At 37.5% G+C, this 123,503-nt stretch overlaps 3 protein-coding genes across 8 annotated transcripts; 2 read left to right on the top strand and 1 right to left on the bottom strand.

Moving 5' to 3' along the window:
* Positions 1-19,452: 19,452 nt before the first annotated feature.
* On the top strand, positions 19,453-32,236 carry MIOS (meiosis regulator for oocyte development). Of its 2 annotated transcripts, XM_027639288.1 has the most exons (11): positions 19,453-19,586; positions 20,472-21,838; positions 22,043-22,141; positions 23,066-23,323; positions 24,536-24,705; positions 26,518-26,583; positions 27,202-27,360; positions 28,078-28,230; positions 29,392-29,596; positions 30,690-30,819; positions 31,035-32,236. In XM_027639288.1, the coding sequence occupies exons 2-11, from the start codon at positions 20,542-20,544 to the stop codon at positions 31,129-31,131; spliced, it is 2,634 nt and encodes an 877-aa protein (XP_027495089.1). In that variant the 5' UTR covers positions 19,453-19,586; positions 20,472-20,541; the 3' UTR covers positions 31,132-32,236. The 2 variants fall into 2 exon arrangements, with proteins under 2 accessions (XP_027495089.1, XP_027495090.1); XM_027639289.1 differs by lacking the exon at positions 19,453-19,586 and having other exon boundaries at positions 20,471-21,838.
* Positions 32,237-35,261: 3,025 nt separating this feature from the next.
* On the bottom strand, positions 35,262-38,733 carry RPA3 (replication protein A3). Its single transcript, XM_027639326.1, has 4 exons — positions 38,552-38,733; positions 38,205-38,279; positions 36,606-36,714; positions 35,262-35,785 (listed from the first exon to the last, which is right to left on the bottom strand). The coding sequence occupies exons 1-4, from the start codon at positions 38,648-38,650 to the stop codon at positions 35,703-35,705; spliced, it is 366 nt and encodes a 121-aa protein (XP_027495127.1). The 5' UTR covers positions 38,651-38,733; the 3' UTR covers positions 35,262-35,702.
* On the top strand, positions 38,711-118,033 carry UMAD1 (UBAP1-MVB12-associated (UMA) domain containing 1). Of its 5 annotated transcripts, XM_027639321.1 has the most exons (6): positions 38,711-38,759; positions 38,964-39,053; positions 40,473-40,577; positions 46,052-46,170; positions 98,185-98,270; positions 115,165-118,033. In XM_027639321.1, exons 4-6 carry the CDS (start codon positions 46,089-46,091, stop codon positions 115,405-115,407), a joined length of 411 nt encoding a protein of 136 aa, XP_027495122.1. In that variant the 5' UTR covers positions 38,711-38,759; positions 38,964-39,053; positions 40,473-40,577; positions 46,052-46,088; the 3' UTR covers positions 115,408-118,033. The 5 variants fall into 5 exon arrangements, with proteins under 5 accessions (XP_027495122.1, XP_027495125.1, XP_027495126.1 ...); XM_027639324.1 differs by lacking the exon at positions 40,473-40,577; XM_027639320.1 differs by lacking the exon at positions 38,711-38,759 and having other exon boundaries at positions 38,814-39,053.
* The last annotated feature ends 5,470 nt before the right edge of the window (positions 118,034-123,503 follow it).

A 123,503-nucleotide genomic window follows, 5' to 3' on the forward strand; every position in this document is an offset into this window, starting at 1 on the left:
TCATTGATAAGTCTGATAACTTCTTCTCTCTGAAAAAGAGTATTAATTTGTTGTGTGTTCTAATTTTACGAATGCTGAAATATTTATTTATTTACAAAAATGCAGGGAATGCATTGTCCCATAAACAACCTTGTGTAAGACCACATAACCTTTAAACATTTTTCCCCAAATAAACTCCTATTGATTCAAATTAATTAATTGTTAAAGTAATTAATTTACATACTTACCACAAGACCAGGTTCACCTTTTCTTCCCCAAATTCTCTGAAAATGTGTACAGAGAGATAAATTAACAAAAGCCAAATTTGTCTAATTTCTATTGTGTATAATTAAGTAATATGAAAATATGTTTTACCTTTGGTCCTGGAGGTCCTGGGTCTCCAATTTCTCCTTTGGCTCCTTTGCTCCCTGGATCACCTTTATCTCCATAGTCTCCCTAATTTAAACCAACCGTGTTAAACTCATAAACTCAGTCATAACTACAGTTTTGTTGATTGTTAGAGCTGGAGGTAAGGTAAGCTTTTAAGATGAATTTACTGATTTTTTGCGTGTGTGGCTGGTTTATCTTTCATGTATTATGAAGAGAATATCTGAAAGCAGGCTCTCAGAGAAAGCAAAATGGGCAGTAAAACATCTTTAAGAAATTTCTATGGAAAATTATCTTAGTTTGGCAGGGGGGGCTTAAAGACATCTTTGTGCAAATGTCAAGAATATATAATATTTACTGTTCTTTGATTTTCTTGAACTCTAAACCAATGTTTATACTGGACCTATGTTGATTCAGACCTATGGAGAGACATCACTGCCTCAGATCAGCCAATGTGCTGAAACTCACGCCAGCTCTGTAGAGAACCCAAATGAAAAACTGCAAGCTTGCAAAGAACAAAGGAAAAGGCATGCTTGGACTGCTACATCCATTGGAAAATACATAGTTTCACATTTAGAAGCAATTCTGCACTTTTTCCCTCAACTGACTATATCTCCTGATTTCCAAAACCTGGGAGGGTTCAATATTATGAGACAGTTTTCACATGATGCAGGTATAAAACATCCTGTAAATAGTTTTAGGTTCTAAATCAGACATTTTTTCAAGAAGGATATTGTTCAGTACAGTTTTTTTACTTCTCTCTGGTGGTTACTAACCAGCTTACATTTCACTGGAAACTTTAAAGCTTAGGAATTTATCTAGATTACTGTCCGTGTTGATATTATTCCTCATTATTACCCAGCCAATGGAATCACATAGGTAGCTCCTGTGTTATAGCCTTCACTGTGGTGATTGTTACCTATTTTAAGGAACCCTTTTGACTCTCTCAGTCTGATTCTGATCTTATTCAAACTGGTATAAACCTGAAAATGGTACGTAGCTCCTCCACAGCTGGTTTAAGAAAACCAGTCTCAACTAAGTAAGCTCTTGAAAGGCAGTTCCTATTCTATTTCACAAAATCATAATATCAAAAAAAAAAAGGATATCACTTTCCATTACCTGTCCGTGAATCTAACCTCATCAAAGTTAATGTCAGCATTAATTATAATAGGAAAGCAAATACGATCTGCTGACTGCTGTGGTGCTGCTACTCTCTTACACATAAGTATACTAAAACCTGATCCCTTTGGTATTTGGCATATATATGAAATTCCTGCTGAACTAAACCATTCCTTTTCATGTGTGACAAGTCTGCTGTATTAATAATGAACAGAAAAGTGAGTATTGGGAGAGATTTTCATTGGATCACAAAGACTAATCAATATACAAGATGAATATAAATGGCTCCTATCAGAAGCTGCACATCTGAGAATCACTAATAAATAAACAAAGTATTTAAATTCTCTTTGCTCAAAATTTGTTAGATGTGAATAGGTAAGTGCAGAAAATCCTCACAATCTTTATATCAAAAAGAAAGTTGTTCAGTAAGGAAAGATTCAGTCTTGGGCTTCAATCACTGTAGGAAAAAACAGGAGTCAAACAAAATAAAGTTTGTAAGAGACAGTCAAAAAGCAGTTTTTGTGGTTTGCTTTTTATAACAAAGTCTGGCAAATAAAAGGACATTTTGTAATACCTGAAAAATATTTAAAATAACTGAATAAATAATTTGACTAAAATTATTCTCCTGCTAACAGGTATGACCTTGTTTTAGATCCTACCTTGGAGCGTGGTCCTTAATGACAATTAGGATTTTCACGGACTCCAAAACTGACAGTGAGTAGTAGGCACTTACCTTGCTAGCTATACAAGGAAATGTCTTTGCCTTTTGTTTATCCTCAAAGACCTGTCACACCAAATGATGAATAAAGGAAGAAAATCCCCCTTTTTTTTTCCTTACCACAAACCTAGGATTTACCTTGGGTCCAGGAAGGCCAATTTCTATTGATCTCTTCGGTCCTTGGAGACCTTGATTTCCTTTTTCTCTCCGAACAGAATATGAAATTTAATTTTAAATGAAAATTAAAGTAAAATCTATGTTGTCTCTATTTACTTTAGAACACTGTGCATCATAGAGAAAGCCAGATATTTGTATTGTGCAATGAAGTGCACAATTTTCAAGATAAAATTGGTCTGAAACTGGAGAAATAAGCAATTGGCTATAATTCAGAACATACATGAAACCTTTTAAAGTATATAGTGAAGAATTTATTCCTGATTAACTAAATGAAAATTGTCATTTCACTAGAACAGATGAAATACAAAAGTAACCTCACTGAGGCTCAGACAGTTATTCATTCTGTCTACAAGCAGTAAAACAAGATCCAACACAAAGGTTCTCCGGAAATACACATCCAGAATCTCACCCAGACTTCATTTTTTCTGCTCTTAAGTAAATAAGAAGACATCTCTGCTTTTCACAGTATGCTGAGCTGAACATCTTTCTGCTGATACTTCAAAAGACAGTATGAGTTTAGTTACAAAGCTCAAATTTGTTTGTAATGATTGTTACACATGCCCTGCTGCACGCACACAGACTTGAAAAGCATGTCCATGGTAGCAGTGTGGTCACACAACATTATAAAACACAGCTGTTATATAAAATACAGAGAAAACTCTTCACAGCATCTGGCTTCCAAAACTTTCTTGCTTTATTTAATAGGGTAACACAAATTTTTTTTTCAGATCAACTGGTGTATGCATTTTTTAAGTACAGCTAGAGGTGATTATATTCCCTGGTATGTAAATGCTTCACCATAATTCATGTTACATACATAATTCACATAACAGCAGTGCCTGGTGCAGATACCAAAACTAACTCCAGAGAATGTCAGTGAAATCAGGAGCAGTTATCACCTGTACCAAACCTACCCCATGAGATGCAAGTCCAAGGTTAGTCAGTTCTGTTTTTCAGTCAAGAGCTCTCAGACTGTCCCACTAAAGCATCTATTACTAATACTTGTATTACTGCTCACAGATGGGCCTAAAGGGTTGAATTGCTCATAATGGGCAGAGAATTACAAAAGTGTTTCCAAGTATCAAGACTCTAGCCTTTACCAAAGGTGCACTACGGCAGCAGGACTGGCCACTGACCATTCCTGGTATGCTGGACAGGGGTTTAGAGATTTCTGCAGGCAGAGAAGCAGCTGCACGGTGCACAGCCATGTCAACCTTTTCTTCCTGGTATTAAAGGCTTCTGAATCCCATGATTTGGGAGTTCACCAGGAGTCAGGCAATGAGATGCAGCTGCTTGAAGACACAGTGTACTATGAGTCACGTCGGTGGACAGTGTCCCTGTCCAAATTCCAGATTTGACTGAGATCCTGCTGAGGTGGGAGCTTCTGCTTGCACAGGGGTGCATTGTGGTCTCGCCCTGTGCTAAAGAAAGGTCTCCACTATGCTCCACTGTTCACATCTCCACTGGAGCACTGCCTTTACAGCCTTGCCCTGTGGGAGCCTCTGGTCCACTAGCCCTAACTCAGGGAGCTAAAACACTCTGCTTGTGACAGGCTACATATTAGTGACCTGCTAACTGCCAGCCTCTTGCCTCTGTAAGCAGAACTTCTCCTGTTCCCTTTTCCCCAGTTTCTTACAGCAGCAAAAATTCAGACACCATTATGGAGACTCTGGAGACTGGAAACAAACTGTGGTGCACTAAATTACACAGCTGATCCACCAGGGGCAAAAAACAAATTTCCTGCAAATAGGAAATACTCCTAAGGCAATGGGATGCACAAAGCAATTTCTTTTGCACTGTTGTAGGAATTCATAGTGACTATTTAATCTAATTTACTCTAAGTCACTTTTTAGCAGGACTGTGCTTCTTGGGCCCTTCATTTAGGGATTAATGCAAATGGCTTTTAAACACAGTGAAACAGTGTGCCAGCTTGTTTCAAGGCTTGCTGTTCAGCAGTGGCTTTGACTATCTTTCCTGACTAGGGCCATCACACAGCTTCCTGACCAACACCTTTGCAGGTCTGCAGAGCAACACATATGAACCAGAATTAGGATATGCTGTGTATTCCAGTGGTCCTTCACTAATAATAAATGTCAGATCTAATAAAACTATAGATTTATTGCTGCTGTTTGTTACTGCCCATTTGACATTGTTAGGATGGTGTTCAGATAATGAAAACTGAATGAGACCTACTGTTCTAAACAAATTCATGCCTTTACAAGTGACATTTCTCACAAGCACACATATGAGTTTCATCCTTTAAAATGTCAACTGCAGAACCAAATCCTGCTTGTGCAATCAATCAACATTAGAAGGATTTACCATAGAAGCCATAACAGAACATTTAGTAAAACCCTAAAAGTATGCTATATTAATTTAAAAATATTTATAGCTTTGTCAGTCCAATCCATGTACCTAATTAAATTCAAACTTGACCATCAGCTTTACCATAAAAAAAAAAAAAAGTGGTATGTAAAAATGTAAACCCTTGAATTCCTGACCCTAATATCCTGCTATATTATGGATCAATAATCAGTCTTCTACACAAAAATGTCATTTTATGAACGGAGTGCAGATTTGAGAATGTCTAGACTGCGGTTTTGAAAGGAAACCAAGCATAAAAAAAAAGAAAACCTGTAAATGTAGCTATCAACATAAAGTTACATGAAAACCATCTCATTTTTGGCATTCCATTCTTACCATATGCACACTGAGATCTCTTACTATGTATAAAAAAATACTTGGAGTGATATTGATAGTTCAAATGCAGGACGATAGTAGCTTTAAGCTGATGAAGAGTGGCCAAAAAGAATGAATCTTGACACGTGAAGAGATAGAAAGACAAAATAGACAGACAGAAGCTCAACAGGCATCAGTATATGGAGGAAACAGGTACACTAGAGCAATTTGCCAAAGCTGTTCAGAAATAAGGTATTCCTAAGAATTATATAAAAATAATCATAATTTTTAAAAGCACTTGTTAAGGGAAGAAAATTGAAATGGCAAGACTGTACCCATACAACTCATGAGATGCTACAGAAACAACACCAGCTGAGTTTCATCCAATCCACCACATCATCACAGTTCTGTTTTCAAACCCAATGACAAAGACCTTCCATAACCAGAACACGTTACTTTCCAACATCCCTAAATTCCACATCCTTTCGTTACAAACATACGTTTGTCTGACTGTGTGTCAGTGAACTGTACTCTGGCACTGGAAAACTTTGATAATGAAACTGAGGTCTCTATACTTCTAAAGTATACTTTAGATATGTATTCATAGAAGTGCCAACATAGCATCCAAACATACATCTGTGTGTATCTAAACACATATAGAGAGAGAAACGTATGTAGATAGACAGATAGGTAGATAGAGAGATGTGAGCATATTTTGGGTAATGTTTATATTTTCTCACGAACAGAAAAGATATTACATTATTTGTATTATTTTTTCATGTATCATCCGATGCATTTGCTGAAACATTTCTGTTCAGAATGGTGATTATGCTTTTATAAATAATCTCACATACTCATAGAATTAACAAAGATATATACGAAATATTAGATTCTGGAAATAAAACAGAAATGGTTATTAAAGACAGGCAGGAAATAGTTTTTCTATAGATGACAGAAATTTTTCTGGTTTTCAAAAGAATAGAGCAAAGAGCCTTCAGAGATTCAACAAACAAAGGGAGAAGACAAAAGAAGATAAGAAGTATTTTATGTTCTCACATTAAAATATGTAATAGCTTTGTGGTTACTGTTAGCAATTAATATAGAGGCAAACTGCAAACAGATCAGAAACAAATGTCTAGACAGTCGTGACTCTTAACTGCATAGAGATCTCTGTCTAGAAAAGCCTGGAAACAAAATAAATCAGAACCCGCAAAAGTGACTTATACAATAAGGGGAAAAGAAAGAACACAGTAAAGTATGTTTTTGTGCTATGAAACACCTCACAGTGAAAAAAGAAAGGTCTCTGCAGAATAAAAAGGGAAATGATTGAACAGAAATATAAAAACGGAAGATATTAAAGACGAAATCAAAGCAAGTCCTGAACAAAATAAATTCCAAAGGAATCTGTGCTTTTCTGGTAAAGCTTCTATGAAGTAATTCTACAATGAACCAAAGAAAGATTCTCCTCTGGATGATTTTTCAAACAATATACATTTTCATAAATTTGTTTCTTTGTTCCAGAATGTCATTATTTTCCAGTGAAGACCTGTTTGTCAACGAAATCCCCAGTGGCTTTAGTGTCTACAGCCAATCGAGTATAGAGAGGCACTTTCTAGAACAATGCCCTTGTTACTGACTTCCTGGTGGTTTGACAACCTAGACTTGAAGACCTGAGCACAACACCCCTGACCAGGAACATATTGCATCATATGCTCAATTTTGAACACACTGATTTAATAAAAACAGGAGAAACTTGGGTTGTTCCTCATTAGAGCCTCCAGTTTTAATAATTTTTTCTACACATTTATGACAAGGCAATTTAATAACTTTGAATGTCCAGAATTATGTTGTCATGTTTGTGTTTCTCTTTATAAGGAGAGAAGTTGTGGTTATGGCTTGAACTGGGTGAATAAAAATCTGATTAAGAGTATGTGGGAGACTGCCTAATTTCTTTTATATTCCTGTATGTGCTGTTTAAAACTCATTTTAACATAGTAGATCTCTGTTACTGCCTTTTAGAAGTGCATTCCGGAGAAAAACCTGCTTATTTCCTTTGGAGCGTCCTTGCAATCTAAGTAAATCAGTAAGACATGGCAGAGATGAGCCCATTTTTCCAGGTTAAGTATATTTGTCATGATGAGAACAATAGGAGAGCAATTGGGTGAAACCAAAATTGAAAACTCAGCAGATAAAGTAAATAGTACGTAACTTATTAATAAGAAACTCAAGAGTAAAATGAAATATTGCAGGTGTTCTCTTACTCAGTGACAAAGAGGAAAAGAGACAAACAATCTCCTTAAGAGTCAGTTTTAAGAAGAAATTGGACAGATATCACATTAAGCTGTATTACCTTGCTTCCTTGTATGGTGTTGCCAGGGAGTCCAGGTGGACCAGGCAAGCCTTTCCGTCCCATAATACCCTATAGCAGTGAGGCAAAAAAAGAAGGCTTTGTGGAAACAGCACAGGGTGTCACACATTTGTAGCATTTTGGTACTCAGTCCAAACATACTATTATTAAACAGACTGTGTCAGTATGATTTACCAAGGTACTGAAATTGCTGCAGCAATTGCAAAGGAAATCAGTCACATCCGAAAATGCTCTGCTGCTTATTGCATTTCTTTAAGGGGTTGGTAATAGCAATGTTTCTTAATTCAGATACCAGTTTATACAAAAGGGCAGTGGAGACTTCTGTTACTCTGCTAATTCTAGAAAAGTTACAAAGTCATATCTATTTTTAAATTAAATTAAAGCAGAGAAATATATGCAATATTTCTCCTCATTGCCTTTGTAAAAATAATTGATGGATACACCTGCAATAAAGAAATCCAGGTAAGTACAGAATTTCTTTTCTTCTCAGTATGTCTTTTTTGAATTATAAATCACTTTAGTGCAGGGAGAAAAAATTGCCCAGATGTTGCACGGGTTTTGCTTATAAAATTAGCAATTTGTTTTCATGTTTCTTTCCTAATGGTTTTACTAATTATATAATTGGATTTGATTTAATTGAGCAAAAATTGCAAGAAAAAAATCACATTTAATGTATTTTTCACCGCAAAAGAATATATTGGAAACAGGATAGATACCGGCAGAAGAAATGCATCTTTTAACTGATTTACCAGTCTAATGGCTCTCTTCAATTTCCAACTGTAATCTCATAAAGTTTAGCTGCAAATGTAATTTTTATCCTGTTAGTATCCCTTCCTAATTCAGTTGGTAGAAGTGTATGGTCAGTGACCATGTTTTTATGCTTGATTCCTCTTGCAGTTTTACGGATGTAAATCAATAACCAGTGAAGATCTTTTGGTGTCTGAAAGACCAGAGTCTGGCAGCCAGCATCACAAAACAGGACAAAAACTTCAACACAGCATCATACAAACCTTGGGACCAATGGTTCCGATTCCTGGTGGCCCCGGAGGCCTAGGATAGCCTCTAATTCCACAGTGTCCCTGAAAATAGTCACAGAAATCTCAGTCATTTATCACCTAATAACTATTACATCTTTCATCTACTTATGAAGCAGTCAAACTAATGAGTTTAAAAAACAAGCTAAAAAAATGCTACATGAATAAACAGCTGCTTCATAGATAGGTATTAAAAAAGCACCCAAAATAAAGCACCAACATTATCTATGCTCTACCTGAAGGTCCATGTGATCAAAATCACCAACAGAGTTAGGACTTTGCAAACTTATCAGATACAGAAAAAAAGAAAAGCAAACCCATTTGGAAACAATACCATCTTCCCACCACATTTTGCAGCGGTTTACCAGGATGGACAGGGAACTTACCAGTGGGACACAACAGTGATCATGCCCTTTACTGATTTTGTGCTCGTTCTGACACTAGAAACATTTAATTTCTAGAACTGTCAAACTTAGGCAATTATGAAAACTAAATGAATTTTAATAGAGTTAATATAGAAGAATAAAAAGAATAGCCCTTTGTTTTCTTAGAAAGCCTTAATACAAATACTTTCAGCTTTATTTCTTTAGGAAATGAGGCTTGAGAGATACTTTGCCTGTGCTTCTGCTGGTCTGTGTTGGTCCTCTTTTTTTCTTCTAGTATATTAAGAAGCGATCAGTTGATTTCAGCCATATTCATCAGAAATGTATGGACCTTGAGCATATTCATTCTCAACAGTTTTGGTGATAGTTGAAGGCTGGGTAGTGGCAGTACAATCAATCTACGCTTTTCTGAGAAACAAAGAAAACCCAGAAGGGACTCATCCCTTAACCACCAGGCAGAGAGAAGGCAGCAGCTGTCTAGTCAGGGGAAAATGAGTGTAACATGGAGCCTTGTGCTGCAGACAAACCCAGCAAAGGAGATGAGGGTCAAGGGACACTGGTGATAGCGGGAATGCACGGGGACAGAAGAGTCAGTTTTGTTTTCCTCAGTCCATAATTGTACAAATGAGAGAATAGGCTCACATTCAACAAATCATCACTGGAAAACTCCCATGAGTTTGAAAAGAAAAAAAAAAGTTCCTAACTGATGAGTTATAAATGAGAATATTCTGGATCAGGCTTAGGCTGATATCCCTAAAACTATGACTGCACAGGCAAGTGCAAAAGAAAGAAATTTACTCATAAGCTATTGATCATCCAATATATTAAAAACAGAGCAGAAGAAATTGCATTTATTGACATAATAATAAAAAAATTATAAAAACTCTTCATTGTACTTATTTTTGCAGTCAGAAAAACTGTAGAAAGGGCTGTGCCTTGCAGAGGGAATATTCGATCTAGGAGAGAGGTACAAGTATAAATCACACAAATCACAGATGTCACTTAAATTGTGATAGGTGAAATTGAACAACATATCAAACAGATAAAAAAGGAAGGAGAGAAAGAATCTTTTACTGATTTTCTTTACTTTGCGGGAAGAATGTGCACAGCCATTATAGTGACTGCTTTTAGGTGAAATTCCCAAGGTTCAATCTCTAGCAAGACATCACTCCTATCTGTGTTTTTTATGTATGGCTATGACACCCTCATACTAGGTCCCAACATATATGCTATTTATGCAAATATACCAGGGCCCAAACTATGCTCAGGTTTGAGGGATTTGGAGAGGTGAGAACTCTGAATACAAAGGCTAAGGCCTACCCTGAGCTTATAATGCTTTCCTTGTCGATGTAATGCTTGGCTTTGGAATTTCATTTCACTTCTTTCTTCCAAAAAACTGGAGACTGGCCAGTTTGAGTCAGGACATAAGCATGGTACATGGATGCTCTTAGCTTTAAACTGGTGTGTCAGGCTGATTGGGTTAAACTGACTGCCATGTTCAGTTGTGAGGAAATTTTTCTCTCAGACGACCTAAGGTTTTTATATCACACCTTCCCTGCCAGTGCAAAGAGCCAAGACATTGGCAATGCCCTTGAACTTTTTTTTCCAAAATTTTATCGATAAGCTCTTAAAGATTACAATCTTAAGTATGTAAATATTGTAGCTCTTTAATCTGGTACATGGTGGTGTAAAATGCCCCTCTGCAGTGGGATGAATGGTAGATATTTCTGATGTTTTAAAATATGTCCAGTTTCTCAATTCCATATGTAATGCATTTTCTTACAATTTCCTTGAGGTTGTCTCATTATTAGGAAATACTGAGAGTTTAGGCAAATGTAGCCATTTGTTATCAAAGGAGTATTTATTGGTACTCAATGTCCCCACAACTCTAACACAGCCTTAAGCTTTTTGTGGAACTCTTTGTGAGCAGAAGTTGCACAGAGCAGCCAAAGCTTTCCTTGCCCAAGCCTCCCTCTGAAACCTGCTAGAGGTGCTAGAGCTAAGAGATACATAAAGGTATATACAGATAAGACTTTTCATTACAAATACTTTTTAGGACATCATGGGCTCCTGTGGCCTGAGAAACAGACTGTGAGCTGCTGTGATGGAAGCTGAATGGGAGGTTACCAAACATAAATGATTCCTTATGGTCCAGTATACATATACCTACAACCTGCTCTTAGACCAGCCTAGACCACAAAGAGCATAAGGGTGACTTGAAGTCATCCGACTCTTCCTCCCATGGGTAACACAGTCTTACACAGGGTCATTGCAGGTGAAGGATCGAATTTTAGCCTCACATGCTTAGTTAATAACAGATGTCTCACTGAAAAGCTCTTTTGTAGAGCTTTATAGTAATCCTCAAAGTTTCTGTATTTCTTGGCTTAAAGAAAAAGACTTTTATTTGCTTTATAAGTTGGGAAGTGGAACAGTTTTTTTTCTAAGGTGTCACACTAAACTGTCCTCCAGAGAATTCATTTCAAGAAGGATTAGTACTGTTTTTTGATGAGGTCTAATTTATTTCTTGCATTGTGCTTATAGACAAGCTTATCACCATCAGCAAAACAGTGAACTAGAAAAACACCACTGAAACAAGAAATAAAGAGCTGAGTCAAGACAGTTTAAAGTATGGGATTCCTATGTCTGTTCTGTACCATTTATTCAAGAAAAATGACCTAATGGTCACTGAAAAGTAAATCTTGGCTTCCAAATATATATACCTCATTTACTGTAAAGCATAGGTATTTGATACTCAAAATTACAGCAGACACTGCAATACTGTAGTGATAGCTAATGGATATAACAGTACTTGTAAGACAAAAATATTATAAAAAAAGATATTACATCTCTACTTTCCACATTTTAGTTCAAATAGTCAGGGCCCAAGCTGTAAAGGTTGTTTATATTGCAACTGGATCCAGTCCAAATGTTCGTGCACTAGGGACTGTGCTAGGGATTTTAATAATCTTTCTACTGTCTAGTTATTTGCTCTATTTCTAGTGCTGGGCTCTTGCACTTGAATGTCTGTAACCCACCTCCTAGCTGGCAACAGTGCTTTTAAATCAAAGTTTTTATTGTATTCTGACATTATGTGCTTCTGTTTTAATGCTACAGAAAATAGGGTGCTGCCAGGATTGAATGCATCCCACATGTTACAATTTTGTTTTCACGTGAATTTGACCTCTGATATATAAAATTCCCATCTGGCAGTGTGCACATATGTGAGCCATTTCTGAAAGCAGAGAGAACAGAGCTCTGATTCAAATGAGTGAAACATTCCTATATAATGATACTCAAAGGAATTTCAAATTAACTAGTGTGTAAATTTATGAGTCTCTTTTATCAAATAAATGTTCTTTTTTATATGCAGAGATTTTTGCTGTTCTTATATCCACTTTTTTTTATGTGGGAGGGATACGAGGTAGCCAGTGCACTTATACTTTATTTGAAAAAAACAGAAGATTGTCCATTTTATGAACTAAGTTCTGGTGGAATTCTTGCAATTCAGGTAAATTCTTTTTCCTTGTGGAATCTTTGCTACCAAGAAGTTACATAGAGATTAAGGATTCAAAACGTAATATGGGCAAACAGAAGCAAAAAATCAGGGAAAGAGAAGTTTATGTATTTAGTTTCTTTTTTCCCAGTCCACTCTATACTGTGTCTGGTGTGGATACACAGAACTGAATCAGAGATGTTATATCTCGTTCGATAATGCATTTTTGTGCAGCAGTCATACACTGCAAAAGCTCCAAGTGCTCACTATGGATAGAACAACATACATTCCACCCTATATGACTTGCAGATCAGATCATCTGGCTTCCTAGCTTGTGGGACCACTGTCTAGAACCAGGGGACTGAATGATAGGCCCTGGTGTCATAATTGGCTATAGATATGGTTGACCAGCCTAGGGAGAAAGGCAAAAACCTCTGAATGTACCTTAGTTGTCTCTGGGAAAGCTGTTAAAGACATAAAAGGGATCAGAGAGGTCACTCACTGTCTGAGCTCACACTTTTCTTCACCAGAGCCAAGAAACAGCTGCATGTTTAAGTGTCACATCAGACTTTTCCTCTTTAGCCTGTCACCCTCCATCTTTTGAACCTTTACTCCTTACACAAATAGAAGTTTCTGGTGGAAGTAAACCTTTGTCTAATGAACCTTGCCTTCCCCATTGCAAGATTCTTTTTTATTTGGGCTCGAAAATCATGCACCTATTTATCTACAGTGTTTTATTACCCAATAATATAAATATATTTTCAAGACTGTATCTGATTATGGATAGGGTTTCTTTCCTGAGTTCTTTTAATAGTGGCCTTTCACAGTAATATGCTACAATAAATCAATCTTTTTGCATTACATGCACAACTAATCTCTTGTTTTTTACATACTTGACATAGTAAACCAATTAAATACTGAGTAATATTGATCTTGATTAAAATTCAAATTCTTGAGCCTTTTCAAATGAATGTGTACATACAGAGTCACCTTTGTCTCCTTTTACTCCCTTTTCACACTCACAGTTCTTCTGCACACACTACAAGGTTAATAGAAACATAAAGGAGAATGTTTTTCAAATGTATTATTGCAAAATTTTAAAGTAAAAATTCTGGTTTTGCCCAGTCACAGACTAGAGAACATGAAAGTGGGGTAACAGGAAATAAATTATGTTCTAATATATTTATTTCTCATATAATTAACATTAAACTTCCAATCAAAATCAGTGTCTTGATTTATTTATAACAAAAATAAATAAGTCACAAATGTTTAAGATAGCATATAAATAGAACACAGTACTGTGAAACATTACATAAATTTCGGACCATTTTGACATTGCTATTGTTTTCTAATGAGACCACAAATGGAATTTGCATGTGTTGTACTAGCCCTATTCCACTCAGGTAGGTATCTTATTGTTGATAATACTCACTAATGAACAAATGTAGATTTCTCAGGAGAAGGGATGGAAGAAATGGACAAAAATTAAAATAAAACCAACCATGATCAGAAAATTTACTCAGAGAAAGAAGGTTGATTAATCCTTGAGTATCATTGCATTATAGAAGTAGCAGACATCAGGAAATCTAGGATAAATAAGAGTAATCAAACCACACAAAACTGAAAAAAACTACCTGCTTCTGTAGCAAGTCTTTCTGAAAATAAAATAAAATAAAATAAAAATATTGCTTTCATACAGATTTGATTTAATTTGAGTACTAATTTTTCCTTTCTAGTTTATAGAATTTTGAAGATAAATAGAGCCTTTATCCTTCATTCCTTCCTCACAGTGGTAAAAACCAGTCTGTGGAACCACTCATACGAAAATGAGTTCTTGATAGGAATAGAGGGTTATGTGACCCATAATGATCAGAAAACACATGAGATGTAAGCAGACAGTATTAAGGAACAATGCTAATCACAGGGACTATGAAAAGACTTTCTAATGAAAGGCCCAACTGACCCAAGGGATATCCCAGACCATATGGTATCATGATCAGCATATGAAGCTGGGGGAAGGTTGTTTGGAGGATCACTGCTCAAAGACTGGCAGGGCATGTGCCAGCAGGTGGTGAGCAATTCTTTTGGTTTGCATCACTTGTTTTCTTGGGGTTTATTTCTCTTTTTGTTATTTTCCTTTTCATTACATTATTATTGGGGTTTTTTTTCAGTTATTAAACTGTTCTTATCTCAATACGTGTTTTCTCACTTTTACCCTTCCAATTCTCTTACTCTCATCCTGTTGGGGGTGGGCAATGAGAAGAGGCTGTGCAGTGTTTAGTTGCTGGCTGGGGTTTAGTCATGACAGCTGCATGTGAGAGCTGTACCTCTGCCATGTGACTGTACACAGTACCATTCCTACACAGAACTGTCAGTCTGTGCATGGTCTGTTAACATGAAATGTACTGAAGGAACATGCTGCTAACAGAGAAACATAATACCTGCAACCACTGCTCACACTCTCTCCCCAGTTTATTGGCCCAGCAGCTGCAGTCCACTCCTGAAAAACATCTTCCTAGAAACCTCTACATCATCTTCTGTCAGACACGTGTCATCTTCATTGAGGTTAATTGCCTCCATTAAGTAAACGTTGCCTAAAGAGTTTCAATGGAATACAATATTTTTAACTAAATATCTCAGTGCTTTAAGTTATAATTACTGACAGCACCCAGCCTCTATTGGATTAGAGACAATAGTGATGATTAAGCATCTCATTAGCAACAAGTTAGTCACATGAATCACTCATACTCTCTACATACTTATTCTTACCCTCTTTCATGCTTAGATCAAGACTTGTAGACAGCCTATCGGATCATCAACTATGGAAGAATACTTTTTCCAGCAGTCAGCAAGGTTTATCTGCTGATATGTGCCAAAACAGAACCGAGTGAATAGATTTCCAGATGTGGAAACATCCATGACTCTCATCTGGCAGAGATCAGAAAATGTTAATATTTGTGATTTTTAGACATAACAATTTGTCTGGTCAAATACACGTATAACCTGGTAGTTCTGACAAGCATCAAGTATTTGGATAGCAATGAGGTCAAGTTTGGTTTTATTTCTCTGGCTAGAAAATCTCTAAATCTGTTGCATGTTGTGTGTAATTGGTCTCCGGCCACAGCTTAAGCTCTTCTTCACTACTTACTGTGCTTTGGAAGTACAGTAAGAATCTTGACAATTCCATTACAAGATTGTTGATTTACAATTCAAATCTTTCTTTTTTCACTAGTCTTGTCTTTATAAATTTTCATAGCTTTGTACTCACTTAGAAATCAAATCTGACAGAAGTTATGATTCCAAATTTACAGCATTGTTTTTAACAGTAATACTTGCAAAGCTTTTTAGTACATCAGTGTTCCAATGGTTGCCCTGAACCAGATGCTCTGAACCAGATGCTCAGTACCTACAGCTCCCACGACTACTGAATCTGTCTAAATGCACCCATTACATGACCATACTAAAGCTCTGGTCTGCAGTATGAAGTTTTATATGTAAAACTCATTTTATGTTGCTAGCGAATTTCAGGTTAAAAGCCTTTAGTTCCTGTATTCATGTTAAGTCACTTCTTCTATTGGAAAAAGTCATGTATTGGCTTTCTTTCCTGGTACATACCTGCCCTTCTTGAATATTTCCTGCTATTCTCATTACTGCAACTCAAAAATAGTAAAGAAGAAATAAAAAGAGAGAGTTCACAACGAAAAAAGATAGCTTGTGTATGAAGACAAAGTAAATTATGATTCTGTTGCTTGAAAAGCCACAACTGAATGTGCATGTGATACAGATCTATAAAAGTTTGAAAGTAGGTGACTATTCTAGAGTACATAAATGTAAAGTGTCAAAGGATTTACACTATGGATCAGCTTGGTTGATGATATCAATCAAAACTCACTGCCTTAAATTTATATTTTTTCCCTCAGTGTGATCTTCACTCAATAAGAGTGACAATAATTACTACAAAGAATGGTAGATTTTTTCCTCTGGCTAGGAGACATCACCAACAGATGCAATTTGAAGTAAATATTTAAAAAGGTTTTTAAAAATCACTGTTCCTAATACTAGGTAGATCTTAATTCAGCGCCATTGTTATTCATACACTGTGTAAACAGAGTCATGATTACATGCCTTTTTAAAATCAGACTGCAATAAGTGTATCAAAAGGATCATTTAATTGCTGAATATGTAAGCTATAAAGATATTAATGGTATCTAAATCCTGCCCTCTGGTGTATCTACATGATAATGCACAATGACGTAACGATAGTCACACTGGGTGACTCATTCAGCATTTAATCTGTACACATCTGGTAAATGAGGCTACTGTCTGGGCAAAACATTTGTGTCCTTCTAATAGAAGGTGAAAGCTAGAGACTAAGATATTAAAAGACTACAGTACAAGGCTTCAAGGAGGGAGGATATCTCCTGGAAGAACAAACTGGTTTTACTCCTTAGTTCTTACCTGATCCTGACAAACTAAATACTTGTTTCATACATTCCCCTCTTTTGAATACCCAGTTTGGGAACACCAGTACCTGACACATAGATCTTTTGAGCACTACAAAATCAATGGAAGTTAAAAGTGATTAGTGAGTGTGCCAGCAAGGTAGTGTAATCTGCTGAAATAAGTACAGTTCTGAGTTGTCAGAGAATTGAAATTACAGTCTTGTTGTGTCACTTAGGAACACATGTAATACTGACCTGAGAAATGTTTTGCATTAGTTTTAAGGTAAATTATTACTTATATTTGTCAGAAAAGTGAGCAAATATTAAAATAGTAATTGTTTAAAATAGATTCACATTACTTCGTGGCAGCCCAGTTCCTGAAATGCCACAATTCCTTTTTGGACCAGGCTCACCTTGTTGTCCTTAAAAGAAAGCCAAACACATAAAACCCCCTCAAAAAAACACCCAAAATTCCAATTTAGAATAATTTTTGCAATTTTTTTACTTCACTGACATCCTAAAGCAAAGATGACCAAAGTTTTCATGTGCAGACAGTGAAGTATCTGTTGTGTTGCCATTTCGTGCCTACAAAAAATATTGTGCATTCTGAAACACTAAATAGTTTGTGTTTCTACTAACTTGTTTTGTACCTGTCATTGGAGTAACAGCATTTACTGGTTCAAAATACAATTTTTCATTTTTAAATTTCTCTGAATCTCTCTTGTGCCAAAGACACAGGAAACACCCTTTCTGTAGTTTGTGTATATGCTAGTAGTGTATTTAGACCATCATTAGGACTCAAGAAATGAGATCTCAGATACTTCAGCTACTGATTCATTAGCACCTAAAGAACTTACTCTTAAAATCAAAGTTAGATGATGTGGTTATCGCAAATGTTAGCTAAATTCATAAACTAAACTCGCATACTTTCCCATGGTAAAATGTTAGGAACATACAAACTGAATTTCATCTTTGTCATAAAAAGAACCAGCAGGTGATTATTTGAAACAGATGTGAAAAAGTCACTATGTTCCACTTCAACAGTAGCAGAGGAAATGGAATGATGAAAAATGAAAAAGATAAGCATGAAAATACAGGCTTCCAATTTTGCCTTTGATATATGATAGGCTACTCTATTTGAACTACTCTTATTTTTTTCTACAATGTTTGGCCTTTTTTGTTTATCAAAAAAACTGCTGAGTACCTAAAGATTACCACTATTAAGGGGGGGAAAAAAGGCTGGTTTTATAAGGGAAAATGCTTTTAAAATTGAAGGAATATTAGAATGAAATCTAAGCCAACTAGTTGTTGTACCGTTATATCACATTTGTGGCTTAAATTAATAAACGCCATGAAAATTTAACATACAAAAGGGAGTTTTCTTGGATGACACAAGTTCTCCAGTATGTTTAGAGATAAGAAAAAACAGAAAACAGACATTAACACAAACGATATTAAAAGCCACTCAATCCACATTTTTTAAACTGAAGGCACTGAACACAGGGAGGTTATTGAAAAGATGGATAGACAGTGCTTTATCATACATTTTCCTTAAAAATTTTTGAAAAGCTATAAAAACACTGGTAACCCCATTACAAATTATTTACTGTAATTCAAAAGAAAAAATAGGAAAATATTTAATAAGGAAGCCAAAGAGTATGCATTCCCTTTCTTTTCTGAGAAAAGAAAGAAATAAGAGAAGCAGCTAAAATAAGGAACTAAGATCCTGACTCTAACAGTGATAAATAAATACAAATGTGACATTTAAATATTTCCAGACCAAATATTAGTTTCTATATGAAGAAGGAAGTTATTCAGAGAGAACTTGAAATTGTCCAATTAATACTTCAGCTTGTAATTTTTATTTCGGACAAGTTTGAAGAGTATTATAAACAAAAGGAGAAAAGGTTAAAATTCACATCTCCGCAGCTTGAAGAAAAGCAGGTTATGAAATTCTAATAATATAGGAGCAAGGAAATATATATTCTTTTTCCTTCCAGGTAGTTTATAAGTAAAGAAGACTTTATGACTGAGTTCCATCAAATACTGGAACAAGTTTCCTGGAGATGAAATGGAGTCCCAAAGCCCCATGCTTTGGCTACTTGAGTAGGGCCCCAGAAACAGAGGGTAGGGTTAGATTGGATATGGGGAAGAAATTCGTCACTGTGAAAGTGGTGAGACACTGGCACAGGTTGCCCATAGAAGCTGCGAACGCCACATCCCTGGAAGTGTCAAGGCCAGGTTGGATGGGGCTGTGAGCAGCTGGTCCAGGGGAAGGTGTCCCTGCCCATGGGGAGGCGGAGGGGGTGGCTGGAATGGGAAATCTTTAAGGTCACAGAATCACAGGGTGGGTCAGGTTGGAAGGGACCACAGTGGGCCATCTGGTCCAACCTCCCTGCTCACGCAGGGTCATCCTAGAGCACATGGCACAGGACTGCACCCTGACGGCTCCGGACCAGCCCGAGCTCGGGACACTCTGCGCCCTCCCAGGGCGACCTGCCCCGGGGCTCTGAGGCGCGCGGGGAGGGCGGAGCTCCCGCGGCCAATGGGAGAGCGCGGCCCGGGGACGGAAGTGCGTCACGGCCCCGCCCCGCGTCAGGCGGAGCTTCCCTTTCCCCTTCCCGTTTCCCGCCGCCGCGCGCGCCGGAAACGCCGCGCTTTTCCTTCCGCACCGCCCCTGCAGCCGGAAACCCGCGTGTGCTTCCCGTGCTTTCCCCTCGGGCGGCGCGGCCGGCGGGTCGCCGCCTTCTCCCCCGTGGCTTCTCGCCGGCGGCGGCGGCGGTGGAGGTGCTGAAGGGTCCCGCGGGGTGGGTGAGCAGCTGCCGCGCCCGGGAAGGTGGGAAGGAGGGAGAGAAGGAGGGTGGCAGCGTCCCGGCTCCTGCTGGGAAGGGGCTGCGGAGGGGCCCCTGCGCCCCTCGGAGCTCGTAGAAGCCGGGCGGTGTGGAGGACAGGCCCGGGGAAAATAAATACCGCTATCTTTTCATACTTCCCAGTCCAGCATGTCCCTTTCCCCAGTTATAAAAGACGTTTGTGGGATCTGTTTGTAGGTGAGCATGCGTAGTGATTCTGGCCGTGAAGCTACTGAGAGTGTAGATGGAGTTTAACAGTGATGTTAAGCCTTTTTGAATGTTGCTGGACCAGATACGAAGGAAGATAAGGTTACATTGGGGAAGGAGGTGACATCAGGAGCTATACAATAAGATGACAAGTTGTATTTCTATAGAAACCTTCAAATAGAGCAAGCCTTTCTAGTCTGTGGAGCAGGCTTCAGATAAAACAGACAGACTCTAATTTTTGTCAGCAAATGCCCTTCAATTAGGGAGAGAAATTCTCTTCTAGATGTTTGAGGGAGTGGCTCCTTCTCAGCATCCCACCCACGAATTGTGCCACATCCCATCTTGGTTAATGTCTTCTTGCTTAACTCTGGTGTGCAGTTTGTAAACACAGCAAATCCTGTTGTCATCAGTTTGTAGGTGGATGTGTTGGTTCTGTCTTAGTAGGTACATGCCAGCAACGTGTGCTGTGAGGAAAATGATGTAATGCAGAGAATGCTTAAGGTTTTGGCCTGAAATGTGTTACGTCTTAAACCTCTGGGCTAAAAGTCATTCATATTTTTGTTTGTTTAGTGATGAACTCAAATTGCAAAAGAACTTGGGTTTTGATAATGTTCCTACAAATCATTTTCTCAACAGTTTTCACATGCATGGATATCACCTGAATATTCTTACCAGAGCTTAGATTGTGCACGAGCTTACCCCAACCATGAGTGGCTCCAAACCTGATATTCTGTGGGCCCCGCACCATGTTGACAGATTTGTTGTGTGTGACTCGGAGCTGAGCCTTTATCACATCGACTCTGCTATGAGTTCAGAACTCAAGGCAGGGTCCTTGCGGCTGTCAGAAGAAACTACGGCTACGCTGCTGTCCATAAACTCGGATACACCCTACATGAAATGTGTGGCCTGGTATCCCAAGTACGATCCCGAATGTCTCCTTGCTGTTGGACAGGCCAATGGCCGAGTGGTACTTACCAGCCTTGGTCAGGATCACAACTCAAAATCTAAAGATTTGATAGGCAAAGAGTTTGTTCCCAAACACGCACGGCAGTGTAATACCCTGGCGTGGAATCCACTGGATAGCAATTGGCTGGCTGCTGGCTTAGATAAACATCGGGCTGACTTTTCAGTGCTGATCTGGGATATCAGTAGCAAATATGCCCCAGAGACTGCAGTTGCTACAGAGAAAGTAAGACTTTCAGCAGGCGACGCGGAATCAGGACTGGTAGTAACAAAGCCCCTGTATGAATTAGGACAGAATGATGCTTGTCTCTCTCTCTGTTGGCTTCCACGGGATCAGAAGCTGCTGTTAGCTGGAATGCATCGAAATCTGGCTATCTTCGATCTAAGGAACACAAGCCAAAAAATATTTGTAAACACTAAGGCTGTCCAGGGAGTGACTGTTGATCCGTATTTCCATGATCGTGTAGCTTCCTTCTATGAAGGTCAGGTTGCCATATGGGATTTAAGAAAGTTTGAAAAGCCTGTTTTAACCTTGACAGAGCAACCAAAACCCTTAACAAAAGTTGCATGGTGTCCAACAAGAACTGGACTGTTAGCTACTTTGACAAGGGATAGTAATATCATTAGGCTGTATGACATGCAGCATACTCCCACCCCTATTGGAGATGAAACTGAGCCAACAATAATTGAAAGAAGTGTCCAACCTTGTGAAAATTACATTGCTTCCTTTGCCTGGCATCCCACAAGTCAAAATCGAATGGTAGTAGTGACCCCCAACAGGACTATGTCTGACTTCACAGTTTTTGAAAGAATTTCTCTTGCATGGAGTCCAGTGACATCCTTAATGTGGGCTTGTGGACGACATTTGTATGAGTGTACAGAAGAAGGAAAGGCTAGTTCCTTGGAAAAAGACATAGCAACCAAAATGCGGCTCAGAGCTCTGTCAAGGTATGGTCTTGATACTGAACAAGTTTGGAGAAATCACCTCCTAGCTGGAAATGAAGATCCTCAGCTGAAATCGCTTTGGTACACTCTGCATTATATCCTTTATTTTACTGTAGTTTCTGTCCTAAAGAAGTAATATACCTTTGCATGTAAACCACTTATATGAAATGTGTTAAAATCTTTAAATATAATGTAACGTCCTGTAAATGCTTTGCATGTTAACAGGATGTGACCTTAAATTTTGAAAAACAGTTTTTCAAACACTTGGGAAAAATTAAGCTTCCTATACATGAAAATACTTATGAAGCAGTATACTGAAGATATGGATCAAAAACTTACAGGAAACAAAGGTCCCTTAGTTTATGCTGGCATTAAATCAATTGTGAAGTCATCTTTGGGTAAGATTGTTCTAATTTTGCTCAGTTCTGTTGTAGTATGTTTGCAGAATGATGCACTCATTGGTCTATCTTTAATAATTGTCCAAAAAGGCTATTTAAAAATATCAAAACAAAGTATTTCTGTTTGTGTATTAATAATTTCAGTTAACAGTTTATATTACAGTAATTTCCAGAATTTTCAGTGTTCAGTAATCATAAAAGCATAATATCCTCAGAGATAAATCTTTGAACTATTTCAAACATAGTGAGTTTTGGCTATGGCACTGAGAATTCTCACTCCCCACAAGACTATTTTATTTTCTAAAGCTCTACATCTGGATATAATTTTAGGAATGTGACTTTACTGTAGTTACTGCTGATGTATTAAGTACGTTTGCACAACTGTGTTTAGATAAGCTGTCCTGTTCTGAAGTGGTAATTGCCCCTGGTGTATCACATTCTACCTCTCATGCTCACTGAAGTTTTTGTTAGTATAATCTATTATTTGAATCTTCTCTATTCATTATGTCTTTTTAATATATATGCTCCTTGGAGCAAAAAATAAGTCTTCAGTGGTGGGAAAGCTTCTAGGACATTGATGCTGGCTAAGAAGAAAACTGGTAGAGCAGGTGCTTGACTGTGTATTATGTATTTTCATTTTGAACATACTGAAAAGCCCTGTCAACTGTAACAAGAGGTAGAGGAAGCAAAAATATCTTAGTGGGGAATGTGTGTCAAGTTTAGGTGCATTTTTGTTTTTAGCAGATCAAAATAATTTTGTGTATGCTGCTCCTTACTGTGGAGTTGTAAGCACTGTTAATTTAAAGTACTGAAAAATAACACTCAGCTTTTGCAATCTGCATTATGATTGAAATGAACACCTCATATTGTGATTGCGATGTAAATTGTGATTTAAGCATAATTTAACTTATTTCCCATTTCTAGGAACAACAGAGAACCTCAGGCACAGCAGGAGTGGATCTGATAGACAGGCAGATATTATTCAATATCTGAGTGAGGAGAGATACTTGGCTTTGCAGCTCTGTGGGTGGATAAAGAAGGGAACAGACTTAGATGTGGAACCTTTTCTAAATTCATTGGAACAGGAAGGAGACTGGGAACGAGCTGCTGCTGTAGCACTTTTCAACTTGGACATACGGCGAGCAATACAAATTCTACATAAAGGGGCTATCTCAGGAAAAGGTGCGTATTGTGTTTAGTGTCTTCTATTTTGGCACTATGTCAGATTAGTAGAGTTTTTTTCTATTAACAGAATTATGGAAGATAGTATGGAAGAGATGCCTGTTGTCTTATAAAGTTGTTACTTAAAGCAGTTGTATTGGAGCTTGAGAATCTGACAATCCTGGTATTTCGCTCCTCAGACTACCATATGTCATACTGTCTAATTAAAACAGATCAGATGTTTCAGAATTTCTTACGGATACAAACCCCAGAGAGACATACATTCAGAACTAGTGGGATTCTTTTACTTTAATGGATTTACTTCTTGGCTGGATGTCACGTAAATCTGCTTCTGTTGGGCTGTATTGCCAGTGCAATGGCTGTGGAATAATTAAAACATAATGTTTGGGATCTGCAGAAAACATTTGTTTTGGGGTAATATCTGTTAAGAGTTGTGGTGTGTGATGGAAAAGTTAAGATACTGGAGCCAGGAGATGGAAGTGGCTTTGTTTTGTTTTCTTGCCAGTATTCCTCCTACAGCACTGCTTTGCATCTGTGTTCTCTATTAAATCAGAAAGACTATCGTGCCACTAAAGTGGGTAGGTAAGACAAGACAAGCTCTAAAGATTCCTTTATTTTTAATATTTCCCCTTTTAGTGGGGGTATGAGTATCTGTCTCTGCTTTTCATGGAGGGGTTCAGATTGAATGAAAAAGACATGCTATCTTCAAATTCAAGAATAAAATTGAACTTTCTGACAGAATGAATATTTAGATGAAATAGTTTCATGGTTTAGGAAACTTCTTAACTTGAAACTGCTATATAACATTGTCATCCTCCAGCTAGATCTATTAAGAGATGGCTGGATATACAATCCTGGTTTTCACTACTTCTGGATATGAATTATGATAATGACAATCTTTTTTGATAGCTATTTCAAAATACCAGAACCAGTGTGATGTTGTTTGAAATGTAATGACGCTGTTGTGCGTGTGGGCTTGTGACTTTTAGAGATGTTAACTTACCTGAACAGAGGCATTTAATGCAGAAACAAGTACATACATGCTAGAGTATGCACATTTATTTTAGCTAGTGTTAATTCTACTGCATTTTGTCTTGCATCCTGACAAAACATTGCATTTTAAATGGATGTTTTCAATTACAGTTTTAACTGGATTTTTTTAAGTCCTTAACTTGAATAATAGTGTTTTACTGATTGCTTTTCATAAATCAGGTGATCTGAACCTTAACGTAGTAGCAATGGCTCTGTCAGGCTACACAGATGAGAAGAACTCACTTTGGAGAGAAATGTGCAGCACTCTGAGACTGCAACTGAACAATCCCTACTTGTGTGCAATGTTTGCTTTCCTGACAAGTGAATCTGGTTCATATGACGGTGTTCTGGTGAGTAAATTTCTGTTAGGCTAAAATTCCTCCCTGTAATAGGAGCTTATAGAAACATGTAGGGGAAGTGCTGTATACTCCATGAATTAATCAGATTAGAATATATTCTTTTATCCTGATACTGGCAAATAGCATTTGTTTCTTCTAAACAGACATCTCATATTAGCGAATGTTGCGTTAGTGAACAAATCATGCATTACCGGCCAAAATATCCATTATAGTTCACACATTTTTTAGAGGGTTTTTATCTTTGGCATGGAGTTATTAAATTACTAGAAATACATATTCAAAATAATTTAAACAATGGGCTAAAAGGGGAAAGAGGTTAATAATGGAATTGCAAAAAGCTGAATAAATGCAGGGGAGTTTGCAGAACTTTCATTGAGCTATATTTGCACAGAATTGTATTTTATTTTTCCTTATTTACTTGTTAAAATAATTTCACTGTGTAGGAATGGTAAGCAGAGCAGTTGAAATTGATACAGAATTGCCATGTGAAGAGCAAACTAAATCTTTAATCATGAGATACTGTGAATCTTTGGAGGAGTAACATACTTGATTCTTGGTTAGCGAACAACAGAAATACTTGAACCAGTAGGAATTATTTAGCCCAAGGGAAGACTCCTGTAATGCAACAGAGTAATTGGCCCAAAGCTGTTGAAAACAAAGTTGCCATAATATGATGCTTTTACAGTAATAAAATAAATAAAAGATTAGAATCCCAGAGGAGAGAAACCTCAGTCTTTTTTTCTCTCTTTAAAAGAGAGTATTCTTGTTCTCTGGTAGTAATTTTCTAGTTTTTTATTGATGAATTGGAAATTCACTGATCATAAGGTGTTACTTGTTTGTTTTTATTTTCAAACGAACTTGTTGAAGTTTGCATGAAAGAGATTTTTGTCAAGCACATCTTGTTTTGGCAATGTCAGTCACAGTTTCTATTCTGAGGATGTCAAGAGGGAAAAGTGTGGGCATAGCTAAGTACCAGTACTTTTTTTCTTCAGTATCTCATCTAGTAAAAGGCTTAAAAAGCAGAAAATATTGCACCTCGAGTGTCAATATACTTCTGAGAAATTCATGTTCTGGGTGTTTGGAGTTAGTTTTTGTTTGCATGGGGTGTTTTGTTTACTTTGTTAACTTTTATTTGCAATTTTAGGAAGGAATTGAGTGGTTAGGCTAGTTATTTTGCAAATATGATAAATGTGACTACTCACCCTTAAGGGAAGGAAGGCACCTAAGATTCATAAATGCTCATTGGTCGAAAGGAACAATAAAAGTCAGAGGGTTCACAGTCAAAAAGTTTTATTAGTAAATTACACAGTTGGCGTGGAAATTGATATGTTAGTCCCTGATCGACTATATAAGCACATAGCTGTGGGCTTTGGATAAAGGAGTAGGGTGAAGAGGAAGAGAGGAATTAGCAAGAGTTTTTATAAATATGAAAATGGTTTGGTTTTCTTCTGCCTGTGACTTGGTGAGACTCTTGGCTATTTGTGCTAGAAGCACTAAGCCCAGCTCTACATGACTTGCAAAGTTTCTTTTTGTAGAGTTTCATAAAGCATGTGTTGTAGGAGGCCTTCCTGCCATTTGTATAGACTGTTCCAGTAGCCCCAGTCTTCCTCTGATACCTCTATCTGAGTATAAGATTACGGTGATATACTTAGTGTCAGCTTTCTTCAGATGCCATGTTTTCTTTTTACACAATTGGTTTCATTGTATTAGTTACACAGTAGTGGAAATGCTCTGATTTTTACAATGTATTGAAAAAGTGGAAACTTACATTTGATGTTAATGTTCCCATTTTTCTCTCTGAAGTATGAAAATAATGTGGCTGTACGAGACAGAGTGGCATTTGCTTGCAAGTTTCTCAATGATGCTCAGGTGAGTTTGTGGTTGCACTTCTAAGCAAACTTTTAAACTCGTCTTTATTCAGAGAAAAAACTCTGGGGTGGAGGGGTGAACACTGGAAGTAGAGTCATGTGTGATTTGGCTTTTGTCATCACAGTAGTTATAAGGTATGGTATAAGCTGGTTTTCAGTTTGTACCTTCAGCTTGGTTTTTGGTTTGGTTTTTGCTAGGTTGGTTCGGGGGATTTTTTTTTGTTTGGTTTTGTTGTTGTTTTGGGTTTTTTCTATTAGTATTCATTACATGGTAGTTTAAGTGCTATTGCATTACCTGTTGACCTGTTTTACTGGAGAGTGTTTGTACTTATTCAGTAGTTATTTCCAGATGCTTATGTTCTCTCAAGTTAAAGTTTGGTTTTACAGCAGGAACATTTTATTTTAAATTCACCAAAGTATTTAAAGATTACATAACTTCCCTCTTTGCACTTCCTATCAGGAAGCTTAAAGTTCGTTATAAATATTTGATTTCATGCAATGCAGTACAGTATAATAATTTAACATGTTCTGTGTAACATCCAGCAAGCAGCATATTCTGTTAGCAGAAGACAGTCTTTTCATATATATTTATATATTTAATTAAGTATTTTTTTTATAGCTGAACAGGTTTATTGAAAAGCTGACGAATGAAATGAAGGAGGCTGGGAATTTGGAGGGAATACTGTTAACAGGGCTGACAAAAGATGGGGTTGACTTGATGGAAAGTTATGTTGACAGAACTGGAGATGTCCAGACAGCAAGCTATTGCATGCTACAGGTTAGTGTTTCACTCGAAAATAAAGCTTTACAGAGGAGAAAAAACCCACAGTTTCTTTATCGGTGTAGTACCGAATCTTGTGAACTAAAAAGTATTTTCTGTGTTAAATTGGGACAATATATATTGTGCCTGTTATGTGGAGTCATCTGAAACACTAAGTGTTAATGACAAGCACGTGTCTTTACACCTTCTGGTTGAGATGGTAAAGAGACAAAAGGAAATCATTGTCCTTTTCACTAGTTAAACTGGGAATACTCATTTCCCTCCTCATTGCTGGTGTGTTTCCTGACAGGTTCGTTATTTTTTTCCTTCCAGGATTTTGATGGAGAACAAAGATGAGGTTTTTTGTTTGTCTGTAAGCATTGGGTTTGGGTTTTTTTAATGATGGACTTATCTTGGCCCTTACACAGTAGCAGCTATTGCCAGCACAGTATTTAAATGCATATGTAATCTTAACAGTGATATGGATTGTGATATATGACAAAACTTTCAAATCTTTCATCTCACTGACATGAGTTCTTGGGAGGATGTGGCAGCACAAGTATTTTCAAGCAGAGAGGCAGACCGAAGAAAACCTTTATCAAACTCACAGAAAATTCATCTTCTTCAAGACAAATTACACTGTATTGTTTCGCGTGTCTTGTGCATTTTGTAAAGCCTTTTGAAAAAGTGAATAATATGTATTGTGTGTCTGACATTTTTTCTTGCCTGCTTTAGGGTTCTCCATCAGATGTACTTAAGGATGAAAGAGTTCAGTACTGGATTGAGAACTACAGGAATCTCTTAGATGCTTGGAGATTTTGGCATAAACGTGCAGAATTTGATATCCACAGGAGTAAGCTGGATCCCAGTTCAAAGCCTTTAGCCCAGGTAAATGTAATTCTTGTATGAAGTATGACCAGTCCAGAAAGAAACGTGGCATGGCACTTCCGTAAAAAAAAGTTGTGGGCTTCCCCTTGGCTTTCAGGACAGTTTGTGTGCAAAAGAAGGATTTCAGCTTAGGCTGCCCTAAAACAAGGACCTGTCACTTCTTTTAAGTAACAGGTCTTTCAGAACCTATGACTTATCAACACCTTTTTTTCTGGGGAAACTGGAAACTCTTCGTTTTTTTTCCTTACATGTTGAAAAACGAAATCAGAGATGTATCATCAAGCTGAATTCAGTGTCAGTGAAAATGATGCTGAAACCAGGGAACTAGCTCAAATTGCTCTGTTTTAATTGAAACAAACCTCAAAGCTATTTTGAAGCCCTTGAACCTGGAACTAAAAGTGAACAGCAACAACTTTCATTATCAGTTCTGAACATAAGCTGACTCAAAAACTAACGTCCTGCCCAAATGCTATCTTCTTAACATCTGGTGGCATTTTTAGCCAAAATGGTTTTACTCACAGCACCTTTTACTCTCTCATGTCTTCTAAGGATCTTCATTACAAGTTCTAGGGCCCGAGGATTTCTCAGGAAGGCTGTTTTTTTTAATTCATGTATCCATCACAGCTGTTTGGGGAGAGCTGCATCTGTGCTTCTCCAAGTGGAAGGGAGTTGAGTTTATTGTTTCTTCCTTATGTGGTTAACACAAATAGCCCCTAAAGAGTTAAAAATATGTGCTCCTTGGTATCAAGTCACAACTTGTGGCCTGAGGGGTGCAGATAAGTAATATTAGGATAATCCTTAAGATGGGGACGGTAGAGTGAGTCACACTGCTATAAGGAGGGAGAGACCAGACAATTATATAGTAAGTAAACTTAATTTCTTCCATTACTGCAGATGTAGCTTTTTATTATCTTAAATAATACCTTTCGAAGTTTTAGGAGTTGTACATGTTTTTATGTGCTTTTGAAGTACATAAGAGCATTGTTAAGGCATACTCCTCAGAGCTGTGTGCCACATCTATAAGCCAAGATGTTAAGAACTCCTTCACAAGTAGCCTTGGCTTTCCTTGGCTAGAATGTTTACTAGTTTGAATGGGTTCACTCATAGGTGTAGCAAAAGTGGAACCAAACAAAAAAATTAATGGGCTTTTGTTCTCTTTAGGTGTTTGTGAGTTGCAATTTCTGTGGAAAATCAATCTCTTACAGCTGTTCAGCTATTCCTCATCAGGGGCGAGGTTTTAGCCAATATGGAGTCAGTGGTTCTCCAACTAAGTCAAAAGTTACAAGCTGTCCTGGTTGCCGTAAGCCCCTTCCTCGCTGTGCACTTTGCTTGATAAATATGGGAACACCAGTTTCCAGCTGTCCAGGTATGACACAGTGGGTTTTAGTTACTCAGCTGCACTAGTAGTTAGAGGCCTCATTAGCAGTTCCTGTTGGAAGATCTTCTGTTGCACTTTTTTTTTCTAGTTTTGCTCATACTGTAAGTATTCATATTCATCATTTTGAAGGGAGAAAGACCATAATTAAGAACTTGTTTATATCCCATCTGATTTTGTGATGAAACCTTTGTTTCAGTTCTTTGGGGTCAGACAATATGCACAGTTACTTGGTTCTGACAGTTTTCCCAATGAGATCGTCAGTGAAATTCCATAGTTAGACTGATGTAAAGATTCAAGTATTCTGGAGGTCAGTATTGTGAGCTTTAGAATTGAAAGAAATGGAGAATGTGTTTTCTTGAGATGAATTGTAGGGATGCTACATAAATCTTACAAGGTAAATGAATTAATTTTTAGCTGCAAGAGGAAGAGAGAATAAATTTGACGTGTACTTTCTGTCACTAAGTATGAAAGACAGTATAGGTCATGCTGTCACAGCTAAGAAATATTACAACTAGAATTTTTTTGGTTCTAAATGTCTTGGGCTCAGCATTATGCAAGATCTAAATGAAACTGATTTTGTCCATATTTTTAAGTCAGTCTTGTTAGAGAGCCACGAACAGCTGTGCAATTGTTATCTGTTTATATCTCTTCTCATTCTTTCACTGCTCTGTGTTAGGACTTCTATATCGTACTTGTTCCAATTCCTAACTTAAGATTTTGTTGATTTTTTTCTAAAGCAGAACATTTCATGTGCAGCAGAACAGGCCCATAATTCACTGGAACATAAATCGACCACTGAAACATAAATCACCACTGAAAGACATTTTGTCTGTAATATTTGCTTAATAGGCAAGTTTAGCATGTCCGTACGATGTGAAACAACAGCTCAGTAATATAATTCTTGTTTTGGCATTCCACCAGTTCTTAATAATTTTACTGACTTCCCTTTTAAAATCAGGCTGCTTCTTCACATAATGTTCCTAATTTCAAATTTATTTTAATAGTGTTGCTGGGGCTGAAATATAAATGAAGTGTAATGATTTACAGCTGTATTTGTGGGGGTGGGTTTGCTTCTCCACAGGAGGATCCAAGTCAGATGAAAAAGTGGATCTTAGCAAAGACAAGAAGTTAGCCCAGTTCAGCAACTGGTTTACTTGGTGTCACAACTGTAGGCATGGTGGACATGCTGGACATATGCTGAGCTGGTTCAGGTAAGTTGATGTTAAAATCTTAGTTATTTCACATGTGTGTGCTGCACTGAGTAGGACATGCCTCCTTTGCTGTATCTATCATTATAATGTTTAAATAATAAAACTGAACTATGATGCTGAGTTTTTCTGAGATACTACACCCCTGCACATAGTTAAATGTGAAGATTGCCAAATTATTTTACCTGTTTTTTCTTTTTTCTGTTATTGCTACTTAGGGACCATACTGAGTGCCCAGTTTCTGCCTGCTCTTGTAAGTGTATGCAGCTGGATACAACAGGGAATCTCATTCCAGCAGAGACTGTCCAGGCATAAATATTGTTTGAAAATATGTGGCTCTCCAATGGATGTCCATCATAGTCCAAGCATATATTTTAGACGAAGGTAATTTGTGACTTACTGACTGGAAAAAAAAAAAATAAAATGCTATCAAATTAGTAAAATTATGTGTGTATGAGTGTGCTTGGTAGAAACAGGTATTCCTGAAGTGAGCCTCTGTAGTGTGTGGTCCTTATTCAGAGGACTGAAGAAAAGCACTCCTGGATTTGTGGACTCTTTGGATTTACTGAAATCCAAAGACCTTTTTCAGTAAAGTTTTCAGGATAATGCTGATTGGCCCCAAAGCTGTGTTTATATGCTGTGAAAGTGGACCCTCAAAATAAACACTTGGAAAGTGTCCTTCAGAAGATGACAAAGTGATGCTGTGGATTCCTCTGTTCATTGTTTGATCACGCTTTCTTGTATGCAAATGATGGTTTCCTCATAACTTCATTTAAAATGCTACTGTTAACTGTATTCTAAAGGTTTTTATTTTAAAGAAAAATCCATTTCTTCCTGTCCCCAAGTTTTATTCATAGTAAAGCAATGTCTTTGCATTCAAGCTCTTATTTAATTTGCCTACATACCTAGCTGATGTGAATTATAAAGCTAAAGAATTTGGGGGTTTGCTCTCCTAGCGAAGTCTGTAGAGAGGAGTTCCCTGAGTGAGAAGTCATGTGTCTGTTTCACTGCAGAGTGCAGATAAACTACAGGAGGTTTTTAGTTGAGTGATTAATTTAGTACTGTGGAGACCTGAAATCTCAAGGACTGGAGACTTGTAAATATTTATTTTAAACTACATGCTGAGTTTTGACTACGAAAATATTTGAAGACTCTGAGATAATCAGGATTTCATTGTACTTCTGAAATATACTGGAAAGTGTGGAATCAACCTATATAAATCCTGCTTCTTGTCACCAGCAGACACTAGTCTGCTCCCAAAAGGCTGCACAATTTTAAGTAATTGATCAGACTAGTTCTAGATGAGTAACCAGCTGGAATTATTTATTAACTTGAGAGAGCATCAATGGTATTTTGTGCTAGGAGCTAATTGGTATTGTTGTCCTTGATTTTGTAGGCAACAAAACTCACACAAATTAGGGAAAAAACCCAAACCTGTTTTAAGGTATATGATAATAACATCAGTTTACTTGGTGTGTGTTTATTTATAGTATATGAGTTACTTAACACTTGTGTGCTATAAAATACTAAATGGAATGCTAGCAATAAACTGGTACTATATTGCCAGGACTGTGAAAATTGATGTTTTAAGAGAATATATTGTAATATACCACTAGTTTTACATGCTCAATGTAGTTTCAAGAAGATAGAATGTGGAAGTGTTTTTTGTGGATATACAACATTACATTCAGGACTTTGGGCTACGTTTTCTGATTTAGCATTAATGTTGTAATAAATCTGCTGCATTTTTTTCTGATCCAAAATTCTTGCCTAATTGAAAACAATCTTTTTTAAGTTAAAAATCTAAGAGGTACTTGATACTTTTAGGCATAGGAGAGCAGTTCCTTTTTTTTCTTGTTAGAATATTTATTTCTTTTCCCAGTATTTTTGCACACTTCATTTTGCTGTTGAAGAGCTCTTCAAAATGTTCTCCATTTATAAATGTAAACTGGGGCTTACTGTATGGTACCCTATTTATATAAATATAGGCAATAAAGCTTTTGTTTTATGGAAATGAGGATTTTTAAGTGTCACGTGTGTTTTTATTCTTCTGCAGTAACAGAAAATTTAGTAAATTTTCCTGATAATTTCCATTCCGGTCGAATGAGTCTACCACCATACCATGTCTCGCTTTCTTATGGAAAGAAAATTCATCTATAACATCTTCAACCTGACTCAACAGGTATAGACCTGTTTGTATCAAATTCTGTCATTGCATTAGATTAAATTACATGCTCACTTCGATACTCATCATGTCTTTGAAATGTTTTGGATTATGGAGGTTGCATATTCTGGCACAGCATTGCTATCAGTTTTGGCTGTTAAATAGTAATCAGGCTTTTAAGCCTGATTTGCAAAATTTACAAAGCAAGAGCTGTATATTTTTTAATGATCCGATTTTTTTCCTTGATTTGCTTTTAAATTAATAAAGCTGTGCTTTTGGGGGTGATTTGTTGTCTTCTAACAAAAACTATAGCTATGCTCATTTTATCAGCTGCAGTTTTATATTTACTGTTCCCTGGTATCTGCTGAAGGTGGCCTTGCATGCTAACGTGTTTTGTCGCTGTGGTTCAGGCCGATTACATTTCATCGTTTCCATTTCCTTAGATGCGCCAGCCTGCCCTCCCTTCCTTCACTGAGTAAAAAACACTTTATCATCATATGCACAGGCTGTTTACACGTGAGCACCACACGAGTTGTGCCCTTGTCCCGAGCAGGGACAGCAAAGAGCCCTGAAAAAAGGTGCCAGATCTCAGAAGTCACTTAGGAACGTGGTGGGAGCAGTCCTGTCCCAAATGACATGATCTTCTCAGTCAGCTCTGATTACATCATTCATTTCACACCCCTCTCTCCTCTCCCAGATTCCTGCCTTTTAGCAGCCTCATGTCCTCCCTAAGAAGCCACCAGCTATTCACACCTTCTGTTACTGGTCCTGCTGCTGGCCCTGGCTTTGGTGACATCCCTCTCTGGTGTTTATGATGCAGTTGCCCTGGTGACTCCCCTTTGGTCAGCGACCCCTGCTGCCACTACTTCCCATTTTATTATCTAAGAGTGTGGCAGTTTCTCTCACCTTCCTTGTGTGTGTGATGCCTGGGCCCTGCTAACCATCAGTCCTAGCTGACAGGTAGCAGACCCCATGGTTATGCCTTTCCCTTGGTATTTGGAATAGCTGGCAGTGGAAAATTATGCTGGTAAATGCATATATGACCTGAGCATTACTCTAATACCAAGAATATTTTACAATTCCTTGCATTGCTGTCTGGTTAGTACAGCCACATAGCCAGGGTAGGCCATTTATTCCCACAGCCTGATAGTCTGTAGAGAAGCAGATAACTAAAAGTTTCCCCTGCTTTTCATTTATGTCCTGCTTGTCCAGCCACCCTTCACGGCTGTGGGGCTGCATGAACAAGAAGAGTCTTGACTGACAAAGGGCAACTGGCATTTCACACTCAATGGAGCCACGTTCAAACATTTACTCACAAGACCTCATACCCAAGGATGATCCCTCTAAAATACTAAAGCCATCTAGTGGTAGGCTGCTTTATTTACAGACTGTGTACATGCACAAAATAGCAATTTTCTAAAGCAGAATAGAACAAAATAGTTCTAAATGCTAGGAAAACATGCACACAGTTATTAAGAATGACATTGCATTCTGCTGAGCACTAAAATAGTGGTGGTGATAGCACTACAGGACAGAGCATGGTATAGTGCCACACAGACCTTGTGTTCTTGTTTGCTATGAGATTGACTCCTACTTCAGAAAGCCTCCTCCTTCCTAGTGACAGTGACTGTGTCACTGTCTGTCCTCTAGGTAGAGAGGGATTAAAAAATAGATCCCCTGTTAAATTGATCATCTCCCCAATTTGTATTAGTTTTGATTAATAAGTCTTTGAAACAAATTCCTTGACTGAAAAAAGACAATAAAATAAATACAAAGCTAGCAATCCTATTAAGGCACTAAATCTAGCTACTAAACCTGAAACCTGTTTGTATGAAAGTTTAATGAACATGGCTAAGGTTTATTTAAAATACTTTGAAATATTTTAGTAATTCACAGAACGTATATCCAAAGCTTGATTTTACTTTGATTGTGCCACCTTAAGAGATCTTAAAAATTCTGCTATGAGTTGTGTAAGTAGCTTGGATAGTAACAAAATTGGGAACTGTGTGGAAGTTCCTATTGTTAAAGTCATCATGACACTCTGGCAGAATACTGGTACTGCTGCTTAGATTGCCACCAAGAATTAAGGTTGTGATGGGCAGTCAACTGTGCTTGAAACCTCCAAGACTAACTAGACATATTCCAAGTGTTTAACATCAGTGCAAAAGGCAAGCACCTTGTATTCCACTTTGTTATATTTAACAATTTCAGGTAAAGTAGAACAGGAGTCACCATATATCACTGAAAACAGCACTCTAACAAGCAATACTGACACAAATAGTTAAGTGTGAGGCCTTTTTTATTGGTTGAGACCATTTTCAAGATCCAAAATACTGCCCCCTGTTCAATAAATTTGTATCAAAGCAACTGAAATTAAAAATCTTTATAGTAAAACCCCACCAAATTACTTCAGTAAAATATCCTAGAACCTCTCCTAATAACAAAAGGATTCTTACAAAACTTCTGTTTCTGCCACATCTAATCCTGTAAGAGAACACTCCTCATGGATGCAAAAGGGTTAGATATATACAGTGAGCAAGACATCCACAGAAGTATTCTCCTTGCTGAATAAATACATTTGCAAAGAAAATATTCTACATTGGCAATACTTAGCACACGTAACAGCATCTTTTCGGTACATATGTTGAAAATAAATGCAACTGTTACCATGCTGTCAGGTACTGTTGTCACCCCTGAAGCAATAAATATATGCTAAGAAAAATCAAGTGTTCCTCCCAGTACCAAATGGGAAGTATTCAGGGAATTCATGAATAATTTTTAGCGCTTCATTGTAGAGTTCCAGATCTGAAAGAGGGCAAAGAAAATGGTTATGATGCATAAGCTAAATTCCCCAGAAGTCAGTGACAACATTAAAGCACTGCTTATTTTAAAGCAGTATAGCTGAGTGATCCCAGTCTCCCTCAAATTCCCATTTTCCCCAAGGCAGCAACACTTATTGCTTGTTTTCTGGAGGGTTATTATTAGGCCTGGTGGCTGCACAATCACAGTAAGTTTAGGCCAAGGTGAGAACTGCACTGTCAGGAGTGGGAGAAAAATCAGAGCATGGCAATGATCAAGACTGGCTTTGGCTTTGAGTAACTCCCTACAATTTAACCATAAACCACTACATTTGGTACAGAACTTTTCTTCAACTACCTGAAGGGAGGTTATAGCCGGGTGGGGGTTGGTCTCTTCTCCCAGGCAACCAACAATAGGACAAGGGGACATGGGCTCAAGCTCTGCCAGGGGAGGTTTAGGTTAGATGTTAGGAATAAATTCTTTACAGAGAGGGTTATCAGGCATTGGAACGGCCTACCCAGAGAGGTGGTGGATTCACCATCCCTGGAGGTTTTTAAAAAGAGATTGGATGTGGCCCTTAGTGCCATGATATAGTAATTGGAGTTGGATCAGAGGTTGGACGTGATGATCTTGGAGGTCTTTTCCAACCCAATCTATTCTATGATTCTATGATTCATGACACTCCTTTTCTACACCTGGCTCCATATCTGGCAGCTTGAAGAGAGACCTTGTCTGTAAGAAAAGGCAATCAGGTTCTCCCTTCGTATTTACTGAAGAAGAGTTCAGATCTCAAAATTAATTTGTTATAATGTATATTCTTACTTACCAAATGGACTTTTATCTTCTCTGAACTGGACATATGACACACACATGATGGTTGCCTGATTTGTTACTCTTCCCACTACTTCAATAATTCCTGAGATCTCCTCATCTAGCTAGAAAACATACCAAAGATGAAATTAGCAACACTAAATTAGCTGCTATGTCTACTTAAGAGCACAGCACTTAAGCTAGGAACTCTCCACAGCTGATGGTTTGTTTGTGACAGATTCTGTTTAATGTCAAACAATAGAGTACTTCTGGATGGCCCTGTTGCCCTCCCCCCAGAAAACCACAAAAGCCTTGACCCACTTACAGATTTACAGGTTTTGTAATAGTCAATTCAGTACCAACAAAAAAAAAAACATATGAAGAGGCATCAGAAGGAAGATAACAGTTTATAAGTATATAAAACTGTATCAATTAAACACTGAACAGAGAGTAATCTAGGACACAGAGAGCAGAAGAATCCAGATTTGAATGCACTGCATTAAATCCTGAGTCAATTCTCTGTAAGAACTAAGGAGGTATCACACATGCCAGAGAGCAGTTCCAGTGTTCCAGATTCAGGAGATATATTTGGAAATTATTTCTAAAGTAATCTGTCAGTAAGTGTTCAGAACACAAAGACACTAGCAAGCCTTTGGTTGAACAGGGGAAAAAAAGGCTATTTTCTTACAGCTGGAAGTTAAAGTCAGCAACCTTCACATTTATAAAATAAAAATGTGCCAGATCAAAACGCATTTTTCATCAACAAGGAGAGAATCCTGTCTTGAAAGTCTAAGAGGACCATATGCAATTATTTCACAGGAAAATGGCAAGATTTCTCAGCATTTAACAACTCATTCAGAGAAAAAGATGTAAATATACACTTGCTCTCAGACAAGCTAGAGCATTTGCCATCACAATGGAAATAATCCTTTAATTACAACATTTGCTAGAGAAAAAAAAACACTTAGAGACAGAAGAGTGTGTCAGGGTGTTATTCCTTCAGTGATATGTGAAAACAAAGGAAGCAGTATTTTTGTTCAGTAGTTCTCATTATATCTTATACCCATTGCATTAATTGCTTGGTGGTGTTTTTTTGGGTTTTTTTTTCTAAGAAAGAATGCTTCAAGCTAACTCTAAAGTCTACTGGAATGCTATGACAAGTGTTCTAAGAGGATGTAGCAATGTCAACTCAAAAAATTCTTAGGAATACCATATTCTTGGGTCTTTTTGATTATAAAAACAATATGAAAATGGGAGGAAAAGTGAAATTACAATAAAGCAAACACATGTAGTGGAATATATGTTACACTGTAAAAAACTAATAGAGGAAGAGAAAACAGCCAGGCAGGGATGTGTCTGACAAGGAATGAGTTCTGTCTCTTAACACTAGTTGAAAATTAATGAAGACCAAGGCAGTTCATGGGTAAGACTGCAAGCTAGCTGAAAGATGCAAGAAGCAGGGGCAATGAAATACAGGTGGAAAATGGAAACAGATATTTTTTTTCCCGACTAAAAACTCAACACATGGAAGGCATGCAGAGGTTTCAGAAGAGACAAACCCTCCGGTATCCACAAGAGGCGACATTAAGTACTTCGAAAGCATTCCCTAACTTACAGGTTCGCTCAGCTCCACGGTCGTATGCTTCCCTACGCCATCCGAAAGCACGAGAAGCTTTCCAGTAGGATGAATCTACAAAAGAACATTAAAGTCTACATAAGACATTAGGCCCGTGCGCTCTCAAGGCAGCTGGAAGCGCCACAGGTTTGGCCGCCTCATCCCGAAGTGCGCAGCGGGACCTTCCCCCGAGGATCCCTCGGCTCCCCGCCCTGCTCCCGGCCCGGCTGGAGCCGCCGGGCTGCCCCAAGGAAGGCGCCGGACTCTCCGGACAGAGCCCCAGCCCTGCCCAGGGCGACGGGGCAGCCACATCCCCGCCCCGACACCCCGCCGGGCGCGTCGCGGACCTTCTCGACGCGGCCCACGAAGCAGACGGGCTGCCCGATGTGCTGCGCCAGCTGCCCGGTGGCGATGCGCGGCCGCGGCACCTCGTGGATGTCGCCCATCGCCGGCGCCGCTTCCCGCCTTCCGCGGAGGGAGGGACCGAGGCACCGGGAACGGGGCGGGCGGGGCGGGACTTCCCTTCCCCGAGGCGACCCGGAAGCGGAGGCGGAGGTTGGTGAGCGGCGGCGGCGGGCTGGGGGTGGCCGGGCGGGTGTCGGTGCTGCCGGTGCTGCCGGTGCTGCCGCGGGGAGGGCGGCGGGGGCCGAGCCCCGGGGAGCCGGGGAACGCGGCCTTCCGCTTCTACCCGTATCCTGGCACTTAATCCTTGTAAACAGTCCATATTTACCCTACCCGCCGTTTTCCCTCTCGCTTTAGATGCTGGCTCCCCTCTGGTGTAAGTCAGCACCGTGGACTCGCAGCCAAGAGGGCGAAAGGCATCCTCGGGTGCATCAGGCACAAGCAGAGGTGATTATCCCGCTGTATTCATCGTTGGTGTGGCCTCAGTTGGAGTGTTGTGTAGTTATGGGCACTGCAGTTGCATCCAGAGGAGGGAGTCAAAGCTGGGGAAAGGAATGTCCTGTAAGAACAACTAAAGAGTTAGGGTTTCTCTAGTTTGGAGAAAAGAAGGCTGATTGCTCTCATTGCTATCTTTAGCTTCCTCCGGAGGGGATGTGGAGAGGGGGATGCTGATCTCATCTCCCTGATGTCCAGTAGCTATCTCAGTAGCTGTCAGTAGCTGTCTCTGGATCGCAGAATGATTTGGATTGGAAGGGACCTTAAAGATCATGTAGTTCCAATTGCCCTCCTGTGGGCAGGGACATCTTCCACTAGACCAGGTTACTCAGAGCTATGGATATAAGGGAATGATTCAAAGCTGCACCAGGAGAGGTTTAGACAGGACATTAGGAAGCATTTCTTTACTAGGAGGGAACACTGGAACATGCTTCCTGGAGAGGTGGTCAATGCCCTGAGGCTGTCACTGCTTAAGAGGCATTTGGACAATGCCCTTAATAACATGCATTAGCTTTTGATCCTCCCTGATTTGGTCAGGCAGTTGGACCAGATGATCATTGTAGGTCCCTTCCAACTGAGCTGTTCTGTTCTGTTAATTTCATTTTGTTTCACCATTAAAGAGCTTATGCGCAATCCCCAGGGTTAGAGCAACTGATGTAAGACAGAACTGGCATCTGGATGTGGCACTTGCCACACATGTTGCCTTTTTCCATGTGCTCTCCCTGTCTGTCCCTTGTGTGGAGAGGTTCCTTCCAGTTGGTCTTGGGGCAAAGGTGACTATGATATCCTGGTCTGCATTTGACATAGTGTTGTCAGTAGGTAGAGGGAGCTGCTACTTTCCCTCTGCTCAGCACTGGTGGGGCCATACCTGGAGTGCTGGGTACAAGAGGGCACATGGACTTACTGGAGTGAGGCCAAAGAAGGGTCACAGCAGTGATTAAGGGACTGGAGCACCTCACATATGAGGAAAGGCTGAGAGAGCTGGGACTGCTTAGCCTAGAGAAGAGAAGGCTCAGAGGGCTCTTATTAATGAATGTAAATACCTGAAAGGAGGGTGCAAAGAGGATGAAGACAATCACTTTTCAGTCATGCCCAGTAACAGGACCTGAGGCAAATTGAAACACAAGAGGTTCCCCCTGAACATCAGGGAACACTTTTGTCACTGTCAGAGTGACTAAGCACTGGTACAGGTTGCCCAGAGAGGTTGTGGGCTTTCCATCCTTGCAGATAGTCAAAAGCCATCTGGACATGATCCTGGACCATCAGCCCTAAGTAGGCTCTACTTTAGCAGAGGGTTGGACAAGGTGGCCTCTGGAGGTCCCTTCCAACTGCAGCCATTCTGTAGTTCTGTGATTTTCTTTCCATTTCCAGGACTGGTGTTTCAGGAAGTACTTGGGAAAATCTTACTCTGCTCTGGCTTAAAAGGGCAGTCACAACACCGCTCATGTGCCGACTGTCTCTCCTAACCCGCCACAGGTCAGTTCATATTGCTAACCAGTGCAAAGTGGGTTTTGTTAGTTGGCTGGGTTAATGTTGTTATATGGCAGTAGCTTGGGTCAGCTTGCCAAGGAAACAAGTTACTGCCAGAAACTGTGCAGAACCAGCATGTGACTGGGGAGTGCTCAGAGTTATATCTTTGAGGACATTTAGCTGGTTGTCATCTTCTCAGTGTCACTATGCCATTCACCTTTTCAGTATTTTACCTGCAAGAGAATATCCTCATCTCCTTAGCATATCTTCAGAGTCTCGAGAGGTCTCATAAATGTAGCTATTGGAGCAAGATGCAGCAGGCTTTCTTCTAGGGCTGAAAGATTTGAAGGGTCAACTGCTAGAAAAATGCTGTACAAGATCTTACTAATTTGTGTCTGTATCATATTTAGCAGCTGCTGAAGGTTTGCAGTCAAAAGAGAACTGTTTGCAGGGAAAGAAGTACGTTTCAACCTATGGAGTATTGTGTCTAATAAACACCTAGCTTTCTCTTTTAGCATTTTCTATCAGGGGTTTGAATGTTTGCATCAGTCTTAATACTGATGTACTTAATACCAAATAGTCCTGGCTTTGCCTTTGTCACCTATGCTTTTATTGTCTGACTTGATTGTGGCTGATTTTTTGTGATTCAGCCTCTTCAAGTGTTTTTATACTATGGTAATTTGGGTTGCATAGTTCTTAGTATTTCTACTTTCCTTATATTTTATAAAAACTTTAAAAATAAATATTAACATTTTATGTAGTACAAAAAAAATTGTTAATGTTTTGCTATATGTATATCCATTTTTTTTTGTATTTGTGTTTCCATTCTTCTGTTTTCAAGAAATACAAATTAAAGGACTATGACTAATGTTAATGCCAGAGAAAAGAAATTATATGTCTTTTTTTTTCTTATTCTTCACATAGTAATTTACATTAGACCAAAAGCTTTTAAGCTGTTCTTTTGGTGTCACAGAGAAATCTTTTCAACATGCGTGTTCTTGACTCTTAAATTGGTTGTTTTCATGATAAGCAGGACTGTACAGGGCTGTAAACATCTTGCTCTTTTTCTGATTGCTGCTTTATTGGTGAATCACAGCAGATGGTAATATGGAAGTGAGAATTGCTCTGATGCTCTGTTTCCTTCTTCCATAGATTATATAGCTTAAGCTGCTAGATGTGAAATTATTCTGGTTCTTTCTTTAGGGTCAGTTTTGTATCTTGTTCTGTCCTCATTTCATCATTTATGTAATTACTGACAGTGCCACTGCAATTCTGCTTTGCTGTAGTCCTGGGCATCCTCTCTTTATCTTAGTCTACATCTTTGGTATTTTTAATATTAAATTACGATTCTCTTCCAGTATTGTGAACATTCAGGAAAGGCTGAAAAGTAATGCTAAATATACTAGGATCTTCATTGCATTGAAAAATTTTATTGGATTTAATGTATTGGTTTGGCTCAAAGGTCACACATAGTTCTTGTCAAAGGAGGCTGACAAAATGCAGGAGGAATAAATTAACCCCTTTGTGCAGCTCTATAACTCATCTTTGTCCAGTGCCACGTATGTTCTCAGAGACTCACAGAAAGACAACATATTTTTTGCAGCCTCACAGAATTGCTGTAGTTCACAGCTTATTACTTGCTAATGACTGAAGCGGTGCCAAAAGCATTTTTAACTATCAGTGATTGTGTTCACTTTTTTTGGGGGGGGGGAGGGGGAAACATGAGTAGAAGAGGATAATATATTCCTACCAAGGGAGATTTTTATCTTTAGGCAGTGAATTCAATTTCAGGTCTCCTATAGAAATAAAATTAATCCCATCTGGAAGGGAAAAGTGCTATGCTATATAGGATAAATGACTGCAGGAATGTAGTACTATCTCTGAATGGTGGGTGTATTTTCTGTGATTTTGTGCTGACAGCTTTTAAAAACACCCCACAACTAAGTGCTTTTTTTTCATCAAGTCTGTGTGACCATGCATCCAAGTCCCCAGACTTCAAATTTAATTTTTACTCTGAAATGAAAATTGTATGGAAACTGGTTGTTTTGAGCTTTCATTACCTGAAACCTCATCTTATCTACAAGTAGTAAAACTCCAGCCTGACTCTGCAAGTGCTTAAACTGTGTTCTTATCTTAAAGAGCACGAGTGTTTCCATTCAGCTCTGTGTTTCTTCGTTGGACAGGGGCTTTGTTCTGTTTTAACATGTAATTCAAGAAATTTAGTGGTTGCATTTCCCGTTACTGGAGAGATTTATGTTTACTTCTGAAGTACCACAGCTGATAAAATTCTTAAAAGAGCAAATATCACAAATGCCCCAGCATTGCCTGTCCACAGCTTTTCCTTTACCTGCGCTGTACTGTATGCAGCTCTAATTTTTGTTTCTGGGCCCCCCTTCTATTTTGTTAGTAATTCTTTGTTATTTATTTATAACACTTAATATTGTGTTCAGCAAAGCTGCTGAAATGCTGGAAGTGGTAGTTGGTGAGCTCTTTCCTTCACATACGTTACACAGACCTGAGATCTACAAGCACAACTTTTGTTTCTAAGAGGTGAACACCTCCAGAAAGAAACAGCTTCACGTTAGTCTTTTTAATATGTGGATTCCGTACCTCCTCCCCAAATTCACAATCACAAAATACAACATGTACCGTTTTCTTAGTGCTGGGCCAGTGGTTTTAACATTTGAGGCCTGAGCTTAGGGAGTACTTTTGTTAGCTTTGTTTGGTTTTCTGTGCCAAGCAAAAGTATGTGTGGGTTTTGGTATGGGTTTAGGTTTTTGTTTTGTTTTGTTTTCTGTTAGAGAAATACTGATGGTAGTGGAATTAAGCTACTTCAGAAACTGAAAATTACAAAGTAAAGATCAACACATGTATAAGGTGAATTTTGTGGGGTTCAGGAAAAGTTGGGATACTCAGGCTGTCTCCTGTAAATGAAAGGATAAAATCTAGTATGTGAAAGTGTTCGTAACATTAATTTGGTTAGATCAAATTGTCCTGATTGCTAATTTACTGTGAATTTAAATGGATATTGTCTTTTAAGCAGTGAAGTTTATGTATGTTAAGTATGCAGGATTTAAAAGACTACAAGTGCACGGTTCCCTATACAAGTCTTTTGTGCCATGTATATACTGATTAAGATGCTTTTCTTTGTGCAAGAAAGAAGGGAAGGGGGACGTTATGTGACAGAGCTGAACACTGTACAATAATCCAGATCTCAAAAGAGAAAAAAAAGGTGATTGGAGCAACTACAGCTCTGGCACCTGAAGTGGCTGACTGGAATCTGAGCCATTACCAAAGCTATCTGTAAGATTTTACACATCTAGTTGATTTTGCTTCTTGTTGTTGAACACTTAGAATGAAGGTAAAATTGCATTTTAAACTGTTCCGCAACTGCCTCTCCTTCATACATCATTGGAGCAGAAACCTGACTCTTGAGCATTACAGCACAGGTTTTTACCACTTGAGCTATGGGACTGACAACCCTAATTGGTAGCAGGAGAAGACTTATTCCCTGAGGGCTGAAAAAGGAATATGCTGCTGGCGCCATGTGTTGAGCCTGGGTGTGGGGGAAGGTAAGGAATAAATGAGATAATTAGGAGTTTCTACTCTGTAATCTCCATGGAACTGGAAATATCAGTATTTCACTTGCTGAGGTAGGAAAACAAGCAAAAGGGAATGAAATGCAGATAAGTAACTTTTTTTTTTTTTAATTACTATATACCTGGGATTGGATCACAGAATGGTTTGTTCTGTTCTTGTGTACATCAGTGTAGTACATTTGGTTGCTAGAAACTGCACTGTGTTAGCATAAGCAAGCAGTAGCTAGCCAGGCTGCGGGGTATTCAGCCTGCAAGTCTCAGGTATCAGACCACAGTTTGAATTGTTGCTGCTTTTACCATGAGCTATTTATACACTGCTCCTGAAAGCCAGTGCTTACACTTCACATAGGACTTTATGGAGTATGGAACTATTTGCCATTGATGGTAACAGCAGAGTTTGAGGTAGTTTATATGAATAGTCAGTGCTGATTGTGCAGTTAATTGCTGCAGGTCGCTGGCTAGGGCAAAAAAAGTCTTATTTATGGTACCATGAATATTTAGGGGGGGAGTGAAGAATTCAAGCAAATAATTAATCCAGGATTTTTATTGTTCTTTCTTTTATTTTTTTTTTTAATTCACACACTTCACAGTAGCACTCTTCTCTCTTTTCCACCTTCTAAAGATTCTTTTTTGTTACATTTAGTGTGAAATTATGTTACTGAAACTGGACACTGTATGCCTCTTTAATTCTTTACCTTGGACTCCTTCCTGCTCTTGGAGGTGTATATTAGATGTTGCTATTGGTTTGTCAGTACCTTCTCCTTAGCATGTTGATGTCTGCAAAGTAAATCAGGATTCTGCTCCTCAAACTCTACTTCAAAGCCGAAACGACATTATTCCACTTTTCCGAATTTTATATGGGTATATTAGTAGAGAAGATCTTCACATGCCTTTATTTAAACCTTCCTCTTTGTGTCCAGCACATAATGTGTTTCAGCCAGACCACAGGCTGCTCCACAGTTGGCATTGTCCAGGCGTTCCAGTTCAGCCCTCGGGGACTGGAGATGAGAGCACTTCCACAGGTCCCTTCATGGGTTTTTAATATTAATTTATCCCTTTTAAGCTACTCAGAATTACTTCTGTGTAGTCTTCCAGTCTTGAGAGAGAGGATATACTGAGAATTTTCTTTTGCAATCCACGTTTTTATCCCAATGTGTTCCTTGTTTTGTTCTAGCAATGGAGTTCTTAGCTGCTTTGGAGTATTCTTTTAGTGAATTATTGTTGCAAAAAATTAGCAAAAAATTATTTTGTTGTAGTTTCTTTTTAGAGAATCAGTGATAACTGTTAATCAAATATACACAATTGTTAGGCTGTCTTTAAGATTGCAGTTGGGGAAAATGAAAACAGTTACTACGCTAATATTGTAGGGGTGGGTGGCTGCTCTTTTTAATTGATGCACAGACATTTACAACTGAAAATATCTAGTGCAATTTGTGTCATTCAATTATTCCTGCATTATAAACTTGCATTTTCTATAATATCGTGTTTTGGGCTTAAAATTTTAGATGCTTTAGAACTATCTCTGATGAGAAAGTTTGTGTAACAACAATTAGAAATGGAAGAAAAATATGGAAACATGCTGGATGAATGCTGAAGGAGGTTTCCTTCTTCCATTTTCCTTTAGTAAGGTCGAAGTTGTGGGGTTTTTTAATGATTCCACTCCTAACTTTGTAGAAAAGCCTTTTGTACTTCACTCTCTTCTTGCCTATTGAAGTAAATTGCAGCATCAACAAGGCGATCTGTCTGACATACAAATGCCTGATATTTCAAATCCGATAATAAAGATTAAGCTGTAATATCAGGTATGTGGCCTTTGGAATGGTATGGACTTTTTATGATTAATTCTGTTATATTTATTTAACATATTTTGTCTTCATTTAGGTAGCATCTTAGAAGACAAAAAACCCCCCAAGAGACTATGTTCAGCTTCTTTCGAAAAAGTCAAGATTCAAAGAAGGTTACAGTGCCAGAGAGAGAAGCAGATGGATTTGTTATTGTGGGTAAGTGGTGCTTCTATCTAAAATAATTCTTTCATCTTTAAAATGTCGAAGTTTCTCTGAGATGCTTAGACCAAATGAAATGTTAAGAGAAGCTATGATAAAAATTGTTCAGTATTCTTATTTTTCCTGAAGAAGTTAATTTTCGTGGTCTCCTCATTTGGACTAAGTAGCTGAAGTTTTATTTACATAGATCCGAACGACATTCAAGAGCATTGAAAATGTTGTTTCTTGTTTTCTTCTCATACTCTGAGCAAGGAGAATTTATGTCCTTACAAAACAAGAAAGGTTAAAGTTTAGGCTTCCAGCTTTATGATTAGAGTTGTAGGAAGAGAATATCTTACTGCAGTTGTTAAAGGACTGGCTTTTTTCAGATTCCTTCCATTTCATTTTACCCTCAGACTTTCTATATTAGAAGCCAAGAATCATCTGGGAACTTCTGGTCATGGCAAATGTAGATGTTCTGTCTCAGAATCTGACTTGTTTCATAAAAATTAAGCAGTTTAGAGTTTTCAAAGTCTTGTTATTCAGAAACTAATCTGGAGTGTAGTCACCTGAGAATTGGCTAAATTTGCAGCTTTGATCAAGCTCTTTCACAGTTTTGCAGGATGGCTCGTGTGTAGAAGATAAAAAATTTATTGCTGTATACTGAAACTGATCCTGTTCTTTTTCCTCTTTTGAAAATTTGTTTTCCTTCTTGGGAATCATCAATATTCGACTTCTGCTGCTCTTATTTACTGAGTTGCTCTTATCAGGAATCTTACAGTGTTTCTCCATTAAAGTGTTACTTCTTGAGCATTTTCAAGTCACAAAACCCTCTAGATTATCAAAGTCTAACAATACGAGAGATTATTGGAACTCCTTCTGAGGAGAACTTATATTTTTTTGTGATAGTTCTCTGTTAAAACAAATCTGTTTTCATATCTGTGACTGTGTTGTCATGCTTAATGGCTTCTACTAGATTTTGTTCACCTGCACTGGCTACATCAAGTCACTCCAACACTTGCATAGTGTAGAGGTCAAAGGAGTCGCATTGTCATCCCCCAAAAGTCCAGAGACTATTTAGCATTTCAGTTTCTGTGATAGGCAGAGTTCTGTACTCTAATGTTTCTAAGTCCCACAATTGCTGGTTCTGATTCTGCATTCAATTTAGCTTCATTCGTTTTTCCTGAAATGCTGTCAGTGACTATTTAAACTTTGTTCACAAAATTCACATTAATTTAATCTGTTAAATATAAACTTAAGAATGATCAACTTTGCTAGAGTCTTCTCTTATTTTTTTCTATTTATTGTTATTTTTTTGCTCAGACAGAAGTTAATTTAGCAATCTGCAATCAAATGGACTGTAAGTTTCATCTTAACTAACTTTTACTGGGCAAAAGAGCTGCCATCAACCTTATCAGTGGAACATATCACTGTCTTGCAAGACGAATGTAGCTGCAGAATTGTGGGTCAGCACTTAAGTAGATACTTATATAGAAGGGGTGTTTTTGTGTAGGAATAGTGTCAGTAGAAAAAAAAAACCCAAACCACATCACTTAGCTATTCTGTTAGTTACTACTTTATTACTCAGAGGGAATGTTCTAAAGCTTTTTTAAACTTTGGTGTCAAATATTCTAGAATACCAGCACTAAATATCTTTAAGACAGCAGGATATTTATAGGACCAATACTGTGAACACTACTGCAGGCAGTGAGCAGTCTTGAAGGAACTGAGAATTTAATGTCTTACATTTTAAGTCAGTTCCTAAACCCAGTCTTTCATTACATATAAGAACTTATATGAACTTTCAGAACATATAAGAACAAAAAGCCTAGTTCACTGGTATTCTGTGGACATGGGAGGAAGTGCTTTGCCTTTTTTCCTGGAGAAAGAAGGGATTAAATACATCCTGAGGGGACACCTGCTCCTGATTCCCACAGTTCTAGTCAGGAGAGCTTGTCTATCACAAATCCCTTGCAAGATTCTTCACATCATGCACTACTGATAAGGGCATCCAGGACTCTTACTGCAAGTTTGAATAGGAGTAATCAAGAAAGAATAAAATGCCTTTTTCATTAAAGTATGAATGAAGTCTATTCAGTAATGAATGTAGTGAGACTACTGATCATCAAAATTAAATGTAGATGATTAAGTGTGATTTACCTAACAATATTTAATTATTTTAATTTTTCTGCATCATTTGCTATTTGAAAAAGAAGGAAGCAAGTTCAATGCTTTACTGAGAAATATCCACCAGAGCCATCGCCCTGTCACATCCTGAAGATCTGGGGTTTTTTCTTTTTTTTCATAACTTCTCCAAGTCTTGTTATATATTGCTATATTTTAAATCTACCTTTCCTTGTAAAGTATCAATGCAATTGGAAATTCAATATCTGACTAGAAAGATGAGTCATAAAAACAATGGAAGCAACAAAACCAACTTTACAGTGTAGTAGCTGAAAGAAATTCTCTATATTAGCTTTTGGGGCAAATATTGCATGTGTGGGAGTCAAGAAAAAATAATTCATAATTCTCTTTCTACAAAATAAATATAAAATATATTTTTTTACCAGGGATTAAAGCATTTTTATGTCTAACTATCAATTCACTTATTTTCTGGTTATTGACCATCTGATGTCTTCATGAAGCTGTAAAAGTGGTACTTGTTCTGTAACAAGCAGAACTATTATTCTGAAAGGGGAAAGAGGCTCATGAAATAAGCAAAACACATGTAGTTGTTTTTGATCAAGTGGAGAAATATGAAAAAATGTTTTGAAGGTTTTCCTGATCTTCACAAATTGTCTTTATGTTAACATTCTGAATGCCAGAATTAAGAAAACAAGTAAGTTTTCAGTTAGCTTGGGCATCTTGGAGAGTAGTATTTCTCAAGGAATTTCTCATGTTTTGTGGCTTTTGTAATGTAAAATAAATTCCAACCTACCATTCATTCCTACTGTTGCTAACCATAGAGAAAAATATGAGTTTAATGCTAGCTTTTGGGTTTGGCACACAGCTAAAAATCTCCCATTGATCTCAAAGATCTATGTGACTGGTAGTCAAAACTGCAGTCTAAGTTCAGGAACTGAAAAACTGAGATAGCAGTGCTGCTTCGCATGTGTGTTTGGCAAGATGGTCAGAAACTCTGCAAACATACCCATGGTGCTGATGGTTCCGCTGGGGTGGGAAGTGAGTGGTGTTTGCTTGAAGCAACTGAAAGATCATAGAATCATAGAATGATTTGGGTTGGAAGGGATCTTTAAAGATCATCTAGTCCAACCTGCCTCCATGTTGTTCAAAGCCCTGTGCAGCCTGACTTTGAACACAACATTTCTGGGCAGCCTGTTCCAGTGTCTCATCACCCTCATCATAAAAAAGTTAGATAAATAACTAAAATTACTTAGAACTGTTCTGTATGTCCTCTTTAAAAAATACTGATAGAAGTTAATTTTGCTTTTAGGTCTAATTTAAGATCCTGATGTGCAGGGTCTTGTTTTTTTCCAGAAAGATTTGAAGTAAGCCAGTATGAGGGAGCAGTAAGTGCTGATGGCTCCACCAGGCAGGTGAGTCTACAGCCAAGCGAGGGTGCCAGAGCTGAGCGCTGACGAGCACTGCAGTCCCACACTACCTGAGCAAGGACAACAGAGCACGTCTGGTGACAGTGACCAGGGTCAGCCTAGAGTCCAGTGACTGCCAGACAAGTCCGCAGGGATTAGGCAGATCTGAGGCCAGGCCGGGAAGTCTGGTCAGAGGGTTGCGGTCATCAAAGTCCACAGGCATCCCTGGAGGGTGCCTTTGCCAAGGACCAAAAATTGAGGTTTCTCCTGCAGCTCTTTGCTCTGATGGAGGTGCTCAGGCTGTGCTGTGTTCCGTGCTGGCTGTGGGCACAGACAGCCAAAGGCCTGGGCTGGGGAAGGGGCTGCTGAGTCCCCCAGTGCACTCAGGGCCCAGCAGCCAGGATGGTTGGGTTGTCTCTCAGGAGTCTGAAGACAGCACAGTTCTATGAGGAGCTCTTAGTCTGATCCTTTGACCGTGCCTGAGTTCACTGTCATGGATTTAAGACTTCTTGGGTTTTGGTTTTGTTTTGTTTCGTTTTCTCTCAGGGAACCTTTTTATGTTGTATATTGGAATGGAGTAAATTATTTGGAGAAAAGCTCAGTTCCAGATGCTGACAAATCTGATTTTGAAACATTTAACTTCTCTTTCTTTCTTAGGCTTAGGGCAGCTTTCTGTTTCATTTTTTTAAATGTAAGCCATTTGAACTTTGGCTTTATTTTAAATGAGGTACTCAAACCTTCTTCTGATGTATTCAGTATCTATATTACTTAGTTTATTCAGTATTATAATTCCTTCTTATGGGATCATCCTCATCTGTAGGCAGGAGCATCCTCACTCATCTATGAGGCTGTGAAAAGTATGCTTTACATCCAACTCAATGTTTCCCTTTATTAACTGCAGTTATATTGCAGAAGAGCATCCCTAACAAATGGGAAGTCTTTTATACTGAGGATACAAAAAAGTAAAATGATCAACCCAAGTCAGCCTTTACTTCTGGAAATCTGGACTGTTTTTCCAAAGACCAATTTTACATGTTTTACATACATTTTACATACATTCCTCTCCAACTTGCCGTTTCTGTTTTGCCATGAATTTATTCTGTATGCACATAGTTTTTGGGGTGCTTTGTATTGTGGAAGGAAGAACTGGATAAATTGCATATTTGAATTAAGGGACACCCCTACTGTCACCCAACGTGTAAAAAGGCAAGAAGATCCTTACTGTTTCCATATTGATCTTAGTACTATAGATCTCTCCATATATTTTTAAAACTTCTTAAATATTTGCTTCTGAGAGAAGTGTGCAATTTTATAAATTTTCCAGAGTGAGTCTGTTATGAAAAGGAAATTTAATATACTGAGACTCCCAAATCAAAGGACTACCCCTGTTCTAGTTTATTACAGCAAATCAAATGGTTTTCTGGTTTCTCCCCTCTGCATACAGACCTTGAAGATTAAATGCATTAAGAGATTTGTAAAATCGTAGCATTACTGCTGCTGTTTGTTTTCTAGGAGTCAGTAGTAATGTGTAGTAGATCCCCGTGAATCTCTATATTGTTTTTTCTTTAATATTTAAGGAGTGTAGTGGTGCTAGTATGGAAGGTTGGGCTGCTGCAGTGTTTTAAAATATACTATTACATTAAAGAAATGCACAAGGCTTTGTGCCAGTTGGAAAAAAAGCAGTGTCTCAATGTCCTCTCACTTTCTACGTCAATGAACTTATAATATGTATTTTTTTATATAACAGTAAGAGCTTGTGTAGTTATCTCCAACCCTGCAGTTTTCAAATAACCAACCTACTATTTCATTATATTGTTTGAGGTTAAAATATTTAATACTAACTTTATAATAATCTGAGATTTGGGGATATCTTTTAATATTTTTGTGTAAAGAATACTTTACATGGATCAGCATGTGCCACTGTAAGTGAACACTTCTGATGCACACTGAGAAGTTACTGTAGTTAAAGTGACCTGTTTCCTGAAGTGCTGCTTTATGGGTTTTATACTTAAAAATTGTTAGTAGCTCATTTGGGCATTGAATTTTACAGCCAGAGCTGATTGAAAAGGGAGGAGGAGGAATTCAGAAGAAACAGTCCCCTCCTGTTACCGATCCTTAGTTGCATAAGGAGGTAATGTCTCCCCTTCATTCAGTGATGAAGTCAAACTAATCCTCTTGGGGACTAATTTCGCACAAAAACAACCTGCGGTTTTCAGTGGTGCCACTAGATGGGGATTTCCCTCGGATTCAGGGCCTGAAGGGCTTTGCTCTCCCCCTTTCACACACAAAAGTGCAGTAGTAATTATCAGTACACCATTTGATTAGACTGTAGGTTTTCAACGGATTTATAAAAAGCTTTTTAAAGCCTAATATCAAATCTATAATGACATTCCAACCTAATAAAAACAATGAAGCTTGAAATGTTGACAGCATGTATCTAGATGTTGGCTTGTAATTCCTTCCAAACAGATCTGTTGAGGCCCATGTGGGACCTAAATAACACAAAGAAGTAAATTTGCATATTTTACAGCAGGGGGAAAAAACAGAATGCAGAAACATGAATAATTAGGAGCACAAGCTTCATGCTATATTAATACTGTTGAAAAGCATGTGTTGATTGTATTCTGAAAGCCAGTAGTGATTTGGTTGAGTGAACTCAGCATCTCTTATGCAGATTAAAGGATCTGGGTTACAGAACAACTGAAATTCATTGTTTTGCTGTATAAAGAGGTATATTTCTTAAAGGAAATACTTTTGTTTCCCTTGGATTCTGTACAGCACAGAGAATCTTGCTTTTTAATGCCTCATCAAAGTATGTTTTTGTTGACAAATGACTGTGCATTTCTTCATTTACTTGTACTCTAGATTTTAAAAACAGTCCTTTCATCCACAAATCAGATGTTAGTATATTTAACACTTTAATATACATGACCTACTTAGTTTTCATTCCACATAATTTCTCTCTTTTTTTTTTTTTCTTTCTAGGGCTTGAGCCCCTGGAATATATTCATGATGCTTTCATGCTATGAATTTGATTATTTTTAAATTTGCAGAAATGCCCTTCTCAAAATGTTAGCATACAGGCCATTTTTGAATCTGAATAATATGAATGGTTGTGTTGGCTTGTGTTGATTGCAACATAAGATGTATACCATACTTTTTATGAAAGAAAATGTTATTTACTTAAAAATGGTATATAGTATCAAAAGTGATTTATTGTTTGCTTTGGCTGAATATTATCTTGCCCTTAGCTCACAACTTTCTCAAAAAGTTACCTGTTTTTGAACATGGACTCAAGGGAGGAGAAAAGAAAGAAGATGAAGACTTCTTGTTTAACCTGTACAGCAGTTTTAATCCTGGCAAGAAAAAAAAGAAGTATCTGCTGCTGTATTAGAGAGCTTGGGGCTTTAAGAGACAAAAATGCATAGAACCAAACACTTTAAATCTCTTGATTAAGAACATCATCTTAATTTTCATAACCAAAGGAAGAAAATGGTAAAATGTACTTGTCTTCTTAGAAGTTGATGCAATTGTAAGAGGTTAAAGAGGCATCTGGCAAAGGGTTGTTTTGAGGTCACACATGCATCTGGCAGTTTGCTGCCAGCCCTCTAAGAAAATATTGGTTGGAGTTGCACTCCTGTTTTTCATATTAACTGCTTTCTGACTTGATGTATAATGGTCACTTTCTACATATCCAAGTCCCCAAAGTGCTCCTGAGAGGTTTGGTCCTACTGATTTTAAGTCTTGCAAATACTGACGGAAGTACAATGTACTCAAGTAATAAAATCCTTTTTTTTGCTAGAAATTTATTCTCAGAAAAGATGAACACATTTCTTGGATGTGACTATTCTGCAATGATATATTTACATAGTTGATATAGTATTCTTTAACCTTTCTTATGGTAGGATGATCACTTTTGGCACCTGGGTTCTGACAGTTTTGCTCCCATACATAGAAGTTCACTCTCTAGTAGCAGTGCCATAGTCTATTGGGCTATAGGGCATTCTTTAAACAATTTGAAGTTGAAATATAAGAAAGGAAAATATCTACTGCTTATTGTAAAACAGAGGAAAAATACCAAAATGTGGTATAAAAGTATGGATTTTCAAGTGCTGGTTGTAAACTTTGTTTCCCAGAATATGCTGGTCATTAAGTCTCTTTTAGAATTAAAAGTTTATTTTGCTTTTTGATGCAAAGAAAGTAGTCTGAAATGTGACAACATATTTTTAGCCCAAGTCTGATTTATCTATATATGGTGGACTTACAGCTAGAGCCAACTGAAAAAGAAGAGGTGAAAAACGTGCTGCAGGAGTGCAAGTTGCTATTCTAGCAAGTGATAGATTCAGGTTGAAGTCCCTCTTTCAGCAGTTTACAGCATACTTAGATGATCATTCCTTGCAAAGAGAGCCCTAGTCACTAGTTCATGCAATCACTGCCTCTCTGGTTGGAGTCATTCAGACTTCTACAGATGTTACTCAGTGTTAATTTTCTCTCAAGGAAATGTTATGTCGAACTGATTTTGCACACACCCCTCCCTATCTCCAGCAAATAAATGTTTTTGTACATTTTTTTCAGTGGAAGAAGAAAAATTAGCAAAGTTACATTGTCTTATTTATTTTTAATTAGATATTATAAAGAAACTCAAGGAGATTATGTTTTATGTTTCACAAGTGCTTCAAGTCAGTCATATCATAGGCCTCAATGTGAAATAGTAACATAAGTGTAAGGCTTTTCCTTATAAAATGAAGGATGGCTTGTCACCTTGTGCATAAAGATGTGTTTTCTTTAGCTGCTCCTTCTTGGTATACTAGTAAAGTACCTTTCAGTCAGGACAAAGAAAGGATATAGGGGATTTATCCAGTCACTTGTTTTGCAGTTCAGTGTTATTTCATCTGTTTCTGCCATAACACATCTTTGGAGCTTGCCAAAAATGTAACATGCTTTCTGATCTCTGCTCACACAGTTGAATGGTCTTCAGCTTTTACATGGTTCTTTTCCCCCACAAATGAGGGTTTATGTGGACTCAGTTCTGAAATAACCTCTCTTCCTTCAGTCCAAAAGAAGCATTTGTTCACAGCATTGACCATACCTTGCTAGGGATATTATACAGTAATCGTTATTTGTGACCATGATCACTTCACTTTGTGCTTTTTATATCTTTTAGTAAGTGATTCTAGCACTGTTTCCATTTTCTTGGGGATGTCCTTCTACGTGATAGTAAAGAATAAAGAAGAATGCAAAGACCTCCTAGAAGTAGTGGGCTGTTTCATTTATGCAGTTTGTTTATCTGTTAGCACACACACCTTGCTGTTACTACAGTTACCCGTATACATCACAGGCTGTAATCCCAGCCTTAATTCCGTTTATTGTTTCCTCAATTTACACACAGTTGTTTGTTACAAAAACTGTGTATAGGGCAAAAATTATAATGGATGGAAAGTCACTCCAAACCTTAAGTTGGTTTAACTGAGGAATATTGGTACAGTGTGCACATTTCTCTGTCTTTTATCTTCCCAGAAGTGGAGATAAATATGAGACTTCAAATTCATTCAGCAGGTGTATACAGTCTCTTCATTTCCCTCTTGTTTTTGTCAGGGTGTCTGGGTGAAAGTAGGGGAATATGAATTAGGTAAATATGGATTTGGTATTTTGTCTGTAAGAATACAAGTACAAACTGTGGAGAGAGCTCTCATAATTGGAAGTATTAAGTTATTGGTGGTGAGGCTCATTTGTTTTGGTGGTTTGTTTGGTTGGGTTTTTTGTGGGTTTTTGTTTGTTTGTTTGTTTTTCTCTTCCAATTACTCCCAGATTAAAGACGAGGTTGGAGCATGTAACTCCTATTAAACATGTGCAATATACTATTTTTTTCAGTTAAATTGAGCAAGCTTCTTTAAAATGCTCCAAAGTCCCAGACCTTTCCTGGAACAAAACAAAACAAAATTATTTTTGCCGTTAGACCATATAGTTCTAAATCTCTTTCCACTGAGAGCTGTCTGGACCAGCAGTGTAATGCAGTTGTTCAGGAGTTTAGCTCATAGTTTTCCTATTCTAGGGTGAATGAGGGAGAGCAACAATTTAAAACCCACGAGATTAATTTTTGCCCTTCTTTCAGCTTGTATGAAACTTCAGTTTTTTTAAGAGGGAGGGAATGGAACTTTATGGCTATTTTATTTTTCAATGGGAACTTGCCTACATAATTTCTTATGAATTATTTCATCCTTAGGTCTTGCAGAAGGGCAGGGCTATGACTACAAAAGCATTAGAAAAGCTATTGTAGCAGAAAGCAGCCAATATTATCTTTAAAACATGGATATTAAATACACATACCAATGCACCCTTCATTAAGAGGCAAAATTGTGGGGAGGATTTTTTTTTTGCTGAAACTCTTTTCTTTTACTACTGCACAAGTTATGTCAATACTGTTATAAAGAGATGCACAAAGAGCTTGTATTAGATTCATCCAGTTGAACATAAACTTCAGTTGGGTATACCAGCTCTTCTGAAAATTTACTTCTACTTTGCCACTGAGTGAACCAGAGATGAGACTCAGGAAAGAACAAGTAGTATCTTCCAACTCATGCACTGTGGTTTTTAAAACTAGCAAAGAGTGAACCAAGAAGTAGAATTAAGCATCTCTGAAATTCAAGTTACAAAATCATATTTGCCTAAAATGACCCAATGCAAAAGCAGAGACCAGCAATAAGCTTGAATTCTTGGTATGCTCTGGAGCTGAAGTGTTTGAATCGAAGCACCATACTTCAAGCACTCTGTCCACTTGATTCAAAACCAACAGCTGAAGTTACAACATGTTCTTCTTGAAATATGTTTGGTGTGTACTTGTGCTTATTAAAGCATTCATCCGAAAAGCAGGAGACCTGCAAATTTAGTTCTTAGTGCTGTCAGATGCACCTCTTCCAGCATGGAAATCTAAAAGTCCAGTGAGAGGACTTACAGTGTTTATATTGGCTGCACAGCGGTGCTACTTTAATAATGCAAGATGTAGGAGCTTCTCAGACACTGCATTAATCATTGAACTTCGGTGGCCTGAGAGTAAGAAAATAGGAATACTGATCTCTACTGCCTAACCTGTATGTGTTGTGGGTTTTTTTTCCTAAAACGAAATTACTAAAGGTTTAAAAAACAAAGCAGCATGAAGAGACAGAGTGTGTTGCCAACTTTCAGGCATCAGGCTCAGACTCGTTCTGATTTGTTTTACCTCAGTCCCAGGCAACCTTTCATTTTTGGGTGAACCAGGTCCAGCTTCAAAAGGAGGGGTAGAAAGGTGCCCCAAGCAAATAATGTGTAGTTGACTGGGAGAGCTCTCTGTGGGAGCCAGGAACCAAAATACCATCAGACTACAGGGACCAGATCTCAGATCCGTTGTTTCTTGAGTGGGCCAGTTAAAGGGTGAGGTCAAAAGGAAGATCTGCTCTCCTTTTCCCTGGAAATTAAAACAAGGGGAATGTGCCCATTGTGCCTGGAACATGCAGTCGGAGACATGAGGGGAAACGGGAATTAAACTGCTTCCCAATCAGATCCAGAACACTGCTGCAGAAGTGACAGCTAATGAATTTAGATCCCTAATGCATTTTGTGGCTTCTAAGACAGCTGCTTTCTTAGATTATTGCTTCGAGTATGCCTTTCCAGGCCTCCTACCCATTCTAATCTTGTTGATAGCAAACTATGCATGCTGCGTGAAGATGATGAGTTGTGCTTTGTTATAATATGCTTTTCATTTTAAATAGCACAAGCAGCAGTCAAATTCTATACTTGCAAGTCTTTGCTATTAGACTAAATTACCTTTTCCAGAGGATTAAGAAACCGTTAAAAGAAAGAAGGGAGGAAACTCAAGCAAAATAATTGAGCATCATACTTTTGAGTGATATTCAGCTTGTCACAGCTGTGAATGCATTCACTGTCCATCAAAATTTGAGTTAAAAAAGAGCTACTTTGTTGCTAGGTGTTGTGTTGCAGGAACAGCTGTTTGGTGGAAGAGGGTGCATTTTGTTTGTGCGTGTTCCTTCTGCCAGCTTAGTGATCCAGTGGGCATGGACCCCCAGCCCCCCAGGAGGCTGGCAGTGCTGGCTGGTAAAACAAATGTGATCATCTTCTGTGTGAAATATTAGGATCACAGAATCACAGAATATGTTGAGTTGGAAGGATCTCAACGAAGTTCATCAAGGCCAACTCTTAGTCCTGCACAGAATCATCCCCAAGAGTCACATCATGTGCCTGAGAGTATCATCCAAATGTTCCTTGAACTCTGTCAGGCTTGGTGCTGTGACCACTTCCCTGGGGAGCCTGTTCCACTGCCTAACCACCCTCTGGGTGAAGAACCTTTTTCTAATATGCAACCTAAACCTCCCCTCACACAGCTTCAGGCCATTCCCTTGGGTCCTGTCGCTGGTTACCACAGAGAAGAGATCAGTGCCTGCCCCTCCTCTTCCCCTTATGAGGAAGTTGTAGACTGCAATGAGGTCTCCCCTCAGTCTCCTCTAGGATGAACAGACCAAGTGACCTCAGCTGGTCCTCATATGTCTTCCCCTCAAGGCCTTTCACCATCTTTACTGCCCTCCTTTGGACACTCTCTAACAGCTTAATATCTTTCTTATATTGTGGTGACCAAAACTGCACATAATATTCAAGGTGAAGCTGCACCAGTGCAGTTGAATTTCATATGGTTGGTGACTGCCCAGCCCTCTAATTTGTTGAGATCCCTCTGCAGGGCCTCCCTGCCTTCCAGGAAGTCAACAGCTCCTCCCAGTTTTGTATCATCTGCAAACTTGCTTCGTATCCCTTCCAGTCCTGCTTCCAAGTAATTTATGATGATGTGGAAGAGCATGGAACCCTGTGGAACCCCACTAGTGACAGGTTCCCAGTCTGTTGCCACCCCATTCACTATTACCCTCTGGGCTTGATCCATGAGCCAATTTCTCACCCACCACATGATGTGTTTATCCATCTGTGTGCTGGACATTTTGTCCAGATGGATACTGTGAGAGACTGGATTGAAAGCTTTACTGAAATCCAAAAAGATTACATCAATTGGCTTCCCTTGATGAACTAGATAAAGTAAAACCTTATAGTAAAAAAGCAAAACTTTAGTAAAAGCTGTCCGGCACATCCTGATTTTAGATTTGACTATAAAAAGTTATTGAGAAATTCAGATTAGAAAATGTTCTATAAATTTTATTTGCCTGCATATTGCTTTTTTTAAAACCTGAAGCCCTCAGTAGTGCCGAGGAAGTTGGTTTAAGTTTGTTCAGGGCCATAGTGCAATAGTGTTTGTCTTCTCTTCATCCTTATACTCCTGAGCTAATTTGTCTTGCAGTGTTTAGGGTTTTTTACAGTCTTCTGTTTTAAAACAAAAAGGCAAAGCTATTTTTTTTTATTTTTTAAAGACTCCCCTCCCCTCCAATTTCTCTTTATATCTTTTACAGGTTAAGCAATACAGGCTCATACCTGCTTAATGTCAGCAAGTATCTTTCAGCTGCACATGTTACACACTGACCTTCGTAACAGATACTCTTGAGGAAGAAATACTTTCCTTTCTAACTTTTGTTTGATGAATCAGATGTAAAGCTAAGGATGTCTATGTTATTTTTTGTGTTCTTATTTCAGAAGATGTGATGTGTGTAAGTGGTCTTGTCTACTACTTCCTTTCTCTCTTTTTTTCTACCCTCTCCCTTGGGTCAGTGAAACTTCTGAATCCTCTGGGTTTATATTTCTTTAAGTCTTCAGCACATTCCTGGCAGCATAAGCCATCTGTTTGCTTACATTCTGTAGCTAAAGTCAATGAACTTCTTGTGCGGGGAATGAATTATGAAGTTAAGACATTTCTGGTGAGAACATGTCTAGGCACTTTTGATCTTGACTCTGGAGATCAGGCTTAACATGGGGTGCAAATGAAAGCACTCTGAGAGGCTCTTGTTTTAAACCCTCTATTTTCATTCTACTACTGATGACTTTCCTCGTGTAGACCCTCTGTTAACTTTGCCCGCTGGAGAGCAACCAACACTTAATTTTGTTGTCTGCCTGTGTGACTTAAAGTAGCATAAGTGCTCTGTTGTGATACCTGCAGTGTTAAGGAGCAGTTGATTGATGTAGTGTTTTAGGAGTCCAGTCTATTCTGCCCTTTTGATGGGATTGAACCATGTGCTATGCTGACATGCTGCAAGCAGAAGATGATAGCTGGTGTACTGTGGGGGTATTGTTTGACTTTTCCATTTAGCTTTACTTTTTGGCTGGTACACTTTTTATTGCCATGAAACCACCCAGAAGAACAGAACCAGTGTTGAAAAAAGCAGGCAGTTTTTGAGAGGTCAGGATTTTAAGTCTATTTTTTAAGATAACTAAATAGATTAATACTATATAAACTGCCCCCAGAAATTATCTGAAAGTCAGAACATAATGTTGCATGGTCCTTTGTCCTTCTTTCTTCCCTGCAAAACAACAGCTTCAAACTGCAAACTCATATTCTGAATTATAAATTCAATTATGCGTATGAAACCTAGTTGTGAAGTAGTGTGCAGCTAATCAGGATAAGTAATGTGACCCTTTGGAAACATGCTGAAATGCTAGTCAAGCAGAGGCAGAAATATCCTGAAGTCCCTTTACTTTTGCCAGTTTTTAAAATCCTGTCTGGTTTTAGATATTTCTCACCTCTGATATATTTATTATCAAGACAGATAGAAGACTCTCAGCTTATAGATTTGATGGGGAAAAAGATGTCAAAAGAAAGAGCTTTCTATATTCTTACACTCCCCATATTCTAGTACAAAGTTATTTTTCTTCTTAAATGAAAAAATCTTGTTTGTACATATTAGTATAAACCCAAAAGCTAACTGTGGCGAAGTCTTTCTAAAGATGTGGTGAAGCAGCTCAGGAACAGTTTGTAGATTCCCTTGAAACCTTTTGTTTGGGGTCATGTCTGCGGCCTTCCTACTTTCCCGAGGTGGATTTATGTATAGTTATTTTTGTTGATAAAACTAAGGTTCTTGCCAGTGAGCATAATTCATGCTATAATCATGGTGGAAGTGTTTGGAGGTTTTAGATCTTGATGTAAACTTTGTAAATAGATCAAATAAATACAGTTTGAAGAAACAGCATTGCAGATGGCGAGGGGGCTTAGTTATAGGGTTTTAGTTTATTGTAAACCGAATGTCTGGTTACCTTTTTTTTCCCTTTAAGTTCTGTCCCTCTTTTAGTATGGAAGGGTTAACTCTTGCCTTTTTTTCCCTGGCTTACACAAAGTAACAGAAATACTACACTGTGGAATTGATGCTTATGGAACACTACTGAAACTTCACTGCATGTGCACCAGCTGCTTTTGAACAAAATATTTCTAGCAATCCATATGTATATGCTTTTCTGTTGACAATGAATTACTTCTGAACAGTGGATTGAAAGAATAGCCTCAATTCAAATAAGTGTGTGCAGTGGAGATAAATTCGGTATAGTATTAAAGTGGAAAAGATTCAAAGCTAAATGTGGAGTTAATAAGTAAAGCAGAGCTCCACAGTTCCTGAATTTTTCCTGTGATATCTTCCAGGGGGGATCTTCAAGCAGTCCGATAACAGGTATGCAGAGTAAAAAAAGGCTGAAAAAAGACTGAATAACTGGTTTGATCTCATAACACCATGAGATCCATTAATTCTTGTATCCTGCTATTCTTCTTCACTGAGAAAATACCAGGATAGAGTCAGGTGTGTTAGTATCTCCCATGATCATGCCCTCTTGACAAAGAGGAATTTCAGGATGTTAAACATTGCAGATGATGGAACCGCTGCAACTAAATCCTCTGTTAAAGGCTTAGAACATGAGAGGAAATGGGAGAGGCACCAAATATGTCTTTGATTTACCTTTGAACTAACTGATTTCAGGTGGCCTGTCTAGTAGGTTTGTTTGTCCATGTAAATTAGAGTGCCCTTTTGACCCCAAAGCTAACAAATTTTAAAATGAAGAAGTAGACAGATAGAAAAAGCATAACTCACCAAAGACATGATACAAAGTATTAGCTCTCCCTGTTCAAAATCCAGCTTCTGTTGTTCATAAGACTAATATCTTAAAGAAACCAATAGTTCTTGGCCCGTTTCCAGACACTTGGGGGAAACCATAGGTTATAATTATGCTTTAGAGCTTCTTTTAATTAAAAAAAAAATCGCAAAATGTTGACTGCAATTTACTTGTGTCTAAGTGTTTTCATTAAAATAAATATTGTACCAATGTGAAAATTTAGTTCTTAAGTGAGTCTAATCTGTAGGAATTCTTATATGTGAATATATTTCACAGAGATGTATGATTATCTATTCAAATTCTTGTTTTCAAGGCTTGACCACAGTGAAGTTTTCTTTCTGTGTGTAAACTGAAAGCAATGTTAGTCTACTTAGGAGTATGTTTACCTCTTATTTTTTACATTGGATGAAAGCTGAAAGTTGATGATGTATTTTGGATGTAGCTGTCTGTGTGTTTTCAATATAGGAGGAAATACAATCAGTTCAGCATAGCTGAATTACTGTAAATAGTTCTAGAAGATACCTTCATTTCCTCTGCATATTTATTTTTGTCATATGCCTTACTGACTGTAAGGCATGATGTAACCAAAAGTTGGATGTTGTATTTCTATTTAAAAAATGAAAAGTTAAAACACAGAGCAGTGTCCATATATGAGAAACATAACAATAAAATAGAGCCCATCTTATAAAAATGTTTTGGGCATGTTTTTCTCATTTTTTTTGGAGGTAAAAAATTTAATTATTGCAGGTAACAGTGATGAAAGCAAGAATGCAATATGTTTTTGTACTAAACCCATTAAAAGTTATGTTGACAAACAAGTGGTACATTTCTGAGTTAAGAGGAAAAATTATAGATTTCAGTCCTCATTTTTGTCCTTCTAGTAGAAACTAATTAGATAAAAATTATTTTACAATATTAGTAAATATTCATTTCTAGATGAAAAAGTTGAAATTTTAAATAGACTAATTATGCTTTCTATGAGTATCATCATCTGCTAAACTAGTATGGCTTGCCCACTTCTAACTAGGCATGAAAATTATATATTTTATTAATCAGATAAGTGCAGGCTGCAATAACACACAATGCATAAGGTATCTGAAAGGAAAAGCACCTTTCAAAAGAACTCATTCCCTTAGGAGCAAACCCCATACCACCTGCTCTCCTATGGCTTTACTACTGTTCATTAGCCTTAGCCCCTCTCCCTTACCCTCCTTCAGTCCCATCCCTTCTCTCATGGATCTCTCATTTCATGGGGTTTGGCAAGGAATGGCACTTCTGAGACTCCCTGGTGTGCTGGTCCAAAGCCATGTAGCCAGGACACAGGATGGTGGCCACCCTCAGATCAGCCTCATGGAGCACTTGGCTCTGGGCTGCTGGTGGGTGACAGCTGACTTGAGAGGCTGCTCACAGCCCTGAAGCCCTTCTGGTTTAGCAGCTCTGTTTTAAGGACTTGGTGGAAGCTTAATTGACACAGGTCAATGATCACGAAAGTTATTAATGAATAACAAAGGGAAACCCACATGCCATCCAACTGCAGAAGCGTTTTTTTTTTTTTTAAGTCTTAGCAGTCTTAGCTTGAAGATTTAAAAATTATTTTTTCTGCCCTTTAGCTGTGAAAAGGTAGGCGTTGTTATAAACTAACTTTTTCTTTTAGAAACATTTTTCAGCCTTTCAAAAATCTTTTCCTCTGTTGTAACTATTATATAAAACTTTATTAGAAGTTGGAAAAGTCTCAGAATTTCATGCCAACTTGCTGCTATCTTTGCTTTCAAAATTGGGTAGTTCAGCAAGGAATTCTTTTATTGGTATAACAGTAGCATGCATGTATACGAAACTTGGTAGATTGGTTTTACATTTACAAAATCTCAAGTAGCTGTAGCTTAGTTTGTTTCACAAACTCAACCAAAATATTGTGATACTGGATTGATACTAATTATTTTGGGTTTTTTGATTTATACTATTTTATCCTTTATTTGGAATTATTTCACATTACTGTCTAAACTCTGCTGAGTTTTACTCCAAACTTAGTTTATTGTTTTGTTCTGTGTGATTTTGTTGGTTTTGCTAAATAAAGGGTAGTCAAGTCTACACTTGCCTTGTTACTAAGAAAGTAACTTTCAGGAGAGCTACAAAAGGTTACTCTTGTGGAAAACATTAGCACTGATTTTGTGGAAAAAATTAGCACTAATTGTTCCCAGGGACTTGATTTTCCCGGTTCTACATGGCAAGTAGGTTTTCCATCATTTGTGCCTGTGCCAGGGAAAGATGACAAGCCATCTAGCCATATAAAAGCTGGGTGTTAAGGGATGTACCTTCCTGTTATGAAACTTGCTGCAATCCCCACATTCAAAGTAGATGAGAATGTGTGCAAGGCATCGAGAACAATGGAACAAGAGGGTAGGCACTGAAATAAATGTGCTGGAACGTATATTGATCAGGGTGACTCTGCTGAAATAAAGTATGAACTTTGCTGTCCCTAAAAACATCTTATTAGGTGAGTTCAAAGCCTGTCACTGGTGAGTTTATTCGTTTGAGTAGAAACAACTATAGGCACCCTGTCTGAGAACAACCTTATGCCAGAAGCTGACCTAAGGGTCTGATAAACCGATGATGTTTCACAAATGCATCTTGCCATAAAAAAAAGTTGCTAAGTTGCTTAACTTTGCAAATATCTATGCTAACTACATACCTGGATGGTTGAATATCTCAAATGATGATCCTTTAAATAGGAGGAACTTAAATATAACTCTCTTAAATATAAGAGAAACATTAAATAAATAAATTTAAAAAACCAAACCAAAAAGCATGTTTTTTTTAGGAATCCCATAAATTATGAGAAGGATGCTACTGCATTGTTCCTGAGAACAAATGTTACTACTTGGAATTGTAGTGAAGGTGATTGAGAATAGATTAATAAAGTATGATACCTAGTAGAAGAAAGAAGTCAAGTCTGCAGAGGTATTTTTTGATAGCTTCAGAGCTACCTAACTATTAAAGCCAAGCATCATCCAAAGAAAGTAAATCCCTAAATTGATGGGCATTGTTGGAGAAAATACTGACATAATGCCTTTAAGTATACAAATGCATTTTTCCACAATTAATTTAGTACATGTGCTGTGTCCCACAGTGAATTCAGATTGGTGAAGGTTGAGAAACTTACTCCAGTGCCAGTACAAAAGATGTCTGATTATCAGCAGACTCAGATGAAGTTAGAACATTGTGAAAGGCTGCAAAAAAAATCTGTCAGTCTCCAAAAAAAAAGTAGTCATCATCTGTACTTCTGCTTCATGGGCAGACTCATCTTTTTGCTCCTCCCTCCAAGGTAGCTTTCACTAAGAATTACAAACTCTTGATATGATTAAGTGGTTTTAAAATGTGAAACAATTTTGTATATTCAACATGTTGAGATAAGGTGTTTAATATTTCCTATAGATAGTACCTTCAAAGTTAATTTTAGTAAAATGTAAGTACTTAAGAATTCCCAAGTGCTGAACAAAGCAGTTGTCACCCTGAAAGTTTACAGTGGCAAGTTTTAGCTTGCACTAACTCAGACTGGGGAGCAGACATACCTTTTAGTTTCTGTTCACAATGGTGACTTGTGAGAATGAAACAAGGCAGTTGGTAGAACTGGTTTGACACTGAAATAGTTCATCCATGTACTTTGTCTTTATTGCTATATTCCTTTTTACTGTGTAAACAATGCTAAATTTGAGAGACCTAGAAAATATAGAATAGAAGCACGCAGATATTTCTCCTGTAAATTAAAATGTGCCTGTAGTTGAGACTTAATATCAAGTGTGCCACCCACACTTTGAAAGCAGATTTTTGGAAATAGCTGAGTAAGTGCAGAGCAAATGCCAAACAATTGTCCGTGTCCTGAAATCTTTGTACAGAATTTGGAGGCAAAGCAATTCAAGGAAACACCCAGTATTAAAGTGAGGGAGCTGCAGTAATCCATGAGATGGCTTGTGTTGAGTAGGTCTAGAAGGTTGAGTGTGGGTCTGGCATTGAGAGCTTCTCTTGGCTCTGCTGACTGAAGCTTAATGTTGGTGTCAGCCAGGAAAGGTTGATTGAGTTGTCTTTCACTGTCATTATGCATTTCAGTTGATAGTAACTATGGCAATAGGGTGGTGTTTTGGCATCTTTTAGAGAATGTGAGAAAGTCTGTGAGGGTCTGTATGCTCTCATGCATTATTGATCCAGATTGCATATCATAGGTCTCTAATAATTACACAGATAGTCTTTCATACCTTGTTCCATTTCATCCTGGCCAAGTACAAAAGGAAGTCTCATTCTATTTTCCATTGCACAGCAGGTAAGTGCAGAGAAATCTGTGCATATGTGTTAAAATTGGGGGGGTTAAGTGTTAATGAGTACCAGAGCAAGTTACACCTGCCAATGCTGGTCACACTGATGTCTCAGAAACCACTTACTCTGGGTGGTCATGCTGGTTTTTCCTGCTGGTTCATCTGCAGTGAGGGTTTCCTAATAACTGGAAGATGAATGGAGTCGTTAATATTCTAGATGGTGAATTTCTAGGTGGAGCAGTTTCCCCTCTCTGTACACAGTCCACCAGAGGGAGATGAACACCAAAATTTGCAGGAAGAGGAGTGGGGCATGCCAGCAGAGTTTTGGCTAGGCCAGCCTTTTGCACCTGAGAGTACAAAACTGTGTTGACACCCTTGTGTGTCAGAATCAAGACTGGAGTGGTGGGTTGTTTCTTGTACTCTTGAACCAAGGCCATCACGGTATTTTTAACTTTTTGCTACCATACTGTTGCCTCAGTAAAACCGTGTAGGAAAGAGAATGGAAGTGATACTCCTATGGGTTTTCTTAAGCTTCCTGCCTGATGACCTTTGGATTTTGTGATTGATTTAACTTTAAGTTATATCTTCAGTATGTCTGATCTGTATGGATGAGTCCAGACAGTTTCCTAGTTATTTTGCCAGAATTTGGTAGGTTATCTGGACATGGGACTTTTGTAATTTTTAATATGCCACAGTGTTGATCTGTGCCTGAGCTGATGACCCGCTGAGGGGAAAGGTTTGATTACCATGATGCAAGTGACTCGGTAATGGAGCTACATTGTCTGGGCTGGAGCTGCCTCAACTGCTGCCTGTGTTATAAGGGTTGGCACAGGAGTTTGTCTGTCAGCATATAGCTGGATAGGCACATCTTAAGTCTCAAGGGCAAGTGTGTTACTCATTCCTGCCTGGAAACTGATTGATATAAAAGTTTCTTGAGATGAGGTGGTTCTTCAGGTTCAAGAGCCAAATAGAACTGAAAAATACTTAATTTTTGACTAGTGGCTGCTACAGAAATTATAACTTTCTTTACAGTGTCAATCCAGTAAAATGTAACACAGAGAGGCTATAGTTGAACTAAGGTCATATGTTTTCCAGTCTTTTGAACATGTAAGTCCTATTAAATGCCTTTTTTGGGCATCAGTCTTGTTCCAAATATGTTAGCTTATTAAGTTTTCTTAAATCTCTTGTCAAATGGTATCATTTTCCCAGGAATGACTGTTTTTAGTCAAGCATTTGAATTGAAATTGGAAATTTTCCTTAAAGTTTAATATCTAATTCAAACAGTTTTAAGAGTTTGTCATTCTTAAATGGCATTTGTCGTGATAAACTTTTTTCCTTTAGTTATGTGTTCTATCTTTAGAAACTGAAAGCGAGTTGTGCTTTTTGAGTGAGTTTTTTATTGCATCTTATCATTAATCAAATTTTTAGAACACATAGTTTGATTTTTATCATGTACCATTTCTTTTCCTGTGCATTAGTAAACTGAAGAAATGGGCAAAAAATTTAGATGTAGATTCTAACTCATTATAGATCTCTATTTTTAATGGTAGATCCTGCACATTATCAAGGCACGCTATAGTGTCTTGCAGAGCAGTGTATCTGTGTGTCTCTTCCCATTCTTATTTGCTTACCTGGAATCCGCTTGTTTTATTTTAACCATGTCAATGTCTCCAGATAAACAGATTGTCCAGAATAGAATAGAATAGAAATTAACATCTGATGATGTACAGACTTGCCTTGATTTTTCTTCAAGGATATGTTCAGCACTTCCTTAAAAAAAAAGGTCACATTTATATTTTATGGCTGAATGTACTGGGTATGGAAACTTCCTTGAAAAGACTGTGTTTCTCCTGCTGTGTGATTCTGATACCAGGGTACAACTATATTTGATTTTTACGGATGTGTCTATGGTATTCAAAATACAAGCTGATTGTGGGGTACCTAGGAATATTTCACCATAGATGCTGTCATGTTCTTTAAAGCATATTTTTAACAGTGTTAACATTAAGACTAAGTGATTTCCATTTTATATTGATCTAAAAGTGTTTCATATTAGTAACTGACAACAACAAAAAAAATTCAGGTTTGAGGGAGGACAGTGTTTCCCCCACCACTACATAGTGTTTAACATAGCACAGCAAAATTAGCCAGGTTGTCAGGGCTTGATGTAGAAAACTTATGAGAAGTTTTCCATTAACTGGAAAGTCTTGTAGATGTCAACTTTAAAGGTAAAATAATTAAAGTTGTATAAAACATGTCGTAAATAGTTGTCAGGTGTATTTACATTTGATTTTTGCCATGGCTTTTCTGGTCAGCTGCTGACTTTAGGAAAGCCTGTAAAATTGCAGATGTGGAATATTTTGAAAGACTTCTTTGGGGTTTGAATTTTTTTTTCTTTGTTTGCTTTAGAGATATGTTCTTTGACAAATAGCACAGATCTGCTCCAGTTTATCTGTAATAGTTAAATGTGTGTTTGCTAAATATCTTATCTGATTCTTTACTGTTTATTTGATATCAAGGACCACATTATCAGTTTGGAAGGTATGGAGGAATCCAGGCTCTTGCCAACGATTATTTATTTCCCTCTCACACTTGTATGCTGATTAGTGAGTTTGATGTTTTGGGGGATTTTTATTGTTAGTTTATATGGTAAGCCACATTAGTTTTCCACTACATCCTGTGATAAGCGTGTTTAGCTAGTGAAGATCTTCATCCTTGATCTTTTTCTTTCACTTTTGTGTTCAGCTGCCCCTGAATAACATACTAAAAATAAACTAACTTTACTGAAGTCGTTTGTTGACATTTGTATTCAGTGAGTCATTGTAGTGTGTTGCTATATGTTTAAGATCTATTTTGGCTTTTAATCATGCATCCATGTGGTGTACTCTTGAAAACAAGTAACTGAATGTTGAAAATTCTGATTTCTGTCATATCAATTTACTGAAGTCCAAATCTCTGTAAAATATTAAACTTAGTAGCTGTCTCTTGTCTCAATATATCAGGGCTCAGCTACAGTGCATTCTTATCACAGTAAAAGCTCAACATTCATATCAGCAGTAACATGGATGGTTTCGGTGACCCCATACAGACTTTGTAATAGACTAAACAGGAATTGTCATTGTTGCATGACAATTAGGGACACTTTTGGTACTTTATGAGAATTGGGCATCTAGAATCTAGACTTCAGCTAATTAATTTCAAATGAAGCAAATGAGAGATCTGTTATAAGACCTGTGGGGTTTTTTAAAGAAGATTTTTGTGCATGCAGTAATAAACTTTCTGTAAAAGGATTGTAGGGCTGATAGAGGGGTTATATAGAGAATAGGGGGGTTATATAGAGAAAATCAATACATCATTTGCCAAATAACATATATGACAATTGATACAAATTTCTATATAGCGTTTACTTTTGTCCATGACATTTGCTGTCTTGCGTGCTATTTTGGGATAAGTTGGCAGATAGTTTTTGTTAGTCCATGGTTCCATGGATACCTCTATGTGTATCCCCTGAAAAGTGGCAGCCACATATATTCCATTTGCCTGCATTGCTGGTGTGGCTGCACATAAGTTGGATCAGGGAACTGATCAGCTAGTCAGGTACACATTGAGTGTCTGGCCTGAGGGTGATGATGTAGTCTGGCTGGGATAGGGATGCGGGTGGAGAGAGAGAGAGGGGATTTCAGCTGCAGCTTGCACTTAATGTTGGTGAGATTGATTGTGAAACCTGCCTTCAAGGTAAACCTATAGACCATACTTACTACATTTTTATAAACAAACATACAAGGAAGAAAATCTAGTACTTCTTATAATTATTACAGTTCTGTGAATTTCCATAGTCAAAGTTGCTCTTTTTCACAAGTATGAATCAGAAAATGTGTGTAGGCAGTGCAAGGGAGACTTATTTTCAGTAGTAGTCCTTTTTCTGAAAATGAGTCACTTTTAAAAAAGCTTTAAAAAAAAGCAAGTAGAGATATATTAGAATTAAGTGGACAATATACTTAACATAAATGAAAAATCAGTTTAAGTTAGTGTATAATGACTATATTGATTCCACTAACATAGTTATTCGGTAGTTAGCTCTCTTAATGATCTGGCCTGCTGCTCATAGTGAATTTCTTTGTTTTGGTATTACCCAGCTAGATGTATCAGGTTATATCAGTGAGGAGGTAGAGACCATGATACATCTATATGCACATTTCTGAGGGATTTTTGAGTCCATCAGAGGCTTGGTCAGAATTTTCTGTGGGTGAAAAATTCTGTATTTCACAACTTTGTTTAAAATCACGCAAATGGAGCAGATTCTTAAACATCAATGAAGATGTATGTGTTAACACACTTTTTATATGCCTGGTATTATACCTCTGTTTGCAGTGATAGTTGGCATGTTTTGAAGAATGTTAAATAAGTATTTTGGGATTTTTTTCAAAAAGCAAAATATTGTCTCGGTTGTCTAGTTAGTTGATTGTAACTTCCTGCTAGATGATAGATAGTTTACAAGTCTGTTTTTACCAAAAAGTTCTTTTAAACACAGCAAAAATAATTTATTCCTTAAAACTTGAAATTCAGATTTTTTTTCTATCTGTTTGACAGATACAGAAAGTACAGTTTTAACTGAATGATATAAAGATTTGGGCTTTGATCTAGCCTTACATATGAGATGTCAGCATTCACAAAGCATGCAATCACAGAGCATGGGACTAGGTGCATGGCAAATGGCATTTTTCATGTGTTGTCATTGCTCACTAACCTAAAGAAATCATGCAGATACTGACACTGTAGCTTTAATCTGGCTCAGACATGCTTACAAGACTATATTAGTATGTCAAGAATTAAATCTCACTTTGAGAAATACATCTACATGAGAAGTCTGTAACCAGTTTCACTTTCAAACAGCGAACACTTTCAAATGAAGGAAACTGCAGAATGAAAGAAAAATCAACTCCACTTTACTGAATAAACAGTTTTCTCATAGAGCATTGCTCAAGTAATAAGTCTTCGTATTTACCAAACTTCTGTGTAATAGAAATAGATGTCCAGCTGATCAGAGTTTGTTTTTTATAGCTCCATTTATGGCCCTATCACTATCCACAGAACCTGGAATGTAATAAATGACTCCCAGAAGTAGATCAACTAAATTACAGTTTAATGCAATAGTGCTGGGTATGGTGGAGGAGTGATTACAGTATGCTGGATCACTCCTGGCTAGTCATTAGAGGAAGGGACATTGGATTATTTCCTAAGCATCTAGTTCTGAAGTCCTTGCTGAAACAACATAGGGGTGTTTTGAGTGGAAGGGGAACGAGGGTTTTATTGTGTTAGTACAGGGACTATAGCTTGAAAAGAAACATTCCATTAAAGGGAAATACAAGGTAAAAGCTGGCTTAATTTCTCCTTTGGACATAACCATGTTAAAGGCCAAAGCAAGACATTTTTCACTTTAGGGATAAAATAAAAAAAGTTATACATTGCTTTCAGAAAATTGCAGCTGCAGTTACTTATTCTTTTTCATCCTGTCCCTTTAGTCTTTGTAATAAAAGCTACATTTCACCTCTGATTTAAGCAATATCATAGTAGTAAAGTGCATAATTCCTGTTTGGTAATAACTTTGTTTTGTTTAGTAGCCAACTTTATGATGCGGTATTATGGAAAATGTCCCTGTCCCAAAAATTTGTCATCTGACAGATAGAGTTGCACAAATCAAAAAAATATGGAAGATTTTGAAAGTTTTTTTCTTTTCTGAAAATAAAATTTGGGTGGTTGTTGCAAAATGGCAACCTGGTGCACATGTTCCAGGGAGCAGAATTTTGGGGATTGTCTTGAAAACTCTTACAAATTGTTTTGCAATTTTTCCCACACATGACTAATGCCATCTGGGGGTTCATCAGAGAAACCATCTGATGTTATCTTTATGGGTACATTGGAAAAGAAAAATAGCAGCCACACAAATAGTGAAGGAGCTAATGTGGAAAGAGTTGTAGTGAGGTGTAGAATTAAAAGAGCTCAGAATGATTTTTCAGCAGTAATTTGGCAATATAGTTATCTGGAGCAAATCTTTGTGGTTGTAGCTGAAACGATGCCCACTCCACACACAGGGACAACTTTTAGAGACTAGTGGTAGCTACAAATTTTTGTGCATTACAGAGAGACCTTTTAATTATAGCATTACTGTATTAACTGATGCAGCGAGTTCCCAGCCATCACGGGTTTAAGACCAGTTTCATCAACTTGACTGTCATCTCAGCAAAAGGCTTGAGACCTGTCCATTGCACTGACTTAATATTATCATGCCCCAGGTGAGCATATGCTTGAGTTTTGCATACTGTTTTTTCTAGTCATCCATTGTATTCAGGCCATTACTACCTTTTAAAGTACAGCAAACTCAATTCATTACCTTTTAAAGCACAGGAAACTTATTTAGTTGCAAGGATTGTTGTTAATTTTTCAGCAAGTCACAGTCACAGTATTTCCTAGTGCAAATAGCCCTAGCATTTTGCTTTGAAAAGAGATGAAGAACATCAGTATGGTCTCTTCTGCTGGCTCCTCCTCAGAGTTGGTGAAGCAGATGTGGGGAAGGGGCTGCTTGAGCTGCCCCAACTGGTGTCACATATCCTTACTACAATAACATGCAAGACTCTATTTGAGGTTTTGACCAGGTGGTGTCAGTTATGGAACCAAGAAGCAAAGTCAGGAAATACAGAAGTTAAGGCTTGGTTACACTGTGTTAACTGTTTATCCATACACATATTAACGGCTCTAATTAATGACAACAGCCTATTTTAAAAATTATCTTTACCTTATGCTCTGGATTCTTTGCTCTAATGTCTTTGAACTTAAAATTGCAGAAATTTAATTGAATTTGCCTCGTGTTTCAAAAGCAGACTAGTCTTTGAATTTTTAGGTCAGATTTTCTCTCCCTAAACAACAGTGTATGGGAACATTGCATATTATATTGAAAGCTTCTGTATTTCTCCTCTGCCTCTCAAAGGAAATGTTGAACAGTTGTTACTCTGAGATAACTTGATCTCAGTAACTGGTGTAGTTTGTCTTTCAGAATTATTTTTTGATTCATTTATGTTTTACTTTACATACTTTGTATGCTTGTTTGGTAAAATGCCTTTAGGTGGAACAACTTTTGTACGCAGAGGTAATACCTCCTGCTAACCATGAGTATTGTTAGACAAAATTTATTCTGGTAGTTGTATGAAACTGTATATGGGAAAATTAAGAGGGCATGTTGGCTATTTCCCCCTTTGCTCCTTCTTGACCACCATTTTACATTTAACACAATCTACTATTTGGGTTCTCCAGCAGGTTAGGCTCCTTTTTTTGGTGAGATAAATAGACATAATTGTTATTATCCCAACTACGGGTCCATTGTATTGTTACTGGGCCCAAAGCAAAGCATGTCCTTACACTGGCAAGTTGAGCTTATTTAAAGTGCCAGCCCAATTTAACTTTTCTTGCACTCACACTAAATGCAGCACTTGTTTTTGTGTTGTTTCCAAGCCAATTATTCACATACATTTAAAAAGCAATCAGATCTGGTCTGTTAGGTCAAGATAATATGAACATAAATGCACATTCTTACAAATAAGCTGCCCTAAAATATAAAGTAGAAAAACAAATGTAGTGTGAAATGCTATGTAAAATGCAGGCATGGCATAATTAGCAAAGGACAGTAGAAATGCTGTTTTGTTAGGACTTGAATAGTAACAGTCAATTAATTTCTCACAACGGGAAACAGCAAAGCATTTAACAAAGAAACATCATCTGCTTTTCCGGCATGAAGTCTATACAAAGAATCACAAAACTGAGGCAATTAATAGTTCATAAGTCACGAATAAAAAAAATAGAAGGGACTGACTTTATATTTCTTTGCAAAGAAATCTATCTCTGTACATTTTAATAATTGATGGATTTAATTTTTTAAACAAGATATGAATGATGTTCTTTTATATGAAACAAGCACATATGCAAAGCACAGCTTGGTATGTAAATAACATGTGCAATGTAATTGTAGGCTTGATAACCAAGGCACAGCCATCATTATTCAAACTAACTGTACAAAACTCAAATTATCAGTTCAAAGTTAGCTAGTAAGGATATGATTAATGTTTCTTCCCTTCCTTTTCCTCAGTACCAGAATAATGGAAGTGATCTAAGTTGGATAAACAGAGGGGCGCAGCAGCATTGTGTTAGATGCAAGGAGAAAGTAGTTCTAACCAAACTGAGAGCCCAAGCTCTTGTAATAAAGTCGTATCTTGTGCCAAATCATTTAGCACTTCTGCTTAAATACCTTGAAGTGCCCCCAGAAAGCTTTGGTAACCATGTAAACTCACTAGGCTCCAATTCATGTACTTCCATTGAATTTTCTGTATTGGATCATGTGGATGTCGGTAATAAGCCAATTTTCAGTATATAGACAGTAGAAGCTTTCTCCTCCTATAGTAGCCTTGATCTTGCATCATTAAAGGTAATTACTTTTCATAGGATCAGGATCAATCCCCATGAGAGGATACAAGGATATTTTAAGGGTATGAAGGGTATGAAGGGAAGAAATAACATTATCTGGAAACGTTCTGTTATCTGGAATTTCTGGCTCACTTCTCTGCAGCTTTTCCAAACATCACATGTCAGGGCAGTTGGGAAAGGTACAACTTTCCATTTAGTTCCCGAGCATGTAGGGATCTGCTTGGCCATTTTTTGAATTGGGGTTATTTTGAGAGAGGCTGATGCCAAATAGTCATTCAGTAGACTTCTAATAGCTGTGCTGTGTTGACTAGTGATACTGTGAGTTTTGATGGTCTGCTTTTACTCGTTTACTTAGTATTTTGAATGCCCTATTACAAACTTGATGTTACACCCCTGGTTATTTGGAAAAAAAACCTCAAATCCTTCCCTCTTTCCCCACCCAAAAAGTAAAAAGAGAAAAAAAAAAAAAAGGAAGGAAACTATTTACCCTCATTTAAAATAGAGAGAAGAAGGCTAATGAAAATCAATTCCAGAAACAGTGGATAAGGGGGGAATGGGGAAAGGGGAGAACAACTTGACTCTGCTTTGCCTCTTTTACCCACAGAGCAATGTTGCCAACAAGAATATGGACTTGTTGGAAATTAAATAAAGTGATCCTACACAGAGCACAAAAAAAGCAAAATGAATGTCTTAGTTGGTGGTTTTTTCAAGGTTTTTTATATCTGCTTCTGGGCCAATGCAGCAACACCATATTCATTAGACACGGCAATCCAGTCCAGCAGTCATATATGGGGTGTAATATGCTTATTGTGGTGGGGCTGCAGTCCAATACATGCATACAGATGTTGTCCAGCAGTTAATGTTTAACTTCACTGGTTTGTCTTTGGTTTGCATGTCTCCATGTCTTTTTTCTTCTACAGTGTTTAAAACATTCGTCCACTGTAGAAGTACTTTAGGTGTAATAGTGATAAGCAATGGCAACATCTTTGAAACAGAGAATGCCCCAAAACACTTGGTTCAGCATAGAGGCTGAAAAAGTACTAGTATCTTGAGACACTGTGGAGTCAAAGGCAAATGAAATTTAGGATATACACAATGTGACATTTTGTACTAAATCCCAGACTGCAATTTTAAAAAGTAATCTGGATTCTATTGGACATGCATAAAATGTTTTTTTTTTTCCCTACTTCATTTTCAGCAGAGCTCTAATAGTGGGGGTTTTTTCTCTGTGGGGATACTACTGTGCCATGGCAATTTTAAAATGCCAGCAGCTTCTGCTGCAGACAATTTTAAAGAAACATTGTACTTGTGGATGAATTTGGAGAATTTGAAAACAACCCTTCATATATGAACCCTTCATACATGCCCCTGGAAATACCCATCACAAATATTTCATATAAAATACCTGACTTCCACTGCCAAAGACATGGTGCTTCTTGATTGGTATATTTGGATATTAAAACTTTCTGCTATAAACAGTATTGCATTCTGTGTGATAAGTGATGAAATTTTAGAGCTCGGTGAATTGCTGATTTTTAGTTGATCTGCAATAAATGTCAATCAGTATTCACACACCCGTGTTCTGAGGCACAGTCTAGTACTAGCTTCAAAGGCCATTCTTATAACACCCTTCTGTTAAAAAAAAAAGAGGAGAGATAATTTATGATTAATAGGAGAATAATCTCATGGGGCTTTGCCCAAGAGGCTTCCATTTAAGGTTCAGATAGGACTGATGAGTTCATTTAACAGATCTCTGTCACTGCAAGGGGCTGGCTGCTTCTCCTCTGCACCTGAGTCAGTCTAGCCATTTGTCTGATTTCTTGATGATTTGATTCATTTCACTAAGCTTGTGAAAAACAAGTCACCCATCCACGCAGACACAGACATGCTTTGGGATTTCCTGCCTGCTTAATAACCTGAACTGTCTCACTGAAGTATCAGATGAACAGCAGAGACAGTTTGAAGGACCAGCTCCCTTAGTGAAGTCTTACCGTGGTGTAGCTGTCTCAAAACTACAGGCTAGGGATGACTGCATGGTACATAATTTATAAGAAACAGAATCATGTTACTTCAGGTAAATATTCTGTAAAACCAGTGGAGATACCACTCAGAGGTGATGTGTGTTGAGTTGCGGTAAAAACACAGACTTTCTACTGCTGTTGACCAAATATTTGAGCAAAGGTGGAAAGTACTAACGAGAGTATAAAAAGGAAGTGGCATAACTGGGAGATAAAAACACACAGGAGGGATCAATGAAGAGCAAAATAAGACAGAAGGTATTGAATGAGAGGGTGGCTTTTTTGTCCCACTAACAACAGCCATCAAAGACAAATGTTACCATCAAGAGAAGCTGATTTCAGCTGTGTCACAGTCCAAAGGAACATGGTCTTTGCAAACGTTCATTCTCATTTGCCTTAACTTTTGCATGGGACTAAGCAGCAGTGCTGTACATTTTTCTGCTGCATGATAAATATAGAAACATTTTAAAAAAATTTAGCCCTTTCAAATCTAGTAGCTTCATGTTTGCATTGCTTCATTAATGACTGAGGAGACTTGAAGCATAAATTGATCACTGAACATTTTTTATTAGTTATATGGGACCTTACAGGCAGTATGTTGCTGTTTCTATGTACTAGTTACTTTAACTTCTCTAATTTTTAAGGATATGGATGCGGTAAAACCAGCCCTTGCCAGTTCTCTGAAATGCTGCACATTTAGTGAGAAATATAAACCAAAGTGCAGAAGCAACTTGGCCACTAATCTGATGCTGGAGAAAGGAGGTCACTGTGCAAACTGAGTGATGAGTGTCTTTGTGATATTTGGAAGTGAAGGCCTGTCCAGACTGATGACTCACATAACATACACCAACCAAAGTCTTCACATGCAAGCTGGATTGCAAAGGCACTGTGCTTTTGCTTTCCTCCACTTCCCCAGTACGTCAGAGAGTTCAGCCTCTCAGTCTGGTCTTCAGCTCTTTAGCTCCCACTCACAGGGCCTATTTCTAGAGTTAATTACCTTGTCAGAACAAACATGTAAATACTGCGTAGAAAAATCCCACAACTCTATCACCTTACCATTGTGCAATATGGAAAATGTTCCACCTCACTAAGAAGAAATTGGTGATCCTTTGCTGTATATATGCATTTATTGATAATATTAGTGTGATACTACTGAAGCTTATCTATTGCCTCTTGAAATTATCTCTTTCTTTCAGTTGTCCACACTAAAAAGGCCTTTTTTACTAAGAGTTTTGTAATGGAAAACCATGTCATAGCCTTTGAATGTGGTGGAATTATACTCTTTCTAATATCAGTATCAGCACTGCCACTTTCAAATTAATGGAAGTGCAAATGATTGAGAACAAAGGGCTCATGTGATTTCAATGGTTTTAAACCTGGATTATTTCAGCCAGAACTCAACCTTAAAATATAGTAATACTAAGTGGGAGGGAAATGCTTGGGATTTTACTGCTTTTCATAGTAAATGATTTAACTTGTTTAAAGCATTTATCAAGATTTACTTCTTAACAAAGGTTATGATAGAATCCAGTTGATTCCATTAATACCAGGATATTTTTATCAAAGTGAGAATTTAACCTGAACACTCCTTTCCTCCTGAAAGACTGTTAGACCTGCTTATTTTTCATTCTGATCTTATTTTTGATCTAGACCTTGGAGGTTGTGCCTTGCACTTCGTCACAAAATCTGTGTCAATCTTAAATAGTTGGGATTTCAAAACAAGTATTTTATGGCCTTGTGATACCCAGGACAACTTTTCAGACCTGCTGAATGCCTCACAATGACTGCTGTATATGCGGAATGCATTTTGATGTTTCTGAAAGTATATTCATGTGTATTCGGTTTTATTTTACATATCTAAATGTCCGTGTTTACCTTAGAACTATTATGAAGGCTAGATATTTGAAAATGTTGTTTCAAAAGGGTTTTGAGGTGTCACTTAGATTTTTGACTTTAGTTTACCTGCTCCTTACTACCATTCTTTTGAGCTCTTAAGGAACATCACCTGATTTATCATGCTAACATTGTTGTAGTAGCAAGTCTTCTATCTGAGGGAATTAGAAACTGTTACCAAAAGTAAAAACTACAAAAAAAGTCGCATAGTACTCTGTTATGGCTGAAACAACTTCCTTTAATTTGCACCCTAAAACTGATTCTGCATTTCTTCTAATTCAAAACCTCTGGACTAGATAATGTTCTTGATGAAACATTTATTGGATTATTAAAGGTTAGAGTTTCTTTTCAGTTGCTTATTTTCCATCTAGAAATATTCAGTTGCTATATGAAAATGGTCCCATGTGATATGCACACATAATATGTATCAAATATATTTTTCATTAAAAACTTGTAATAGTTTTCTCCCCTGCACCCTCTCCCCAATGAATTCAAATGAGCCTTTTTCCTGCTCAAGGTCTAGGCTCAACCAGAGCATAATAAGGATTCAAAACAGGGGAATGGCCAGCAAATAAGTAACTTTGCCTCTTTTTAAAAGCAGTGGAGAGCTTGGAGGAGACAAGGATCCTAGAACTTTTCAAGTAGGCATTATTAGGGTATCTAGTACAATGTCAAATTACTTTTTGAAGAAACTAAAGAAAAGGAAGTGAATGTAGACTCAGTATATTCCCACATTCCCTCCTCCCCACCCCCTACGCCCAATCCCTCTCCTTGTAGGCTAGTTATCCTGAAGACATGCACACACAAAAAAATTATTGAGCATAAACACTACTGTTTCTAGTGGGGTAGGAATTATGCTGGAATTATATTGGAAAATTCACAACTCATAGGTATTTTTCTTATGATTTACTACAAAATCTGGCTTTTCTTCAGTTGGAACATTAATTTCTGTCTGCACAGCTGCCTTGTTCATGAAATCTGTGAAGATATAATAATTTTTGAGACTTATATCTTTGTGTCATTTGCTTTAAATGTGTTGCTTGTTCCTCTTAGAAGATCAGACTGAAAGAGGGGCAGTTGCATGCATGGTGTTGAACATGGTTTGGTTCGCTTTTCTCATTCTTAGTCTGGCCTGAAAATTGCAGGAAACTGCACTTTGGAGAAAATTTTGAACATTCTCTGTCTCTCAACCAGGCTAATGTTTAGAGAAGTGCATAATAACTCTCCAAACAGCTGAATTCCAGAAACATTATTTGTATTAGAGAAAGAGCTGGGGAACACTGGTGCATCAAATCCATTGGCCTGGACTTGGTGGATGCCGTAACAAATTGAAGACTTTTCCTTGCCATTTTGAGTGCCTTCCAGACAGCCTGAAAAGTCCCTTTTCTCAAGTAACAAAATTGAAAACTGGAAGTAGGGCAGGATTCTTCCTTTGGATACATGCATATACTAGACTAAAAGTCAAATGTAAATTCAAGTTGTTAACTTTTGCCCCTAGGAGTATGAATTTTCAATGTTTACAGTATCTTTTATGCAATCTTACCAAAGTGAACATACAGTTTGTCAGTTAATAGACTAATTTATAAAATGAAATGAGTAGTTTTGCTTCGAGAGTTGTGCTGAATTTAACTGCCTCAAAGACATAAAAAAAAAAAAAAGGAAAACAAAACAAACCCAAAACCCAAACAGTTTGGAATCAGCTCAATAACTTTGTGATGGGAGCTAGAGCTTGTCTATATAAAAACAAAACAAAACCAAATAAACAAAACAATGAAAACCACAAACAAAAAACCACAAACAAGCAAAAAGCCCCGAACAAATCAGTTCTGTACTATGAAATATAAGGTTTTGAAAGTGAAAGTAGTGTTCCCATTGACATCTGAAATTATAATTTGCAGATAAACATTTACTTTCATCTTTCAGAGTGTGTTTTTTTGTTTACAGAACCAACTAAAAAAAATCCTGTAAAAACAATTTACAAATCTGTTAACCTTTTCATATGGAGTGTGTTGATTTGTGAAGTCAAATCTACTAAGTAGTTCTTAAAATATTGAGATATTTATAAAAGAAATACTTGAGAGTTATTCAGTATTGTCAGATTGTTATCCTGAATGATTACTTTCAGATTTCATTAAAAAAATTCAACGAATATGTAAAATTTGCTTGTAAACATTCTAAAAATGCTGCAGTGATATGTGTAGCCTAAAACCTTCATTAACCCTAAAGCCCTTATTAATTTGCAACAGAAAATCAAACTCTTTTCAACTTCTAAAGGTAGAATGAAAAGGTAGACTAAGTTTTGTTTTATATGCTAAAAATTGTATTATCCTGAAGCCTCGTGTAATGTCTGGTCTATCCTTAACCTGGTGTTTCTAATCTGGCTCAAGTACAATAGGGACGATAAAGGCAAAATAAATTAAATAGTGGCAGGAAAGCTATAGACAATATTTTAAAGAAAAATCCTTAATGCAACTCAGCTTTTTTTTTTTTTCCCCATTACTGGGAAATTAATTAATTTAAACACCTTGAAGGAGTTGGTTCTTATTTTTGCATCAGTCAACATTAGCTGGGAGAAAACTCCTGATTATTTTCGTTTGAATAAAAAAGTGGAAAATGTTTTCAGCTACATCAAATTTATTTTTGGTTAGGACATTAAATAACTTTAATGTAGCCAAATAACTAAAAAACAAAAATCTGCCTAACCATTCACTATTTATGAAGTATAAAATTTAACTGAGGTGTATAGTGTTTCCCAGCCTGACCACAAAGAAAGTATTATTAGGATATTGTAGGAAACTTATGTGTGGTTTTGATTCTGATATATTCATTAAAGAAGTTTATCAATAAAGTAGAAAAAAATTCCATTTCAGCATTTTTGTAAGTATGTTTTGGGTGTCTCATTGTTTTTATTGTTATCAACACGTTTTGTTGTGGTTATTTAAAAAATGAGGTGACATATAGAAGTTGTGCATTGCAAGTTGTACTAAACATGACTTTTATTCAAAATATTGCAACTTAATTTGCTGCACCTTCTCTGTAATGAGATTGTTTAATTTCATATTTTGTGGAGAAATGTACATTCTTGCAGAGGAAGTGATCCGGAGTTGATTGATATTTTGTCTTGATGAAAGAAATTACAATTTTTTATCATTGTGTTAATGTATATAAATAATAATAATTATTATTTCCATCATACTCTCACTGAGTATGATATTTAACAGCTTCAGGAGCGATCAATTAATTAGCAGTATCTTGGTTTGTTGGTTTTGTCTTTTTTAAAGTTCAGCATTGCAGTTCCTATTTAATACATCTGCAGACTTGCTGTAGATGGCCATTAAAAGCATCTACAGGAACCCGTGTGGAGTGTGCATGCTTGGGGGAAGGGTTGGCTTTAGTTTTGTGGTTTTTTATTCATAGAGGAACATTGATGTAGAAATCAAAAGCTCAGAGTAAAAAGAAAACACTTGTTTCCAGAATAGTGAAGACTTTCCCCCCCATGCTCCCCCCCCCCCCCAAGTCTTTTAAAATTTGGAAGTAGTGTGGTTTGTTTTTATTGTGAAAACTCTCAGGAAGAACAATTCAGAGTCGGTGCCATTCTTCCCAGCTGAATGGCGCTTGGTTTGTGAAATGGAGCAGCTGCGGTAGTTTTAGCTTGGCTCACAAAACCATTTGCTTTTTAATCAAGAACTTCAGATTCTGTGGTGTTTGCTCATGATGGAGATGGCCAGCTCTGCCCTGTGAGACAGCTGTAGTATAATTGAGACAGACTATGTGAAGAAAATATAAATGCTGAATGGATGTCTTAAAAGCAGAATATTCGCTAAACTGTAACTGAATTTTTAAAAGGATGAGAAGCTTTTATACAGCAAAGAATTTACTGCACAATAAAACATTTTATGTATAGTGATGTTCTTGCATATATTGCATAAACCAGAGTTTAAGTCTTCAACATTAGCCTTCAAGTTATACAAGTACAATAATCCAAGTTTTTGTAAAGTCTGTATGTAACTGCATAATGAGAAATGCCCCACTTTTCCAAAAACATTATTGCAAATATGGTTGAAGTATCTTTTTTAAATTGTCTGGGATGTGTTATTTTTGGAGGTATATACATCACACATTCATACAGATACTTATTTTAAGGAATAAAGATGCTTGTATTTTATCAAATGGAATAGAAGGCCACTGGAGGCACCGAGAGGAGTCATTAATCTTTGGTGGCAGCTATGGCAGTTACATATTTAGAAAAACTTGTTCAAGCAGGTAAGTATTGTGAAAATAACTGCTCCATCTTGTATAAAGTAAAACCTCAGACTGACAGTTTGTTTTAGAAGGGATTTTTCTAAATAGCGGTTTGACTAAGTCAAAAATATCTTGTTTCACATCACAAATCAAAAGTGCTGCCCATATGTTATAAAAAAAAAGATTGACTTTTAACATTTTGTAGTAATTTTATAGTCACAGTTAATAACTGTTTTGAACTTGGAGTGGCTAGTTATATGTCTCCTGCTGAACTATACATTTTTATATGTGTGACAACTTTGCTATGGATTTATTATACAGAACAGAATGTTTCACTTTCTCCAGACAGGCTATTTCATTCCCTTGCTGCTTTTTAAATAAAGTTTAGGTTAACTTTTAAAAAAATACTGCTCCTAAATAATAGGAAGATAACAGTCCTTGTGGCAGAATATGATGTTGCTCCTTTGTTTTCAAACACTCTGTCCCATTTTATGTTTCCAGTGTGTGCAGCCTTAAACCTCTTTGATGCTGACTAATTGGGGGGGGTGGGAAGACAATGTAAAAGGGTTAATCCGTTACACTGGTATTAATGAGTCAGCTGGATCCCTGCCATTCTCTCCCTTCTGGTTCACTTAGCACCGATTAGCACAAATGACACTTAGTTTTTTGGGAAGCAAGCTATGAGGATGGTAGGTAATGCAGACCTCAGATGAGAACAACCTAGTCTCAGGTTAACACAGGTAAATAAATTCATGCCATGTGGGTTGAGATAAGAAAATAATCCTTTTTTCTTGCTGGACCCCTGAGAACACTGAGAGTGGTGATAGGGCTCAGATATTTTAAGCTCACACGTGATAGATCAAAAGGTGGGCAGGTTGTTTTCTGAACTCCATTCTTAAGTGTGCTGCTGGGGATTTGAGCTTTGGATATACTCACCTGACACCCATGCATTAAAAGTGAATGGTGAAAGAAAGCAATTATTATTTGCATGTCTGTGCAACTGAGAACCCCTCTCTTAAATCCAAGACCACTTGTGACAAAGTTTTGAAAAGGTTTGATTGAGTAGTAATACAGTGGTAATGTTTCTGTGGTCTGTCCTGAGCTTTTAATTTGGGATTCTGGGATAGTAATAAAGAGACACTAATTCTAAGATGTAATGTATTTTCATTACTTTTGTTTGCAACTAGAACTGTAAATTGATTAAAAATGCAGATGGGGAGAAGGAAATCATGCTTCAGGACACACTTGTAGTCCAGTTACTTTTTACAATGTTTTTTACTAATTTAGAAAAAAATTCCAGCAAGAAAGCTCAGAATCCTTCTCTTACACTTACATTCAAAAGGTGCCAGAGCCTCTTCTTCCTTCTCAAATCTCTCCAGTTGCTGGGATGGTCTCAGAGGCATGCTCACATCACATATCTGAAACTTTTTACTGTAACAGAGCTTGTCTTCTGATCGCAACCTTTTCGGAACAGCTGCCTAGGTTTGGACTACCCTTGTTGGAGGATGATGTAGCAATCATGGATTAGGTTGCTTATAGGAGTATTTGACTTCAGATGTTTTCATTTAGGAGCAATTCTTCCAATTTAGTCGCTGGATGGAAAGATGCTTCCCTGCATCTAGAGCAGGTGTTTAACATAGGAGCTTCCTGGGCACCTTTTGGGGAAGCCTGTTAGTAATACCTGCGTGGGGAACCAGATCTCCTAATTTAGGGATCTGTGTTGCAGCTATTCCCCTTCCCTAGTAAATTAGCCCCAAAACATTCTGTGCATTTGTACACTACACCTGCATTTTGACAAACAACAGAGGCACGGTCTTCTAACCTCCAAGTCGATTAGAAAGTTTGAGACTGTTTAGTTTTGAGGCCTTTGTTCCTATTTAATCCCTTTGGGGCAGGACAGTAATGCAAAGGAATTTTTTCTAACCACAAAAGTTTTGAAGTTAAATATTGTGGGATATCTCAAAGGCAAAATCCTGTATGCTGTCTTCTCCTATTTCTGATCTTACTCATTTAAGAGTTGTTTGGCCGGTAGTGGTTTTGCAAGTGAAGATAATCTGATTTTATCAGCTCACTGGCACTCAAAAGCAAAGGTGCTACTTTCCTCCACTTCAGGTGAATCTTACTTTGCTCCAGCTCTGCTGTTTGCTGGACTTTGCCAGTTGGCTGAATTCCCAGAAGAAGATGGGTTAATAAGCAGAAAGTTTGTTGTTTGTCAGAGTCTGAGCAAAGGCAGGGCCTTTGAGTGAGGGGAACAGACACTCACCCGTAGTGGTGGTGAGTGATTAGATGAGCTCTCGTGGTCTCGCACAACATCACCTTTATTCAGGCAACAGTTAAACATGACTGATCATATTGCATGCAGAAATAGTTGCTCTGTTGAGAAAATCACCCTGTCTCAGGCTAGCTCTGTATATAGCTGGGCTGATCTTTTGTTGCCCTGAAGACAGGTCAGTCCCTTCATTCTGCTTCAGATTCTGCTCTCCCGCTATTTAATTTTTCTGCAATGTTGGGAACTTTCATCTGAGTTAGTGTTCTGCTGTTCTGGCAAGGTGAATTGGTTTGAAGGGGTTGAGTGATGGAACAGGTAAGGCAAGAGGGAAAACAGAAATGGGAGGTATGAATGGAAATGCATCCTTGGGCATTGGGGTACTGCTCAATTGCTCAGATTACCTGATAGGGACCCAGGTCTGGAACGAGGTCTGAACCAGGACTAAGGTGAGGGCAAATTCAACCAGCAGAAATAGTTCTTTTGGATTAATGAGCTGAGTGGACAGCCTAAGGAGCCAGACTACCCTCAGAAAGGATGAAGGGAATGGCAGGAGCAAACAGCTCAGAGTGAAGAGGAAAGACAGGTACAAATTTTGGCAGCATTTGTCAACTGTGTACATTTTCTGTCCTGTTGCAGTGCTTTTGTGTGTAAAACTCTAGGCACTAAATCTGTTGTCCTCACCTCTTCTTAAAGGAAATATGAAATCAGTTGTCTTCTAGGCAGAGGCCGTGTCTTTGGCAAAGAAAAGGGTGTCGTGTTCATCGCCCTGTATTTTCTTTTCGGTCTAGTTTTTCTACACATCAAGCTGTATAATGATTGTGGGCAGATTGCAGTGTGATCTGAATATAGGACATGTTCCTGAGTAGAGCACAGGTAAAGCAGTAACTGCATAATGGAAACTTAATTCTCTCTTGTTTTCTGAAAAATCGTTAATCTACTGTAGTGCCTGCCTATCAGATACAGGTGTACAGGTCTTTGTGACCTAGAATTTCATCTGCCAATTTGCAGCCAGTTGAATAGGTATCTGGTAACACAGCCCTTTGTACGTGGGATGGGTTGCTTCATTGGCTTGTTCTGTAGGGAGGCAGCAGGGTGACGTTGTTGGTCTGAACTTTTATCTGAGTACCGAGTTCAAAATGGATGTGGTAAGGAGTATGGCTAGAAATGGGAAAGAATACCAATCAAGACTGTCTCAGGTCTCCTCTTCACAAAATTCCTCATGTTCAGAGTTCAGGTCAAAGCACCTTAAACAGAATTTACAAAAATTGCATGACCTTACCTACTTTTTTTATACCCACAAGAAACTAAAATACGTGGATGGATTCTTTGCATTAATCGAGTAAAATTTCAGATTTTTCATAAAATTACTTTGCCCATAGTTATTTTTTAAAGCCTTTTTATGGAAGTCCTGAAAGAGCTGTCATCCAGACTGTTTGCATCCAGAGAGGGCTCCTTGAACACAGCAATTAGCATTGTGTAGTGAGGGTTCACTTGTCTCATTCCCTGGAGTTGACAAAATGAAAACAAAGGCAATTTTCTCATGGGGAAAAAGCAAAAGACAGAAAACTAGTTGCAATTTTGAACACTTAGGGATAAAAGGAAGAAAACAAAAAATAGGTAATAATCTCTAGTTTTCTATGGCCTACCAGTAATAACAAAAATGAATATTTCCTAATGTAATAATTTGTTTGGGATTTTTTGGTATGTTTAAGACTTCATCATGTTTTTGATATGTGAGTCCTATCACATCTTTAAAACTTTCCATATTGATTTGTATGATGTCTGGAGTGGAGACTATATATAGATCCAAAATACTGCCTTCTGGTTTTTCACAGTGGAAAGCAAGACTGGTTCTGTGACAGGGTATGTTTCCATAGAACAGCTGAGCCACTTAACTGTCTGAAGAAAGGATCATCTTGCTTCTTGTTTCTTACTCCTAGAAGCAGGGTTTCTTTCCATTACCTTTGTGCCAGCCCTGCCAGCTCATTTGACATCTCTGGTTTAGCTCACTAAACTGGCAGAAAACTAACCCAGCGAGAAAGGGAGTATGTATTTATTGTTTTTCTAGCCAGTTTAGTGAGATCAGGTGGCTCACAAGCACTCAGGAGAATTTGAGGGCCACCACCAAGGGAACAGCAGGAGCACTGGTGCTGGGAGGAGAGGCAGGACTGCTCCTTTTGGCAGTACCAAGCTGTTAGCCTGACTCAGCGGCGTTGTGAAAGCTCACCCTTAGGTAATAATGTTCATGCTACAGGTTGACTGACAGTTCTTCAAATAGTAGCCAGAAGGGAGTTACCAGCTGTACGTAGTTTGTTTTTGTAGGGTAGCCTTGTCTGTTTTCAGTGTGTTGTGTTTTGAAACAGATACTTATTCTATTCTAATTGTGTTATTGCATGAAAACATTCTGCAGAAAAATTACATGTGCAGGGCAGACCTGCCTGGGAACTTGATGTTGAGCAAGTGGGTAAGGAGCCACAGAACGTGGTAGCTTCTGGGACTCGCCTGTTGAATTTGGGGAAACTCAGAAACCTTTGTACTTCAAGTCTGCTGAATGTTACAGACTTGAAAGCCTGAGCCAAAGCATGGTCCTTCATCTTTAAACATTAGGAGGTTTTGATTGGGAGATCTGGTAGCCCCTGTTAATGCACCTTACACATCACCATGTGATGTGCCCATAAGCCTGGAGTTCCCTTGAAAACTTAGCTGCAGAGTATGAAATTCACCGTGGTGGCTTCCCAGGGCCTGTGTGGAAGTGGGTAGTTGCCATCTCAGGAGACAGGAAATACTCTTTTTCAAAAACAACCCATCTGCCTTTGTGCTCTTCAGGCTGGCATGATCCTACATTGGTGTTTTGTTGTTGTTTTAACAAACTGAAATGCTTTATTTTCAGTTGAGAAATGCTATTTCTGTGCAGAGTTTAGGGAAGGGACTGATGTAAAGTGTAGGTATAACTTAACATAATTGTTCACAGCCCTCAGATGGTTTCACATCAGGAACAGCTGATGATAAAATTTACAGCTGCTCTGACCTTTCTTCGTTTTGTCCATGTCTGATAAGAATATGGTACAAAGTCCTGGCAGATTTTTTTAAAACAAATTTTAAACAAATTACTCAAGTATTAAATTGCTGTGGTTTGTCCCTTTGCTTTGTGGGCAGCGTTAATGTCACTTTTTCGTGTACATGCAAACACTTGGGCATTTCATTGAAAGATACAGCCAAAACCATGTCAGCTGGGCTTTTACATCTGTTGGTCTCGTGCCTTTGTAAATGGATATTTTGATGTGGTGGGGCTTTTTTAGACTTTTTAAACCAAATTTCTCTGTTCAGAAATTTTTATTCATCTCCTTTTTCCCCTCCAAAATAAGTTCTACCCTGCTTTTTGAATACTTTTAAAGAGTTATTCTAGTGCTTTTTTGTGCTGATACTTTTTTTTCCTGACAGATCTCCACTACTATGTTTGTGTAACATGAAAATGCAATTAAATGGATAGCAAGGTTTTAAAGTACTGAAGCCATAAATATTAAAAATCTGTGAATATTTAATACTACTTATGTCATTGCCTTTAAAATCAAGGAATCTAGGCATAATATGTTGAAATGAACACTTTCATGTTACTTACACACAAGTCAAAAGTAAACCGCAAGTTCCATAGTGTAGTTTCTTCTACAAAGCTGGCTTTAAAGTTCCTAGAAATACTAAACCAGCTTAAAGCACAAAAGTAATTGGGAAAAAACCACTTTAATCGTAGTTAATCCACATTATTGACCTATGTGCTCAAAATAAATAAATAAATAAATAGATAGATAGATAGATAGATAGATAGATAGATAGATAAATAATAAAATTATGTAGTCCTTAAACCATCTGTGTGGAGCTAGTTATTCATGAGAGAGCTTTGATCCAAAGATCAGCTACTGTGCTGGTTTTTGCCATTTCTGGGACAGGTTAAATGGATTTATGTTTTAGTTTTGAGGGAACTGCCTACTTCGTAACTTGGTTTTAGATACCTTTTGTAAATCTGAGATCAGAAGATGGTACTAATATAATGGAATTATATTGTGTAAATAAAAAATAGTTTTTCAAGGAGTTATGAAAGCAGAGATACTTCTTTGTTTTATTGAATACTTTGTTGACATTGCTTTTGGATGTAGGTTTTCCTGGTTTAAAATATTCATAACCTCTGTGTACCAATTTTTAGGTATGTTTATAAACTCATGCTTATTACTACAAAAATCTGGAGAGTTTATACTTCTTTTTATAGGAAAGCAAAGCATGTTGTGTCCAGAAATACTCTGCATGCATGTGTCAGAAATGCAAAAGCAGCAGTGGATAAGGTTTTCTGCTCAGAATTGACATGATACAGTCACAGTGACACAATATTGCCAGACTGCTATCTAGAAGATAACTTCCAAAAAAAAAGTGGAGAGGGAATCTTATTTAAACCACAGTATTTGTAAGCCTTCTGATGGAATCTTAAATATTGTGATTATTGTGATTTAACTTTCTGCATCAGGTGTACTGTACCTGTATGTCTCGCAGACGTGTGTATCAGTGTGCATGGTCTTTATGTTTTAAATTAATTATCCTTAACTTTGTTTCAGAATTAGTGAGGTTTTCCATGCCTCTGAGAGCATCGGAGTACTCCTAAGTATGAAATGAGTATTACTTTGGAGATTTCTCATAACTGTGCTGCATAAAAGTTATCTTAAATGAGTCTTCTGTCCTATGCATTAATTCTTCTCCCACAAAGTATTAGCTCAGCTTTCTGATACTTTCAGAGTTTCTAAAAGATATGACAATAAATGAGTTTGTAGTAACTAATATGAATGTTGTAGGCAGCTGCTGACTTACAGTCTAGTTATTGAGATGAGATTGTATGTGATCATCTGCTCATCACAGTGCATTCCCACAGCAGATAGTGGGACAAAGATGCAAGTGGCCCTAATATGGGTAGACTGAGTGACTGATTTACAAATTTTGCAGTGGGATTTTCCCCTCTTCTTCATTATAAAAGAAATATTTCTTATTTCAACATAGCTGAAATGCTATCAAGAGGGAGTAAAACACACAGTGTTCCCTGGAACATTTTCTCAACGATCATCTTGAGGATCTCCTAGTCCTTCTACCCTACTAGAACGGCCCTGGAAGTTTCCCTGCATTATTGCAGTGGCCTCCCTTGCCTTCATTCCTAGTGACCAACCACAGCAGTATTTGCCAGTTGACCAAGCAGGCCAGGAATAACAGAGCAATGAGTTTTTCCTTCCGCTGGGGCCTTACTTTGGTCTCTTTTTACTACCCAGCTGGAGATGGTTATATTCTGTAAATATCTCCAAGTCTTCTACCTCTGTGCCAGTTTCAATCACATTGGACAATGTTTTCCTGCATTATCAAGGAAAGATGATTGGCCATGTAAATCTAATTCCTTAGGAAACCAGCTTCAATTTGCATTGTTTGTTTCCTGACATAATTTACATTTACGTAGCAAGCTTCACATGCAAATATCAGGCTATCAGGACCTCGGATTTTGACTGGCAAATAATTTTAATGCATGCTGGACCTACTGACATGCAAGTTACACAGTGTAGCCAAAAGACTGAACAGGAAGACCACACATCAGGTTTTTAAGTGCTAGGAAAAATCCTTGTCCTCATCTACGGGCTTCAGTGTGCTGTTTGTTTTCTGGACAGGATTACCTTTAGAACCACTTCACGAATAAAACAGGAGGAGGAGAGTCCTAATGTCATAGTTATGTAAGGATAGTGAAATAATCTTAATTTCATAGTGAAAAGTTGAATGTTACAATAAATATTTACCTTTTGAACCACAGCTGAGCCTGTAATCTGAGATAGGTTTTATAGGTTGGATAACTAGTGACAAGGAAATGATATTGCTAAAATGTGTTAAAGGGGATGTTGCTTGCCAGCACTACTCTGTGTGAGCCGTACTTTGCCTTTGTCTGAGTTTGTTGTTATTACTGATGTTTTCCAAAGACCTTTTACCGTTCATCAGGAACTGAAGATGTAAAGACTTTTATTGTTTTAAGAGTAAAGTTTTTATCATCCATACAAGCAAAATAAGAAAACTTAGGTAGTATTGTGAAGATCATGAGGGTCATATTCTCATCAATGGTAAAGAAGAGAAAGTTAGGCAAGAGAAACAGAACAAATAAAGGCAAATGAGTTGTCTTTATCCCCCTCCCTTGGAAAAGCAAAAAGGATCTAGTGGGAGACTGTAATCATAGAAGAAAATCTAGCTTGCAAACTGATGCTTCTTTTGCACTTGTTGCATGCCAGCCTGTCCATACAATGAACTTGCATTATGTGAAGTGTAGACATCTTCCACTACGCAGGAAGCAGATTTGAGAGTGAAGTAGAAAGAAATAGAATAAATTAACATTAAACTGCTCTTAAGTCTAAAAATTTAAGAGACTTTATGCTTTATTTTTAACCTTAAAACAGTGTATTTATTCTGTGAGATAACAAGCTGGTCTAGATGACCACAACAATCATCTATCACTCAGTGATTACGTCTAAAAAAAAAAAAAAGAGAGAGCTAATCAGCTTCTAAAACTTTTCTTTTCAAAAAAGTAGATTAAATGGTTTGTTTCCCCAGAAAAGTGTGATTCACTTGAGCTCGGATTTGTTTTGCTGTGAAGAGGAGTGGCCTAACTGACAGATGAAGTGAATGACAGGAAGATTTAAAGGTTCTCTAGGAATGTCAAGAACTGTGATTTAGTGCATGTAGAGGCTGGCCTATGGCATCTAATCTATGCCTTCTAAGCAGTTTTGCTTTTTTTTTTTTTGTTTTTAGGGCCAATGTTCGTGATAAATGCGAACATGCAATAGATATGGTGAGGATTTATCTGCAGAACAGTATCAGGTGAACATGGGAACAGCAGTGAATCGTTTTGAGGTTTTCCCTGAGGCACTGGCACACATGCCCAGATAAGCACAATTGTTTGGTCAGAAGAATTAGAGGACATACATTTCTTGTGTGTAGCTTTTTTTTCCCTTATAAAATGATTGAACATGTTATAAGCTCTTACTTGGATCTATACTGTTGATTGCTTCAGTCCTAAGGATATATTGAGTAGCTGGTAAGTCACATCACATGCTCATTCTGATAGCACAGCTAGATAAGAAAGGTGTGGCAGCATCTACAGTAATGAACTCCAGAATGGGATTTCCAAATAGCAAGATGGAAAAGTGAGATCTGTGGAAAGATATGCTGTGGTGAGCGGGCTCAGTGTTTTTGTGCACTACTGAGAAAGACTGGCATGCACGTTTGATGGAGGAGACAGAACTTACATGGATGCATCACACCAGTAAATCAGAATGAGATTAATTCTAGGCATTTCTTTATGTTTGACACGAAATTCTCACAAGTTAAAACCAAAGTAAAATAACATTTTATCATGGGGGATCCTGGCTCATGGATGAATTAATTCTACAGCTTGCTTTGAATGTGACTGTGGACATGGAACTAACAAATAGTAGTGGGATAGATATAACTGAGAGATACTGTGGAATCTCCATCTTTGGAGCTTCAAAATTCAGCTGGACAACCCAGGGAACATAGTTTCTTTTGAAGTTATACCTGCACTGAACTGGAGGTTGAACTAGTGTGATCTCCAGGATTCCTTCCTACCAAAATTTTACTATGAAGCTTTGGCTTTGGATTCATCAGCTTTCTGAAAGAGTTGGGCACCTCTTAAAAGAGCGACATATAAATATGGGGGTGGAGGAGTTGGAACGGATTTAGTGGAGGGTGGATTTAGCCTCAGTGAAGTGGTTGGAAATGGATTTAAACTCTAAGGGTCTTTGTTTTGGGATTCAGTAAAGCTTTGAAAGTAGTAAAATTTTTAATAAATTGGAAATACAGAAAAGCACAGAAATAAAACACTTTTTGCAAACTGAAAAATATGTAGATCTAGGATATGGAAACTTTACAGGAGCCTCTAATCATCTCATATTGTTTTTCTATTGCTATCTTCCTAAAAGTTTTTGTTTGGGGAAAAAAAATTTCCGTAGGGGAGTTTTTGGTTTCACTGTGATCTTGATAGTGGGATGCAGGTTGAGAAGACCCTGACAGAATTATTTGGGAAAATCAAGACTCTTCATTAAGATTGCCTGCAGAAGGATGGGATACCAAAATCAGACTGGGTGGCAATTTGGAGTGCCACTCCCATAATCTTCAATGGCATGTGTTGTAGTTGGATTTGCTATTCCTCTTAATTGGGAAAGGACTGAACCTTGTTGCTTCATATCTGTAAATGTAGAAACATTCATGATAATGTTTACCTTGTTAAGAGTTTCCCCCCTGCCTTTTACAAGTTTGAAGAAATCAGTGTTTTAGGATTTTCACTGCAGGGTTTATATAGATTTTTCTCATGGTTAGTCAGGAGAATTAGAGAAGATACTGGTTAAGTTCTACCCCTAATCAAAGATTTATTTGTAGGACCCCTTAATACACTGTTGAAACTCAATATAAGGCTACCAAATACTTACCAGACCTCTGCCTTAGCATGGACTTATACAGACTTCCTTCTCATTCACCCTTTTGCTGCATAAGCTCTTAAACTTTTGTTTTACTGGAAGCTGCAGATGTGGAGCATCTTTTTGCTGATATACTGGGTTTTTTTAGGGGATATTATTAGCTTGTTGAAATGAAACTGCTGTTGATATGAAAAGCTTTAATATGAAACCAGGATGAGGTGACCTGGAACTAGGATGACTTCATTGTTTTGCCAACTATATATATTCTTATAAGGCTATTATGTCTTGGCCATGTGCATATGGAAGTTAATGAGGATTAATATAGTAGGTTTTATAGCACTAATACTAGACAGAATGATAGTCCCACTTTTAAGAAAATAGAAGAACTAACTATTCATCAGTGTCCCATCTGGCCCATTGAAAAGGACAGCAACTGGCCAGTGCCTTATTTGATTCAGATGGATCATTGAGTGGTCTGTTGATCACCAATGGAAACGGTTAAATTACTTATAGTTTATTGTGTACAATCCATTCAGGGCGGGTGGAATAGATGATCTTTAAAGTTCTTTTCCAGCCCAAACCATTTTGTGATTCTATGCTCATTAGCAAAAATTTCTAGAGGTCTTCCCTCTGTCCTGTCTTCTATTGTCTTGATCACATAAAACCATCACAATTCTGTGTTCTGGTTACTTCTGTCAAGGCTCCCTGGTATCACCCTACTGCAGTCTCCAGCTCACTCATTGGGTGGGAATTGGCTGGTAAATGGAAGCTGTGAGACCCTTGGCAGTGTGTGCTGGAGAACTAAGAAGGGCTGGAAGAGGCTGAGCAGAAACATATTTCATCCCGGCTGAAGGAGCTGGAGGCTACTTAAATGAGGCTGAGAGAAGGGCAGGACTCCTGGTACCATCAAACCCCTTTACTTGGAAGGGCAATCACAGGGACTCCTGAGACTCAGATGTTCAGAAGGCAGAGTGAATTACAGCACTTATGAAATACCTCCCTAGATTGAAAGCACTGCCACTATTGATGGACTAAAGCCTGAAGTTCTCTTAGTTTATCCTGGAGCAGGGTGACTTAAAATTGGTGTGCCTAGCCTTTCTTCCTTATCTCAGAGAGGGGAAGATTTATGAGTAAGAAAGAGGGAAAAGAAACTGCAGTAAAACCTTGATGCTTCCGCAGAGTCATTCTCTCCTATTTTCAGATCCTACTAATCCTCTCTTAGAACTTTTTGTCTTTTTGCTGCCAAGTAGAAGCCAGAATACTCTTTGTTCTTACCATGTCTATGCAGGATAATAACAGGCAACAAAGAGTTAAGCAACTAACTAAAGTATAATGGAAAATAGCTGTCTTCCTTTTGAAGCTGAAGGTGACGTGAAAATCCATGTATTTGGTAGCGAGTTACTGCTTGCTGTGTTGTACGTACTTCACTGTCTCACAGGATTCTTGCATAGACCAGGATAAATCATGGCAATCTACATTATAGAAGACTCTAAAATATATTTACAATTGGTTTTAATTTATTAAACTGAGGGTGGGCTAGACTTTTAAATGCTGTCTGTTGATCAAGAGACTACACAGCTTGAGGTTTTCAAAATGCTGGAAGAGGAAAGAGTATAAATAGAAGCACCACTTCCTTGTTGAGTAGAAGCCAAACTTGTGGTTGAACCTTTCTATATGAGAGTTTGCTGAGGTCCAGATAGGCAGCTGAATGCAGATTTCTGAAGACACCAACAATTCTGCGTTCTAAAGGAGGATGTACATAGTACGTACTAAAGACTGGGCTGGGTATTTCTTTCCTGTGGAACACCTGGCTGCGGTTCTTGGAAAAAGAAGATACCATTGGAACTTGGAGAATGTTGGTATAAATCCAGCACCAGCTCAGTGAAAGGAGAAATGCATGTCTGACCTTTCAGTGCAACACTGATTATTTGGGCCTGGAAAAGGCATAATATAACTTAAAAACAGCCTCCCAAGACTAAGGATTTGAAATACGAGCTTATCAGGACAGTAGGATAAATACACCTACTACTTTCCTTTCAAACTTAAAATATTTTTCCACTGGTAAGTAAGGGAATATTTTACAGTAATAAACATGATTATTTTCTTCCTGATAAATTTTTCCAGTGATGTTCTGCATGTTACAGATTATGCTTCTGATGTTTAAACCTAATTACACTGAATGAAGTGCCCTTCATTTCTAATTCTTACAGACTTTAAACAGTGTATGACATTTTTTGATATATGACATAGATTGATTTTCTGTAGGAGTTTTATGACTAAACCTTTGCATAATGCTTAAACTAAAGGATATATGAGCCAGAATCTAATTGTTTTGTAAAATGAATAATTTTGTGTTTTATCTCTTGATTAAAATACAGCTTTAAACTTGCTCTAGTTCAAACAAATTAATTCAAGAAATCTTATGGCCTATATTTTTACAGGAGGTTAGGCTAGATGATTATGGTGGTCCCTCTGGCCTTATCTATGAATATATTTGCAGTTCAGCTCTGATGAAAGACATTTTGGGGGAGCGTTGGCAGATATCTGGTAGCACTTCTTACTAAGGTCATGTATTTGTGATCTTTTTCCAGAGCGAGGTTTCAGTTGCTTAGTTTGGCAAAACTGTAATTATATACCTATTTACATCAAGGTTGTGTAAGAGGAATTGTTTGTGTTTGTTTGTGGGTTTTTTTCCTCAACGTATTTAAAGGCAATTTGAATTGTGAAACACTATAGGTATCGCTACATTTTAGCCTTCTTAAGAACTTATGAACTCTGGGAATTGGATGTCAAAGTTCTAAGTAAAAAAAAGTCATTTCTCTCCGAATGAGCTGTTCCTATTCTTCCTTTCCTGTGAATATTTTTGACCTTTGGTCCTGATTTCAAACCAAGATGTCTTTTCATCTTTAGGAAAACTAGTCACAGGGAAAAGGTATATTCTGGATAGCATTAACACACATGACATTTTTTTGTTACTGTTTTTTTCATATAAAAACTTCTGAGTTCTTTCTCAGGAATGGTATTGGTTCCTTTGTTTCTTAAATCTCTGGTGTAACTATTTTAGTATGTTTATACATACACCTAACTTTACCCAGTATGTCCCTTTGCTACTGACTGGCTACACAGCTCTGCCCCTGCACACTTGGGGGGTTGTTGTCCAACTCACTGTAGTCTACGTACATCCTCACAAGTCTCCAGGCAGCCAGCATGAGTTCCCGTGATAAATCTTGATTTCAGGGAAGGGTATCCCGTGGAGTCTTTACTCCTGCATCGTTCATGGAATGTAGGACTGTAACAGAACACAAAAAGGTCATTCATCTTTTTTGTCTTGCCAGGATTGAAACCATTCATGACAGATATTTCTTCAGCCTACCTCTGAAATCCTTTGGAGATGGACCACTGTTTAGAGAAACCACTTCCTTAGGTTGTTCAAAGTTCTTAAGTAGCCTTACTCCTGGAGAAACTGGTCTAGCCTAAATCTGGTACAATTTAAACTTGTTTGCACTCTCATCCATGGCAAATGTATCAAAAATATGGCTTACTGTCCTCTTCATATCATCTGTTAACCATTTGTACACCTGCCCGAGGCCGGGTGTGTTTACAATAATTTTTATTTGTAGGACTCTACTTCGTTGCAAACATAAACTAATGGTTTGTCATTATTTCTTTTCATGGTTGTTATTTATCTTATTGTCTACAGGTGCTTAAAAATTGTGGTTTTTTTCAAATAGTGGGGGTGGAATTGAAGAATGACTGATGCCCCACCTCCTTTGGTTCCTCTCCTCCCCCTTTCTTTTTTTAAGAGCTGTTGTGAGTTCAAGTGCTTTGGAGTATTATGCAGAGAATTACTAGTTTCCTGCGAAGCATTTTTCAACTCCAGAAAAGGTCTTGGAAAGTGTAGACATTAATGGAATTAATAGGCATTAAAGACCTGTGACAAAGATGGTGATGATTCTCAGCATACACTGTTAGGAATAATCATGGCTGGGCTTCGCAAACGAAGATTTGGGAAAGGTCTCTACCCACGTTTGTCACAAGTGCACTGGTGGCTAAAAAGGCCAATACGAGACAGGCATGTCTGATTGCAAAAGGCACAGCAGAAAGACTCCTTAGGTGGTAAATTCTACAAGGCACAATTCTTTCTGCGTTGCCTTTTCTCCTCAAGGGTGATCCTGCGTGCTTTAGGAATAATACTGGGGTATTAAAAAGCAGGGCATGATGACCAGATATTACGGCTTGTTTTCATAAAAAGCTTTACCAAATATTGCATTGTACTTGGGGGATGTGACCAGTCAGACCTGGGGGACTGATGACAGTGTGGAGCAAACATGCATGGACCTTGGGTGTCATTGGCTTTCCAGGCTAACTGGGCATGGGCAGAAGCTGGCTGCTTTTGCCAAAGGCTTCTGCCAGGTGCACTGGCTCTGACTAAACCTCTGGACAAAATGGAACAGGACAGCCAAAACCAGCAAAGAAGTTAAACTACAGTAACTTGAACCCTCTCATTTAGAATTGTTGTTACCAAACTGTTTAAGGAGTTAAGTAATTTAAATAATTGACACAGATTTGTTCCTGGGTTTTGCAGACCACTTCTCAATTTTTTTCTCTTTACTTGCATTCAAATTTGTAAAATACAGACGTGGTAACAGAGTTCTCCCTTTCTCAGGGAATCATATAATTTGATTTTAGGAAAACTGAAGATTTTTTCTTATTCTGTATAAAAGATGAATTATTTCTGTGATTTAATAGGTGGTTTTTTTACTTCTCTAGGTGACACAGTTGATGATCAAAGTAGAGAGTCAAAGGATAAAACTTCATTTCCAGAGACCAGGCCAACATATAACCAACCTCCACAGGTAGGGGACTATTTCCTTTTCTATACATGATAAAACTTCCGTAGCAGGTCTTTTAAGAAGCGTGAATGTCCTGCAGGAGATGGTGTCACCATATTCTCATCTTCCATCATAGGCTGGCTACTCAGCCTTCCTTGTCATCTATCCTAAAAGCAGCACTGTACTGATTAGATGGCAATAAATATCAAGCCCACCACTATCGATTTGAAAAAGAAATAGTAGAAGGCTGGGCTGTATGGTTTTGCTGAGTATCTTATTTTTATACTTGGGTTGTGCAAGCATGAAACTGTATCTAGAATGTTAATGAATTGCATAGAAGCATTAGTGTGGTGAGTAGTGATGGAAAATGTCACACATTTACGTAAGTCATTTATTTCCACAACTACCATTATAAGTAAGGTACTGTAAATGTGTGAGTATTAGACTGTCCTTATTGTGTGTTTCCTTTCTGTTTCACTATATGTGGCTGTAAATCTGGACTTCTTTTTCTTTCATTTATTAAATATTTGATACATGTTTACTGAAGAAATATTTTTCAGAATATTTCTGCATATGGTGTACACGTACTTTTTCCTCCTCCTCCTCTGAAAATATTTTTGCACTAAGTATGAGCCTGTTTTCCATTGCCATATAGTTTTAGATGTTTTCAAGCTAACTGAGAGACATTTGGCTTGGAGTTTTTGTGCTTTCGTGGTGGTTCATTTTTTTGCTTAACCTATGCTGTCTGCCTTTTCTATATCTAGCCTTTGAACTAACAGTGTTTGTCAGTCTGTCTCTTCTCAGTGCCATTTCCATATCTATTATTGCTAAGTCCCTTGGTATATCAGAGGTGTGTGTGACAATGTTACACCTTCAAGAGTGGTCAATATGTATGTGAGATCTGTAGTCTTCTTTTTTAATTTAAAATTAAAAACTGTGTTCTATACCAAAATCTTTAATTCATTGTAAGTAATGAGTGGCTTTGTGGAAGTATGAATAAGTTCCAGTTAATCACAAAGTTTTTAGTCTGACTTTTGGATCCATGCACATCTGAGCCAGGGTGTTTTGCACCTGAAGTCCTGTCAATTTGGGCAGTATAATTAATAGGTGTTGTAGTTACCTACTGTACAGACATAGATTCCTTTGATGTGATTTTCTTGCTGGGTATGGTGAACTGCCAGTTATTGCAGCATTGGTGGTTTGTTCAATTCTGTAGAATTTTAGGAATAGAGGAACTTGTATAGATTCTGAGCTGTATCGGTTAGAGGGAAGAAGAAAAGTTTTCAAAGTAAAATAGTAGATATTACAGTGAAAATAAAAATTTGTTTTCACCTTTCTATTAAAAGACTTATATGTCACAAAACTACTTGTATGAACTGGCTTGCATCAGCATCAGTTAAATTAAGATATGGCACTTGGTAGTATCTAGGCTATTCGTTCCAGTCTAGATAGTTTTTGGACTTCACATTTACTCAAAGGAATTCTCAAGTTCTCAAATTAAGTAGAGTAACTAAGGATCATAGCAATTAAATGGATAATTCTGGCCTTTAGGAAAGGAATATTCCCATTTTCAGTGGTACGTATATTTTTATAAATTTGTGGGAGAACTGTACCGATTTAGAGAAACTGGAAAAACATTGTATTACATATTCAATATATCATTGAGACACAGAACATCAATTTAAATAATAACTTTGTTAGCATTAAAACATGAATACTTGATAAACATAGAACAGTATATTTTAAGATACTTGTTAGACTGCAAAGTAGCATCAGATATTTGTAGTGCAGAACTGAACAATAGCATATTTAGTTCATCAACTCCGTGTTTCAATTGCTGGAAATTTGCTTTTATTTTTAAATATAAACTATTTAACAACTTATTAAATATAAACTTTGTGGAACATGGAAAGTGCTTTTGGAAGTGTGATTTAAAGAAGAATGAAATAATACTTTGTTCATGGATCACTTCCTTATTCAAAAGGGAAATGAAGGTTGAGTTTGATTTTTTGAAGAAAGTATTTTCTGGATTATTTTTTGGTAACTCCCATCATCTTTGGAATTTCCCATTTACTTAGGTACTATTGTATTTGTTCACTGTACAATTACTGAATTTTCAGGTACATATTTATGTATAATCTTGTACAGATAATTTAAACTAATGTACAAATAAAGATTCACACCAAAATCGTCTTGCTGGAACTAGGAACTTGTTACAGAATCTCTTGTAACAATTGCCATACCTGCAGTCAGCATTATTTTTACATGTTTCAATATTGCATTCATGTTAGAGGAACTGCAGATATTTAGAAACTTGTTGGAGGAAGGGTGTTCTCCAAGCCCAACTTTAGCCCGAACATTTCATCTTCTGCTTCAGACAGTAGGAACAGAAGCTCATGGCATCTCCATCTCTGCGAGTAGGGACGGAGGTTTGGGAGGGTCATCTCCCAATGCCGAGTCAGTCCTAGAGGGACATGTTGTCCAGCAGGATAATGAGTGCTCTGGGCCTAATCAAGCATGTCTGATCCCAGTGAAGTTGCTTCAGGCTCATGAACTAAAAGTCATACACACATTTAAGTGCTTTTCTGGATTGGGTCCAAAAGGGTTAGTGCTCTGCAGGGCCAAGAACTTAAATTAGTCTCTTTGTGACTGCGAAATACAAAGCTTCTAATTTTAACTGCAACACCATCATAATGGAAAGAGATACTCTGTTTTTGTTTTTTATGCTTGTGATTTTTCCATTATTTTAATACAATTTTCAGATAATTCAATCTTTATCTGCTTTCACTGGAAAGGTTATAGAAAATGACAGAATGGAAGGGTTAGTTTTGATATATAAAGAGTGCTAGAAACTCCATTTTTGATTATCCAATCATTTTTGAGAAGGAGCTATTCTATTGGTAAAGCAAATTAGTGCGGCCATGTATTTTTGCCCTACTGTGAGTACAATTATGTAGCGTATCTATTAGGAGACATAAAAAATATTTTTGACAGATGGTATGGCTGTGAATTAGGATTTATGAAGATTATTGTATGTCTGGTGTCCAGGACACCTGGGATTATTACATTGATGTAAGACACAACAAAAAAAAAAAATTACATTTCTGGTAATCACTGCAGTGTTTTGTATCTCCCTACTGTCACCTTAAGAAGCAGCTCATGTTCATTTGATATTGCACTTCTTGATAATCTGACATGTGCTCTTTAGCCAACAGATGTCAGCAGATTTAATGGGTGAAAATTGTACCAATAAATGTATTAAAATAAACTACCAAAACCAAGAGCCGTCTTTAGATTGTAAATTAAGATTTTTATCTTGCTGTATGTTCTTTTTTTTGTTTTTCTTTGTGGTCCTAATTCTCCCTCAGATACTTAAAAGCCATTGCCTTCTATCTAAGGAGCTTGTTATACGTTTTCTAGGGCAAGAGAGAATCCCCCAAGGGATTGCTTAATCCATAATTATCTAATTTATATGTTGTTGTTATAGCCACTCTTAATTATATACCTTGCTGTGATACTTATCATCTTAGGACTTCGTTTTCTTTATGAATTGTATTAGTTGTGTTATGGTTCTTGTGCCCTTTCTTTTCATAATTTGCTACTGAAAGCTGAGAACATAGCAGATAGAAAGCCCGTGTTTCCTGAATGAAATTTAAAATTATCTATGGTTTTCTGCATATCAATAATGGTGTGCACCATTTTGGGCAAGAATCTAAATAAATTAGAAAAAATATTTTTATGTCTGAATTGGCAGATATCCTCCTCATTAAAGTTATCCTTTGTAAAGCTGCTATGTAAGGATTCTAAATGGAGGTAAATAATATTTTCCTAGACATCTGGTCAGGAGACATATGAGTCAATTGAAAAGACCGAAATACTATGAGATATAAAATACCAAGGAAGAGATAATAAGAGTTGTGAATGTACAGAACAGGGGAAAAATTTAATTTTTTTTTACCTTTCTAGTGAAATTAACAAGTGTTGCTGAATTTGATAGACTTTTAAGATATCCTTTAGAGCAGACCAGATGGTATAATTCAGAGCATGAATATATTAATGTTATCTTGTTTTTAATTTTTTATTATTATTATTATTATTATTAAAATTAGTTGATTCTATCTGAGCTATTATTGCCTGGTTTTAACTAAAGCTTGGGTGTCTGGATTATTTTTACAAGTTATGGAAAAGGAGGTATTACTGATCCTGTCTCTGTTCAGTCACCCAACTCAGGTTGTCTCATATTTAAACTCTCAAGAGGGGTGTTCTGGGCTAGATTTGTTGCATCAGTTTAAATTCCCTACATTTACTTTAGAGAAAGTATTTGTACTTCAAAATTATTGTGACCACATCGTTTGTGATTAGTTTGCTTTTTTTTGACAAAATCCAGTGTCTATCAAAAATGTTGCTGCTTAGTTCAGCTTTTTTTTTTTTTAACGGTCTCATAAGGTAGAATTCTAGTCATGGCCTGGTTAGATTAATTGCTTGTCATATGTCATATTAACTCTAAGACCTTTTTTACAGATAAAGTTCTTAAAGCATGTTGGTCCATATTTTCTCTCTTCTTAATTGCGTATGTAAAGCAGTAATCACTTAATGAAATAATGCACTCTTAAAAGGGACTGGAATAAGACTGTCTGCAGCAAGTCATCGAGCATGTACTTTTCCCTGAATGCTGGTACCACCAGAAAAAAGATCTTGTGTTTTACTCAACTATCATGCATGATCATAAGCTATAAGAAGTGAAGTTTTAACATTACTTTGAAGAAGGATGACTTATGTTTAGTGTAGGCAGCTGCAATGGACATGATCTTTCTTAGCTTCCTTCATCCTTTGCACATATAGTAAATAGCTGGCAGTTTTTTGAGTGGATCCATGTGCAGCCACAGATGGAAATTATGTACGAAGTAGAGCTGCCATATGACAAGAAAGGCACAGTATATGGTTGTGATCTTATTGAGAATGAACGTAAATAGCCCATTCAGCTAAAAAAAGAACAACTATTACATATTACAACTATCACTATGCAATAGCATATTTACTTTGTGAAGCTTCATTATATTGCAATGTTCATATTGCTATCTCTTTGATAATTGACCAAAATATTTAAGAGACCTTTTCATAATAGGAAGATCTCCAGAACATATGGACCAGTGGACTTCTGTCTGCCCTCAACAGTTGGGCAAGGCAGGGGGAAGGGCAGGGTTTATATATATACTATGTATAAAAATATTAGGTATATGTACATACACATGTAAAATTTAAGCAACGTGATCATCCATGAGAAAGTCTCCTTCTCATGTCACAAAGGATTAGTTGAAGTGGCCTCACAAACAGCATTTTATAAACTCTGATTTGTGCTATCTATTGACCCAGGGTCAACCAGTAAGACCTGGGGGTGTCTTGTAAGACTATGATCTTGTAGGGTTTTTCTCAATTCTGAAGTGAATAGTTAGGCTTGTTATCTGTGTAACATGACGCACAGCTGGGATTATTTCAGATATTTAGCAATGACAATAGCATCAAGATGCAATGTCCATTGTCTTTTTCTTAAAGGAAAACTATATTTTTAGATATAGGGAACTTGAGTGAGAATTGGGAGAGGTGAATTGACGTGGTTGTCACCAACTTCCTCTCTGAACTTAGAAAACAATTCATTTTCAAAAAAGTAGTGGAGTGCTGTCTTACAAAGCACTTTTCTATAGCACTTTGCAAGTGCGAAATACTCTTAAACCCTTTGTTTAACTTCAGTTTAGAAATCATTATAAGAATTGCTGAAGCCTCAGAGGCTTTTAAAGTGGGATATGAATGTTCTGTCTGGCCACCAAACACATGTAAACACAATAAATGAATTGGAGCATCCATCCCTCTCACAGCCCTGCCTGTGGAGTCTGGAGTCAATGCTGAAGCCAGTTTGTACAATTTGTGAGGTTTGAGCAACAGCAAACAAAAATCACATCCTCTGGGTAAAGAATGACAGACACACAAGTGTGGTATATTTTCATAACTTAGTGTCTATAAATAGCAGTGTATATACCCACAGGTAGTAAATTCATAAAGTAGTATAATTGGCCTGATTTGCAGCCTCTTTACACTGAGAGCTAGGCTTTAGTAAAGTAACTTACACACCAAATGGTGATGAAGGCACATGTATCCAGAAGCACAGTTTGCATACCTCCCTATTTAGCTTGGGCAGGCACTCACTATATGCCTGACTTAATCACGTGCTTATTCGGTTACGATGGTTGGTTGGTTATTTGTAGCAGGAGATGCTCAAACTGGGTGCCCAGATGTTCCCATCACGTTTTTTAGCCTTTCTCTAATTTCGGGATCTTCCGAATAGCTTAATCCCCAGATAAAAATACTGATTATCGTGTGTCTCTTGCCCAAATATGTGTGGTTAGACTAAAAGCCAGTAATGCTGGTTCACTTTGCTGCTGTCAACAAATTGATCGGTGAGTCATCCTGCCTCTCAGAGCAACCCTTCTGGGCTTTCCAAATATTAAAATTGATCTAAAATGCAATGTAGATCATGCATCACTTGATGAGATTGTGTGCGAATATAGCCTGATGGTACAGTGATATTTACAATATGATGCATTAGCATAAAACGGTGGGTGAAAGACTGTAGTATAGGATAGCTTTTTAATAATTACTCTAAAAACCAAGTAAGGAAAATAACAAGGTCTTTAGGTTAGTTGCACTGCCACTTCCAGGGGAAAAAGAATAACCAAACACAAAACTCACCACAAACAGCAGTGGGCAGTCCATTTTAATGGAAAGGAAGCATGACATGAAAACTGCCCCATTTCAGGCCAGAATGCTAGTATTGATAAGACAGGAATATGTTTCTCTGTACTTTCCATCAGTGTGGTTTGATCCTGTCACCACAATGGACTAGTGATGTAATTTTTGCCTTAAAAAAACCAAACCAGAACTTCCCAACTCTTGTCCTCCCTGTGAAAGACTGTGCATAGGGAAGCACATAGTCAAATTTTGTTCTAAAGCACTTTTTAAAAAGACAAGATAAAATGTAAGTTTATTGTTTGCAGTTTTCTTTTCTTTGCTTCCACAGTGTTACAAATGTTAAGAATATGTTTCTAGTGTTGTAATGTGATTAGTAGTCCTGCTTGATAAAAACAGATCTATGTTAAAAAAACAAAAAGCACCCTTCTTCCTCTTCATTGTGGTCCAATTCTTTTCCAGCCATAGAGAACCAGGAGGGTCAAAGAGGCCACCTTATTTGAAACAAATGACCAATATTTGTTTCCTTTTATTTATTTAATTAATTATTTTGCCCTTTACTGCTTTAAGAGTCCTCATACTTTTATTCCTGAATCTCAAAAGCCTGAGCAGTAAGTCCTAAGGACAACTCAGTCTTGTTGCTGTTTGCAGACTGAAGCTTTACAAACTCTGGCTCCTGGTAACATGTTTACTGAAGGTGGTGTTGACAAGTGCTCCAGCTACAGACTGAGTATGGAGTAGATGAAAGTCAAATATCCATCCTTCCTTTTCCTTACTGACTCAAATCTCTATGGAGAGAGCAGGTAGAAAGTTGTGTTAGGAGATACTTGCCTAATTCACTTTTCTGGGATTAGAATATTTTAAATTTCTAAACTGAACATACTGCGAGTCTTGCCACACGGTTGCCATTTAAGCAGCACAGTAAAAATCTCAGAACATATCATTTAGTACAGCAATTTTTATTCACACATCTGTGTTAGTTCATTTATATTCTTCAAGACTGAGGAGAGAGACTGTTAGGAAGATCCAAGGGTTTAGTTACTTAACAAAACTCCTGAAATGGCTGAGGATGTTGTTCCCAGGTATTGCTCTAGGCAGCTTCACCTGGATTCAGACTAGTAATTCTTTTTTGTTCACTCTGCTTGTCTTCTTTTCTGAAAACCAAATCCAAGATAATTTCCTTTTCCTTTCCTCTGATGGAAATTGTTATTCCTCTTTTTCCTGTCATTGATATTGACATTCTAGGGAGACATTTCACTGATGTTGGTGACTCCCTCAGTTACTCAAGGAGAGGTTTCCAGATTTCCTTTTCTTCTAAAAAAAAATAAATTCTAGTTTATACTTTTGCCAATTGTTCTAATTTGCTGAAAAATTTATCAATTCTATTTTTGTGTGAAACCATGTTTATTAAATATTTTCTTACTGTTTTATGTTTAATTGTCTAAGTTCTTTTTTTTTTTTTGGTAGACAGCTTTCTTTCACGTTCAAATCCTTGGATTTTCATACACGTAGTAGAATAACGAGACAATGCAATATTAACACTCATTTTAGAGCTTCTGCTTCATGGGCATCTACCATCTCAGAGAAGCTGTCATCTTTGTCCTGCCATAGCAGGCTACCCTGTTGGAGCTTCTACAGTAGCAGAGGTTGGGAACAAGAGGTAGAGAGACATCGATGCTGAGACCCAGTTTGTCTAAGTTCCTGCTGTTCAGGACATCAGCTTCCCAAAAAGTCTTCAGGATATTTTTTGCTTGAAGCAGTAGAGACAATCTCAAATCTTGCTGTCACTAACTACATCAACCAAATGTAGCTGCTGAATTAAAACAGATTATTTAAATACTGTTTATTTCAATATGCAATTAAAGCTTTATATTAAATTAATTTCCTAGTATATTCTATGGTTATATTGAAACTCAGTTATCTGAGTTTTGTAGTACATCGTGAAGGCAGCAGCAAAATAAATGTAAGTACTTTTTGTTTCCGGATGACAGTGATGTTACAAAACAAATCCATTATCAGCATTTATCAGACTTGTCTGTTCATTTTGCAATATATTGACTTGTCCTTCACTTCTCATTTTTGATGGTGTGGAATGCACTTCTGGTTGGCTAGAGCTGCCTGCATTTTCAATTACAATTCTTCTGGCTTGCAGTTCACTTGCTATAGTAATTTTCATGAACTTTTTAATCTTCCAGCATACATGCTACAGAAAAAACAGAAAAAGAAATCTGGCCTAGTTAGCACCATTTCCTGGCACTGGCAGAAGCACAATGTGCTGAAAATTGTTCATGTTACTTATTATAATGTATGAGATCTTTGCTATGAATAGCTTGCGTAGTACTTTGAAGGAAGAGAGGAACTAAACTGTTCCTTACTGAACCCACACCTCTCTCTTTCTTCTGAAGTAATTCTTATCACAATATTCATGTTGCAGAGGGGAATGTTGTCCAAAATTCACCTGTAAAGCTCAGGGGCCTCCAGAGAGGGACAGGGAGGCAGCAAGAAGAGGAACCCTGTTACTGAGGGAGCATAAATGCTGATACAGCTTTTCAATTATCATACTCAAAAGTGCTGAAATTGGTTGGGATAGAAGGAAAGATAAGAGCATAATTACTTTAGTTAATGGTGAGAAATTAAGACTTAGCATTTTTAATAAAGATTTAGAATCCTTTTCTGCTTTCTTCTTATTTCTGCTTTCTCTTAGGTTTGCAGTCTTTTTTTCATGTTGCATCTTATCCCTTTTTGTTTACAATTTTATAGTTTCTCATTATAGATGCCCACATTTGAGATGTTCCGATTCTCTGTCTTCAAACAATTATTGAATGAAATAAATAATAGGAGTTAGGAATAAAGGAGTAAAAGTAGGAATTTGAAATAAAAATATCATTATACAGTTTTGGTTATATTAAGTTCAGTATATTTGCTAAATTTATCACTGCCCCCCCCCCCTCCAAATATTTCCTGTGCCAAATTGTTCTTATAGGGGATTGAGTAAAAATAGAACCTTCATCTTGTACTGGCTTTAGATTACAAAATTGTTAACAAAAAAATCCCAGTGTTTTTCTTCTAGGATGAACAAACAAGATAGTTGGTTTAGACATTAGATACGAAATCTTATGTGGTACTTAAGAATACTTTTCAGGGTAGAATTCAATTCTGTAAGTTCATAAATAAAGCTCACAAGCATCTCTAGTATTTAGTAGGATAATTTAACTAACACGCTTTAACCGTGGAACACTCAGAGTATCCAGAGTTCAAATGACAACTTTGCAGTTCTTACCCTCTGCAGAGAGTAACAGTTTTATAGCTGTTTGAGAGGGCAAGAAGCACATAGTAATTACAGCAAGTTTATTGTACATTCAAATTATAGAATTGTTCCTATAATTACACTTTTCTAATTGTTTTAATGTCAATAAGGATGTACAAATATACATCGTTATTGATACTTAAAGTGTGGTTTAGCAAAGATTCCACTACTGTTCTTTGCAGGCCAGGATACTCCGTCAGGAGCTTTGCTGTAATAACACAAAACTGTAGAATGTCAGAAATACTTTTCATCATTTCTTTATAATTTTTTCTTTAAGATTTCAGTGACATTAACCTGAGCTTGATTCCATTCTAATCTAACAAAGAGCTGAAAAGCATACTTTAGAGGAGAAAGAAAAATGTCTAAAATGTATGTCCCAAATGTTCTTTAATGTAAAAATGTTCTTAAATGCTTATTTTAAAATCTGATTCTGTTTTGCTCTGAACAGCAATAAAATAAATTTGTACAGGTAGCAAGACCTCTTTAAGAAAGACAAATCACTGCTGTATTACAGAATGAGAGGCATAAGAAGCTTGGAAACAAGAGCCCAAAGCAAATGGGAAAGCTGATTGCCACTGATAACCATTCTTTGCTTCTGAAAGCCTCTCCAAGGTCTCAGTCTTAGCCTGAAGCTTTCAGCCTGTAGGTGTGCTCTATTGCAAACCCTGACACCACCAGTCTTTGACCAGTATAACAGTCCCAGCCATTGCATTTCTGTTAAGAAAGCAAGTGACCAGAAGGTGTTTGGATATAGCAACAATCTATTGCAAGATCTCCAGCACTTCTTACATTTAATTTTGCTCTCCCAACGAGGAGTAACTTTTTTCTTGAGTCTCTGGAGGAGAGGCTGACTAAACTTTTGAATGAGCCTCAAAAGAAGAGCCGCTCTCATTATTCACATGTGGTTTTCTGAACCATCTCAGAGGCATCTGTATTGTGCTTGTCAAGGTGGTTTTCTTCCCTTCCTACAGTTTGGTAAGGATGTAGGTCACATACTTATTGGTGTCTTAGGGTGTTTTACTGCTAATGTTTTGGTCTGGGGTTTTTTTGTGGCACTTAAAACCTGTCATGTCATGCACTTTCACCACCTCCAGCAAGGTTTTATTGATCCTACTTGGACATCAGAAGGAATTTTTTCATGGAAAGGGTGATTAGACATTGGAATGGACGGCCCAGGGAGGTAGTGGAGTCACCATCCCTGGAGGTTTTGAGGAAATGATTGGACATGGCACTTAGTGCCATGGTGTAGTTGACAATGTGGTGAAAAGTCAAAGGTTGGACTCAATGATCTTGGAGGTCTTTTCCAACCTAAATGATTCTGTGATTCTCTTCTCTCAGCTTAAATTTTTGGATACAAACCTTGTGAGTAATTTTTCTTTTTCCCTCTGTTCATCTTTGCCATTACCATTCTTATTTGAAAAGTGAATCATTGTCATGAATGGAGGTACTGACTCTGGAATTCCTACAGATTTTCTAAGGTCCATTGAATACCCTAAAAAGCATGAACTGAAACACAATTGAAAGAACAATCCCATAAGGCAATTTCCATACATCAAAAAATTACTGCAGAATGGTAAATAAACTCTGAGATATCTTATGATACAATATTTCCTGTAATACCATGAAATTGCCTGAAATAAGGATAATTCTTCTATGTCACCAGTGGCATGGCGGATCTCTGTCATAATTATGATATTGCTGGATATTTACTAAATATTCTGGAAGACTGAAGGTACTCTTTGTTTCTCAAGGCTCTTTTTTTAAGAAAAATGGGTCTGTTTCTGGTAAAAAGACCACCCTTTTTTACATAAAGTACAATTTTTTTTTTAATTAATCACTTTTTGATAGAAAACCTTGTTCAATGGTTTTGATGATAATAATGATCTTTGATTCTCTTTCAGAGCGCTATAAATCCAGCTTCTCAGTACATTGTAAACTATGCATTTTTTCATCTTTACGAGACTCTTGGCTGACTTTATGGTTAATACAAAGACATGCAGCAAATTAGATGTTTTTTAAAGGAAGCTGAGAAACATCTTTTTAAAAAAGAGCAAAAAGGAATAACTTCCTTTAGAGTATAATTTTATACTTTGTTAGTTTCAAAATAGTATCTAACACCTTTGCTGCCAGACTGCAATTAGTATCTGGTGGCCAGCTACCATATATATTTACATTGTGTTTCTTTTATCCCTGTTCATTTGGATTGTAAACCAGGAATGAAGAAGACACCTTGCTTATTTGAATTAAATTTTATTGCCATACCTTATGTAATTTTAACTGATTCTTTTAACTCCCTGGTGTTTGGTGAAACGTAAACCGGTGGATCTTCTCAGTCCATTCAATTAATATTTCTCATAACAGGATTGTGTGTCATACCATTTGGCAGTGCTTAGTTTAGCTAATGTCCAGATAATATGCTCTGAATGGATTGTATTCTGGATAAGTAAGTTAGACATTTAAGTAGAAGCCAGTGTGACTAATGTGGGATATCAAATTCTCTAGGTCTTGCAGTTCTATATATGCTTGAAGAATGCATGCGTGAAAGCATAAGCCATTTCATAACCTTGACTTTGGTTGCATCACATTGCTTTGTGCTGGTGTTTGCATTGGAAGCAGCTTGGGCGACCTCAGCACCAAGGGGGTGACTGATGTTCTCTCTTGGAGTGTCCAGTTCTTCGTTACATTACCACAGGTGCTATGAAAGCCTGCTTCATCGAGGTCTTTTCACTCATGTGGCTTCTCCAGCATATAAATGAAATATGTCTTAGCTCATTTAAAGAATATCTTTATGGTTTGGAAGCACAAAAATATGTCTTGTTTGGTAGAATCTTGCACATGAAGCAAATGTCTAGATATCACTGCAGGAGCGCTCACAAATAGCCCTGCATAGCCAAGGGCTAAAGAGTCATTACTGCCTGTAATGACTGCAGTAGGCAGAACTGAAAAATTACTTCTTGAAATCTGAATTCTTCAGGAATGAAACTCTCTTCTTTGTATATAGATACCTAATAGATAATATAATATATGCCGTAACACATATGACACACTGTGTACTAGACAAAGGTATGGGCTCCACAATATACAAGGAATTAAATTGAAAATGCAACAAGTCTGCAGCAGCCTATTTTCAGTTAACTTTCCAGGTTAACTTTGGTTAACCCAGGTTTGGGTTTTTCATACTGGACTAACAGATTGTCTTCCCTAGGTTTTGTATTTTTCCCATTGCATAATTTGTTGGGATATCAATCCATGAAAGTAATATAAAATGTGACTTGTTAAAAATTAAAAAGTGAATTTGAACTTTTTTAGGTAATGAAAAATAACATTTTTCATGGGAGAGACAGTAGTGGTTTACATGTGAAACTAAAATAGGAAATCTTGATACCTTTTCCATTTATGCAGTAAAGTGATCTTGTCATATTGGGTCCAAGACCTTCTCATGAGGGGTTGGGTAAAGTGAGACCCAAAGACCATTGGATCTAAGATCAGATTATGGCATTTGTTATACTGACCTGACAATTTTCTTTGTTCTTGACTTATCTGTACAATATTGCTCTCAGCCATTTCAGGCTTTGTTTATGATAGTATTCAAATAGTAGACTATTAAGAACCTCACTGATAGTAAGCAGAGATGGAGTATGGTAAAATGATACTTGAACAGTAAAATAATTCTAACATAATTCATCCTTCCTTACTGCAGTCTTGCTTTCAAATATGGAGTGGGACTTGGGAACAAGAAAAGCTGGTTCTTGCTCTGTCACTGTCAATACATGTATCTGCTGTGTAGAGAAAGGATTTTAATTTCTAGGGCTGCCCCTTCAGCACTATTCTAACAGAAGTAAGAAAAAAGAAGATGCTTTGCTCTCTCTCTCTTTTTTTTCTCTTTTTCAAGTTAGTTTTAACACATGATAGTCTTAATTCTTATTGTAAATCACGTTCATCTGGCTTGTGAGACAATTAAAATATAAATAGGTGTTCATAAAAGTATAATTTGCCAATCAAAATAAGCATTAGATTCTAGGGATTTCTGATTATCATCTGAGCGATGGGAATAGAGAGGACAGCGAGTGAGGGATCATGTTTGCCTGGAATGCAGGAACGGAGGGAGGCTGAAGGATCTTTGAAGATCTTGTTTAATTGATTCCTCGATGTAACCCTGTTTTTCCTTTGGGGCTTTCTGGCTCCCCCTCAGATTAATTCATGCATAGTAGAAATTAAGGGAAGTATTTAAGTTTACAGTAGCTACAAATTTAAGTACTTCTTTGAAGTGTCGTGGGGTGTTCTTTCAGATAAATATCATCAACATAAATAAACGTTCTGTGTGTTTGGCAGTGCTTTTTGCAATAGAATATGTCTGTAGTGAAAGATATTTGTGAATTTTGTTATGTTGCATACCTTGAGCCTATTTGGCCCTGAGAAGAAGGAAGACTTCCCTGTAAGTGTTATCAATGAGCAGCTAGAGAAGCTAGTATCTCTTTTAATGCAAGAGCTGCTCATCTTCATCTTGGAGATAACTGGGCTCATTAGAAAAGTACAAGAGATTTTAGGGTTTTTCCTGAACTTACAGACTTATGGTGCTATTGCCCATGGTTTTTTCGCTCCAAGCTTTGAAAGCTGTAGTAGTAGAACTATACAGGCCATCTTCCTGACTTCCCTGCTAGCTTTCCTATTTTCCCTGCTCAAAATCAGTAAGGAAAGCCAAAACTTTTCAGCTTTATCAACTCTTGCCTCTGTTGTTGCATGTAGCTTTATGAAGAGCTGTTAGCTACTCCTAAGAACAGAAAACTGAGAAAAGGAAAGCAAGGGGAAATAAAGATCATGAAGAAACATCTGTAAACTATAGCTGTAGGAATTATGTAGTACAGACATGCTGGTATTAAAGTAGCTTTAGAAAATATTGCTCCTCTTTTGTCTTGGATCATAACCAGTAAGGTTAATAGCAGTCATGTAGCAGTCATTCCTTTTAATAAACTTCTTAACCTTCAGAAAATTTACATTATTATCCTACATATGATAGTGACAGATCTTGGGAAGTTTATCATATGCTTTAGGTTTCAAATCATTGCAAGTATGAACAAAAGCTTCCAAATGAGTTCAGAGTGTGCAGCACCACTAACCTCTTCTGTCCCACCAGCTCATGGAGGAGTGTGCTTCCTCCGACACCCAAGATAAGTACTGGCTCTGAACAGGCTTAGATTGGCAAGAGTATCTGTTTCATTGTTGGCACGTTAATAGAAGGTTTAGCGTTGGTTTATCTGTCCTACTAGATGAAATCTTGGGTTGTGCAAGGAATTACTAGTACTCAGGTTATGTTCAAATCAAATCCAGTCCTTCCTTTGGGAAGGAGATGGAGTACCTTTTCCCTGGCTAAATGCTTACCTGTGTTACATACTCCAGGCTAGAAAACACAGTACCCACTGCCATCCCACCACCCAAACTGTCCTTCTGTCAAACAGCAACAACCTGTTCTCTGTAACAGCCATGATCTGTGACATTCAACTCTAACATAGGTCAGATGTTGAGCAGCACAACTCCCCTAAAAATCATGGAATAATTTAGGATTAAAGCAATCTCCATACAACTAGATCCGTTTAACTCTTATGATCTGCTGAACACCACATTAGTGTTTAAAGCTTTTGGTGTTCTTCCTTCCCTAATAACAGTATAAGCTTTGGATTTTTCTGTGTGTTTAGTGTGGTGGGTTGAAAGGAAGAAAACAGGACTGCAATCAGAAATTAATTTCTATGTTTGTGTCTCTGACATGACTTGTTAAGCACTTTTGAACAAATTACTAAATATTTCTGTATGTTTGCTGATATAAAATATAAATTCTTATAACAAACATCTTACTCTTAGAGATCAAAGAATCATAGAATGGTTTGGGTTGGAAGGCATCTTAAAGATCATCTAGTTCCAGCCCCCCTGCTGTGGGCAGGGCCTCCTTTCACTAGATCAGGTTGCTCAGAGCTTGTTATTGGTCAGGAATGTCATTATAGGTGCCTGATGTGAGAGCTATGACTTTGTTTAGCATTTTATTGCTATAAATAGTAAAACAAGTTGGATTTGATTTCCAGAGGCAGAGTAAACAGTCTTTTCTGTGTTTTTAAAATGGTAAAAGTTTTAGGATAAACACATAATATGGTCCTACTGGCAGGTCAGTATCAAAGCTTACAAGTCTATTGGGTCCAGCATCTGATCAGCTGCAATTTTCTGTAAATTGTGTTGACTTCTTCTGTATGGCAGGGTTTCTTTATTTCATTGTTGGTTTTTGGTTCAGGGGTTGCTCTTGGCTTTTTTTGAAGTTTCAGCTGTGTTTTTCTGTAAAGAACGTACTTGGCAATGCATTGCCATATAATGGACAGCCAGTTGTGCAATTCTATTTCAAATTGGAAAGCAACATCATTAATATTTTGAAATAACTGAGATAGCAGTGTTTTTATCATGAAAGTCATGCCTTTGTTGGACAACTGAAAAGGCACAGGGGGAACAAAAGATGGAGCTTCGTCAGTTATGAAAGGAATTATATGAAGTAACTTCCCCTAAACCAGACTGAACATAATGACAAAAAGTCCACCAGCCATATGGGTTTCATAAATGCAGAGTAACATTAGGTGGAGATACCTCAGTAATCAGTCCAAAAGATCTATTGTTGGTTTAGCCTTAATTCAGGCCAACCTGAGCCAAAGAATTATATCAATGTGTATTGAGAACTGCTATTTTAGATCTACCTGAACTGAACTCTGAATGTGCTTTTATTTATTTTTTTGTTTGTTTTGTTTCCCTTTATTAATAGGTTATTGTGGTTCTAAGTACAACGCCATAGTTGCCTGATTTGTGGTGTCTAAATGTCTGTTCTTCTGTTCTCTTCAGAGGTCGCAGTTGACTGTACCAAGTGCAGAGGTGGGAAATCAAAGGAGTCAAAATTTGGAAAGCAGCCCTTTCATGTCAGACCTGCTGAGCGACGTACCCTTTGCCCTAGCACCACACGTGTTAGCAGTGCAGGGCACCCAGAGTGATGTTCCTGACCGATTGCTCACCTACGACATTGATGATAATTTATCAAGATTTTGGTATGACTTTACCCTTGAAAATTCAGTGCTTTGTGATCCATAATGTTTTCTTTATTTTCTCTGCCTCTGTCGAGGAATAAGTCTTAAAGGGAAGATCAAGACTTATTTGGATCGACTTAATATTTTGGGGGCCTGCCACTGGTGTATGAAATGGATTGTTATTCACAACTGTGATGTATTTTTTAGCTTTAAATGATCTGTAACTTAATATGTTAAATATTCTATTTATCCCCAAAGAAATCAAGCGACTGTTTCAGCCTGAGTAGGAGACTGGCTATTGGTATCTACTTCCAATAGGTAGGCTGCAGACACAAACATTTCATGACTTTAGGAGGAAGGCTAGCACTGTTTTGTTACTTCACTCAGTTACCAAACACATAGATCCTGTTACATGTGTTGAGATCAGTTCTGATTTTGTACAGATAGAAACTAATATTAACGCTAAAGCAATGCTGCTTTGCAGTACTGGACAGACAACTTTTCTGTGAAACCAAATTTTAAAGCTCAGAGTTAATTATGAGTCCTTAAATAATCTTGAAGACTTAATAGGATTAAACTTAAAAATTAGTTAAAATTGGTTAAACTTACCAATTTTAAAATGAAAATCAGTTGCTTCCTTCCCTTTTCCAGTAGATTGTATTTTGTCCGTCTCATTTTGTGCCTGCGTGGAGAAGTCCTCCCCGCCTGCCTGTTGGCTGCTGTTTGTTCTCATTACCACATGTGTTCCTGATTTATATACAGATCAGCTTTTCCATTTTAACCTCTTTGCCCCCTGAAGAAGGAAATCTCAGGACACGTACTTTTAATGGTCACACCCTTCTTTTTTTAATTTGTGTGCCAGAGATACAGATGGCAATGTTTAACAACAGGAAAACATTACATTGTTTCTTATCCAACTAAATTAAACTGCTAAGTACCTAAACATGCCTTCTCACAGACCACTGTGTCCCTGCTCGCAAGCTTTGAGCATGTTTTTCCTGACTAACACCGGAGTTGCTGTTTCACGAGCAACAGCTCTCTGATGTAACGTCACAGTTTGTGATGAAGAATGATCTGTGGCACACAAAAGACTACACTGATTTTCTCTCTTGGGGTGCAATATTTATATTGTGTCAAATGTTAGTGGATATTTTCTTATATTTTCTATGCTCTGTGGTAGCTTAAAGTACATATATTTTCAGACTTGCATCCTCTTACAGTATTTGAGATAAGTACTGTAAATGATGAAGAAATAACATTGTGAATATATCTTAGGTTGTTAAATATTCATGGTTTAGATTTTTTTTAATGTATGTATTTAATATTTTTGACAGCTATGTTCTTAAATGTTTTGAAGATATTGTTTCAGGGAGCGTATCTGTGCTGCACTACAATAAAAAGATGCTAAAAAATAGTTATTTTTTATGTGCGAGAGTTACCATGTGGTTTCATCTGTATTGTTTACTACAGCCATGACCATTCAGCTTTCATGGGAACTTGAACGTGAAAATCCATGAAAATCTTTTCAGTGTCATTTAAAAGTTGGAGTCCTTCTAATAAATTATGTCACACTTTCATTTGATGGATTCTGTGTGCTGTGCTGGTGACTTGTGATGGCTTAGGTGGCATCCCTGATACTGCTTTGAGGATAGTGTGGCTGGGAGCTGGGAAGTACTAAGGCCTCTTAGAAGGACAACTCTTTGCTTAGAAGTTGTTCAGAACTGTCTTGTGTCCTCAATTTTCTAGTTAATGCATACCTGAAGCACTAATTTTAATTTTAATTATTATTTTATATCTAATAGTTAAAAAATGGCTCATTCTGCAAATAGCATGTTTCTTTTCAAGTTATGTATTTTGAATCTGAAATGTTTATGCAGCACAGCTGTTCTAGAAGCAGAATTGTAAAGCACTGTTGAAGACCAAACAAACTCACAATACTTGTTCTTCTTTGCTAGCTGACTTGGCATGTAATTTTTTGCATTCATTTTTTTGCCTAAAGTTAGATGATTTATCTAAATAATTACAACTTGTCAGATTTGAGCTCTGTTACACTCACAAGTACCCCTTCAAAAGAAAAAGAGAGACAAAGGAGAGTAGTAGAAGGTTGTATTCAGCAGGAGGAGAAATGTGGGCAGTAGATTAAAACTTGGCCTTCACCCTTCATCATCTTCCATAAAGGGTAAGAGTAGCAAGGGTACTAGTAATGGCCAGGGGTACTGGGAATGTGTCTTCTGACTGCTCTTTAGCAAGAGCTGAGGCTCAAACACCTCCCTTGCCTGAGATCATCCCTAAAAGTCAATTGAAGTCTTATTGCATCCAGACAGTGAAGGTGAATTTCTTCCCACTGGGACAAGAAAAAGAATACATTTAAACTGTTATAAATTAGTAAGATTTGTGGCTACTACTGTTTGTCCACTAATAACATGAAGATGGCACAATATCTTCAAAACATTAAATATTTCAAAGAGTCTCAGTTCACAAAAGATGTGAATTGCTTGTGTAGGATATGTTTGACATCATACGCTGATTATTGCATAGCATATGTGTGAATATGTGTATCTCTCACTACCAACAAATACTGGATGGTTCTATGTATTGTTATTCAAACCTTTGACTACTGATGAAGGAATATAGTTAATTTTTAAAAAATAATTAAAAACTATTAATAAAATCAATATCAAAACAGTAAACCACCTTGGCTCTCCTTTCTGTATGTTCTGTGTATAATAATCAGAACATGAATAGAACTCTTTGCTTTGTGTTGTGCATATATATGTAAATTTTTTTGACAGAACAGAAAGAAATTTAATAGCTAATGTCATTAACATCAGAATTACAACAGACTGCCAGCTCTAGGGCTAATAATGAAAGATTGAGGTGTGTTCCTGTGCCTCCTTTGTTAAATATTTAGAGTTACTTTAGTTCATGGGAGAATTTGAGCTTCATTTGCCATTCTCTACGTTTTCCTTGCAAAAGGTGTACTCTGTGTTGTGTGATAGTTTTCTTATTGAACTTTATAATAAGTCAAATCTAAAAAGACTCTTATTATTTTCTCTGGAAAAGTTGTAAATACAGGCTCTGGAAAAGTGTAATTTGAAATGTAGAAAAAGGGGAGTGAAGCTCACATGTTCAAAGGTAAATCAAAGAATAATTGCATCCAGAACAGCCTGACAGAAGGCTTAGTGGGAGCTGGTCCCTACAGAGAACTCCCCAGTGACAAATGCAGCAATGGAACCAGACAATGCTATGTCTGGCAGGTCAGGCAGTGATTACAGATCCAGTTTCTGCTCTTTTCTCTAAAGTATGATCCAAACCCTGATATGACAGTCAGCAAATATACACTTGTGCGGTCACAGAGGAGAGGCTTTGAACTAAAGCAACTGAAGGAAAAAGGCAAAGAGCACATTCACCACAGCAATTACAGTATCTCAAAATAACACACAGGTTTTTGTATTTTTAGCTGGAGAACCTGTTATGTTCACAAAAGCACTATAGCAGCCTCTTGGGCAAGATGAGCCAAGTTGTTCTGAACAATAGCATAAAACTTGAGCTTGAGAAACTGTCCTCATCTCCACAACCACCCTTTTTTTATGACACAATAATTCATCTTGCTTTGTGTTTTCTCTGCTCAGCCTAGTGAGTATGGAGAGGAACCAGAAATGCAACTCCTAGGGGTAAGTAACTGCAACTCTTCTGCGGATGACAGGGCAATTCCAGATTAACCAGATTCATTTTCAAAGCCAGAGACTTTCTGCACAGCAAGAAAGAGGCAGAGTATCCTCAAATTCCAAAGGTACACTCCTGTTTGCTGCTGTAGAAGACAAAGGTTTAGTAGCCAAGTTCATTCAGGCCGCCTGCTATGCTGCATCTCTTCATCAGCATTAAGCTTGGCATTCTGTAACAAGCTTGCAGAGTTAGAAAGCAAGTATGTTAGGCCTGATTTCTTCCCATCAATATGGCAAATTCCTTAAACTAAGCAAAATTATTGATCTGCCTGTATGCTCCACTGAGACCATGTTCTTTCTCTACCAGAGATAGATATTTATGTTCTTTGAGTCTCCTAGAGAACTACCTCTTTCTTTTCAGCATCCTTCTTCTGAGAGATGAGTTCCCACAGACAGTTTCTTACCTCTCCTGTCTGAATCACAACTATCCAGAAGAAGAAGTGTAAGTATTCATGCTTACTGGAAGGAGAGAAAAATCGATCCCTTGTTCCTGTTGTGTTGACAGTCAGTTAACTTGGAAGCATTACTGCCCATAGAAAGAAACTGAGATTTCTGTCAATTCATAATTTCAGTAATTTCAGATGCCAAGAGTGTAAGAAGTAAACTTGATCTTCTAGGCGTGGCATCTTGCTGTCTGTTTAGTTCTGGAGCACACATTTTAGATTCTACGTACAGGTACATGAAGTTTTTCTTGACACTACCTGATGCTAATGAGTAAGACTGGTCTAATTCTCCAGCATGTGCTGCCGGGCTGGCTGACTGATCTAAAAAGGAGTAAGATCCAAAGCACTACTTTGACCTCTGTCTGGAGAATTTTTTTCCTCCATGTATAAATATTTTTAAGCATTAACAGCTCCTAAAAAACAAACGCTTTAAACTTTGTTTTCTGAAGCATATTAATGGAGAGTTTTTTCTACATTTTGGGGGATTGCAATAGACCTTGACTAATCCTGGACGTAAATCAGTATTATGCCCCTTAGTCTTTTTTGTGTACATGTAGTAGACAGCACAGTGGTCCCTAATGCTTAAAGCCTCTGTTCATTAACAAAAGTAATGGGAGAGTAATGATAGATCACATACTCTTTTCAACATTTCAGAGAAAATACTTCTTTTTAGTCTGCAGCTTTCCATGTAATAGCCTTTCTAAACAGTGTTCTACTCCAAAAACCAGTCAGTGAATATTTCATTAAAGTTTATTTTCTGACACAGTATCAGAGTAGCTCGAAGAGCTTTGCTGTATCACAGCTCAGTGTTTTGTCAAATGCATCCCTTCTGCAGAAGCAAAAGTCTGAGGCAGCTGCATGGTTCATAAAATAAACCAGAAGTTGTAAAGCTTTCAGCAGGCTATGATGAGATATTGAAGAAGCCTTTTTTTAATTCTGTAGCAAAAGAGAGTATCTAGTGATGGAAGTGGAAGTTATGGTGACCCCAGAAGGATGCAGCAGCTGTAGAGCAGAGACAAGAGAGGGCTTAGTTCTGTCAGCCAATTCAATTCACTTTTCCTTGCTGCAAAGATAAAATAAACTCTTGAGATCAAAGATCTAATTTACAAGGCTGTCCTCTCGTCAGTTGACACATGTACTTCAATAACAGAACATGAAAGAAACTGCTCACAAGCAAACAAAAAAAAAGATGAGCCTTGATTATATACATCCTTCATCCAACTCTTTGTGGCTATCAGCATTATGGTTAGAGTAGCTACGTGCATCCGAATGTTCATGTAACTGTTCTGGGAGGTCAGCTTTGGGCATCCATCTAAATCTCACTGAAGAAGAAGCAAATGGACTCAGAAAACAAAGCCTCAGGCGAAATAGACCATCACAGTGAGAAGGGAATTACTTATTTAAAGCAATTGATACTTGTTAGAACTTCAATCTGACCGGTGTGTCAGCCTTTTTATGAAGCATTCTGCTATTAATCTGTTTTCCTTAAGAAATGAAGTAACACATGATGTTTTGAGAACTGTAGTGTAATTTCCTTTCTCAGCTGTTTTTAGAAACTACTGGTGCATCTGCTTGGCTTATTCTGCTCTTAAAGATATTTTTAGATTACTGCAACTCCAATTTTGTCTATGTTATGTTTAAATAGGGATTGTGTCAAAGACTTAATATTTATCTTACCAATTGATTCAAAGTATTGTCTTGTTATTATTTGACTTTTATGTAGTTTGGCTAGTTCTCCTTCAGTTGTTTCTCAAATAAAAAACATTTACACTTCTCCCTCTACTTGATAAGGTGGAATAGAATGTGAGTTAAATTTTTCCCAGAAAGGACTGTCAAATTGTATTTCAAGTAGCATTACAGTACTTCCAGATATTACGTATCAGTCATAGTATAATTATGGCTAAAACTGGACACACAAGGTTAATGTCCTCTATTTTTTTATGTAGTTCAACTCATGTTGTAATTTAACTTGTGTTTTGGGGGTAGACAAAGTAGGAAGTTGTCCTATTGGCAACTGATATTTAATTAATAGAGGGGTTCAAAATTACTTCTTTTTTATATATACTTCCTTTTTACCACATGTAGTTTGCAATATATGCATCCACACAATGATCAAGTTCAAGTAACTGCTGCAAAGCTAGAAGTTGCCATCAGGTTTTTAAATGGCATCAAATAAGAGGCTGTTGATTGAGAAATGGAAATGTAGTGTTTTGCTGTAGATCTCTCAAATGCTTTAAGGTAGAAAACAGTATTAAGATTCATCAGTATTTTCATCTTAAATCTTCAAGATTCAATTCATCTTGAATCTTAATGCCATAAATTAAATTGAAGGCAAATTTTAAATCTTAGGACAGCTCTAAAAAACAGTGTGAGCGAATGAACAAAGATGGTTGATGTAGTTTTGTTTACTTAGAGGCCAGCTAGATAAGTTATTGCATATTACAGTTAATCCCATAAGAAATTTTGTGTAGCAGACTGTTCTAGTTATTGATTTGTACAAATCTGAGAGAAATTCTAAGAAAAGGCCATTTTCCGTGATACCATGTTTGTCCAAAACTGTTCACCTTCATATTTAAGACTTCTGATTCTTCAAACTAGCCCTCTTCACTGCCACCTCCAATGGCTGCCTCTTCTTCAGATGAAAGCTGTGTCCTATTTTAGAAACATCAGTTCATTGCCTCCTGGGAGATACTCTGCTCCATCCAACTGGGACTGGACAGATGGTTTCTGGCATGGGGCATATCCTGGTAGATGAGCATCTCCAGGGTGGTAGCCCTTAAAAAAAAAGGATGTTGTAAATAGATACCCTGTGGGTAAAAACAATGCAGACTTGACTGACTTCCACTCCTATCTCCTACATGACAAGCCACATGATGACAAATACCTGACACAGCTCCTCTAAGCATGCAGGGTGGTACTGAAGTCCTGCTCTGTCTTCTTGGGAAAAAACTTGCCTTTTTTTAATCTGAGGAAATTCATCTTCTGGTCATCTGCCAGTATTAGGAGGTTGCCTGTGCCATTTCACCCCGCTAAACCAAAAGGGGAGATTTCAGACATGATGCTAAAGGTTACTTCCTAGAAGAAGAAGTCATCCCAAGACTGATTTGTTCACCACAGACATCAAAAAGAAATCAGATAAGACTTGCTCTGCAAGGATCTCTTGTAGCAATGGAAGTCTCTGGCTATTTATAAGAATACATGCACAGTGTCTCTTTTTGGTATTTGATTGGTTTATATAGTCTTGTCTTCATGGCACAGAGCAGGGAAAGTGTTCCCACTGTGTCCTTGGCAACAGCAATTTAGCTGTACAAAGATTATTTTCTCCAATATAAAAATAATTGTTACGAAGAATAAAAACCACCCTTCTTAAACAGATGAGCTAATTCAAGCAAAGGATAAAATCTTACTTGGAAATTTGCAAATAGGTTATTTTGTTTTTAGATAAATTGCAATTAAGTGAACAAGGCTTTTCTGGCACCTACTGCCTCATCTTGCTTCAAAGAGTTATTTTGGCTCATACACAAACTAATATTCTGCTTCCCTAAAGAAACAAACTATGAAGATAACACTGAAAAAGTTGTCCTTTGAAATACCATCCATTTCTGATATATCACTGTAGTCTGGAGATCATGACCCAGTAATTTGTCAGTCTCCAAGAGAACAGTCCACTCTCTCATAGAACTTACTCCGAATCTGGTATCAGAACAGGTAATCTGTGCAAATTGCCAGAGCGATAGAAAATGCCCACAGTGAGATTTAATGTAGAGCACTGGTGACATTGAAATGTTTATGCTTTTGGAAATGTCCTATGCTTTTCATCAGGAAAAAGAAAAAAGGTGGCAGTTTGGCACTCTGCTCTTATTTTTAAAAATACTGAGGGTCTGCTTTGCAATAGCTGAGAGAAATGTTTTTGAGAGCACAGTAATTCAGCAAACACTTGGCTTGCCCTGTTTACCTTTTCCCCTTATATATATCTATTGATCTTAAACTCC

This window comes from Corapipo altera, unplaced genomic scaffold (assembly GCF_003945725.1).
Source record: "Corapipo altera isolate COAL_440 unplaced genomic scaffold, ASM394572v1 44, whole genome shotgun sequence".
In the NCBI taxonomy this organism is placed as follows: domain Eukaryota; kingdom Metazoa; phylum Chordata; class Aves; order Passeriformes; family Pipridae; genus Corapipo; species Corapipo altera.

What these genes read in the sequence shown, in the direction of transcription:
- MIOS (XM_027639288.1), top strand. Translation starts at nt 20,542, where the DNA reads ATGAGTGGCTCCAAACCTGATATTCTGTGGGCCCCGCACCATGTTGAC. An exon ending in AGTTTCTCAATGATGCTCAG is followed by an intron (nt 26,584 to 27,201) that starts GTGAGTTTGTGG and finishes TTTTTTTTATAG; the next exon opens with CTGAACAGGTTTATTGAAAA. An exon ending in GTTCAAAGCCTTTAGCCCAG is followed by an intron (nt 28,231 to 29,391) that starts GTAAATGTAATT and finishes TGTTCTCTTTAG; the next exon opens with GTGTTTGTGAGTTGCAATTT.
- RPA3 (XM_027639326.1), bottom strand. Translation starts at nt 38,650, where the DNA reads ATGGGCGACATCCACGAGGTGCCGCGGCCGCGCATCGCCACCGGGCAG. An exon ending in TCGTGGGCCGCGTCGAGAAG is followed by an intron (nt 38,280 to 38,551) that starts GTCCGCGACGCG and finishes GTTCTTTTGTAG; the next exon opens with ATTCATCCTACTGGAAAGCT. An exon ending in AGAAGATAAAAGTCCATTTG is followed by an intron (nt 35,786 to 36,605) that starts GTAAGTAAGAAT and finishes GCCCTCTTTCAG; the next exon opens with ATCTGGAACTCTACAATGAA.
- UMAD1 (XM_027639321.1), top strand. Translation starts at nt 46,089, where the DNA reads ATGTTCAGCTTCTTTCGAAAAAGTCAAGATTCAAAGAAGGTTACAGTG. An exon ending in AGATGGATTTGTTATTGTGG is followed by an intron (nt 46,171 to 98,184) that starts GTAAGTGGTGCT and finishes TTACTTCTCTAG; the next exon opens with GTGACACAGTTGATGATCAA. An exon ending in CATATAACCAACCTCCACAG is followed by an intron (nt 98,271 to 115,164) that starts GTAGGGGACTAT and finishes TGTTCTCTTCAG; the next exon opens with AGGTCGCAGTTGACTGTACC.